The sequence below is a fragment of the Amblyomma maculatum genome, chromosome 11 (assembly GCF_055883805.1).
Source record: "Amblyomma maculatum isolate TAMU_Amacu chromosome 11, ASM5588380v1, whole genome shotgun sequence".
Taxonomy (NCBI): Eukaryota; Metazoa; Arthropoda; class Arachnida; order Ixodida; family Ixodidae; genus Amblyomma; species Amblyomma maculatum.
The window spans coordinates 10,158,570-10,302,032 of record NC_139354.1 but is presented as its reverse complement, the minus strand read 5'-3'; the positions used below and the strand labels follow the sequence as shown (position 1 = coordinate 10,302,032).

Sequence of the window (143,463 nt, the reverse complement as noted above, 5' to 3'; positions counted from 1 at the left end):
AGTAAACTGGAACAATCATGAAATGATAAAACGTTTTCTTCCTTTTCGTTTTACCTCCAGCGCCCATACACCCCACCTTTAGCCCAGTCTAAGCTCAATTTATAGGTGTCTATTTACTCTTCCAGAAAATGGAATACGTACCACATTCAATTAGCTGGGCCGTACCATGCAGCATGTCTTTTTTTTTTACTGTGCAGATAATCAGGTAGCGATTAGGTTAATTGATAACATGAGACTTGTTTACTTTGTGTTCTGTTCTCGTCCATGTTTTCTCGCAGAAATGCTCCAAAGCAACCGGTGTAAATAAGCCTTCATATTGCCTGGTGTAACATAGGTTACTCTGAAGAGATAACTCACTATCGCAAAATGGCACTTTAGGGACGTATTCTGTTTTTTATGTGTTGTACGCCCTCAATGGGTACTGACCAAATCCACCTTCCTCCTGCATTTGACATCTCATAAGCATCAAATGCCGCTTGATTTCCTTTCTTGTCACTCTTTCTACTACACCGGGGACATCACGGTACGTGATCATCAAGCCGACATAGCTAGCAAACGTGTAAACGGCGATCCCTGCGCTTACTGAACATTCTTCTTCATCGACGCTAATGTTACACCGAAACTTCGTGATATGTGGTCATTTTCTGCATGCAATAAAAATTGCTTTTTGTTTCCTTCGCAGTCTTTCCTCAAGAAGGACCCCTATAGTGCTGATTGCATTTTGTCACCGTGCCAATGAATAGCCATCATCTAGAATCTGTCCAAATGTGGTCCAAAATAGCTTAAGATTTACCAGTGTGCTCTGGTTTTGGTCATTTTAATAGCACGATACTCCATCGGCGACATTTGCAGACGTCAGGTATATGACAGCGAGAATGTTCCCAGTAAATGCACCAAACTAGTGTGAGCAGCAGCCGAGCATGCTCGAATGTTCAGGATGGCCAGCTTGCATTCAGGGCTGTGCGCCACATGTCCAGGTTTGCGGATTAGCAAGGCTCTAATTCGTAGAGGCATTATGAAATCCCGAAATACGGATGATGTGGAGAGCCTGGAGAGATTTTAACATTACGAGAAGGTTAGAGCGATGTAGCCCCACAGGGATAGCAGGCACACGAGCAGCGCTACGCAGAAACTGATCATTCGGAAACCGCTACGACCACGGGGATATAACAACCGCGAGAGCAGACCAGAAGTATAGATGGATAGCCTTCCAAAAACTAGAAAACTTCCACAGTTGAGGAAAATTATTACGTTGGACTGGAAGGCAGCAAACGTTGTTACGGGACAGGTGAGCCGAAGAGTCGGATAGGGCAATGCATTCCGCAGGGAAGATGAGAAGTTAACAGGAGTTTGTGTGTGTGTGAGGAAGGGGGAGGATTAAACTCAGGAGCAGATCAGTTCAAATTCCTTTCGAGACGCCTTTGCTGATGTTGACTGACCATGCCGCGAAGAGCGAGTTCCACGGGGAAAGGTAGCATTGTATTAGAGGCCCGCCGAAAGAGAGGTATCCGGATGAATCCGGTCTGCGGCGTCTATATCGTTAAGCATGGGACTTCTTCCATCAAACACTGCAATTCATTAATCGAACCCGAGGTCTCGCGCTTGGCAGCCAAACTGTAAACCCGCAATGTGTCCGAAAAATGTACACAAATGCTGAAAAGCCGTCGCTCGAAGATGCGCAGATAATCGCGGCATCTCAAGAAAACGAACCAAGGTCTCGGACAGGCAGTTTATTTCGTGCAAAACCCGCGTCATTACTAAAAACAACAAGCAAAATAAACTCTTGTCACTTGATGTTTCGATTCACGTTTTGGCCGGACGAACTGGCTCCGCTCGAGCTTTGGGTTCAGTGTCAAAGTCCAAAAGGTCGTCACAGGCATGGGCTGAAAGCGACGTAAAGACGTAACGGTAGGCTCTTCATTGACGTAGTGGTCGGACGGTCCTGGTGGTGGCAGTCTTCTTAGGCCCTGCAACCTTCTTATGAGCAACTTTTTTGCCAGGCCTCCTTTTAGCTTCAGGGTTGCGGACTGTGTTTTTCAGCAGCTTCGCCGGCCGTGTCTTCGATTACAATGACCGACCCTTCGCTATCGGTGCTCTTCGTGGTCTCGCTATGGTTTGCGGTTTCGACGGCCGCAGCATGGCCCTCATCTGCCGGCAGTTAAGAAGAGTCGTCACTTTCTTGCTGCATCAGCTCGACTCGCCTCCCCTTTTGGCGCCAGTTGGGATGGACCTCCTTGGCCCCTTCCCAGCTTCATCAGCGGGGAACAAATGAATCATCGTGGCGACCGACTACATGACCCGCTACGCCGAAGCCAAAGCCCTGCCCAACGGTACCGCAGCAAAGGTCGTTAAGTTTTTCGTCGAACGATTTCTCCTCCGACACGGCGTTTCTGAGGTGCTCATCACGGGCAAAGGAGCTGCGTTTACGGCTGAGCTCACGCAGGTCATCTTGTACTACAGTCAAACGAGCCACCGTAGGACCACTGCCTACCATCCCCAGACCAACGGACTTACGAACCACCTCAACAAAGCGACCGCAGACATGGTCGCCATGTACGTGGATGCTGAACACAAGACCTGGGACGCCATCCTGCCGTACGTGCTCTTTGCGTATAACACGGAAGTCCAGGAGACAATCATGTCGACTCCTTTCAAGCTTGTGTACGGTAGGGAGCCCACGACGATGCTCGACACAATGCTGCTGCGCGTAACCAATGAGGACAACTTTGACGTCGCCGCCCACCTGCAGCGTGCAGAGGAAGCTCGACGATTCGTACGGCTGCGTATTAAAGACCAACAGCGCACAGACACCCGATGATACAACTTACGACGACGCCACGCAGTGTACAAGCCAGGAGATCAAGTGTGGGTTTGGACTCCGATTCGCTGCCGTGGACTAAGTGAAAAGTTACTGCGTCGACACTTTTGGCCATACAAAATCCTTCACCGCGTCGGACAACTCGACTGACGTCATTCCCGATGGTACGACAGCATCACAACGGCGACGCGCGCGCCCAGAAATTGTACGTGTTGTTCCTCTGAAGCCTTGTTACACGCGTTAACAAATCCGTGGTGTTTAAACTTTGTAATGTTTATTCTTAATTTGCTTTGTTTATTCTGAAACATCGAGGCGATGTTTTTTTAAGGGTGGAGTAACTCCGTTAATATTTGTTGTTTTTTTTAGCAGCCGCCGGCATGCGGCCTTATCACTCTGATTCTGGCACGTATATCAATTCTGGATTCTTTGTTAATGCTCGATGTCGCGAGCCGCACCTTTATCAGTTCTTTTGTCGCGCAAGATGCGCCGAGATCTGTCTTGAAGATTCTGGCCATTCGCGTATGTTTCTACAATGTTCCATGTTGTGCTAATAACGGTTTGTGACTTCATCTAGAAGGTTCTGAGCCGCCTTTAAATTGAGCATTGACGTGTGCGACAGACATTCTTAGTTTAACGATCGACAAGCACGTTCGATGCTATCGCAGCCGTCGAGTTGCTTAGTTCTTTTGCGGGCGCAAGTCAGCCCAATAAAGAGTTAATTTCAGTATTATCACGTCTGTGTCCTGTTTTGGTGTCTACCGCCTTGTAACCACCACATGACAATATCGTTAAAATGATGAGCAGTAAAATGCAAATAATCACGTGTAAGCTGTACCTAGATGTAGACAATCACGCTTCATGCGCACGTTCATCTTCGAAGCTGAAATCAGTAAACTATTTTGCTACATAGCAAACATTTGGTCTTATACCAGTTATTTCAGCTGTTAGTTATCCTATGTGCTGTACAGTAACGGATGAAAGAGTGCTGGGCAATGTTGACATCTGTATCTTTTTTTAATTTGTATTATCTGATATGAATTAGCTTTGCAGTCTTACTCTGAGCATTCAATAATGCTGGCAATTGATTCGTATTTCTCGCTAATGCGACAATCTCGTCTCTCACCCTCTCTCGTCGTACACAGAACATGAATAAATCTAACTGCATCTTATTCGTGTCCGCACGACCAGGAAACTTAATCGCAACAAAACGTCTTTGTAACTTCTCCACGCATGCAGCGGGTTCAAACTGATTGATCTGCTGGTGAAATATCTTTCCTTATTGGAAATTAACCTAGCGAAAAAGCTATCACATAACAATGTATAAATCATACAAGCGCTCATAAAACATTTGTTGACACCGCGGCCTGTAGTCACACGAGACTGTCCATCGGAACGCAGCTGATAGCATTGTCGCATAGGCTTTGATTCGAGGAGCTCGCATTTAGCAGAAATGCCCAACGAAAATTTATTTCATTGCTTATAACGCCCTATCACGCTGTACTCATGTAAGCCGAATACCCATGTATATTTGCAAAGCTTTGCAAGACGAACGACCGCGCGCGCGTAGCTGCCGCTGCTCAACATCGGCTATGCGCTGCTTCCGCTGTAGCGCATAGCCGATGTTGACCAGGCGACAACTTTATAGTATGCTTCACGGGCGAAAACCTACTTTACGAAATTTGCTAGCCTTCACGACACTGTAAAAACACTTACCGCTATTAAAACACTTGAAGCAAAATCTAGAGTTGCCCGCGGAGCTAGCCGTCGGCGGTCTGCTAGCGGATCGCAACGGCCGGCCTGCTATTTCTGCCACTCATTTTTCAATGGCATTAAGAATAACCTGTATCCCAATCCAAAGAAGCTGCCGCAGCTTGAGGCAACTTAAAACATCATTTTTCCAGCGATATGAGCGCTATTATTGACGAAATACAGGTTGAAACCGCACGCCCGCCCAGTAACAGCCACACAAAAGAGAACACAGAAACGACTCGGAAGCCGAAATTCACATGACAAAGCTCCATTCCGGACGCAATGTCCACCGTCGTTTGACCACCATCTATTTCTGATCGCAGCTCCCAGCTGCCAATATGCTACTCAGCTACAAGCTTCGTTTCCTGAATCTTTTGCTGCACCTTACACCTGGACACATCTGCTGGTAGTACGCACCCCGTTCGCAGAAGAGCAGGCTGTCGTTCACCACCGCATACTCTAGGCTCATCAAACGAGGCATCGCCACGACCGCAATAAAAAAAGCCCTCAACAGATCTTGCCAACATCAAGACTTCTACAGCTTCAACTCGCAGGTGAGCCGGTTCAGAACCGCTGGTTTCCTGGAGGACCTGCTGCGCAACCTGGCAGAAAATCTTGTTCAGGAAATCGGTAGAAATTTTAAGACGAAATCTACGGACATCGATCGATCGCGCACAGTCGTTGTTCCCTATGTGCATGATATGTCCCACAAACGCAAGAAGATAGGCGATAAATTTGGAGGTCGTATAATAGTTTCTGCCCCGAACAAACTTGGTACTCTGTGAAAACGTGTGAATAGGGAAGAAACTGATTAGATTAAATGTAGAAAAAAACACCGAAATTCATTTTTTTTACAGTGTAAAAAAACCTTATCTACGAAATTCCGCTTTCTTGTGGCAAGTCTTATGTAGGGCAAACTGAAAGATGTATTAATGACACGTTGTGCGAGCACGTTTATTCTTAAAATGCCACTGTGGGGTCTAACTTAGTCGTTCACCGCACAAAATGCAAATGCTCTCCGCTGCTTGAAAGAACCCGCTTCATCAAGAAATATTTCAGCCAGCATAGTCGAGAAATCTGGAAAACTTTCATCATTAATAAGAAAGGTCACAGTTGTGTCAGAGCGCCGTCTACCGCATTGCATTAAAAAGAAATCGCTTTTCTTGAGTATTAATCCTGATACTAGCCAGCTGCCTCCCCTATGTGCGTTTACCCTTGTTGTTGTTGGTCTCGTTTGTTTTCACCAGATCATCCCTTTTTTTGTTGTCGTTTCATCACCCTCCTTCCTGGTTTCGTAATGAGCACGTGCCATTAACCTCGCCACTTACTTTCATTTCATCCTTGACGCGCCTGTAGCAAGTTAAGCATTTTTATCATTGTTATTGTTTTTTCTTGGTTGTTTTCACCCGGTCACCCTGTTGTTACTCTCATTCATCTTTTTGCCGGTTCATCTCTAGTTAAGTTTCTTTAGTCATGAGCTGAGCATGTCCCTTTTTTCTGCGGCGTCTTTTCGCGCAGCAAGTTGAATTTGTTTATTTTGATGGCGGGGTTTATTGGAGGTTTTTCGGAGGACTGGAGACTGCGATCGGTGATACACGACAATCGTAGAGTGAAGCACAATCTCGTCCGAACAAGACAGTGCGAGCTTCCAGTATATATATATATATATATATATATATATATATATATATATATATATATATATATATATATATATATATATATATATATATATATATATATATATATATATATATATATATATATACATACATACCTGTATTTCTGAAATACACGCCAGTTGCTAGTAAGCGGCTGTGTTGTGTTCTTGCTCCATCCTGTAGGATTAGCGCTGTTCCTAACTTGATCCTCAGTTTGTTCACATCTTTATTATGTCTGATTAACATTCCTAGGCTTGAATATTTTGGCTTGCCGTTTCTTTATTCTGTTATTTTGATGATGACAACCAAGCGTTTATCGCTGGTCCTCTGTGACGACAGCTCCAGGCCTGCTTGACGGACATGCTGCTCCAGTGTCTTGAAGGCTTCTGATAAATGGAAGTGTGGGTCTCAAGGTGTCCGTGGAATATATGATCCAATAACATTGACTGCGTAAACGATGAATTGCATATGCGGCATTGAACTTTCCAAGGTAGTAGTGTGAATGCTACATGAAATATACATATTGCGGGAATCTTGTGGCACTCTCCTGTCGAGGAATGCTTAAGAATTTGTTCTCCACTGAGCCGAACAGAGAATGTCTGTCTTTAACCATGAGACATACAAGATTTGTAATCGGCAAAGCAGAGCCGAAATTGGTAATACCCTCAAATGCCTTTACTTGTGCAGTGCGCAGTCACATGCTCTAGCTACATCCAGAACCTTCGCCGAGTGTCACGACATGTGTACGAGGCGACACGCACATGTATAGGCTGTTCAGCCAATGTAGATAATCTTGTTTCTATGCCAAGATTTGACCTGGATATAGTCGGTTGTAGATAGAATTTTCAATCACGTTCAAGCCGAAATGTCGAATTTTGTACGGTGAACAACGAAGAATAGTTGCACATCAATAAACTTTGCGAAACACGAGATTTTGCCAAATGTGCCATCCTTTCTCTGTACAGGCTCATGTCGTCTACTGCATGAGGTCAATGGTTATAGGAATAGACACACAGTTCAGAACTTCGTCATCGTCTACGACGATTAGTGTGGCCACAACATTCCCACCCTGAAAAAGAAACAAAAGCGAAATTAGCTTTTAGAGACAAATATGAAATGGTGACGTGATCAATTACTAATTAGTACATGGTAATCCGCTATTTTAGAACTGACTTTGTCATGAAATTAACGACGTCATAATCTTTTGCTTATGATGTGAATTGGTGTGATAGTAAATTACTAGTTACGACATATTACACACCTCGTTAAGAATAACAGCCTGAGGGGCGGCAACAAGGACAAGCGCGCATGTGGTGTCTCTTTCTTGTTGATGTCCTTGTTGCGCCGCCATTCATTTCCTCATACACCTAATTAATTTCGTCGTTTTTAACAATCAGATCCTCCTTCTCGAGCTTCCTACTCTTGAGATTCCGTGACTGGGACAACTTCACGTGGACACGTTTTCCGGGCAGACTTTCGAGTTAAATGTGCAAGAAATATGTATAATTTAGTTTGACACGAATTTCAAAAACGATACTCAAGTTAAAGCTAGCATCAAGTCAAGCCAAAGGGACACTAGTTCGAATTTATGATGTTAGCAAATATTGTGATGCATGGATGTTGTTGAAAGTGCTCCCGTGAGGACAATCAGAAGTGTGAGGACTGGCACAACGATCACATATATTAATTTGCGACTGATGTCGAAATATCCGGACAGTTATCAGGGCTTAAACTCACTCCAAGGTAATCTCTAACTGCCTGGTTGTTTGGCAGCAGGAAAGCCAAGGTCGACGTGTAAGTGCCCGGCTGGACGGGGCATTTGTTGCCCCAATCGGCATTAAGTATCTTCTCCATCTCGGTGGTACCGTCACAGGTCTTGAATTCGCTGCGACAGAGGAAATGAAAAATAGAGGACGGGATACACTAAGCCATTATTGCAAAGCGCATTTTAGTGTTCACCAGTCTGCTAAAATCAATTCATTGCAGCCTTTTACGCCCTCTGTCTCTAATACGGGAATAATACAATGCTAGCACGATAACTTTGTTTATCGGAGTAAACTTCCACTTTAGTTTTTGCTTGGTGTTTAACATCGTTATCAGTTTTAAGAGCGCCGATCTAATCGACAATTTGTACCCAAATTGCTGGTATTGACTGCTCCAGCCGGTAGACAGACGGAGACTAATCCAAAGTGCCTTTTGGCTGTATAGGTACGCTACAATAGAACACTGAAAAAACAAAACACCTCCTATTCATAAATATAACATTATATTTGAATAGCGAAACTGGAAACTTCGTTTTGAAAATCCCTTTTTTTCTTCCTCCCCTGCCAAAAGTTCGCGACAATATTACATAAATTGATTGCAGTAGAGATTTAGGTCAATAGCAAAAATAAAAATAAAAATAAAAATGGACCCTTCGCTTTTCTTGGCCTCACCGACTGTTGGCTTCTTTAATTCGTGAATCATAACGAGCCCCTCATTTCAGCTTCAAGTTCATTTCCAGTTGGTTGCGAAGGACTCCGTTTTGCCAGTCGGGAGACCATAGGTAGCAAAACAAGGTTCTCGTAGCTTCCACCCTCCCTGTTGATGACGTGCCATGTGACACTCGCGCTAACACATGTTTCACGTTCACCGCTATGGGTGAGGGTGGCGCTGGTGAACAGTCTCGAGGTTTCGTTACGGGCAACATTAATGCCCAAGAGTGTAGAAGGTTGCACAGTAGCTCAGATGGTAAGAGTACCCGACGCGCAATATTCGGAGGTCGTGGGTTCGGTTTCCATCAGGAGCGCGGTATTCTCACCCATACTCTTCTTTTATTATATTTCTTCCTGAAATGATTGCAGTACAAACTTAGGTTAATAGCAAAACAAAATAAAAAAATCCCTACACTCTTTTGTTCGCGCCGAATGTTGAATTCTTTCATTCATTTCCATGAAATTCAAATAACATAAAATGCTCCGAAAATTTATTTGCTGATGGCGCGAAGACAATAATCTAATGAAGGGAATTTCCGGCACTTTATATAAAATTGCTCTTAAACTGAACTATCGCAGGAATAGTATGGCTCGTTCTGGAGCAAGAAATAAGCGAGGAAGTAAAGCATATTAAGAGACATCAGCAAGGCGAAAATCCCAAAAGAACTGTGAGTTGAGCTGGTTGGTGCATCATTTTTTAAAAATACACAGCGCAACAAACATAGGACAAGCGAGCGGACGGGAACAGCGCTGACCCGTCTACTCGCTTGTCCTATGTTTGTTGCGCTGTGTATTAAAAAAAAAAACAACGAAAATCCCACATTTTAAATAATAATTCACTGCTCTGGAGGACAGGCGACGCAACTGGTAAAAAACTAGCGGAGGCGTATGTAATGCCAATGAACGTTGGTGCATTCTGACGACTGCCTTTCGACACATCCTTGCATTTCCTGCTCTGGGCGTAACTGCACTCATCCTCACCAATAATGTAACGCCAATTTACGACATGCTTATACAAATAGACACCCCTCAACATCCATTATGAAAAAAATAAGAAATAGTGAGCAACAATGCGTGTATTGACGTCTCTTACGACTTCTAGGAACTTTTAAGGGGTTAGTTGCGCTGGCAAGCGGCGCCCAGCAGACCTCGCCCGATTTGGTGTTCGATGCTACACAAACAGATGGCGCGACCAAGTCGCTCCGTCGCATTGCATTCTGCACCCGGTGGTCGCTAATATGTCGTACAGGTGAAGCTTAATGGTCCTCCATTTTTGTAATTTTTGAACCATGGTTCACGCGTAGTATCACGGACATAGAGGTTTCACATTACCTCGAGTGTGATTTAGATGCTGTCGTGACGCTGGGGCTAAGTCGACCCGGCCTTCACTTGGTAGCGTGCAGAGACTCGGGGTTGATGAGGGATTGAATCTTTGAAGTTGGTGAAATATGTACAAGCAGGTTTAATGGCACTTTGAGAAAACTTATTTACAAGATTATTTACAAGAAAAAGAAGGGTACATCAGCAAAATGGCAAGCGTTAAGAGTTCATAGCGAGAAGCGACTGGATGAGCCGTTTACCCAGGGCTCAGAGCGACATTTCGTGCTCTGCAGCGTCCTTAAAACCCCCTATGTCCAGCCCCTCTCTGAAGATGCTGACCAACCAAATCCAGGGCACGCCCCTCAGATATCGGCATCCAATCGAACACATCACTGCACTGATGGTCTGAAGCACTGACTGGCCCGGCATTGTTTCGTTGAGCCTGGTCACTTGTTGGCGGGAAAAGCTTGGGAACGGCGAGGAGGTACATTTCTATTCTTCAGCCAAGAATCGATAGGCTGGTTCCGGCAAGTGGATTTACTTCTCAGAAACCCAAGTGCACGTGCGCGCCGCATACGCTTCCAGCATTGTCCCTTTCCGGCAATTGCAAATCTTTCCTGCATTCCCGGGAAATCATCTAATGGCCGTATGCGTCATGCTCCTTTCTTGTCCTGCAAGTCAGCGGACATGTCACTCTGTCGTCTCCTTTAGATAGTAGGCATTCCTCACTGGACGATGGCGCTTCTCGACTGGAAGGGTGAACAAAAGAAAGAAAGCACTTCCGGCTATTTCCCGCAGGGGGACATTTCTTTGTGTTTTTCTAGACGTTCTCTTGACAGGGTCAATTTGGCATTTGCAGGGTGTCCACAAAGCAAAACAGGCTTACAAAACAGGATTCCTGGAAACAGGCTCACTTAGAGCCATTGTACCAACACCACATATCCACAGCACTTATCCATGCCCACAGGCGAACAATAGAGCGCGCAAGTGCGGATGATGCACGGTCGTAACAATGCAGAGGCCGCAAATAAGTCAACGGTCACCTCTTTTCAAAACGCGTTATGGCATGCAAACTTGACAGTCATCAATACAAGTGCCGTGTTGAGCTATCAGTTAAGAGAGCTGCTTTCTTCAGTTGGCACTCATCCGTTTTGGAGATTCGTCCTCGGCTGTGCATAGTGCGCTATAGAGTAATCGATGCATGCGGGTTGTGATCACTAATTCCGCCCATCATGCTTTAATTTAAAGTACATGACGTACTCCAGGTTCCATCCTACAATACGATATAACATTGATATATTATACAATATATAGCAACAATATATAGCAATAATGTAGAGTGTGATCCACTTCTAGCTATAACACGGTCACTGATTTCAAAGCAGCATTGCGTCGGATGCAGGCACTTATCGAAGCAAAGCGATATATGCACAGTTCGACGCGGAGGTGATGCTTCTCATGGCCTGCCGCCTAGCTTTATGGAATGGCTGGGTCTGGCGCAATGATGCTTTGAAAGCAGTGGCCATGTTATAGCTAGAAGTGACTCACCCTCTACAATTACAATATAACAGCTATTTTGTAACAATGCCCTAGATACCAGAAATAGTTTTATATGCGGGTGATACTTAAGTTTTTCAATGCAATGATCGCATCACTATAACGAAAATTTTAGTACATGATTTCAGAATTATCGATGTGGCAAGAACAGTCAATTAAATTTCACATAAACATGACGAATTATAATATAATTCCAGCTAAAAGTAAAGAAAATGATTTTAACCTTGTTTTCGAGAGGTAGGCGGTAAGCAATGCGAATACTCAAAAATTTCTGGCGTTATGTTTTCATGAGACCTCGAACTGGATATGCACACAAATCCATTAAATAGGGACCAGGAGAGAATTTTTGAAATGCTATATATATTTAGGTTCGTGCCCCGAATGTGGCTAAATCACTAGCTTTTAAAACCATAATAACTCAGGATTTACAATATTATTTGAAAATACCCCATGTTAGAAAAAAAAAATCGATTCACAGGAAATGCAGCGTTACGGGAACGCACACCTCTCTAATTACTAAAGATGAGATACATACAGTTAGTAGTATATTAAGTATATTAAGGCAATAGCCTTACTTGGCTCTATGTCGAAATCTCGCGTGGACGAGGTCTGTCCGGAAGATGTCTCCGGGAGATTCCGCGGTATATCGGCGGGGTTCTTGAATCGAATGCCTGCCTCTCTGATCTCCAGTCGAGGGCGTTAACCGACTACGCCACGCCGGGCTTTTTTTCTTTATTGCATATTGACAAATGCACAACACATAAAACGTGTCAGTAACATTTGCAGTGACATGACGTATTAAATTTTTTTTTCAACTCTATCCCTTCACCAATAAATTTTATCCACGTTGGGTGGTCATGCAGAACCCCAATACACTTCGTTCAGGAGCACGACACCTTCAATGAAATGCTTATGCAACATCATCATTGTTGAATTTTGTTTTCCATAAGCGATGGAGGCCAAGTAGAGGAATTCACTTATGACGCCATCATGTCACGCTGGGAACGTTGGAAAAATATCATAGGTCTCCTTGTTTAGCGTTCCTGCCCTGTCGACAGTAACGCAGGGACGCAACAACGACGTCTTCACCCCGGTCTCCAGGAGAGAGTGTGGCGCAGGCCATCTGCCGCCAGCTTTGAACATCAAGCGGCGCAACGAGCGAACACAATCTAGTGCCTCACCTCGAATTCAGTGCAGAAGCCGCTGTTCTGCACTGTCTGATCGACGTGGTTCTTTCAAATAAGCCCAAAAGTACAACCAGCAAAAAAGGCTCTCACCTCATCGCTCTTAAGGGATCATAAGACTTAACGTCTTAAGACTGTTGGTTGCTTTAATTGCATCCTAATGAGCCTCTCTCATTTCTCTTTCAGTTTTCTGCTTAAGGGATCCTAAGTGTTTCAAAATGTTTTTTGACAGCGTCAGGCGCTGAACATAGTAACAAATATGAACATTTCTTTAGTTTTTTTTTCTTGAGATTCAAACTGACCCTATAATTTCAATTTCCAAACAATTTCAAATAAATAAATGAATAAATAAATAAATAAGCATAATAAACAAACAAGCACATAAATAAATAAACAAATGAATAATTTCATGAATTGGTAATGAAAAACATTACAGCGTCGTATGGGCCCCAATATTTAGGATACCAGGATCCCAGGCTTTTGAATTTGCAAAACTTTGTGTTTCAAGGGATGTAGAGTTATTATGAAGATATTTATGTAGCTTGGTTAACAAGTATAATTCTGAATGAACAAAAATTACATGACTTTAATTTTTGTCTTTTTTACGTAGCTGTTGCTTCCGTACTACCACTTTTATTTTAGTGTTATTTTTATATGTGTGTGGTACTGTTGCTTCTCCATGCCTTTTGATGGCATATTAATTTATTTAATCATGTGCTTCAATTGTTCATAAAACATTTCCTCCTAGTGATGTTTAGCTCGTTCGTTGCCAATCTTCGGAGGGGCTGAAGCCTCTCCAAACGTGGCCATTCGGCAGTGAAGAAGCAGAAGACGATGATCTGATGATGGTCAGGAGGAGATATATATTTACAGAAGCAAAATAGTATACATAGGCAAAGTTACAGCAACAGGTCACACAGACAACTGTAACTTAAAAGAAAATGAAGACTCTCACACAGAGAAGTCACTTTACAGGTCCTTACTTTCCTACCGAGCGTTTCAGTTAAAGCCTAGGGGGTGTAAATACGTGCTGTGCACGGAGCCTCAATCTTGACTGTCGAACATGGTCCGAGGACCGCTTTTTGATACCAGACATCAACAAAGACGCCAGGGCGGTCCCTTAGGTGATCCGCTTCGAAAATGAAGCTGCCAATCAAATTATTTAAAAACATGCCACAACCCCCGTGGGTTGGGAATAATCTTGGACCCAGGTCCTTAATTACGCCAAATAAAAATACAACATTAAAGGGCCCATGAAAAGCTTGAAGCCGTGCTTAAGAAAGGCGCACGAGCGGTCGGCGTGCCTTCACTAGTCAGCAAAGCGCAAAAAAATTTTAGGCTAACATCTTTAATAGCGCAGATATTCCATATTAAAAATGACGCTCCTCCTCTCCCGTCACTGTAGCCCTCAACTCATACACGCCGATGCGCCGGCCAAAAAAAAAAGAAAATGTCCGGGCCGACGCCCCGCCCATAATGCGTCACGAAGTGACGCCACCGACTCTCGGTTTGTTTACTTCCGGTAGTGCTCCGATTTCTTCCCCTTCGTGTTTGCGGCGGTTCGCGTGTCGGTCGCCATGGATCGCATGGATCCCGAGCTCGAAGCGAGGCCTGCGTGAAGCCGCTGCCGAGCTGGACTTTGATCCATATGATTATACTCCGTTTCGTGATCCGCTAGACAGCGACGACAGCAGCACGCCATCGACTGGCCCTTCTGAACCACCCGCTGGCAACGGAGACGACGGCCTACCATGGTGCGTTCCGTGGCGCACTCGCCACTGCACATAAGTTATTACAACTTTCTTACTTCACGAAATGCCGTTTCGTGTTTGCTTCGCGGCCTTTTCACATTTTACTTATGCGCAGGTGCCGCTGCGAAAGCATGCCCACACCTGAAGAAGATGTGTGCTGCCGCAGCATGCCGGAGGTGCTGGTGGTGTGCCAGCAGGACGGCGGCTGCATTACGATCCACCCAGCGTTCCAAAGCGTGTGCCTAACGCCCGAAGTCCTTCGGGCTGTGCACATTGCACTAGAGGAGGAGGGAGCGAACATCGATGGAGACGGAGATGTAAACAAGCAGGTAGTGCGGAAGCGTCAGGTGACAGATTCGCATTATTATTTTTTTTTTTTGTGTGTGTATGATCCGTTTACTGTAAAGCGTGGTATTTTCAGGCAGCACCGCTTCATAGCCTACCACTTGTTTACCATGTGGATTTGGGGCAAGCTGGGCGAAGGCAACAGGGTGGTCCTGCCAGCCTGCGTCGTTTGCCGGGTTCGGCGTGAATTGCCGTCGGCGAGCTACGTGGGATTCAGGCACCCTCCCCTTTAATCTCAGGTGATTGTCGCTTCACTGCATGCTGTATTCTAAACTTTATCACGTGTGCCAGGCGCACTGCTTCGAGTGGTGCATGGAAGTGCGTTTATTTTTAAGGTGGAAAAATAGAGAATGCTATTTTATGAACGCCAAGTTATACACTGCGTCAAGTGTCTATTTTGTGGCACTGTTTAAGAACAGACTTCTCATTCCTCTAAAGTGCCAGAACTTGTAGATATCTAAGCAAGAAAGGTGTAGAACTGATAGTAAGTGAAATATAAAGCCTGGGAAGAAAATTCAAATCCTAGTAAAAAAAAGATACACATCCAAAAACAATCCAGAATGGAGGACAATGCTGAGCATCGCCAAGTCTGCTTGAGCACATGCTTCCAAGCATCTACCATAAACATTCATTTATTTGGAATGGAATTTTATAGAAAAAAAAAATTAAACTCGAAACACAGAATGCTTGTGCCGAGGCAGCACAAGCATTCTGTGTTTTGATTGATACCGAGTGTGTGAGTGCTCAATACTGACACAATGAAATGAGTGCTTGAAGGTTTGTTTATTAATACTCCTAGCCGTGAATACATGGCAACAGATCGCAGAATACATCCATTCCAGCAGTGGAGTAATACAGGTGAAGCACAGATCAAACCACAACTCTTGTTCCTGCATTTGCTGATCTGAATTATTAATTTGAATTTATTTACAGTCTAATATGCTTGCAGAGTGTTACATTTCTTATCTCCAAGCTGCAGTAATAGCTGGTCCCTTTCAGGTGTGTTTGCCAAAGTGTAGGGCCAGCACTGCATATTTTCAAAACGTTGTGCAGGTTCAACCGTCCTTGAACCAAATTTCATGAGCGTTAGCCATTGGCAGCAGTCACAGTTGCTGCTGCCACTTCGATCTTGGCTCGCTTGCACTCTTGCTCAGCTTTTTGGCAATGGGCTAGTCTGGCTTCTCTTTGTTCAATGGTCTCGGCAGGCTGTCTGGCATGGTTGCAACCTCCGTCTATAGTGAGGTGGCGTATGTGCATGGTGTATTTCCGTAAGTTTAATGAAGGAGAAGGAGTAGATGAAACATTAAGACGATGATCATTGTAGCGCACGAAAATGTCTTGCAATTAGAAATTGATAGAGGCGATGTTTACTGTACAGTGCGAGAGGGTGTTGTAGTTTTACTATGAGGTGTGATAGGTTGTGGCAATAGCATAGTGCTCTCATGTCTAAGCTATAAAGATGACATTGTTTGCTGCACAGCGTGAGAGTTCAAAGTCAACATTGCATTCACTTTGAGGTTTGTGCACGGGAGAAGTAGAGCGAATGCTCTAAAAGCCTTATATTAGCTGTCTCGGCTATCACCAGCTGTCATGCCTGGACATAATCCCCTATTTCTTGATTATCAGCTGTATCTAACTGTGTATTACATCGCTCTCCTTTCACAGTGAATATATGTACACAAATTCTGCCAGCTAAGGTAGCCACTGCTTCTCATTTTGTGGCCTGTACCGCAGGAATCACTTAGTTGGGCTGGGAGACCTTGTCATTGCCTGTTCTAATATTGATCCCTCTGGCATTTTATAGAGCGAGGAGCTTCTTTCATGATTCATTCATTTGGCACTGTTGATAAGGATGTTTTTAACTTGTTCTCTTGCAATTTCTGGGGCCTGAACTTTGTCGACAGCTTGGCTTGTTATCTTGCTTCCTTGAGATCTGTGAATATGTTTCTAGTTTTTACTGTCGCTTTTCTATCCGCATATCTCCTCTTCTGTGGCTTCTTTTCATGGTCGCTTTTTCCAGTGTTGGTGTTTACATTTTATTCATCTGTGCAGGATAGTCAAAGGAAAACGAAAGGCAGTATAGAACAGAGCACCAGATAGAAGGAACAGAACTGAAGAATTTACAGCTTTGCAGAAAAAGACCACGATGAAATTTGCAAGGAGAGAAGAAGGGAGCACTTATCCAAGGGGAAGAGGTCACCTGCCTTGGGGCAGAGCATTCCGACCAGTTACGTGGGTGTGTGATGGTGGGCTGTCGGCTTTGACGGTTCCAAGCGGCCTCCACTGGCTTCTGCTTTGGTTATGTGGGCTGAGGCATTCCCCGTCTACGGTACGAGCAATGCACTTTGCAACACACTCTCATGCTGTGCAGTAAGCATCATTCTCTTCATCTAGTTCAAACTACAGCGGCAAACATTGTGATCTTCATGAAGTACCATCTGCACCACTCCTTCATTTAACCTGGGTAAATATGGCATACACGTACGCCATCTGGATGAGTGCGGCCGAGGTTTGCTAGCGTAATGTCGGACCAATTTAAGCAGTGTGACATAATTCGCAGTGCTTTCACATTACTGCACCTAAGCAGAATTGAGTGCACTCATGCAATTTCTTTGGGGGGGGGGGGGGGGGAGGGAGCAGTTCTTTTCACTGAACTAGAGTGTGCAGGTTGTGCCACAAATTTTTCTCAAAGTTGGCAAATCCCATGAATCCTTGCAGCTCATTGACCTTTTTGTAATTTTTTAGCATATGTAATACCTTTCCTGCAGTTTTGGTCTGTTCTATATTGTCACAAACCCCGCCTTAACGATTAACAGAGGCGCGGGACCCCTTTACGGTTACCCGTCGTCCCTCTATGAGGTTTGAGAACACAGTTAAAAGATAGGCCGGTCGACCAGTGAAGTGCGTGTGTTGGTGTGTGATCAAGGAATAAATTTATGCGTCACTTTTTTAACACACAATGGGAACATATATAGGTAGTAGTCCAAATTACACTGCATAAAAAAATTAATAAAACACCAGGACATGATAGTAACAAAAAACGACTCAATAAATGACAAGAGAAAAAACCGACAATGAACAAACGCTGCGATAAAGAAGACTATAAAATAACAAAACAAGTATTCCAGAGATAGTAAGTAAGCGCGAGAGTTACACAAAAACACAGCGTAAAATACTAAGCCAGGTCAAGGTTTAAACAAAGGCAAAGCGAATATTCAATTAACAAAATACTAAGCCAGGTCAAAGTTTAAACAAAGGCAAAAAGAATATTAATTAACCGACAGTCTGTAGCAAAACGGATTCTCACAGCCTTCTTATCTAATGAGGTATCGTAATCGCAAAGTTGGTCGGTAGCGGCGGCCGTACAGGGAGTGGGGACGACAAGTTGGTCGTGGGCTCGGTGAAAAAAACAAGACACTTTCCTGGAGCAAGCAGCCACGAGAGTAAACTTTTTTGTATAGCAGGCCATCACATAGGCATAGGCAAAACTGGCTGTTCGAGGTTGGGCCTTGAGCAGCAGCTAAGAACGACTCCAGATGCTGATCGGTGTGTTCCTCGGTTGAAAAGGTATGAGTATTTGGAAATCTCTGAGATAAAGCAGTGACGTAATGATCAAAGTTGTCCGCGTCGCATTCCGTCGTGGCAGGTGGCAACCAGGAAAGGCAGTCTCCATCTGCGTGCCGTCGGCCACTTTTGTATGAAATGCTGTAGTCGTATTCTTGCAAGCGAAGTGCCCAGCGGGCTAGGCGACTAGACGGATCACAGAGATTGAGTAGCCAGCATAGGGAATGGTGATCGGTTACTACTACGAAAGGCTCTCCGTACAGGTAGCAGCGAAACCGCTGCACAGTGAAAACAACCGCGAGACATTCCTGCTCGGTGATAGTGTAGTTGTGCTCAGTCTTGCTTAGAGTCCGACTGGCATAAGCAATCACATGTTCACAGTCGTCATAGCTCTAAACGAGGACAGCACTGAGGCCTATGCCACTTGCGTCCGTGTGCACTGAAGTTGGAGCAGAAGGGTTGAAATGCCGTAAGATAGGATGTGATGTTAGGAGGAACCTCAGTTGTCGGAAAGGACTAGTCGCATTACCTCACCGACTTCAACTTGTGCAGTGTGCAAAATGGCTCCATTCTGCACAGCTAGTACACTGCAAGTCATGTACTTTGCGCTGTAGCCTGGCGAGTCACAGCGATCATCCCCTGCCAGGTCTGTTGTTGTCCCTACAAGCTCACTAGCAAGTTCTGCTTGCCTTTGCTGAAAAAGCTGCAAAGAAGGAGATGTTCAATTTAGAGGCTACAAACTTGCAGTCATGTGGTTGCCTTAATGCATATTAGGATGAGGGGGGCAGGTTTCAAATGCTGCATTGCTTTTCACTTTTCTCACAGCACATTTACTAAAAAAAAAATTGCAAAAATTATGCCTTCAGTACTAGAGCATGCAGCTGGTCTATTAAACATGTAGCCAAAGGCAACAGAGATGTGCAGTAGCAGGTGCATTGCACTGCAATGCCTCCGCTGTTGCATATATGCTGCATTTTATATGTTTTATATGTTGCATTGTAGCTTCAAGTTGTTGTCATGAAAGGATGCGACATCTAGTTATCGAGTTAATGACATATACTTTGACTTGAATGTTGTATGAGAGATATCCTTATTGTCAAACCTCATTTCTGGCAGGTAGCAAGTATGCCCGTTGGTAGTTGTAGTTGGTCCTCTCTGTGATGCCTTGCACCCCAATGGATTGCAGGAACCGAAGAACTGAAGCTATACCGCAGCCAGAGAACAAGATGCCTGCAGCCAGGAGGACATTTCTTGCTGCCTTTCCTTCAACCAGTGGTTGGCTTTTCCAGAGGAAAGAATGCTGCAGTGAGCATGTCCCCTTCACAGTCACAAGGCTTCCCGCTATGCTAAAGTAAAGGGTTCTTGTTTGCCCGCACATTGTTCAGGTCTCAAGAAGCTGCCGCAGGCAACCCTCGAACACAAGGAATTTTCGCTCTTTGTAGAGGGGTTCCTCAATCGCTGACTAGGCCATTTCATCCTGATGGTCGCTGAAAAAGAAGTGCAGTGATGTCAGCGATTGGTGCCATGTGATTGTTAATATTATGAACTAATACGTAGTAGCCGTGGATATTCATCTCGGAATGTCTTGGCTGTAAAATGTGCTAAATAAAGCTGCTGTCAAAGTTTATAGTAGGTATGCATTTTTTTTTCATTCTATCAACAGGGAACAGAAAAATGCCATGGCAAATTAGGTACACTTTAGGGCTACGCAACCTATATTTTTTTCACAACAGAATCAAATATCCTTGTGCATCTTAGTGACTTGTTCAAATATTTGTGCAAAATTAAACTTCAAAGTGCATGTGATGGCTCCGTAGTAGCTCTAAAGACAGCACTAATGTACACTAGGCAGACACAGCATGACCATATTATGTAAGGAAAAATTGCCCTTTTGCTACCTGACGCAACTGTGAATATCCTAACACCACGTCCGAGATTAGTGGTGTGCAAGGTATGTATGAGTCATGGTCTCTATAGACTCATCAAGGCAATATTTGTTGACCCATTGTGAGTATTACCACATCCTTAATCATGTCAAGCCATGCATGAGAGTTATGAACGCTATCATTCGAATGGACTGTGTCACAGGGAGGGTATATTTGCAGGTTTGAATGAGTGAATATGTGACACATAGGTGACGTATTTCGTTAAGTTTTCTTTTTTTTTTTTGCCTAATGAACAGTGCTTAAATGACAAATTTTCTTGCCTGGCATAGCCAGCAAATGCACAAAAGTGGATGAAAGAAGTTCTGTTCTAACGAGCGGCCAGTGATAGCAGTAACTGGCCAGTGATAGCAGCCTGCCACCGACTTCTCTGGTGGCAGGCTTCTCTGTTTGAACCTTGGTGCTGACTAGATATTTAAGTACAATGGACACCTGTGTGCCTGGAAAAATTTCATATATTTAAAATTATTCGCAAGCACCCCATCTACGTTTAATGTAATCAATCATATAGCTCTTTAATACATTTTCACAACACTACAACATCTTTATTAATAATGACTTACCAACAGAATGGCACTCCCACATTGTGTTGCCACTGTATGCGTGCGAGTAGTTGAAGGCCCTGCTGGTGATGCTTCCTGCAGACAGATATTCATAATTATAATGATGGTTGCACATTTGAAATTTTTCATGCTTTCATTTTCAGGTGCTGTATAGAGTGAACTGCCCGTAACAAAATGCAAACATTGTCAACTTGCTACACATACACAAATATTCTGAAAGTGGAGAACTGATATGACTAAAAAATTTGCACAGACAAGCTGTAGTCTGTGGAGTTTCAAGAGCCCTGAAAAATTTGGAGGCATGTTAGCAGCACAAACAAAAGACGCAGTGCAGGACAATCGACTAATACACTGTTCCATGAACCAATCCAGCAGCTCATTATTTTTGAACGTCGGGTCTCCCATGTTAATCCAGTTAATATATGTGCTCCGAGTTTCTTTTTTTGGTGCGCCAGTGCACACCAAAGCCTTGCATCATCCACTAAACAAAATTAACTATTTGAACTCCAAAATACTCTCATCTATACAGGAAGAGCTACATTTTAATTGCTTCCAGAAGGTGCCTCAAGCGATGATCGAGCTTGTGCATGGAAGCAGACATAACATTTGCACTAATTTGCCTAGCTTACTTACTCGGGCAATAGAGCCATCATATGCAATATAATACAAAGCTGTTCAGTACAGTTGAAAATTAAGCATGTATGTATGTCAAAAGACTTGCATCATCCACTGGACAAAATGAGCTATCCAAAATATTCTCACCTCTACAGGAAGAGCTGTGGTATTTGGATCACCTCCGGTAGGTGCCTGAAGCAATGGTTGAACACGTAACTAACTGCATGAAAGCATAATGACATAGCAACAGTTGTGCTAGTTTATATAGCTTCTAGCAATAGAGCCATCATATATGTGTGCAACATTATTCAAAGTTATATATGTGGCCTAAATATACATAAATATAAATATAAAAGTATATATACATTGTTATTAATACCATGATAACAGTACTAACCTGTCCAGAGGAAACCTGTGTAGTGCTGAGGTCTTTCGGGCTTCCTGGCAATGATGGTTTGCCATGCTAGGAAAAGAAAGGAAATTTGTGCATAATCAACATATTGTGTTAATGGCAGTTTTATTATTCTGCACATGAATGAGAATGAAAGGAGACAACAGTCTGCAAGTGCAAGGTCATAGGGGATACCTTCTTTTTTTTTTTTTATCTATATACCACATATTATTTTTCCTTCCACTTGGTATTTGATTATCTTTCTGCCTAAATCGTTACATGACTAATTCTGATCAATATCAACCACAAAAGTGTTTAAAAAAAACCCTACATTTACCTTGGACTCGACTGTTGGCTCATTTCATTAATTGTATCATAACGAGCCAATTTCCCCTTCAATTTTCCACTTCATGAATGAGAAAGACATGCATATACAGGTGTTAAAAGGCAAAGATCAAGAGTAGACTAAACGCACTGTAAAATAAGCATATCTTTAGGTGGATGGGGGGGGGGGGGGATGCAGTTGGTCTGTATTGTTATTAGTGTGCTGGTATTTTTTTTTATTACAAGTCAGGCTTGGTTTATGGGGTTCAACGCCCCAAATTCGACTCAAACGAGGCGCCGCACAGCACTGAGTGACATCGCACAGCACATGTACAGGTGAGGACGTAAGTTAATGGAGCAGCTAGGCTTTTTCAGTCAAATTAAAATAACGCCTTCCTCACTGGAGATCAGGAAATATTTGTCCGTGAAAGGGCACTTGCGTCTACTACCGGTCCACGCATACCACGACTGCCAGTTTCAAATATGCACCGAGTGAAAAATGAAGAAAAAGCGTGCTCCGTTTATTTTTGTCCGCACCGGTACGCGGGCACCTTGCTTGCGCTTCCGTTGAAAAGCGGCCGCTGTGCCTTGGGCACAGCAGTCGACCACCCTAACCCACTGCACCACCCAGGCAAATTATACTGCGATTGTTGTGATCGCGTACACGTTAGTGTATGTTAATTCATGGTTTCATGTGCGCAGGTCGCCTTATCTTTCTTTTCTTTTCCTTATCCGCGCGCCGCAGGGCGAGAGCTCCCTTTCATACATTTTCAGCGCCTTAACTTGTTGTGGTCCTCTCGCAAGAGCGGTTTGCGCGCAAGGAATCTGCGCCTGCAAAACTTGCGCTAGGCTTCATGCACTTCCATGCGAGACTCCGAGCCATGCTACGCGTGTTTCCACAATAACTCGCAACCCAGAAAACTTACCATTCCAGGGAGAAACTGCGTCAGCAAAGCGTCGGACTTGAGGCGTTGACGTCTCGCGTTGAGGCCAGTTTGCTGCGCCAAACTGGGATTATACTGGTATGCGTCACGGGAAAAGTGGCGGCCACAAACTCTGAGCTCCTGGCGCTTGTCCGACGATGACAGCCCGACGCGTTGGAGCCAGCTTTCCCGCGTGACACCTTGCTTTGTAGGGACACGATGTCGCATTATAACATCTTTCCTGTCCTCGGCTTTACAGCCAACTACACAGCAATGGTGGTCTATTGCAGACCAGAAAAAAAGCAGCAGCAGTTGGGATCGCGAGATTTCAAGACTGACAACCGGGCAACACGTGCTTTTGCGAGCAGACGGATCTCTCTCGGCCGGAAGTGTTCCGCTTCTATCAAGATGCGCGCAGAATTCTTACCTTTCTTTAATGTACAATAATAACTAACGAATAAAATACTACTTTCAGGAAGAATAGTGCTAATTTTAAAATCTATAATTGCAAAAATTACACGTGACGTCATATGGCCATGGCCAATGATAACGCTAACCCCAATGACGTCGCATGGGCTGGGCGGCTGAAAACGCACGGTGGTGAGTCGCCCAAATCGGCTGCGAGCGGCAATTTTCCAAAATTATTTGTAAATTACAGCTAACACGCAGAGCTTTTTGAATGTGATCTCGATGCTCACTAAGACCACCTCTAAACACATGTAGCATCAAAATACGGCCGTAAATGGCGTTTCAGGGGCCCTTTAAAACACACACTCTCTCCACTCGCTGGTCCCCAAACCCTCTCACACGGCGCCTGTCTTTGCCTCCCCTCCTCAGCGTGTTTGCGACGCGACCTTGCAGCTGGCGCCTTTGTGAAAGAAACGCCGCGGGGGATCTGGAGACTAGGCCACCCAGCCGTCACGTTCGAGGAAAAGGGGGGGGGGGGGGGAGGCACTGTCCTAGAGCAGTGTACAGTCGCCGTTGCTGGGACCCAATGTCTCGCGACACAGCGGGAGGCCGCTGGGCTGAGTGCCCACTTGGGAGGGCCGAGGGTCGCGCCTATTGTCGCCTTCTGCAGGACATTTAGTGAGCGCTTGTGGCAGTGCAAAAAGCTTCATTAACGGCGTCTTCCTGCACCCATGCTTGGCGCCACGGCGGGACATCGCTGGACGAGCTGGCCGTAAAGTGGTTCGCAGAAGCGTGCTGCTGTTGTTCCCGGCTGATAAGGATGCGTCTGCCGTTCGCTTCTTGGCGACGCCTCGGGTCGAAGGGGCGAAACAAACCAAGCCTCCCGCGCGCCCGCGCACCCGCGCCCAAGAGAAGGGGAGAAAAGGAGAAAAAAACAACAACAGCGCTCGCTCCTTGGCCTCGGCGCGTGGGGGGTTCGACCGCCAGCTCGACTCCACGTGCGAGTCGCTTTTCACTGCGGCCTTACACTCCTGTTCTGTAGTACTTATGATTCTTGTTTATATAATGTCCTGATCACGTATAGTTTTTTTCTGCACGTGCAGAAACGTACCATAAAATTTCCGTTCTGTGTTTTTCCTGTGGCTTCTGTAAAGCATAGATAGAGAGCAATATTTCTCGCAGGCGACGATGCCTAGTCTTTCGTTTTCGAAACGCCTTTTGCCTAGCCTACCGTCTTTCTTTTTCTTTATTTTTTTTTATAACTTATAAATGTGTTCAACGAAAGTATATGCTGCATGTGCTGATTACCAGTGAGATCGACGATGCGATCAGAAATGAAAAATAATAGAAATGGAACAGCAAGATCTACTATTCCCAGTTGCTTGCAATCTAATGCACTTTTCAGCGCTATGTAAACTTACCATGGCAAAATGCTCTGAACGCACGGTAGTTGAGTGCCGTCAGACTTCGTGAAAGAGATGTGCAACACAGGGCTGACGCCAAATGCCTGGTCCACAACAATGGTTGGTTGGTTGGTTGGTTGGTTTGTGGGGTTTAACGTCCCAAAGCAACTCAGGCTATGAGAGACGCCGTAGTGGAGGACTCCGGAAATTTCGACCACCTGGGGTTCTTTAACGTGCACTGACATCGCACAGCACACGGGCGCTTTGCTTTTCGCCTCCACCGAATGGATCCGGCAAGCTTTGCTGTCTTGCCTAGCTTTGCGTCTTTGATCGTGACGTTCGTTACCCTGAAGTCGGGATTGGTTAAGCCTAAAATGACAATATTTGAAATTAGGAAAAAAAGTAATATTCAGGAGAACTAAAACAGGCTTATTGTTGGGAGAAAGATGCGCACAAATATTCATTGCACTGCTGGATTTGTTCTTCATATCCAGTTTAGTAATGTGCTTCGTTGAAGTATATAGACTTGGCGAAGACAGGTTGGTTGACTTGTGGGGTTTAACGTCCGAAAGCGACTCGGGCTATGAGAGACGCCGTAGTGGAGGACTCCGAAAATTTCGACCACCTGGGGTTCTTTAACGTGCACTGATATCATACAGCACACGGGTGCCTTGCTTTTCGCCTCCATCGAAAAGCGGCCGCCGAGGCCGGGATTCGATCCCGCGTCCTTGAGAACAGTAGTCGAGCGCCGTAACCACTGCGCCATCCCGGCGGGGTAGGTTGGTATTTAAACTTTCACCTGGGCAAAGAACAGTGGCTAGCCCAAATTAATAATGTTATGCGCCTGCTATAGAAATGACCTACCAGACATAGCGCATCAAATACTTTCAAAGGAACATGTTACGACGACAGGTGTACAAAATTCCCCTCCCCAGCGATTCTGAATATTTAGTGCAATGACCAAGAATAATCCTTTCGGCCACGGTGTTTTCATATGCGCGTATATTCTGCATTTGAAAAAGGTCATTTTATTATGACATCTAATCGAACTTTATGACATCTGGTTGAATTGTAATTACATTGAACCTTCTGGAGCAAGAAGAACAAATACATTTTAAACCTTGGGTGTAAATACAGCGCAAATGTTTTTAGTCACTATATTCTGTATGGTAGCTCTGGTAAGGCTCCAGCGAGTGCACCAGAAGAAATGAGGGATAGGCCAGAAGACATATAACGCAGTGTGGGATCACCGTTTGAGGACAACAGTACGCGTTAGAGGTTACTGAATTGGTCATTAGCCACACTGAAAGGCTTTTATATTCAGGCTTGGTACGTTCTCTACAAAATGCGAAACTTTTCCTCATTGAGTTCATGAGGTTGTTTTGTGAGGATGGGTTATATGATGAGTGCAAAGACTACATTCTCTAAACCTCATCAATTTCCCGCCAATTCGGATAATGTTCTTGCTTGCAGCTGGTGGCCGCTAAAGTTTTCAAATACGGCCGTGCTTCTGGTAACATCTGCATGGTTTGACCTTATGAAAAGCTAAGCGCATTCTTCGTGCCAGAACTGGGCATTACTATCAGTTAGATGAGTTAGGGAGCCTTACCAGGACACGGTGTCACCGATGGATTTTGTATAGCGCAGACAGCAATCTGGGCAGCAGTGAAGAAGCAGACGCAAATAACAAGCATCTCAGTTGCTGACTCGTACCACACAACGATAGCAGAAGTGCATTTGATTTTTAAATGGGTCGTTCTGCGTGGAAATTTGTAGAAGAAGCCTGTGACCTTTATATTTGTGACAGAAAATGAGACTGTGGGTGGAGTGCAAGCGGGTTCTACATTTACCTTGGTTATTTGTTCATTTAGATGACAGTTATGGGGCACAAGAACACGTGCATCAAGCTTCCAGGGCTGGCGGCTGAATAAGGTGGCAAATTAAGTAGCTGTTCAGACTGTCTACATGTGGAGAAGTATAGTATGTAGCTTTAAACACCCTTATCCGGCGCACGTGGCTTGTGAAGGCGCCCTAGTGGAGGCTTCCGTCCTCATTTAGAACACCTGAAAGTTAATGTCGGCTGACATCGTGCAAGCATATGCCCCTTCTGCGTTTAACCTCCATTTAATTCTGGCCGCCATGACCTGGATCTCTGTGCTCTCGTTTAAGTGCGAGATCACCTATCTATCCATTGCTCTTCTCAGGTTTAAATGGTACCCATTGATGCAAACTATACGTAAATTGACCATTGATAGCATCGGCAGCGTTTTCGAAACTATCGTTAGCGTAAAACAAAATTGCCGAAGATTACGTTACTTCAGGAGTGCAAACTGCTGGGCTAGTTGGTTCATTTTGCTTAGAAAGAGAACCAGCGAATACAGACGCAAGACAAGAACAAAGAAGGCACACACCACAACGCTGGACTAACAACTCAAGTCCAGCGTTGTGGTGTGTGCCTTCTTTGTTCTTGTCTTGCGTCTGTATTCGCTGGTTCCAGTCCAGCGTTGTGGTGTGTGCCTTCTTTGTTCTTGTCTTGCGTCTGTATTCGCTGGTTCCCTTTCTATGCATTACGGTATTTCTTTTGAGCGCAGCTCATCGGCTCATGAGCGCAGCTGAACAGCTGACCAGCTGATGAGCTCAGCTCATCAGCTGTTTCACCTTTTCGATAGATTGGGCAAAGATTTCGAGCATGACACGTATATACATTTACAGACAACGTTTTTTAATTTTTCACACGTATTCCTTCAAGAAGCACTCCACTAACAGTTCTTGGCTGCAATAAAAGAAGCTTTGTGGTCGGAGAAATGAAGAGAGCAATTAAGTTATAGGGAGGTTGCGGGAAACAGCGCGTGGGCCCATAGGAACGTTGCGCAACGAACAGATAGCAGCGAATGACTGATGCCGCTGACGTCCCTAGTGAGTGAAGAGAATGTGACTCTGCGTTTCGGCTTGGCATGAACGCACCGTGATCCGCTGATAGCGAGCCGGCGTTTCGACAAACGGAGAGCCCTCTCGCCGCCACACAAGAAGAAAGAGGAGGGGGGGGGGGGAGGGGAGCGCGCAGCATGCCGATAACCACGGAGGAAGCGGAAGGGGGCTGGAGGTAGGCACCCGCGTTATCCCAGCTGCGGAGCTGGTTACAGGAATAACGCCGCCGACGCCGACGCCAATGCCAACGACAACGCGTAACGCAGGAACACAATATCGCTCCTTACCACTATGTCCAGGATAGTCCCAAATCGCATTTGTGTGCCATCTGTCGTACTGTCAGTATGAATGCATGTACAGATTCTCGTTCTGGTTGACAGCGATTGAAGAACTTGAAACTTTCAGATATTTCAGTTGGTACCGAGTCGTAGTAGCTGTTTAACGTCTGCACAACTTCATTGTAGTTTAGGGTGTTAGGCTCTCGCGGTGCGACTTTCCCGTTCAAAATTTCTTTTGCCCTGGTTCCAAGAGCCGCTACCAGCAGGGCTCTTTTCGTAAACCATCGTTCATCATATCGTTCGCTTCGAAACCGGCTTTAACCTTGACGAGGTACGTCTGCCACTTATCTTTTTCGTCTTCAAATTTCGGCAGCCTGTGTGCCATGCTGGTCACATGCCAAGCCGATTCACATAGCAAAATGACAATGCTTTATTCCCAGCTCGGAAATATACAAAGTAAAAGAAAGGAGAGGAAGAAGGAAATAGGGACCATCGACGCATATGCGGAGAGGTGCATATGACCCAGAGTTTATCTGCAGCATTGTTATCTGCAGCATTAGATCTTCGGCTTCCGCTTGCGGCTCCTCCAGGGATTGAGGCAAGCGGCTTATATAGTTTCAGAAAGTAGCATCTGTCTGTCAGGTTTTCTGATATGCTTGTATTTGTACGCCCTAGCAAAAGCGCCAGCGCTGAATTCGGGCGGCCGCCATGGCAGACGTTCCTGTCTGATAAGACCCAACAAGGGGCGGTGGTCCGTTACAAGCGTGAACTCCCGTCCCATCAGATTATCGCGGAATCTTGTCACGTCAAATACTAGGGCTAAAGCTTCTGGCTCATTTGGAAGTATTTTCTTTTAGCTGACGCGAGCGTGCGGGATCGTCAACCAATTGGCCTGTCTTCGTCATTTATTCGGTGGAAAGGGGCAGCACCGACACCGTAAGGCAAAGCGTCGCATTCTAACATCAATTACCGCAGATTAAAGTACTTACATTATCACGGGGGTGACCACAAATCATCCTTGGCCTTCTGAAACGTCTCGCCTTCGTTTTCGTGCCAAACCCATTTTGCACCTTTTTCAAGAAGACTGTACAAAGGGTGCAAGAATAGTGGAAAGATTTGACAAGAGCTTTTTGCAAAATGTGACCATCGCAAGACGTACAGGATCGCAGCTCGTCAACATTTCGCGGCAAAAGGGCTAGCCTGATTGAATCCTCGTGCTTCTCGAGCGGGTGTAGTCCTTGAGCATCGGACATGGTGCTCACCATGGACGAATGGGAACAGCAAGAGGTCTCCTACCGAGAACTTCAAGCACTCGCAGCAGCTGGTGGCTTTTTGCTAGTGATATGCAGGTACGTGACTGACACATGACCCTCCGTCGTAGAAGGTAAGTGCAGAGAAAAGGTGGGATTCTGTAAAAGGCGACATGGGTTGTCGGTGGAGAAGGGGTTGTTTTACTGTAGACACCGTGTCGGGTTATACCAAGGGCGGCGCTTGAAAAACTGTTGGAGATGCTGCGCGAGTCCACTATGAAGACAAGGGCGAGGGCTAGTTTTTGGTGGCCCGGTCTAGATCAAGACATTTGTGGAATTGCTTTGATTGCCGAAGCTGTGCAGGCTCTGCCCGTATACCATCTGCACGGAACCCCGTCATAATGTAAACCAGCCAAAAGACGATAAACAGAAAAAAGGGTGATTCAATGATTCATTATCTACTATATATGATCTATTATGATCCAATACCAACTCGCCAAGTCGACAGCTTTGGTGAACCCCGTCAGCTGGCTGATTTCGCTGGAGAGGTGGTCACGGCTGCGTGCCGACTACGCAGGGCCAACAACAAGATGTTGTTGGATGCAATCTGCACGGCTGTAGCATTCGCTCGAGATTCTGACAACAACAAGATGTTGTTGGTGTCAGAATCTCGAGCGAATGCTACAGCCGTGCCGATTACATGCCAACCTTGTTGAGCATGTTTGGATTGCCGCGCACCATATAGTTACGGATAACGTTACACTCTTTACCTGGTCAGAGTTTGCTGAAGTTGTGCAGAAAAATGGAATCGAGCATATTGGTACCCCGCTTTATATCACCCTCAAAGCAATGGTCTCGCAGAAGGGGCCGATAGAACAATCTAGGAGGGCTTGAAAAAAGTCTTGGTGTGGAGTTGGGAACAGCTGGGGCGAGGAGCGGGAGCAGGCTTAATGCTTCAGTGTACTTCCCTGCGCACCAGCCCAGCATCTTAACTGCTTGTATTGTTTCAGCTAACTACGGCTGCGGGAACTGGTTCCAAAAATATCAACCCATGCAACCACGAAAAAATTGAAAAGCATTTGCTGCTTTGATTCAGCGCACTGGCTGATAGCAGCCAGGCTTTGTTTTGCACTTGTTTCAGTGCGATTTCAGCCACTAGTCGTGCAGAACCAGCCCCTGCCGCTCTTAATTTATGAGGGGCTGAACATTACATAACATAGAATCTTACGCACTGCACATCATCAAACTGCAGGCAGAGACAATCAGCGACACAACACAAATAACACCACCGAGCCGAGACATTGTAGCAGTGTCAGAGAATTGAGCGATGTCGCGTGCTAGCCGTTCGGTGCGCTAAATCTGAGAAGACCGGAAGCCCCTTGACCCGAAAATGAAAACCGGAACGGCTGTGCGCATTGGCGGCGCAGTAACAGCGGTACTTATGTTAGTCGTGAAAGTAACGGGTCCGCCAAAGTTCACGCCTGCGATGGCTGCAAAAATTGCGCATCGTACGTTCAATGCGACAGCAGTCTGAGGAGACTCATTGCGTTTTTTGCGTTTACGCTTACGATCCTTATCATCGATCCGCACGTAGGTTACGTAGTCTGAATGCAACTTAAGACACACTTTCTTTCCGATTCCCCGCTACCGCACACTCCTTTCCAGTTTCTTCCGTTTGGAAAAGAAAATCAGCTTTGAACCTTCGTTCTGTGCTGCCGCGGTTTTTTGTAGCGAAAGCTGCACAATGCTTGTCGCGTGATTTCGTTCTCTCAGCGGTACGGTCCTCACTAGTAATGTCAACTTGCGAGATTAGCGGAAATATTCTGAAAACATAGAAGCGCATTTAAAGCCCACCATTCCCGTCTCTTCTGTGGCGCAATGAATTAACACTACTAATCTCAGCATAGAACCATCTGTTCGAATCCTCTAAGTGTAATCTTTTTCGGATATTTTGTTTAGTTCAACACACTGAAATATTTCCCGACTAACATCTTTCCTGGGGTGCGTAGCCCTTTAGGCTGCATAATATGCTCGTTTTGATTCTTAACAGTCAAAAACGCCAGCCGAGAACAGAGCCAGAAAGGGAGGGCATGGCAACGGTTACACTATGCGATTACCTTCACCGTGGTCATTTCTTTTCTTCAGTGAGTGCATGTTACCTTTAGGTTGCGCTCAAATACACCTCGAAGCAATAATCGCTGTTTTACTCGATGAGAGACAAGCAATAAGGAGAAGGCGCGATACCCTACCACTGAGAGGACGGAATTACGCTAGTTTGTTAGCGGTCCATTTTGGGTAAGCCTGGTCATGCGCTATAACCTTGGATACTAGTTAGTCCGAGCCACAGAAAAAGATAAGAGATGCCGGAGAAGAAGAAGCCGGTCAAAGGGAGCAAAAAGATTTGGAAGAGGTCAAGAATAAGAAGACAAGACAAGCTTGCCAGCAGCGCATTGCGGGTAAGCTTTGCTAGTGGCTACTGCACATGCACCGTAACTATGACAACTAGTTGCTCTGAGATACATAAGAGCAGAAAAGGGGAAGATAGAAGAGCGAGGTGAAGAAGAAGAAGCCGGTAAAATGGAGCAAGATGAGGCTGATAATGTTGAAAACATTCTTTATTGAAATAAAACTTGGTGGTCGGCCGCCCTATTCCGGGAGCAAGAACATTCGCAAGATGCCAAGTAGAGCAAGACAAGAAGAAGAAGCCGTTCAAATGGTGCAAGATTAGGAACCTCACATGAAGACGCCCCGAGTCGCCGATCACACCATACGGCTTGATGTCATTGCGTCCGCGACAAGAAAGGTTGAGTCATACGTTGTGAGCAACGCGTTTGGTAGCTTTCGCAATGCACATCCAGGCTTGACCGATACTGAGTCTCGTACATTTTTTTTTTCTGGTTCGCACTAGTACCGTGCTCGCTACACTATGTTGGCACAACAAGTGAAGACAGTGCGATGATGCCATCGATTCCGAGGTGTTTGCTATTTTAGTACAAACCGCAAGTTCCCCCTCGTTCTTATCATCTTATGTGAGACCTAGGAGATTACGCCAATTTCGGAGCCCGACTCAAAGGTGGTCCCCTCGATTTCATCGTGGGAGCAGTTTTGCCTCCTGGGCATCCAACAAGCCCGCAGAGCTTCAAGTGCTTTATTGTATTGTGCTTGCTTTTTTCTTCTCGTTTGAAAGTTGGTTCAAGGACAAACCAATGACATCCGCATTGCGCAAAAACAGCATTGTAGAATTCTGATGTAGTATCACACAATGGATTGGTCAAGATTACATGGCAAAGTAAAAGGAAATTGTATCCATGTTGGCTGCTAGGCGAAAATTTGAAATATTTATTTCTGGTGCGCTTCAATTGTGATTTTCTTTCTTAACGTCTCATAGAGATGCATGGTCTGTGAGCGACATGGCAGTGGAAAGGTCAGGATTTTTCTGGACCACTGTACGCCGACATCGGTCTGCACAGGACAGTGTTTTTATTTTTTATGTATAAAAATAGAACCACCGCAGCCGGGAATTAGCTCTTGCTTGATTTGTTTTTAGGAGAAATAATGAACAGTCAGTGCCTGAAAACTACACAAAGGGTATTATTTACTTCTGATCGGATGTGCTTTATTTATTGCGCGGATATAATCATCCCGTGCATCAGTGGCTTATGTAGCAACGAGAGGTTGTCCTTCAGTTTTTCTCCACGTAGACCGGAAATGTCACACAGTCAGCCGTCTTTCCGCCGTTTTCGATGAGCAGCTTCACGACGAGGTTTCCATCCTGCATTGTGAAGAGAAAATAGCTGCTGGACGGCGTAGTTGGCGATAATCACCAATACGACCACTACCTTATATTCTCTTTATGGCACATCAGTTGCCGCTGAGCAATTTTAAGCACCTCAGCCATCAATACACTGGCAAGCTCATCACCGTATCATGACTAGCTGTCTAGTAACGAACATCATTTGTCAATAATAATCTCATTCCTTACAGTCGCAAACGAAAATCGCATTACTGCTTGCAGGCATCCGTGTAGTACCGGATATGTCCTTGCTAAAAGGGTTTCATGGGCGACAGCATGTTGCTAGCGTCTAATTTATGACGGGAGTTTTCTGTAGAGTCTAGCCCATAATAGCTACCTCCACAATCATAGCAATATGAATTTGAATGCCCAATCTCCTATCTTGTTGTCTATTTTCAGGCTGTTTAAATTCCGTTACTCTCCTTAGTTGTACTCAGGGCCGATACGTGAAGTAATGCTTGTCGGGTGACTAAACATTGCGCACTTAACTCTGCCCCTCGCCAGTTAAATGAAAACCAAGGTTAAAATATTCGCAACAAAAATGAAGGTTGACCACAGGGCCACATTTCAGCAAGTTCTGCGCGCATTTCAGTACTGTCGGGCCTGCAAGCACCAGTTGATTATCGTACAATTTGTTGCCGTTTACTTCAGACCATGATGACGTACGTGTACCCAGAAAGAGGATTGGCCTTCTTAACCTGGTGGTAACTACAAGTCGAAACGTACCCCAATGAACTCCTCAGCGTCTTCGTCGTCGTTTATGCGCACAGCCACGTGGGCGGTGTATGTTCCAGGCTCAATAGGACACTTGTTTTTCCAGTCGCGGTTAAGTTGTTTCTCGTCGATCTTCGTGCCATCGCAGAGCATCAGTTTGCTGCAAATTTATAAAAAATAAAGGCTATAACTGTGGGAAAAAATCCCGTATGCAAGCGATGGGACTCAAAACGAATTTTTATGGAGGCATATGCTGACTGGGTTGCGTTGTGCTCGACATTGCAGTGCAAATTGATAAATGCATGAACTCCAAAGAGAAGGGGTCCGATTTAAATGTCCACACGTACGCATAACCAGCGGTTAGATGATGTTTGATATCGCTCCGAATACTGCGTGCCCGCTACAGCCGTTAACGGCTGCTGCTGTTGCGACTGAAGGAAGAAGAAAAGAAAATGCATGGACCTGCTACTGGCTAGAAACCTTCTAGGCACTACATACTGGCTTTGTGGCTGAGCCACCTCCGCTGCCTCTTACGGACAAAAGGGAAAAAAGAGAAGAAAGAAAAAGTTGAGAGGAAGGGAAAGACGCGCGTCGCAACTGCTGTCCACTACCGAAATGGTAGCTTGTGCAATGACGGCCTACAGCAAATAAAAAATACGGGGGCACGCTAGCCCCCGCCGCCAGCGGCGGCGACCTACCAGTCCCAGCCCCGAAGGGCCAGGAGCAGCCACTCTTTCCCGTTAACGGCTCTAGTCCAAAACGTTTTAAAATCCTGATCGTAACATGCCTGTGGCGCCGTCTAAAGGTTGCACTTTTTAGGTGAGCACAATTCAGGCATGGAATTTATGGCTTTTATTCGCAGAGAAAGCAAGCACTGTTATTTATGTCAGTTACTTAAATAGAGCCCTTCATCCACTGAGAGAATGCAGGGAAGATGAGGTTTCGAATTTGCCTTGGCTGATGTTGGCTGAAAACGAGGATTACATATGTATCTCTTGTTATTATTTCGAGACTTGGAATGGAAGGAGTTAAGGATAACGGTAGATGGAGGAAACCTCAGTAATCTGCGATTTGCTGATGACATTGCCTTGCTAAGTAACTCGGGGGGTGAACTGCAAATAATAATTGATGACCTAGACAGGAAAAGTAGAAAGGTAGGCTTGAAAAATCAATATGCAGAAGACTAAGGTAATGTTCAACAGCCTCGGGAAGGAACAGCAGTTTACGTTACGTAGCGAAGCACAGGAAGTAGTAGGCGAATATGCCTACTTAGGACAGGTAGTAACCTCAGATCCGGACAATGAAAAGGAAATAACAAGAAGAATAAGATTGAGATGGAGCGCATTTGGCAAGCACTCGCAGATTATGACTAGCAGCTTACCGGTATCGCTCAAGAGGAAAGAATACAACGGTTGCATCTTACCTGTACTCACTATGGGGCTGAAACGTGGAGGCTAATTAAGAGGGTTCTACTTAAGTTGAGGACAACGCAGAGGGCTATGGAACGTAAAATGGTAGGAGTAACATTAAGAGATAGGAAGCGTGCAGAGTGGTCAGAGAAATAACTCAAATTACTGAAATTCTAGTGGAAATCAAGAAGAAGAAATGGGCATGGGCAGGACATGTAGTGCGACGAGAGGATAACCGATGGTCGCTTAGAGTAACAAACTGGATTCCAAGGGAAGGAAAGCGTAGCAGGGGGCAGCATAAAGTTAGGTGGGCGGATGGGGTTAAGAAGTTCGCAGGGTGTCGCGTGGATGCAGCTGGCACAGAACCGGGTTAATTGGAGGAATATGGGAGAGGCCTTCGCCCTACAGTGGGTATAGTCAGGCTGATGATGATGATGCTGATGCTGATGGTGAACAGAGAAACAAGATAATAAAAAATATTCGAAAAAATACGTGGTTCGCCCTCCCCTCCCTAAACAAGTACTCGAGTTGGTCGCTATCCCAAATCTGACATGCCATACGGTCTCGTGGAGTTACACAACCCGACTGCCAATCACCGCCCAACTATCGCACCTGTCAATCAAAACCTTCCAGAATTATTTCGCTCATGGCTACGACATCGATAAAGCTCACAACGCTGACTCCAGATTTTCTGGAAAATGCAGCAATAATGATGTCGCGTTAAAATTGTCTTGAGGGGCACGCTAAGTTGCACAACAGCTAAAAAATGTAGCTGTTTCATTTAGCACTCTTCTACAACATTATATCCCTTAAAGGGCCACTGTCCACGGAAGGCCCTTTTAAGCAAAGGAGCCCAGTGTTTCGATCAGGTACCGGAGATAGTCTGTGCAAAATGCTACAGTGACACGCGCGCCGCAAAGCATCGAAAATGCAATTCAAAGCTCTCTCCTGCTCTCCTTTGGGAAGCCAGCTTCCCCGTTTCCTGCGCTGGCCCGACGGCCCACGTTAATGACGTACGTACCGCGAACGACGCCCATTGGTCCGTCTCGCTGACTGACGGGAGAAGGATGGGTGTTTACCGCTCGCTGCGCGCATTTCCCTCGCCACGGCCAGACTGAATCCAGCGGCGCGCGCTCCCTCGGCCGATTTTTTTTTTCGCGCTCACGGAGTGCCACGCCCCACCTCCCGCCAAACGCGGAGGAGGAAAGGGAATTTGTCTTGCGGAGGCTAGACGACCTCGGGCAGGAGAGTGAAAAACCTTTGCGAGGGAACGGAAGGAGAGAAGCATGACAGAATCGGGTGATTGCGGTGGCTGTAACTGCGTTATTAGTTACTCTTTTCAAAAACATTTTGCGGCCTTGCGTTCTAGGGGCGAAGTCTCACAGTCACCGGGGAAGAAAATATTTTCGACCGGAGGGGGGACAGTGGGCCTTTAATGCCTTTGTGTAGGCGAGTAGGTGAAGCATCGTGCAGAATAGGAGCGCAAAAAGCAGGACACTAGGAACACATAGAAACAGGTCTAGCGCAGTGCAGCTACACATATAAACAGGACTGCACTAGTCCTGTTGCTATTTGTTCCCTGTGTCCTGGTTTTTTGCGCTCCTGTTCTGCAAGATTATATCCGTGTGGGCCTTTTACAATGCAACATATTACAATAAAAGAATTTTAATAGCGCACTGTGCTTCATGCTGTTTAAGCTTTAAATATGGCCATCGTTCTTGCTATGCCAGCCATGCCTGCGTGCAGCAAAATTATTCGGAAATACATGGAATAAAACGGAGATTCATGATTGGCTCACCAGTTGGAGATATAGTCCGGGCAGTCAAGCTGGGTGCCATCTGGACGAGAGAAATAGATGTACAGAAGTGGATCGGAGTCTAGGGGAGCTTTAAACTGGACATCAGCTTCGATCCTCAATTTTTTGCCGAGTTGAGCGTTCTGGAGGGTGATGCTCTGGATTACTACGCTGGGGTCAGTTTCGCCTGCAATAGAAAACGGAATGTTCAGAATGAAGCAAATGTAGTTTTGCATTTATTTTCTTTCGAAAAATCACTTTAGGATTTTCTTGCCATCGTACATCGCAGGCAGGAGGCATGGTATCCGTTATGCACTCTATTTCGTAACCGATGTTTTACGCAAAGCATTTGCAGCATTTTCGGCCAGAATCTGTCGGCGTCAACGACTTCGAGTCACGGACGATTAGCAGAATCTCGCTAATCTCCGTGAAAATACCTGAGAATTACCCGATAAGGAGAAATAACGTGAAACTGGTCTGTTTGCCTGCTCACTCCTCAAACACGGTGAACGAGACAGCCCACATAATACAGAGCTTTCCAGTGATCCGCTACCGTGGTCCACCACTCCACATTCCAATGCGCATGCCCAAACTCCATTGACTCCGACAGATGGCGCCACATACTGGATGTCGGCACATAGACCTGCAACGTCTGGACCAATCAAATTGTGCGCTCCGCATACGCGCGATAGAGGGTCACTGTTACAGATCGCGGATAACGGTAAGCTAAATCTCTCTAATAGCTTGAAATCGTATCGGCCGCGCTGTCGGCGCTGACTCGGACGCTGGCGCGAGCATAGAAATCCTAGATGCCTACCAAGACATCACCCAACATTAGATTAGAAAGATTAACTTGCACACGATCCTACGGTCACGAAGACCTCACTATAAGGAGCAAGGGCAGTATAGAGATAGCGTCAAACTAAGACCCTTCCCAACAGTTGTACATTACATCATAATCATAAACCCGACTATACCCTTTGCAGGGTGAAGGCTTCTTCCACATTCCTCCAATTCACACGGTCCTGTGCTAGCTGCATCCACTTTACCACTGCGAACTTCTTAACCTCATTAGCCCACCTAACTTCCTGCCACCCCCTGCTAGGCTTTCCTTCCCTTGGAGTCTAGATTGTTGCCCTAAGCGACCATCGATTATCCTCTCTTCGCACTACATGTCCTGCCCATGTCCATTTCTTCTTCTTAATTTACACTAGAATGTCGGTAACTTGAGTTATTTCTCTGACCCACTCTGCACGCTTTCTATCTCTTAATGTTACCTCTACCATTTTTCGTACCATAGCCCTCTGGGTTGTCCTCAACTTAAGTAGAACCCTCTTGTTAGCCTCCATGTTTCATCCCCATAGGTGAGTACAGGTAAGATGCAACTGTTCTATACTTTCCTCTTGAGCGATACCGGTAAACTGCTAGCCATAATCTACGAGTGCTTGCCAAATGCGCTCCATCACAATCTTATCTTTCTTGTTATTTCCTTTTCATGGTCCGGATCTGAGGTTACTACCTGTCCTAAGTAGACATATTCGCCAACTTTCCTTATAGGAATTTCGTTGCTTTCTTTATGCAGAACTATGGTTGTGGTGCAGCTACTATATATATATATATATATATATATATATATATATATATATATATATATATATATATATATATATATATATATATATATATATATATATATATATATATATATATATATATATATATATATATATATATATATATATATATATATAGATCTTCCAGCACTTTTATGTAGGGTTCGTCTGCCCCTTAATTTCGCAATGCCTGCATGACCGCCAAGGTTTCTACTCAGTAAAACTGTACTGTAAGTGCATTAGACAGCCACGAATATCCGTAAATATTTAGCCCAGATGGCAGCAGATACGTTGGCAGGGCCACCACAGATGACATATTTTGAGACTGCCTGGTAGATCCCCTACACGAACATCTCCAGGAGCTCGTAGAACCATGACCTCCTGGGAGATATTGCTTCTCAGCTGCACGCGAAATCGCAATTCGAGGGCATAGCCAGAGGCCAATGTGTCACCACCAGAATTGGTTGACGGCTACATATGGCTGCCTTTTCTCCTCTAGTTGGGCAACAGCTGCGATGACGTCAAAAGTAGTGTGACGGAAACAGCAACATAAGTGTGCGTCCTGTTATGCAGCATTTACGTAAATTGCGTGGTCGGTGGCGGAGTACAAATAGTCCAGTACTTGCGCTTTAAACTGACGGCGTATGTCATGGCGGCCAAGGAGCATGTTTTTGTTTTTGGTAATAATCTTGATAACCAACAAGCTGCGAATTTCAGCATGGAGACGATATGTCGGGTGCTGCTAACTGTCATAGTTGATATTCAGACAAAGGATGAGGCGAGCATGCTCTGTATGAGAGAAGCGGTGTATTTGAACTTTATCCTGCCCCTCGATGAGTTCACCGATTTCATTATAGCGCGTCTACTCTTAAAGAAGCATGAAACGGCGCCATTGTATTGGGTTAGATTTCTAATTATTCTAGTGATGCGTAAGGAATTGCTGTATGTGGAGACCCACGTGATATTTGCCTACGACAACTGATTAATGTGTTACTGAATTTCGTTTCTCACCTATTTCGGTCTCGGTTTCGACAGCCAAGAGAGGACTGTAACGTGAAAGTCAAATCTAAGTCACGTGAGCGATGAAGAATCTAGCAATATATGAATTCCTCTGCCGTTTTCATTCAGCACAGCGCTAAAGCCAGCCTGTCTAAAAGCAGGAATCACAAGAGGTGGGGAATGAACGGTTATATATCTGCATTATAAATCCTCACATGATCCCAGACTTTGACGTTGCAGCCATCGCAAGGCTGCTAACAGAAGTCTAAACACGTGGGAACAGAAAATTATATAATAGATTTTTTTGCGCTCGTACGCAAAATCACATTGTGATCCATTTAGAGGAATGTGGAAGGAACCAGCTACTAGATGGTTCGATTGGTCTTTCGCCCCTATATCCGGATCGGACGATTGATTTGCACTTTAGAATCGCTTCAAAAAAAAAAAAATGAAACCGAAATTTGGTGTCGGTACTCCTTTTGAGTAGAAGCTTGCGCGTCTCCTTGTGTTTTTTCTCACGACGGTGAAAAAATATTTTGACATGAAACAGTTTGCTGGAGGAACAATGAGCAATGAAGAAGATGATGATTGTGTTTAGCGTTTATGATTACCATGAGTTATGCTATTTTCTGGAGACTGATTATGTTGACTGTGAAGTTCAACGGCAACCAACGTCACGCATGTATGCTTAACTGTGACTGCATGGTGACGATGTGCACTATACAGTAAAAGGTACCGGGCATGTGAAACGTGCTTGAGACCCACTACACAGAATACTTATTGAGACGAAAATTAGTGCTGGCAAACTGGCTGCAGTAGAATACTGCAAAATGTATATTTTTTTATGAAACGTTGAATATTATTAGCGACATTTATTTGACATTAAGAAATAACATCCTTGGTGAAAAAGAACAACGGTTACCAAAGGGTGAGAATTTAAAGCTTTGCATTTCTTACACAGAGAAAACGTAAACAGAATAAAATGCCAAAATATTGTTGACGCGTTTTCTGTTGATAAAAATCAATAGTTTTTTTGCAGCGCGTAGTAAGACGCGCCCAAAACAAGGAGGAAGAAGTAAGACATAACATCGCTTGTGTGTCCTACTTATTACTCCGTGCTTGTGCTCATCCTGCCACGCGCTGCAAAAAAAAAAAAAAAAAAAAAAAAAAAAGGAAAAAGGAAATTTCGGAAGTTTGCCCTATTCAAAAATAATGTTTCAAATACTATATTCACGTTACTGTACGTGGTTTAAAATAGTTATCTTTTCCCAGAGAAATTATTTAAAAAAATCACAATTAGGCTCCTAGTTCTAGCGTAACTGCACACGGCCACAGAAAGGAAGAGCGTTACGACCTTAGTGAGCAACTGCGTTGTGTTCTCGCTTTGTCCTGTGTTAGCGCTGTTTCCACCATGATCCTAAACCAACAAGCCCAACTCTCCATTCTTCTGAGACATTATCACTATGAACGGCCAACTATTGTGCTTATCTCCTCAGACCGCTCCTTATCCGTACTTTGTCTATATCCCCAGGCATCATACAATGGCGAGGACGTACTTACAGGGTCGGTCAAATCTTTCCTGCCTAACCTTGGCTGCATAGCTACAGGTAGCTTTACACGCATATAGGTCATGATAGTATTTGATGCAAAGTAGCAGCCAGCTCCTCTCTTGGCGCTTTTCTCACTTTCTTTGAGTGCCTTTGTGTAAGTCAAGCATGTCGGATTCATTGAGTTAATAAAATACTGCAATGCGACAGGGCATATTTTTGTAGTGAGAGCTACACTGGCCAGTCTCCCCCTTTCGCCGCGCTTGTCCGTGCCTGTCTGAAAAGTGAAGAAGAAGAAAAAAAAAGGAGGAGGAGGAGGAGGCGGTAGCTAGCAGCTGACATGGCCGAGCACTAACTGGAAGTGGGGCTTTCTGACATTACATTTGGCAGGAGCTGCCAACTCGGGCCTCTCCTTTCATATGGGAGGGTAACATCACAATCAGCTTGCCGAAACCCTTGCGTTCACGTTCACGTTATCCCTAGGCCACGCAGGCACGTTTGTACTGCTCGGTTAAAGCGGGGCTTTATATGTTGGCTGGTAGCTTACGCTATCGCATCATCGCGAAGGTGAGAGTGAAAACAGAGAACAAGAGGTGCTGAAGTGAAGGGATTCGGACCAACGTGCGACAGAGGCTTCGCCTCATCGCAGTTTAGTGGTCAAAAGTGTATCCTATGGCATGATTAACCCTGAAACGATAGAGTAAACTACTATGTGCAAAAGCCATGTCTAAATCCCAGCTAATGTTTCGTGATGGACATAATGTGCAGTGAATTTTCTTCTTATTCAGAAATGTGGCGCAGCACCAACTAGCCCCTCAAGCCGTTATAGTGAATTTGCTATTTATACTATCATCAAACGCTCACCAGTTCACGTCATATCAGCTGCAAGTACCACCGTTCTGAGTCGACAACGTCAGTATCATGATTTGGGTTTTTGAGCAAATTAAAATAATAAATTTCAAAATAGTCGTGTTGCGCCCGGTGGTAATACCATAACTCCACAATTGTAGCAAACAAGCAAAACAAAAAGTTCGCAAATTATGTTGCAGGGCCTCTTTATTTGGCAAACGATGAATTATTGCGAAAATTGAGCATCAAATAGCACTATAAAAACACCTTAAAACATGATGTGCGGTTCAGCTCTCTAAGCTTATCGCTGAACTTATTCTTAGCATAATAGCACCGAATTAACAAACATTCGAAACTCTTAAAGCAGAGACTTGAGACATTTGCTTACCGGGACATGGAGTCAAAGTCGGTGTTTCTACCTGAGACGAGCCAGCCGCAAGGCTTAGTAGGGAAAGGTAGCCGACTAGGTTGATAGCGTTCATGCTTCCAAAGAAGAGCTGGACGGCATCGCTGAGTAGGAATGAGTGTGTTTTAAATTCCAGCCGACCGGAAACACGTGCAGAAAAAAATCTTCACTACGGCCCAATAGTTGAGCTTTTTGTTACAAAATGTTTTTCTGGAAACTTTCGTTTTATGAGGGGTCTCTCAGAGCGTTAACCGGCTAAAAACGAGAAACCAATTCACGTTTGTCAAGTGTACTTTAATACTGTTGAAATACTGACTATAAATATAGGCCTTTCATGTAGAACACGAACTCTTCCAAATAAAACTCATGCTACTTCTATTATTGTTGTATCCATAAATTTCATGCATTCAAAACGGATGTAGTGTGGTACTTTTGGTTTCCGCTATTTCAGCTCGTATTTCATAGTTATCCTGTGTTCCCAGGTCATCCCATGAGTTCGGAGTCTTTTCACCGGGACACGTGCAAAGCTCTTCTATGGATTCCATTCGCTCTTTGCGTTAAAGCCGGTGTCATCTTTACCGCTGACAAGAGTCTAACCAGACTTAGTGTGATCAAGAAAGCCTACGTTTCAGTCCCGTATTACCTCAATAATATTAGAAAAACGAAGAAAAACAAATAATTGTCGCCATTGTTTATCCAACTGAGCTTATTATCAGTGATTAGTGTAATAAAAAGTTGTTTCATTCACGCAGAACAAGGAAACAATGCTAAAGTGTAAACAAGCTTATTACTCTTATCGCCGAGTTATGTGTTATGCTTGGTTGTTTTCGGAGAGTCCGTGGGAGAGTCTAACGTCAGGGACTCGCCGCGTTGAGCTGCAAAATAACTGAGTCCTGGTTGGTGTTGTGTACATGGCGCAGACTGCGATTCCTTGTTAGGTGAGGTGAATATGGAGAGATGGCGCGACAGGTATAGGCCGTGGTGCTTCTGGAAGGGGAGCGAAGACATTGTATTTGGTGGTTGGAAGGGGTTTGTTATAGGCATGTAGCTGGTAAATGGTGCATCTGGAGGTTAGAGGCTTCAGGCTAGTAAAAAGGCACCTCATTTTCGCGTTTTGGCTTTGCTACTTGTACAGCGAGGGTAAATTATATACAACTCGTTTCACCGCAACGCAACACAAATTTTTAAACCAAGCCTTTTTTAGGTTTAAACGCGGATTCTGCGCAAAGCAGGAAGCGTTTGCGAATGTCAGAAATCTGATGGAATAGAATAAGATGTAAGCTGAGGGTGCCATTCTGATACCTTATTTTAGCTTTTATATTTGTACGCATGGTTGATATTAGAAATATGTAGGCGGGCGATAGTTATCGCCGTAGGAGGTTTTAGCATTTTGAGAGCTCGGCTTCGGCGCTTTCTGTAAGGAATGTTGACCATGTCACGTCAAACGATGCCCGACTCCGAGTAACTTGTGTTCAAGCAAAACCCTTTTTAGGGGTTAGCTGACCTTGTCACGCTCGCTTGGTCAGGAGGAACCAGGAGCGGCGAGCACTGTTACGTTCCACCACCGTCGTGTGCAATCGCAGCGTGGCTGCGGCGGACGCTTATTTTCTAGCAGTTACAAAATAGGCGTCAACGAAACGGTGGCCAGAAGTCCTTGCAGCTGGCCGCATAATCGGCCGGTCGGAGTAAACCTAGTTGAATCTCAGGGTTTAGCTTATTTGTAGTCTGCTGAAATTCCTTTTTTTTTTCATGTCTCTTTATCTCTATCCCGGATTTCTGTATTTCTGGACGAGTCACACCGCATGAATAAAATATGATCTATCTGGTAGAGGTACCACTGGTTAAGGTTAGCTTGATTTAGAAACGTTTTTGTTTGCAAGCACCTGCTGACGCTTTTTTGGCTCCTAATTAGTGTCCCATCTGCCGGCGAGTATTCGACCCTGTGTAGCCGGTAGTTCTTCAACTTCTTTCTCGCTTACTAGTCTGTACTTGTTCAGAGTGTATTGAAGATAAATGAACTAAGAGTTCGTTTTTTGCATATATTTGCCATCAATAAATTAGCTTCCTAGAATAAAAACTTTATTGAGGAGACGCTTTCTTTCCCCATAAGGCATTTATTACCCACGATGACGCCATTTTCCTTACCAATACTCCCTTTCAAAGATGTTTCACATTTACTCCGCTAGGCGCACAGGTATCAGCAGATTGGTCTCCAACATGGTTCGTGCGACATATCAGAACTTTGAATTAATTGATTTAAATTCGCGATGTCTTAAAGTGCAAGTCGGAGCATAAAAGGAATATTGGCGTATTTACGGCCGCATGCGCTGGTCGATAATGAACGACAGAACGTCTACCATCAAATGCAATTTAAGAAAAAATACTGTTAATAGAGATCACAAGAATAAAACAGGTTTCTTACCACCTTCTTCACATTGTAGCACCCTGTTGCGGTCGCTTTCTTTTCGAAATTCCCGAGCTTCATGGAAACAGCTCAACAATTGTACGTTTAGATCAGATGATTCAGCTTGATGAAAGCGTCCCTCCTCCGAAAAAAGCCCATCTCGGGAACCATGAGGAGTTTATATTTATTAGCCAAACTGCGTAAAACCCAGAATGCTGGACAATACTACAAAATATACCAGTTCCATTGACTGGGTAGGTTGTGATGAAAGCCGACATGCGTCCTTCTGCTGCTCTATAGTTACAATCACCTGCTATTCTACTTTGAAGGTAATGGGAAACACTACACAGCTTAGAATTTTGCCGTTGTCGACAAGGCTCAGTGTTGCTAGAATGTTCCCGGTCTGAAAAAAAAAGAAAAATAGGCATTGACACTGGGCAGAGGATTAACTACTTGTTCTTTATTATGGAATAACTCGTAATGTTACTTTTTGGAAATTTCTGCCATTCTATTTAGCTCCGGCATTCTTCAAACATCGCGGTGCTCACTAAAAACGCCAGTAAGGGCTGTCGTTGCTTGTTTGGTGTTAATTGTTTGCTACAGTGGGCTCTCATTAAACGGAACCTCAAGGGAACCGGGAAATGGTTTCATATATCAGGAGTTTCCTTTACGGAGAGAATAGGTTCACCATTGCGCGATCCGCTTCTGCGCCGCGGTCCCGGCGCTACAGGTGAGCACGCACTTCCCAGCCTGCACAGAAGCGGATCCCAATACTAGAAATTTAAGCAATAAGGAGAACGGTACACAATCGGCACAAATTTTAATACGTTATCAGGCAGCTCTAGGGGACGGTGTACTTCGTAACAAGCGCCGTTTTCATGAAGCGACACCACTGTCAAAATCGCTGATGATATCCATATTCTTGTAACTACCACTTGTAAGGCAACGCAAAAGTTCGCGATGAAAGGTTGCACGCACCGAGCGAAGACTACAACACACGGCACCTGAAGCAATTGCTGTGCTGAGAGAGTGCAAGGAAACCGGAAACTGTTGGAAGCGGAAATCAAGGAGGGAGTAGTGATGGCGTGCGATGATGGTGCTGTGGACATACAAGTCGGAAATACAAGTGGAATAAATCAAGGCTACCAGCACATACAGGCCGTAGCAGGTTACCACGCCTCATAAATACAAAAGACGGACGCCACACAAAGTAGTGAACACTGTGAATACGCTAGATATAAAGCCCTGTGAAATGAATAACTTGGACAACAGAATCAAATTTAGTGGCGAGAAACAAATCGCCGGAGGTCTGCTGGCGAAGAATAAAGAGGCCACGGAAGATAGAAGTCTGAGAATAGCACTGAAAGGCTTTGGCATACACTCTTTATTTGCCACTTTGTTTATATGCACTCGAAGGGGCTCTAAGATATTTGAGTTGTCATAAGCCATACTCGAATATTCGGAATGTGTGCACCCCACATACCTAACCAGAGACATCAACTCTTGGGAGGATTAACGTCTGCGCCTGACACTGAAGAAAAAGCATCCGATAAACCAATAACCTGGTTGATGCTTGACGTTGTCAGCGACGAAAAATGTAATGTCATCTCCGTTCACTGATAGTTTCAATTCATGATTCATAATAATAAATCACTCGCTGCTCTGTTGTTTAGAACAGTTATGCAAAGTGGCTCCAACTAAGGAGCGGACTGGAGTACGGACATGGATCAACCTTGTATCACAGAGGACTGGAAGAGGACTAGTTGTGAGAGGCGACCATTCACTGTCCAGCGCGTGTGGAACGCTGTTTGCATTGAAGGTCCGTGCCAGTATTGAGAATTCAGCCATGGCTCACATGAACTGTGACAGGAAAGTATGAATGGTGCGCAAAATAAAATGCATTTTCCAGGCCAGTTTGCGACATGCCAATCGCCTGAGTGTCACATTAGTACTCGAAAACCAAACACGCCACATCTACATCAGATTGTATTGACAGCTCCCTCAAACCAGGTGCTTGACGAGTTCCAACGAAATACCGCACTGGAAGCGGTTGGAGATTTCAGGGAGGAGTTTAACGCGAATCTTGTAATTAAAATTTGAAAGCATGGTATGCCTATAGCAACCTATAAATTGCAGCTATTTCTTATGAACATTTCTGGGAATAACATACTAGGTCGTCGACTGTGGCAATAATGAAACGTCAATTAATTACTGAAAAATTTGGAGTAAGACATGGGATAAATCAGATGTAAATGATTGTCTGGTGAAACATCTCGGTATCGATGCTTTTGTAGCTGGCAAACTGTCAGCCGTATCTCCCAATTCAACTAAGGTTAAAAGAGAACTTATCGCTCTGCGGCCATTCTTAAGAAGTCACTTATCTTAGACACCGAAATGTCTGCATGAACGCCATCCTCAGAGCTTGAAGTTTCAGAAAGAAGTGTAGTTATTTGCAAACTCGGTTACAATCGCACCTGAATTTGTCAGCTAGGCGCCACCGTAGTGGACCACGGAGAATCTTTTGCCAGTCACGTGGCGACGTTTATTTATTTATTAAAATATTAGATGTCAGCAAGGCGCCACCGTAGTGGACCACGGAGAATCTTTTGGTAGTCACATGGTGACGTTTATTTATTCAAATATTAGATACTGTCACTCCCATCAGGGATCATAACAGGGAGAGAATTCAAAGTGCAGAGAAACAAGATACGGCAATAATAATTAATCAATGTACATATAAGAACATGACACCAAATTATACAGCATAAGATACGAATAGCAGTTAAACTAGAATGAGGGGCATGGAAAAAGAATTAGGTGGACAAATAGTTAGTTATACCACAAGCGAAATACAAAAGGATGGAACAAATTCGTAATAACCTAAGAAAACAATAATTATTGATGTAATTATTTGCCCTTCCAAAAGTGCATTTAATGATGGACTACAAACAATGGATGTGTTCCAGGTATTCGATTCGCACATAGCACGAGGAAAGAACGAATATTTAAACGAGTCTGTACTGAATGAAGTAGAAATTAATTAGCACACTGCCGCAAGATACCATCTTATACGCAAGGCCAACCGGCATAAATATAAATCCCTGTTATAGAAACCAGAGAACATGCCCTTGTCAATCAAGCAATGCCTTTCTATTGAGAGCACTCCTTCTAGCTTGGCGTATAATAGCACATGCCGATCAAAGTCAAGCACATGCCGATCAAAGTCAAGAAGGTTTTGTAATATCATTCAAAAGCGGTTGCTACATCAGATAAATATGTTAAGCATAAAGTTTGGTAAGCCTAACTGATTCGCCGTACAGTCGAAAGTCAAAACATATAAAGCGCCTTTGTCATCAACTCGGCGTATGTCAAGAACAAAATCACTTTTAGGGCGTAAGCTCTGCAGTTAGCTGTGTAAGCCCAAGGTCAATTTGCGCAGTTTGAACTACAGCCGTCTTAGCGAACGTTGTCTGTGCTACCTTAATTAGTGTCACCGCCTACAGTTCTTAAGAACCTAGCAACATACATAATCAGCTGTTCCTATGTCATGTCTACCTTAGAAAATACCGCAAACTTGAAATGCGTAGGATGAGGCAAATTGCAGTTTTACACCGCTTTTTAGGACAATGTGTAGAGAAGTTATTCATGTTAAGCTCAGTGAAATCAAGGACCTTCAAAGAATACTTGAGAGCACTGGTATATAGATGGTAAAGGCCACATCAGAAGTATATGGAACACTGGTATGTAGATGGTAAAGCACACTCCAGAGGTATTACTTGCCTGCATGAGGTTGCAAAAGCTCAAATTATGCTTCAGCTTGTGAGCAATTGTGGGCAGGCTTCCCAATATCCACTTTATGTTTACTCTTAGTAATGTTTAATTAAAAAATATATTAGTGGTGAACCGTCAACCACATAATGAAAAAAGGGGGGAGCAACTAAGCCCCATTTTGAACAATATCAGAATATGACTCAATAGTCTTAATGGCTTCATTCACTGGTTTTCCGAATGGATCGTCTATCTACATGCGCTTTGTAACTTGCTTAATCACTAATTCGTTAATTTCTGCCTCCCCTAATTTGTCACAAAAATTGATTAGCGCACTGCCATAAAATATCGCCATATACGCAAGGCCACCCGAAATAAATATAAAACCCTTGTTATCGAAGCGAGAGAACATGCCCTTGTGGGCTATTCAACGTTGTTGCCAACGACGGGCACTTGAACTCTTGTAAACAGGTGCGCAAGTAGAGGCAAACAATCTAGACATGAGCGACAGGCACAACGCTTGAACTCACTCCAAGGTATGCCCTGATGAGCGTGTTTTTGAGAAGATGGAAGGTCAGATGCAAAGTGTGGGACCCCGGATGAAGGGGACATTTGCTGTTCCAATAGACATTCCTCTTCTCCGTCCATGTCGTAACATTACAGGTCTTCACGAGGCTTTCATTGGAAACAAATAAAAAGAAAAGTAGATTACACAGCAAAATTTAAAAATACGTATTGCCTTCTAGAACCTTGCCTGTGAGCAAGTGTATGTCGCCTCGCAAGAAAAAAATTTCCACAATAATTAAACAGAAATTATCGCTCTCTATAATTATGCGATCGATGGCTGTTGGTCCACGACCGCTGGAAGCCGGTGCACCCCCTCGCCAGCCTTCTCTGTCGCAACCACTGCTTTTCCACTCCTGGCAACCTGGCTGCAGTGGCGAAAAGCGCTGTGGAAAATCGCATCGCGCCTGCAACACCACGAGGGAAGCCCTCACTTCCCCTCTCTCGTCTTGACGGGCAGCGGCGGAGGTAAGGCGAGTGGATGGGACTGCCGAGGAAGCGATCGCTTTGAGGAAAATCTCATTCAGGGGCTAGGATTGATGGTGGTTCACTTTTGAGTTATTCTTCGAGGTCACTGACGCGGTCCTAGCAAGCGGTGTGCTTTTGGATCGTACTAAAGTTGAATACAACTGGAGAAACCTGGGGCAGATGTGTCTCAAAAGAGCCTCTTTAGGCAGTGGCGCCGACCGATCCTTATAGAGGTGTGGTTATTCTAATTAAGGCCTAGTTAACTTTCCTTTATCTTCCGCATCATGCGTTGTTCAGCTAGCACTTCCAATGGCATTACTTTCGAAACTCGGGCGACATGATATGCTGAACATATACGAAGGAGGCTTTGAGAGAGGAAAGCGAATTTTTTTTTTGTTTTTGGTTGCAGTCGACTGCACAACCATCACAAATGGCGCACCAACATGAAGCCTCCCTGGAAGTCCAGTTGGGGAGGCTGGCTCACGTAGAGTCGGGCAACATCTTTCCGCGGATGAGGAAATGCGACGCCTGTTAAGTCGGTTGTGAAGAGCAATTAAAAATAATATTTCCTACTTATGCAATGAATTTATTGCTTCTAATCTGATTTCAACGGCCGCGATGACCACCTCTACAGACTGCTGTCTCAGAATTTGGAGTTAATATTTTTATGGCGCCTTGAACTAGTTTTGAAATTCGACGATAGTTTTCCTTGGCAACGAAAGGAAGGTAGCAAGGGCAGGGTGTCTTTAATTGCATAATTCAGAAAAAAATGTTCAGTCTCGAGACGATACGCTATGTACTAAGAAGATTTGTTACCAACTTCACATTGGTCAACCTCTACTGGGGCAGAAATGGCTGCACTTCATGCGGCGGTAAAGTACATTTATCAACAAACAACGCAAACATGGGCTGCGGCAGCCGTATACGATGCGTTCAAACTGCCTTGAGTCATGAGCAACTTGTAGCGGAGGTACGACCTCAGCATCACCAGGCAGTAGAACAGGGTCACGACATCATCTACCAGTGGCTCATAGCGGCATTGATGGCGACGACTTAGCTGATGATGCTGCTCAATCAGCTCACAATACAGCCAACATTGTCCACATTTCACTGAAAAGAGCCGACGCAGCAAGACACCTTCGGCTGCTTGTCCGACGCGTGACTGCACAATAGAGGTCTACGTTTGACGATGCAAATCTCGTTCCCATCACTTCGACCCCATACTTTAGCAGCAAGTACTAATTGGCCTCCTCCACTGTGATGCTACGCTGTTGGGTGGCCTATGGCTGGAAGTGGCGTTTGCTATAACGCCTACTCCCACTTCATCACAAGTGCAGACTCTCCAACTTGTGAACAGGGCGGGCGTTACGAAACCACTGGGCAAACTTTGTGACTGCCCATGGTTTGAGAGAGAGCGAGCATTCCTGGCTGTTACACTCAGCCGCTTGTGCTCTCGATGTGTTACACAAGAAAAGATTCTAGCCAGTTGGACAAAATTGTCATCACAAAGCAAAGCGATGAAGGCTCTCTTGAAGTTTTCAAAGAACTCGGGGTTGAGCTCGCAATCGTGAAGTTTAATTGTGCGCCCTATGTATATTGAGCTTAGATGACTGTGGACACCCATTTATGTCTCTATATTGACATTTTCCTTTCATTGCCGCCTTATTTTTCCCTTTTCTCCCTTTGCTCCCCCCCTCCCCCCGATATGTAGGGTAGCCTACTGGGCATCGCCTACTTATTCTCGCTGTCTTTCTTTTCGGTTTCTTTCTCTCCCCCTCTCTCTCTCCCTCGCCCCCCCCCCCCCCCTCTCTCTCTCTCTTTATCTATCTTCACTGTTGGCTAGGGGTATCCATTGTGTGGCTCGCACTGCAAATTGAAGTTTTTTAAATCAAGGCAAGCGCATGTTTTCAAGCAAACTTTGTGCCCTTACTTTCGAACATTGAAAACAGGTAGCCGCGTAAGATGTATATATAAAAAAAGACTAACGGTAATGATTTTGTTATTATTTATATCATACTACAGATTATATTTGAGATCCAAGCATAACAAATACATAAGTAGATATTACAGATTTAAGCGCAGAATGTAGAACTAAAAGTAAAACGAAAATCGGCTTTCAATCTTTTGTGCACTGACAATCAATGCACTTTGCTCTGATGGCAAACTAATACCTATAACCTGGGACTACATTCCTCTGTTCGGACTTCTGTTCGTTCGAATTCTGTTCGTAGCCATCGTAGCCAACAAACGTGTTGCGGATCATAAAACGACGCCCGCCTGCCAATACCTACTACGTTACAATGGGCAGAATTCTGTACATATATCTAATAGCAGCACAGCTCAAAAGCGATGAATAAAGTAGCTTTTCATACTGCGAGCTTTATATGTATATCAGATGTATAAGCCACGTCAGTGTTATGATCAGCTCTGCTAGCAAAATTTAAATACCATATGGTCGCTCATTCTTGCGAATCGAGTGCTCTTGAAGGACGCTCCGTCTACTTACCATGGGAACACACTCGGAATACACGGCAATTTCTTGCCGTTGGAGTTGGCAAAGGAGATACGAAGGACAGGACTGACACCAGCAACTTCTTTCACCGCAGCGGTTACATTGATTTGGACATTGCTTCCAAGCTTTGCATCCGTGATGGAGACATTCGTTATGTTGATGGCAAGGTTGTGCAAACCTAAGAATTCAAAATATAAAAGAAATTCAGATCCAGAACAATACACTTACCGCAAGAGTTCGAGCAAGGACCCCTCCCCCCCCCCCCCCTTCCTTCTCCCTCTCAAACGCTGAAATTACTAGGAAAGTGGAAGGGGGGGGGGGGGTGCGCTTTCCTGGAGGGGGACACCAGAATTTAACGTGACAAAATTTCGTGCGCAAAAATTGATTTGAGTGTTTTGCACATGGACTAAATGTTTATGACTTGTCGGGGCGATCAGGCTGAGAAGTTCGCGTCGTAATGCGAAAGCATTTTTCTTACTGAAGCTGATTACGTTGCTGCATGTTCGTTCCTTTATGCATTTGCCTTTTCTTACATGCGTTTTCAGCTTTAAATTAAGGGTATATTGATGCTCCACGCTCATGTAATGCTTCCTGCCGCACAAGGTTGCTGCGCGGCGTTTTGTGTCAACCTCTACCGCTTGAAATCAAGAATATATTGAGTCTCGATGCTGATTGAATGCTCCTTGTCACGCAAGACTGCTGTGCTGTGGCGTTTTGTGTCAACCTCTACCGCTTGAAATCAAGAATATATTGAGTCTCGATGCTGATTGAATGCTCCTTGCCACGCAAGACTGCTGTGCTGTGGCGTTTTGTGTCAACCTCGGTAGATGGCTCAACGCGTCTGTCTAGCGGGATATTCATTTTCGTTGTTTTCTTTTGAATTTTGCATGTGCAGATTTCGAAACGATTTCGTTGTTCGCAATAATTTAAATTCTGGTACAGATTAGTTGAACGTTGCCTATATTTTTCTTTTTTTTTTCCTTAGATTCAGTGTTGTTTCGCTCAGCGTCTTCCGGCTTCCTTACGCAAGACAAAGAGAATCACAAAAACACAAAACAACTCTCAAGCAATACATTACGAACTTTGCTAAGGTTCTTTGTACCAGCATGCAGATATTAGCCACTCACTTGATTGGGTCGCATCAGTAAGTCATGTTAAAGGCTGCTTAATTTACCCAAACCCATGCCTATATTGAACGTTTCGTATTGAGTATACTGTATCAGATGAGGCTGGACAAGTAGCTATAATTCATAATGACCGTCGAAAGTGTTTTATAACGTCCATCATCATTTCTTGTTCATGATCTTGAAGCATTAAAATATTGGTCATGGTTTGCTCAAAATCATATTAAGGCCGTTCTATATAAGTAGTCTAAACAAGGCTAATTGTCGATTACGAAGTAACCAAAGCTATTCCACTGAAAACATATGTTCTCCAGGGCTGTCAATTGTGGCCTTCGCTGCTTGTCCGATACATAAAACCCTTTTTTTGTCTGCATCGATCGTTAACAGCGAAGATATTCGTTCTTTCTCCCCGGCTCAGCGCGATATTGAGATTTTGGTCTATGCTTGTGGCGTCGGCCTTTTTGTTCTGGTAAAAGAAGTGTACTCGAAGTTTTGCATTTGAATAGCTTTGCGAATCATAGCGTGCTGCTCTTAATTTGGACAAATTCAGAGGATTTTCGTTTTCTCAGTAGGGTACGATGCAGGGTCTTTTTGGGGGCATAAGCTGAAATTGCGGCCCGCTTTCATACCTAGGTGTTCCTCTCCACCAAGTTCGCAGCATTGGAGTGTATTCGGATTCTCAAGTATTGCCTGTGAGGCGACAAACTCGGGTTCGGATAAGCCGGGAAGTTTCAGTGTGTACTCGCGCGCAAGTCTGCAAAACATTGACGTTTGCAAAGCTTGCCTACGTCGGGCAGGTTCTGCATTGTGTGAGGAAGAAGATGCAGACAGTGCACAGAATATTCCCAACTTTGTGTGGTGTTGTCAATGGAAGCGCATGCGTCGTAACAAAGCCTTCCTATGAAGTATTTCTAAATGGCACTTGATCACTTATTTGTGCATCAACTGGTCTTGCATTTTGTTTCTTTGTCAAATTGGCAAATCACAAACTTTTCGGTTGACGTGCTCACTCGCGGTCTCAATGCTCAATATACTTAACTATTTGCTCCAACTTAACAGGCGCATAAAGGAACTCTATGGGGATACCTAAAGGAAGTTGTGTACACCTTCATTTTCTTTACTGCTCGCTTTTTCTTAGATTACCTCTGCAGCTTCTCAGGACGAAGGTGGCCTCGATTTTTACCGAGTCTCTGTTTTCTGTAATAATGTACCGGCTGCTCTGCCTGAGGTTTTAGGACACTAACTATTTAAGAGCTTTACGTGCTTGCGCATTATACCTGCTGAGAAAACGTTCTTTTTTTCAGTTCCACACCTTAACGCCCTCCGTAAAGGTATGACATCAAGCCGAGGGGATGTTGGGGCAATGGTGGGTGCATTACGTACCGCCTGTGCAATAGGGTAGAGTCTATTGATCTTTGTTTTATCATGTGCTGTGACGCAGTTTTTATGTGACATATTACAGCTAACACTTAACAAGGACATTGAAATCATCCCCCGCAGTATTCGTTTCCAAGCTGCTGAGAAAAGTTGTGCTGTGCATAGGAATTATTCGTGAAGTTGGGGCTTTTTAGTTTCTGGAAGAGCGGAATGATGGACGGCTGTTCCGAGGGCAGTGCGCTTGTGTAGTGGGAGTGTATGTAGAAGAAGGAAGCCATGCCAGCCGATGCTAGCCATTCTTTACTCAGGTACAAATCCCAACATGACGCTCACAGTGCTCCTCGAGCCCCATGCGCTCGCTCTTCTTCTTCCTTTTCGTCTTCTGAAGCCTGAGGCACCAATATTCAATAGCGCATGCTGCTCTGGAAGAGCTGCATAGCTGGCTATCGCATCTGGATTCTTGCCCGTGCCTCCAGGAATCCGGACGCTTTCAATGGCAGGGGAATCGATTGGTCATGGCAGGTTCACTTAATTCAGCTCGGTTATTTCAGGCATGGCGTGATCGTGTTATAATTGTTAGAACTTTTTCCATGCAATAAAGAAAAATGACAGCGTGGCGTAGTCGTTTGCGCTCTTGGCGGAGGAGCGGAAAGATGATGGTTTGATTTTGTTTTAAATGCCAGTTCGCGCGGAATCAGTTTTGGTCGACACTCCCCGTCTACACCACGTATTAGCCAAGAAAAGCTTTCGTTTTAAAAAGCAGACAAAGCCTCTAAAAATTCCCAATTCTCCTCTTGACACAACACAACAACCGATGAAAAATATAGTTTGAATTCGCCAAACCCAAGTGCAATATACTTCCTGAATGCTATAGAAATTATTTATCAAAACCTCTCTGAATATGGTAATCTGCCTTTTGTTTCCTTCTACCACTTTCCCTCCATCTTAACCGCGAGATTGCCAAGAAGATTGCCCTTTTTGACTGGGGTGGTTTGCTGAACAAGATGGGGGAAAGTCACGCAACTCTACGGGAGGAGCATCTATTGGAATTCTTTTGGTAGGCTCATGATAGGCTCCGTTTTCATTCCTCTCCTGTATATGATTATTAACTCGAACTTACTAAAACCACACTTCACCTTATTCTTCTATAGTGTTAACCAAAGGTTTCCAGTAATAACTTCACCAATCAACGCTTCTTGATTAGTGGATAATTGGAAAAGCGGTTCTAGTCTATCAATACGACAGCAAAGCGTCCGCTAGCCATTATTGTATAGTATGCCTTACTAGTACTTCATCAAAAGGCGCAAATATATAATATTCTTCAATCCTTTTAAGTTCCGTAAATCGAGCTGATTTTTTACGTCAGGGCAACATAATTTTACAAAGTCGTACCCTTGTGAAACACATTTAACATCGTTTACATATGCATTGTACAATATTCTAGATCTCTCATATCCAGCCGACTGCATATTAGATTCGTCAAAAGCATTCGACAAGAAATGTCACATACTACTGCTTCACAAACTATCAACACTGAATATGGACTGTAAATTTTCGAATGTTTTCTACTTATTCGATTACAATTTGCTTTCGCTAGTGGTTATAACTGTGATTTTATAAAATTGTACTCAGGAGTTACACAAGATTCTGCTCCCGGCACCCATTGTTTCAGATTGACACTAATTGTCTCCCCTCGCTTGCTAGCTCTCGTATACCCCTTTTTGGTGATGAATATGTCATTTTTAGGGAAATAACCGACGCTAAAGACAATACATTACTTCAGTCAGTACTCACTACTGTATGGAACTGGAGCAAGGAATGACTAATGCAGTTATATATTAACAAACGGAAAATCATGGTGTGTGTATCTAAATAAACTTTGCCTCCCCACCTCTCTGTTAAATCAATAGCAATTCTTTGGAATCAGCCTTGCCATAGAAACCTCTGCGTTCACGCTACTTGAAAAATTAGCTGGTCCCTTCATACCGAGAGCATAATTAAAAACGCTAATCACATGCTAGGCTACTTACCTCCCAACTTCTACAATGTTCCTTTTCGCATGAAACTGTTGCTATAAAAAACATTGCTACAATATAAAGCCGAGTTTCCTTTACCCATGCGGTACCATACTCATGGGTACATAATTAGTTATCTCGAAATGGTCTAGAAGAACCCTACATTTTATCCTTGCTAGCTACAGCTGGTCAGCGAGGATAATTGCCATGAAGACTAATCTCTGCCACTCATCGCTGACATCGCGTAGATAAGTTTTCGCATTGCCCTGTTTCATAATTGTACCCTCCTCCCACTATTCGAGATCACTCCCCAAATGCATGTATCCCACCACATTGATCATCACAAAGTCAGAATTATGTCATGTAACACGAAATACTTCTTGCAGTTGTTCTTATCGCGAACCTCGCTTGACTGGATCCACCTTCCTGAAGAACTTGTTGACATTCATAATTAGAATAGATTCCGTGTAGCTCTAGCTAACACTGTTTATCATTCATATACTGACTGTATTTTTCTCTTCATTTTTTATATTTATCACTCCCACTCGCTTAGGCATCTGGCATTGAGGGGTAATGTAAACAAGTAAAAGTTAATCAATAAAATCACTTCAAACAAGGCACGGCAGTGGACGGAGACAGCCAGATCTATTACAGGGGACACCTCCGCCTTCTGTACTTCTGGGATGGTTTCTATCAATGTTCTATCGTTCGTATGATAATTTTGCATGCATGAGCGCGTCACAAAAGGTGAAATGCGCTGATTTGCTTATGAAACTTCTTAAAACAGGAATGAGCGAAAAGACTCTGTTAGGAACGGTCAATTATACCTTTGACTAAATGAGGTCCCATCTGAACTTGCCAATGTTTCATTTCAAAGTATGAACGTTTTTTAGTTTGTTTAATTTTTATGATCTTTGCAGAAAAAAGAAAAAGAAAAACAATACAGACAACCTTCCTTCTCTCCGCCTCCCGCTTCAACCGCCCAGCCGATAACAGTCTTGGGAAGGTCCACAAAGGCGCACTTGAGCTCACCAGGTTAATGTTTACATTTGTTTTCAGCTGGCCGCCGTTTTCAGGTACGAAAGCCGAATGGAAGGAGCGTGTGTAGTTTAAATTTACCGAAGCTGACTGATGTGTTTTAGGAAAAGAATAGAGCATAAATAGCCAAAAATTGCAGGCAGTCAAAAATGTGCAGAATGTGCATTAGGCCTTACCAGGACACTGAGTCACAGGAGGGCTCTGGGTAGAGCAGGCCGCCGCCTGGACAGCGGCAAGATAACCGGCACAAGCAAGGAGGAACATGTCCGCTTTGACGTTTGACCACGCACAGGCAGTAGCTCAGCATGCATTCATTGGCTCTGCGTAGGGGAACTGCGTCACACCGTCCAATGACCTGTGAATTCTGGATGGTATAAAAAAAAAACGGCAAACAGCTTCGCCAACCTAACCAAAAACGCTCTTGAAATTTATTGCATCGCTTTTCGTTTTTAGAAGAGTAGCGTTGCCTGTCAAACACTGTGCTTGTCATTTGCGACGTTTCACGCAAGTGTTTAGAGACGATGTAGAATGGCGAAACAGCAGGGCTTGACGTTCTGAAACGGGACGCGAAGAGACTGTAGGTAGACGTGTCAGGAATGTTTTCGACAATTTTGGGCTTCAGTGACATTCACTGAAGAAGCAAAGCTTGCGCTATTGCACTTCACCTTTATCGAAGCGCACCAGCCGAAGCCTGCATTTAATCGACCTAGTATGAAGGTCCATTGTAGGTACGTAGGGGGACCTCACATCTCTTATTTTGCAGAAAAGCTTTTTACCACTCTCTTCTTCATTTGAGTCAGCGGCCATGATGTACAACTACAAGCCAAAAATGCTGAGTAAAGCTGTATACAGACGTACCGAATATGGGAATGTAGTCGATTCCGTATATAACAAACCTGCAGATATCGTATTTTTGCTTGTATCGAACGCTCATTATACTCTTTTGAATATCGTGTGCAAAAAACGTACAGGTGGCGTGCAAAACTATGGTCACGCCGCTGGTGGGGGAGCGCACACGTGAAGTCTTTGTCAAAGAGCCCAGGGGGTCTGATTCTGATAGATTTCGTGCGGTTGTAATGCATTTCCAGTATTCCTAATTTCTCGATGGTAAGAGGATTTTTATACCCTCTCCAGCGTGAAGGACCTCCACTAATTCTAAATCGGCGCCACTAAATGGCTCTACACTTTTGGAAAAGGCTGTACATCAGTGAGTGAAGCCGGCAGTATCGTTTGGTCAGTGTGTTCCCATGCAGTCGTAGTGTGATGAATTCGTTTTCGTGCGGTGCTTAGAGCGTTGCATAAACAGTACTTGCTGCCACTTTACTGTGGCAAAAATTGCGAGTCATCTCCAGCGACAGTATTTCAATGCATAAATCTTCAAACGCTGGAGAAAAACGTTGAAGATTCCACTTACTCGTCGCACTTGGCAAGCAATACGAGTGAGAGCGCACTGTTTAAGCTCATTTCGCGTTAACAAGTCGCTTCTTATTCTTGACCCATGTTTAGATATGAAAGTATTTGAAATAATATCGGCATGTCAAAGTGAATTTTCTGACGTTCGCAACCACTCGAGCTTAGTTACTGGTAACTCAGCATATTAGGTACTACATAATGAAGTAACAATGCCCGTGTTTAGTGTAGCGATGCATAGTTTTGCGCGCTTAGTTTTCAAGTAACTTCATAGGCCTCGAGCGTAGTATAAGGATCGATATACTAGGATCGATATGATGAGCATGAGGTTTGCGATTTAATGACTGAAACATGTTGCACCATGTGCGTGCATTTAATGACCTATACTCGATACTTGTTGAGAGTCTTGTATGTAAATATTTTTGAGCTTGTACCGAGGCGCTTATGGTTTACGTAGTGCAGATTTTATCAAAGGATGAAAGCACACGCTTTGTCACGTTTCACCAATTTCTGGCTGTACACAGTATTAAACGTGCCATCATAACAATCTAATCCATCGTCGTGGTTAATGCTATGATGAATGCTTCAAATATTGGCGTGCCTAATTAGAACATATGCGATTGTGTTGTCGGACCCCGTTTGAATCGCGCATGGTCTACCTTTATTCCGCTTGAACCAGCCTCTTTGGCCTGTGAGAACTGCGTACGTCTATTTCGCAATCCGAAATCCGTGGTTCGATTTTCATACCACTCAAATTTAACTTAGTTTTTGTTTCTGCTCAATTACTTTTACTTTCCTTTGGTTAGAGGAACCGTGATACATTTATCGTTATTCATTGCAACGTTCATTGGGATTTTCTAAGCGCGGCCAATGATGGCGAATAGAACGACGGCGCCGGGTTTTCTCCGTTGTGGCACTATTAACGACATCGTGGTTAAGACTTGTGAATTTGACCGATTAGGTCACACATAAAAGGAGCGATGCTGGCACGATGTTGGCAGCCAGCACAGAATGTGTCATTCATTGGAGGCGCGTCAGTATCCTGGAAGAAGGCCAGGTCGAGACGGCAAGGTCGAGACGGCAAGGCAAGGGATGCCGTGTCTGGCGTTTATTCCGATGGACAACCGAGGCACGTGCCACCGGCGACGCCGCGGGATGATGCGATGGTATGTTCACGTGAAAGAAGAGGATCCTTGGATGGCCCACACTATTTTCCGGAGGGGTCAGGAGCAGCCAGTCTGGCCGCTCCTAAGCAACTGCTGCATCGCGGCGTGCAAATGGCTTCAAACGAGACACATGAACTATCTTAGTGCCACGGTGCACGTCGATCGGCTGGGGGATGAATAGGTGTCACTTTGCAGTTCACTGGGGAAGTTTGGGCGATGATCGTGTATGGACAAAGGTAGCGGTGGTAAATTTATGACTAAGGCCAGGGGTGTGGAGTGGTGCGTAAAGTAGTACTTCATCACCAGGACGGACACTAGGACCAGGACTAGGTAATGCACAATTTAAATGTGCTTTAAAGCAAATTTGGGGTGAAGGAAATAGGAAACCAATAGAGAAAATTCCTCTGGTGAAGCAGTTGATCAACCGGTCAAGCGCACCCACAATTTAGCTGGGCTGAAAATAGTCATTTAGCGCTTGTTTGTAGAAGGCACCCCCCGCGTGTATTAGTGAGAGTTCAATTCATAGGTTGGGCGAAGCCAGCCTAGAAGAATGAATATTCGCGGTGATTATCACATGGCCCGCTTCTTTGCATAAGAAGATGGAGAAATTATACTCTATTTTAAATCAGTTATGATAGCGTTTATTATTTCCCAGTAGCAGAATTACACCTCTTGTGATGAGCTGTGACATTTCCCAAAACACTTTCCGCAGCAGTTTTAATGTGAACGCCAACGTGAAATGCTACATGCGGCCCTAAAGGCGGTGTGCGACGTGAGATTTGACGTCCTGACCTGGTTCTTCCATATTTTTAGAGCACGCGTTCATATCCTCGGAGCGGCACGTGGGGGTAGGCTACTCTTTTGAGGCCTGGTGCGGGTGACGTTCGGCACGCGGGTGCGCTCAAGTGCGCCGCGGGGATCGCCGGGTTGCCGTGCCCGAGGCTAGCGGTGCACTGCCAGAACTGTAGCGTGCAGTAAACTGCTGCAGGAAGCGCGCCGCAAACTTGGGTGCACCGTTTGACACTTCTGCATTACAAAGAAAGTAATATTCTGGTATGTTTTAACGCTATCACGTTAGAGACCTGGTTCACCGAAAATCCGAGGTTGGCGTGAAAAATCAGGACGCTGTTAGGCGACTATAGCTGCCAGCTGGACGTTGCGTTGCCTGGAATCACTTTTGGCATGAGCTATTAATTCGGGCCTCTCCTTTCATACATGAGGGTGATATCAGAATCAGCCTGCCGCGACAGTTGTATTCACGTTGCCTCTAAGCCACGCAGGCACGTTCATACGGCTTAGGAACAAACACTTGCGCAGGCCTCCCTCAGCTGGCATGTAATTTCTGTATATATATTCTCACGACCGTTTTTAATAATAGTCCGCATTCGCTTCCCGATTACTTAAAACGCACGCGTTGCGTTCTCTACGGCAGTTTTAGAAACTCGGCTCGAGCACAGAAAATTAAATCAAATCTTTGAAATTCATCACTGGCTTTGGGCATTATAATAAATATGTGCACAAAACAATTCCACAGTACCCTCCCAACTAAAAGGCACACATTGTTGCATATGATATATTTTATTGGGATACAAAGTCATAGGCAGTAAGGAAACCCTTAACTTGCTGCCTTAACCTGCTATTTGTAGCTAGAAAATTAAGCTTCGATCTTCATCCTTAAAGGTATTGAATGATGAGCGTCCAGCAGTGTAGTCATTCATTCATTCATTCATTCATTCATTCATTCATTCATTCATTCATTCATTCATTCATTCATTCATTCATTCATTCATTCATTCATTCATTCATTCATTCATTCATTCCCACGGCTTCCTTAGTCAACGTCAATAGTCACGGGGATAGACGCGCAGCCAAGAACTTTATTCCCGTCCACGATGTTGAATTTGATTATGATACTTCCATCCTGAAATTGAGAAGAGAGTCAAGCATATTAAAGCGAAATCAGGAAAATATGCCAGCCATGATGTTGATATGATACATTACATAGCTGGCATCGTAACGTAGGTCATGACATGAATTGTTGCCTCTAAAGAGGAATTCCTGTCAATAGCAGAGCGGATGCATGCGCAGCCCAACTACGGGAAGAAAATTGAGGAAGTAATCATGCCCTATGAATAATGCATTAAGTTGGTACACTGTATAAGGAGTGATAAATAGTAATATCCTTGGAATAAGCAAGCCAACAATAGGATATACGTCTGGTAAAACGTGTCTTAAGAAAACCGAAGCCGTGCACGAATGAAGCACGTTTTCTTAGAGTGATATACTATGGCTCCTTGCATTGGTAATGTAAACTCGAAATGCAACGCTATTTTATCAGAAGAAAATAGGTGTACGTGAAAACTATACCGAGATGGGATCACAACACTTCATATTTAATAATCCCGCAGTAGAGACAGTATAACTAAGTAACATTCAATCGCACAATCGATTACTTTTGATAGATTCCTGATTTTTGCCTTTTAAAAGAAAGTAGAGGTCCGGTGCAGGTCACGATATAATAACGCATAGCAGCCTATTCTCTAATGCAGAGATATTCACCTTGCGTTTAGTGCATGATGGTGTCGTGGCCTTATGTCACACAAACCTGACCACAATATAATTATTATGCATGATAGCAACTGCTATGGCCTTCTTCCCTTGCATCAGTGGTGCTTAAAGATTCATGGACAGGAAATAGATTTGCGGGAAATGGTGCACACCTTGTTCGAAATAGCGCACATTTTATATTATTACCAGCGGCGACGTGAAAAAAGATTTTGTTTTCTTTGGTTTTTGGGGTTTAACGTGAAGAAGCAACCCAGGCTATGAGAGATGCCGTAGTGGAGGGTCCCGGAACTTTCAACCACCTGGGATTCTTTGACGTGCATTAGGGAAAAAAGTACTCGAGGACCGGAAAACGCTCTACAACAAATGACGGCATTAGCTGGCCTGAGAAGTTCTCCACGATTTACAGAAGCTGTTGCACTTGCTGGTGCCCACGGTGACGTTTCCAGCCGCCTGGTTTTAAGGTAGAACGAGAGAAAGAAGATGGCTACACAGTGTGAAAGAGCATTGAACAAGGATAGAGGGGGGGGGGGGGGGGGAGCCTCAGCTCGCAAGCCGAGCCAAAGTTTTGACATCTTCGTCTGGGCGGGCCATTGTTCAGCACTCTAGCCTGGTTCAAGTGTGCTATTTAGTACGTAAATCTTTATTTTATTGTCCGAAAACGCTTTCTCTACTCCTTTTCGAGAGATCAAGCTTTGTGGTTTTGAACGGACGCCAGCGCATTTTGGTATCGTGTAATTTTTGGTCGTACGCATACAAAAGAAAAATAAATGAAACACAGCCTCCTCAGATAGCGCGGGAAAATTTTATAAACGCATTCCGCTCGCCATAGCCTTCGATTATTTTCACGGCACGCAGGCAATCTCTGTTATGCACAAGGCCATATCATTTTCGCAATGTCCCTATATCAGGGCTTCGATTTCTAGGGCTTAAAAGTTCTGTAGTCGAATGTAAAGACACCAGCCGTGTATGCAAATTTACCTTACATGCCGCACTTACCCCAAAAAGGGCCTCTGCTTCTGGGCCTTTGGGCAGGCGGAAAGATAAATGAGTGGAGTACGTGCCCGGCGGCACGGGGCACGTGTTGCCCCAATCCTTGTTCAGTTCCTTTTCTTGTCTTGTCGTTCCGTCACAAAGATTAAGCGTGCTGAAAGGAGAAAATGAGGGAATAGAAGCAAGACTCATAAAAAGGCACACTGAGGATGAACAGATTATATTGTCACGCAGTGGTGACAAGGCCTTGGGCGAAAAATGAGGAGACGATATTTGCAAGAATCAACTCTTTTTTTTTTGGGGCTGAGTTACGCCCGCAAATCAACTGAACGACTTGGCGGCGGCGATAGCAACAATCATGTTCAGAGGTCGTCGATTTACTAACTCCGTCATGACGACAAACGCTGTATTTATAGGCAGCCGGGAAACATCTAGATAAAGCCGCAAAACAGTTATTAGCACAACCAAGAACAAAGCAGAAACATACTCTAGTGGTCGAAATCATCGCGACACCTGTCGGCGCATGTTTCGCAAGAAATAAACTGATAAAGCTGCATCTCTTGACAACGAGCATGAAGAAATAAAGAATACAGAACTGATCCGCGTACCAAACTCAGAGTGATAGGGCTGTGTGCCGGAGGCTGTCGAAAAAAGAACAAATACAGATTTGAATGGTTTGCGGCATTACCCTTCCCCCCCCCCCCCCCCCCCCTCCTTAAAAGGCATCAACCCGATGCTTACAAAATAAACACAGAAATGTAAACAAAACACTAGATATTAAAATAACTTTAGCGCGCGTAATAATGTTTGAGGCGCACAACACTGACGACTTCTGGGCGCGCCCGAAACCTTTGGGATGTGGTCGGGCCGTCCCGGATGATCTCGTAGTCGAGCTGTGCGATGCGTCGAAGGGCTCGATCTGAAGTACCGCCGCAAGAGCTTTTCTCTCAGTCCGCGGAGGCGTATCGGCATCCAAACCCACACTAGGTCTCCCGGCCTGTACTCTGAGTCGCGTCAGGCGACGGTGTGTTGCTGGTATTTAATGCTCAGCCGGGGAAACCGTTGGGCTTCCTCTGCACGGTGAAGGTAGGCGGCGACGCCCAGGTTCTCCTCGTTGGTTACGTGCGACAGCATAGCGCCGAGAGTCGTCGTGGGCTTCCTGCCGTACACAAGCTTGAACAGGGTCACTCTGATTATCTCCTGGACGGCCGTGTTGTGCAAATTTATTTATTTTATTTATACAATACTGACGACACTCAGATGGACCCAAGTAGAATGGGCAAAAAATACATAAAAAGAAACGCGGCAGATTAATTCGCTGAAAACATATGAGTAAGATGACTTAGTAAAGAACAAGGAAACACAAGTCATCCACTATCAGTTAATTATGCAATTTGCATTGGCACCTATACTGTTTAGAGCCTGAGGGGAGAGTTCATTCCATTTAGTTAACGTGTGAGAAAAATGAGCACTTGGAGGCATTGATCGTAGTGTTGTACGGTGTTAGTTATTTTGTCAGTCGCGCTCTGAATGGCTTAAGCATCAAATCAGGGCTATTGGAGAGTCCGTTATTTTTCAGCAAGAAAAGAAATTTGAATCTTTGAAATTTTCTTCATGTTTGCAATATCTGTACGTTGTGTTGTGGCATAGAGGGGTTAGAGAGTCGGCAGAGCGATATTTATTAAAGGTGAATCGCATAGAATAGTAGATGTGTACACCTGAACAGCTGCGCTCGAATATCTCATTACATAGCATCTTAGTTGTCTGGGAATTGTTTTCTATGTGATGTGAGTTTGCCCTACGGTGAAATTTACGCGTAGTTGAGGATTCGACGGAAACCCGTCCGGCAAGGGAAATTCAGCATGTTGACGAAAACAGCACTCGCCGAAGTCACAGACGAAACAGAAAAAACAGAAAAAAACAAAACATAAACACATTGACGTTTCGGCACCGCTACGGGTGCCTTGTTCACAATGGAAATGAAACGAGATGGGCCGTTGCTTATGAAGTTAAAGTGTTGCGCACAAAGTGCATGTACATCTCGGGTAGATTTCCCCGCGTCCTGTTTATCGCTTCGCTTGTCATTTGGATGTGTAATGATTCCTTGAGTAGGCGGGTAGATAACAGTTTTTCCCTTTCAAGTATCTGCGCGGAATCCCAGTCAATCAGGTGGCCCGTGTCTTGATTGTGCTCTGCTAGAGCGTTAGAAGTCACTTTTTTGTTCTTTACGTCACGTTGGTGTTCCTTCAATCGTCTTCTGAAGTCGCCAGTTTCGCCTATGTAGGAAGCGCTGCAATCTTTGCAAGGAATCTTGTAGACGACGCCAGGGTAGCTTGTCTTCTCCAAAGGGTCTTTGACCCGTACCAGATGATTTCGGAGCTTGCTGGATGGTACATGGGACACTTGGACGTCGTAGGCAGCGAATATCCTGCATAAGGTTTCGCTGACGCCCTGGGCATAAGGAATGGCAGTACGCTTTTTCTTTTCTCTTCTTTCTCCGGTTGGAGGGGCTGCAGCGCGTAGTTCTTGCGAACGCAGGACCTGGGAAGGGTATCCGTTTTCTTTAAGGTCCTTCCGTATGTGGCTTAGTTCACGACGTGTTTTTCTTGGGGTTGAGCAAATCCTGAAGGCCCGATTAAAAAGTGCTGAGGCAACCGATCGCTTATGCCCTAACGGGTGCGCTGAATGAAAATTCAGATATTTACCCGTGTGGGTAGGCTTTCTGTATACACTCGTCTCTAGACCGTTTCTTGTTCTTTCAACAAGGACGTCAAGGAAGGGGAGTCGTCCGTTGACTTCTTTTTCTATAGTGAACTGGACGCTTTCTTGAAACGAGTTAAGGTGCCGCAGGAATCGTTCGGCGTCCTCTCGACGGATGAGGCAGAAACAATCGTCAACGTAACGAAGGAACAGTCTTGGTGGAGGGTCGAATGACGTCAGTGCGCGGTTTTCAATCGTTTCTAGGGCCAGGTTGGCACAAACCACAGAAATGGAAGCACCCATCGCTGTCCCGAAGACCTGCCTGTAGAACGTCTTGTTGAACGTAAAGTACGTGTTGGACAGGCAGAATTTGAGAAGCTGGCATAGATCGTCCGTTTCAATAGGTGTACGTTCTAGCAGAGACAAGTCGTTGTTCATAGCTGTTTTGCAACATTCGACTGCGAAGTCTACCGGCACACACGTAAACATGGATCTCACGTCGAAAGACACCATGACGTGGTCGTCGTCAAACGTTATTGTCTTTAGTTTTTCTACAAACTGTGCCGAGTCTTTCACGTGCGTGCTGGTTCTTCCGGCCAAAGGAGCAAGTACCCGGTGTAGGTAGCCCGACAACTTGTACAATGGAGACCGGGTGAAGTCCACAATCGGGCGAAGTGGCACATCCTTTTTGTGCACCTTGGGTACCCCGTATATGGCTGGCGCGGAGCCATTGTGACAGAGCAGACGGTTATACAGGTAGCCCTTGTCCGGTGGAACGAACTTGAAAACTTCTGTCAGAAGCTTTTGCAACTCAGCTTCAATTTTCTTTGTAGGGTCTCGGGCCAACTTGGCGTATGTCACTGTATCACTCAAAAGTGCCTCCATTTTTTGCACGTAGTGAACGCGGTCTAATACGACAACGGCGTTACCTTTGTCGGCAGGAAGTATCGCAATGTCGCTGTTGTTTTTTAGTCTCGTTAGTGCTCTTTGCTCAGCGGGTGTGATCGAGCCATTCTTGCCTTTTGAAAGCTTGGAAAGCGCTCCGATGGCCCGTGAGCGAGCTTCGCTTTGTAAGCTGGGGGCGACCTTGCGTACAGCCTCTTCAACAGCACATGTCATGTGAACAACATTTGGACGAGCGCCGACATTGAAATTAAGGCCCCGCTGAAGTAGGCTTCGTTCATCTGCGTCAAGCTGGTATGAAGACAGATTGCAGACTCCTGATGTTCCCTCGGTCTCAGGTTTTTTGCATAACAATCTCTTGAATTTGGCATTTTGAGCCACTCTTCTTTCTTCTTGGCTCCTGGCTGCCTCACTGTTGGCATGTAGCAGGACGTCAAAGAAATCAGCGGGAATGAGCCGCTCCAGATGCAGCTGGGCGCAATAAATGTCGTTTTCTAGTCGTTTGATAGTGGATTTTGTTTCGAGGATCCTTGCCTGCAACAGCCGTTTTTCTGCTTGGGCGATGGTCTCTCTTCCAGCTGGCGTCTGGACTAGCATTGGCAGGCGTAGGGAATTGGGGACCAGTCCATGGGATTTGCATCGAAGGTTGAACTGGAGGTGGCTCTGGAACGAAGCAAGCCTCGTCTTCAGGCTGACAAACTGCCGAATCTTGGTAATAGCAGGTGGCCCATGTTTCTCGCGAAGGTCTACATAGTTGAGGATTCGACGGAAACCCGTCCGGCAAGGGAAATTCAGCATGTTGACGAAAACAGCACTCGCCGAAGTCACAGACGAAACAGAAAAAACAGAAAAAAACAAAACATAAACACATTGACGTTTCGGCACCGCTACGGGTGCCTTGTTCACAATGGAAATGAAACGAGATGGGCCGTTGCTTATGAAGTTAAAGTGTTGCGCACAAAGTGCATGTACATCTCGGGTAGATTTCCCCGCGTCCTGTTTATCGCTTCGCTTGTCATTTGGATGTGTAATGATTCCTTGAGTAGGCGGGTAGATAACAGTTTTTCCCTTTCAAGTATCTGCGCGGAATCCCAGTCAATCAGGTGGCCCGTGTCTTGATTGTGCTCTGCTAGAGCGTTAGAAGTCACTTTTTTGTTCTTTACGTCACGTTGGTGTTCCTTCAATCGTCTTCTGAAGTCGCCAGTTTCGCCTATGTAGGAAGCGCTGCAATCTTTGCAAGGAATCTTGTAGACGACGCCAGGGTAGCTTGTCTTCTCCAAAGGGTCTTTGACCCGTACCAGATGATTTCGGAGCTTGCTGGATGGTACATGGGACACTTGGACGTCGTAGGCAGCGAATATCCTGCATAAGGTTTCGCTGACGCCCTGGGCATAAGGAATGGCAGTACGCTTTTTCTTTTCTCTTCTTTCTCCGGTTGGAGGGGCTGCAGCGCGTAGTTCTTGCGAACGCAGGACCTGGGAAGGGTATCCGTTTTCTTTAAGGTCCTTCCGTATGTGGCTTAGTTCACGACGTGTTTTTCTTGGGGTTGAGCAAATCCTGAAGGCCCGATTAAAAAGTGCTGAGGCAACCGATCGCTTATGCCCTAACGGGTGCGCTGAATGAAAATTCAGATATTTACCCGTGTGGGTAGGCTTTCTGTATACACTCGTCTCTAGACCGTTTCTTGTTCTTTCAACAAGGACGTCAAGGAAGGGGAGTCGTCCGTTGACTTCTTTTTCTATAGTGAACTGGACGCTTTCTTGAAACGAGTTAAGGTGCCGCAGGAATCGTTCGGCGTCCTCTCGACGGATGAGGCAGAAACAATCGTCAACGTAACGAAGGCTGTTCCTTCGTTACGTTGACGATTGTTTCTGCCTCATCCGTCGAGAGGACGCCGAACGATTCCTGCGGCACCTTAACTCGTTTCAAGAAAGCGTCCAGTTCACTATAGAAAAAGAAGTCAACGGACGACTCCCCTTCCTTGACGTCCTTGTTGAAAGAACAAGAAACGGTCTAGAGACGAGTGTATACAGAAAGCCTACCCACACGGGTAAATATCTGAATTTTCATTCAGCGCACCCGTTAGGGCATAAGCGATCGGTTGCCTCAGCACTTTTTAATCGGGCCTTCAGGATTTGCTCAACCCCAAGAAAAACACGTCGTGAACTAAGCCACATACGGAAGGACCTTAAAGAAAACGGATACCCTTCCCAGGTCCTGCGTTCGCAAGAACTACGCGCTGCAGCCCCTCCAACCGGAGAAAGAAGAGAAAAGAAAAAGCGTACTGCCATTCCTTATGCCCAGGGCGTCAGCGAAACCTTATGCAGGATATTCGCTGCCTACGACGTCCAAGTGTCCCATGTACCATCCAGCAAGCTCCGAAATCATCTGGTACGGGTCAAAGACCCTTTGGAGAAGACAAGCTACCCTGGCGTCGTCTACAAGATTCCTTGCAAAGATTGCAGCGCTTCCTACATAGGCGAAACTGGCGACTTCAGAAGACGATTGAAGGAACACCAACGTGACGTAAAGAACAAAAAAGTGACTTCTAACGCTCTAGCAGAGCACAATCAAGACACGGGCCACCTGATTGACTGGGATTCCGCGCAGATACTTGAAAGGGAAAAACTGTTATCTACCCGCCTACTCAAGGAATCATTACACATCCAAATGACAAGCGAAGCGATAAACAGGACGCGGGGAAATCTACCCGAGATGTACATGCACTTTGTGCGCAACACTTTAACTTCATAAGCAACGGCCCATCTCGTTTCATTTCCATTGTGAACAAGGCACCCGTAGCGGTGCCGAAACGTCAATGTGTTTATGTTTTGTTTTTTTCTGTTTTTTCTGTTTCGTCTGTGACTTCGGCGAGTGCTGTTTTCGTCAACATGCTGAATTTCCCTTGCCGGACGGGTTTCCGTCGAATCCTCAACTATGTAGACCTTCGCGAGAAACATGGGCCACCTGCTATTACCAAGATTCGGCAGTTTGTCAGCCTGAAGACGAGGCTTGCTTCGTTCCAGAGCCACCTCCAGTTCAACCTTCGATGCAAATCCCATGGACTGGTCCCCAATTCCCTACGCCTGCCAATGCTAGTCCAGACGCCAGCTGGAAGAGAGACCATCGCCCAAGCAGAAAAACGGCTGTTGCAGGCAAGGATCCTCGAAACAAAATCCACTATCAAACGACTAGAAAACGACATTTATTGCGCCCAGCTGCATCTGGAGCGGCTCATTCCCGCTGATTTCTTTGACGTCCTGCTACATGCCAACAGTGAGGCAGCCAGGAGCCAAGAAGAAAGAAGAGTGGCTCAAAATGCCAAATTCAAGAGATTGTTATGCAAAAAACCTGAGACCGAGGGAACATCAGGAGTCTGCAATCTGTCTTCATACCAGCTTGACGCAGATGAACGAAGCCTACTTCAGCGGGGCCTTAATTTCAATGTCGGCGCTCGTCCAAATGTTGTTCACATGACATGTGCTGTTGAAGAGGCTGTACGCAAGGTCGCCCCCAGCTTACAAAGCGAAGCTCGCTCACGGGCCATCGGAGCGCTTTCCAAGCTTTCAAAAGGCAAGAATGGCTCGATCACACCCGCTGAGCAAAGAGCACTAACGAGACTAAAAAACAACAGCGACATTGCGATACTTCCTGCCGACAAAGGTAACGCCGTTGTCGTATTAGACCGCGTTCACTACGTGCAAAAAATGGAGGCACTTTTGAGTGATACAGTGACATACGCCAAGTTGGCCCGAGACCCTACAAAGAAAATTGAAGCTGAGTTGCAAAAGCTTCTGACAGAAGTTTTCAAGTTCGTTCCACCGGACAAGGGCTACCTGTATAACCGTCTGCTCTGTCACAATGGCTCCGCGCCAGCCATATACGGGGTACCCAAGGTGCACAAAAAGGATGTGCCACTTCGCCCGATTGTGGACTTCACCCGGTCTCCATTGTACAAGTTGTCGGGCTACCTACACCGGGTACTTGCTCCTTTGGCCGGAAGAACCAGCACGCACGTGAAAGACTCGGCACAGTTTGTAGAAAAACTAAAGACAATAACGTTTGACGACGACCACGTCATGGTGTCTTTCGACGTGAGATCCATGTTTACGTGTGTGCCGGTAGACTTCGCAGTCGAATGTTGCAAAACAGCTATGAACAACGACTTGTCTCTGCTAGAACGTACACCTATTGAAACGGACGATCTATGCCAGCTTCTCAAATTCTGCCTGTCCAACACGTACTTTACGTTCAACAAGACGTTCTACAGGCAGGTCTTCGGGACAGCGATGGGTGCTTCCATTTCTGTGGTTTGTGCCAACCTGGCCCTAGAAACGATTGAAAACCGCGCACTGACGTCATTCGACCCTCCACCAAGACTGTTCCTTCGTTACGTTGACGATTGTTTCTGCCTCATCCGTCGAGAGGACGCCGAACGATTCCTGCGGCACCTTAACTCGTTTCAAGAAAGCGTCCAGTTCACTATAGAAAAAGAAGTCAACGGACGACTCCCCTTCCTTGACGTCCTTGTTGAAAGAACAAGAAACGGTCTAGAGACGAGTGTATACAGAAAGCCTACCCACACGGGTAAATATCTGAATTTTCATTCAGCGCACCCGTTAGGGCATAAGCGATCGGTTGCCTCAGCACTTTTTAATCGGGCCTTCAGGATTTGCTCAACCCCAAGAAAAACACGTCGTGAACTAAGCCACATACGGAAGGACCTTAAAGAAAACGGATACCCTTCCCAGGTCCTGCGTTCGCAAGAACTACGCGCTGCAGCCCCTCCAACCGGAGAAAGAAGAGAAAAGAAAAAGCGTACTGCCATTCCTTATGCCCAGGGCGTCAGCGAAACCTTATGCAGGATATTCGCTGCCTACGACGTCCAAGTGTCCCATGTACCATCCAGCAAGCTCCGAAATCATCTGGTACGGGTCAAAGACCCTTTGGAGAAGACAAGCTACCCTGGCGTCGTCTACAAGATTCCTTGCAAAGATTGCAGCGCTTCCTACATAGGCGAAACTGGCGACTTCAGAAGACGATTGAAGGAACACCAACGTGACGTAAAGAACAAAAAAGTGACTTCTAACGCTCTAGCAGAGCACAATCAAGACACGGGCCACCTGATTGACTGGGATTCCGCGCAGATACTTGAAAGGGAAAAACTGTTATCTACCCGCCTACTCAAGGAATCATTACACATCCAAATGACAAGCGAAGCGATAAACAGGACGCGGGGAAATCTACCCGAGATGTACATGCACTTTGTGCGCAACACTTTAACTTCATAAGCAACGGCCCATCTCGTTTCATTTCCATTGTGAACAAGGCACCCGTAGCGGTGCCGAAACGTCAATGTGTTTATGTTTTGTTTTTTTCTGTTTTTTCTGTTTCGTCTGAAATTTACGCGTGCTGAAAATACGAGTGCACAGTGTTTTTAGCTATTAGTTTCCCTTGAACCTACAATATTCTAAGCAGGACATGGGAAGTGATGAAACTGTATACTGAAAATAGTGTGTCAGTGTTAACCAGTCGGTTACACATGGCCTGCAACAACTGCGCCAGAGAACACGAAGGTGATAAGGCGAAGAAACGAATGCTTGGAAATGCTTTTTCTAGTCACTACGTGGAGTTGTATTAATACCTATGCAGTAAAACAGATTGGCTTGTGGATGTGAGGCAGAGCATGTTGAATGCGGTCAAGAAACGTTTTTCGAATACATTTCAAGATTTCAGTCAAAGTGCGTAGGCTAAAGGCTATGATGACCAACTTCAGTATGATTCTAAAAACCAGGCTTATACGAGTTTGTCACAAATGCTTTGCGCGAGGCCTCACCCTCACCCACTGACGACGCGTCGCCCGCTTCGACCTTGCATCTCCATATCCGGCGCATCATCGTGTAACTGCAAGCTGCGGCAAGGAGCTGGGTGGCATCCTCAAAAGCGCCTGCTGATCATTTCCTACCTACGACATGGTTACCGTCCATCTAGTGAACGTAAGATTTCTACGGATCTTTTCTGGCTCCATATCCAGCTGTTTGTAGTTCGGGAACATAGTGGCGCCATTGCAGCGCCCGTCCCTTTTCATCTTCAGCGTCTTCTAATCAGAGTACTACTAAAGATAATTGTATTCGAACTATGCTGCTAATGCTGATACGGCTGTTAGATGCTTATTTGCCTTCGAAAGTACTCTTACAGTAATATGCTCGCCACTGCTCTTGTTTTATGAATTTGTCACCGCCACCATGAGAACAGAGCCATCAAAAACGCCAACAATGTTGGTCTTTACCCGATGCGCATTTTCGGAGCCGCTGAAGGCAGCTACTATCACGTCTACAGTAGTTATTGCTCATGTTACTCTTGCTAGTGCAACTACTACTCATTTCACTGCTGCTGCTAGTATAACTACTCTAGCTAATGATAATTCTGTTGCGACACCTGATACTACTGTTACTGCTGGCAATAATCTCATTGCTATGGGGCTTTTGACAGCTATCATCCAAAAATACTGCTAAGAGAATGCTATTAAAACGTTCTACATTGCCGTCAATGATTATATGGTACGCACTTGAGGCAGTTTTTCACAGATCATAAGCTGTAGAAGAAAGGCTGTGTCTTCAGTGGCAGGGTTGCATATTGCAAGTATGGCACAGAACTGACAGCTGTTATGCTTACCACGGTAATACGCTCGGATCGCAGGTCAAATTCTTGCCATTAGGTGTAGAGAAAGACAACTGCAAGACTGGGTGTTTGCCAGCGACTTTCTTCACCAGCACAGTGCCATCGAGCTTTATCTTCTTTCCAAGCTTTGCGCCACTGACGACGACGCGCTGGATCTCGACAACAGAGCGGTTCTGCCCTGAGAAATAAAAGGTCAAAGAAGAAAAAAATTTCAATACGACAGACTAAGATAGGAACCTCTTTGGTATGAAAAATTACGCCTTAGGTGCTGCTCCCCTTCAGCTGTGCATTTCTTTTTTCCGCCTTGTCTTCACTACTTTCAAAGAGGTTACTTACAAATCCTTATTTGGATGAGACGTACAGCCTTGTTTCAAGCTTTTGCGTTAAAGTCTTTTCGTCAGGACCTTATACTAAGGCGGTTGAGGTGCGCCTGAACTTGGAAGCTTTAAACGTTGACGTGAAATATCGTCATCAGCATTCACCTGGAAAGGTTCATGAGTGCCGTAATAGAACCACGCGTATAAATAAATAGCCCTTTGGCGGATAAAAACCAAGGCTTTGTCAGTAGGAAGGGGGGATTGTTGACTTACATGTGAACGTAACATCTAAGAATTATGTTCAATTACTGAATATACTATACCTGATGGCATCAAATATACAAGCATATGTTATGTATGGCACGTATCATTCCATCGGACGGACGTGTTTACTTCTCTTGCAAGTATGAGGCGCGAACCTTAATTGCTGAGGAGTGTTTAACTGCTTTTTGAAGAAATCGCAGATAAATTTTCAGCACGTTTTAGGAGTGTATACTCATTTTTAAAACATAGCTAGCAAAAATTTGGCATGTCAACCATGTCCTCTCTAGATCATTTGCTAAATCGCCACTGATAAGTTGCGGAAGTAGAAACGTTGTGTTTTACGCGTGCTTTTCGATATGACAGAAACTAGAATCGCGTTTTATTCATTGCGTTTACAGTGATTAAATTTAACGAACGCGACTCAATTCATCGCGTACCAATGAAGCTAATCCCTTGCATTGAGAATGATACCTCCTGCCCGTACCCAAAGGAAAGTTGTGGTTCAAACAACTCATGATCGTTGGTTGTGCGCGAATATGAACAAACTCGAATACAGCAAGGTCCTGAAGAGAAAATATCCGGCATGTTTTCCTGAAGGAAAAATATAGGTGAATAATGGTCGCCTCCTGGTCAAAAGGGACTATTTGTAAGTACGTCGGTGCAAGCCACTGCACATACTGAACTAGAGTTTTTTTAAGCGAACTGAGATGCAGCCCCAATGCAAGTCTCAGTACTATGCCAAGGGGCAGACGTAGTAACGCCGAGAGTAGGTACAAACTGTAACCTTGTGCCAACAAGGGCTCATCAGGAACCTGAGTCTTTTAAATGATGATTATAATTTGATAGCGTAAAAATTTTTTAATCCTAGTTACCTGGGCATTGAGTGACTGTGGGAGTCTGATCGATGGCGGCCGTCAGGTGAAGAATAACCACGAGGCTGAAGGATGCCGCGACAATCATTTTGATGTGTTACTGAGGTACTGCCGTGAAACGCATGAAACCCTTCCTTTTATGAGGCAGTGGATCCGGATATTGGTCGGGTCAAGGAATTCATACACATTACACTTTCTAACAGCACAAATAGTTTTTTACGAAGAGTCAGTAGGAAATGGCAGTATTCTGGACGTAAGTATATCGTTCAGCGAACTCATATGGACACATATTCCACTACACGTGCTTGTCACATTGACATTTTATTGCTGTGGGGTTCACGATAGAGTCGCGAACCTGTCAAAGTTAATGGAACTGGCGTGGTGCATAATATAGTACCGTATGAGAAGTTCTGTAACTATGTTGAAACTGCCTGATCATTGCCTTACCACCACAGGGTATTTGTAATGTATTGGTTATGCCATTGGTAGGAGGTGGCTCTACCTGAATGCATGGAGGAAAGTTAAGATATATGTGTAAATACAGACAAGTGTTGTCTCATTTTGTCAGCGATGTTGATCCTGGGATGCTTCTCATCTCACGAGCTCTTGTGAACTCACATGCCCACGGGCCAATGAGTACTACGTCCGTATCACCAGCTAACCATTTCGTTCCAGATACATGCGCGTGATATTTCGCTCAGAACGGGAACGTTAACAAATCTGATGCCGGATTTACTGCTAAAGAGATCTTTTGATGGTGTCCCTTAAAATGCATACTTTGGATTTTTCGGAGACCGGGGCTATCAAAACTGTCGCTAAATAAAGAGCCTTACTGCTATGGCTGTGAACATCTACATCTTCTTGTGGAGGTGATGTTTTGTTATTGCTCAAGTAATTTCTGATTCTAAGTATATTTAAAAAACTACACTGCGAGAGTTTCTGCATTTTTCATTTCAAACTCGTTATGCAATTTTTAGAAATATCAACATTTAAAACATTTTGTGTGTGTAATGTGAGCTCATAATGTGAATTTAGTTTCTAGTTGGCATTGCTGCCGTATAGAGTTGTGGTAAAATCTTTCGCTTGTGCCCTTATCACCTCGCTATATTCGGTCGTGAGTTGTAGCTCGTTTTTTTTTTTAAAAAAAAAGCTTGTCTTAGAAATTAACACTCATTCTCCAATTCGGCCAGTACGCGCGCGTAAATTACACAACGTTTCCGGAGTGACGGTAGGAATGCAGAACGTGAACGTTTCTTTCTTAAAGTTTACTCAACAAAGCACTGGAACTGAAGGAACGAGGAGTGAGGAAAAAGTACACCATTGTATTAAATTCACATATTTTTACGCGCAACAAAAGCAGCCATTGTTCCAACTTTTTTAGCGTTTACTATTGGAATGGTCCCATTGTCTTTCAGCAAAAGAAGCTTGTCAATTTGCACTGGAGGCGTATGAAAAATCTTTGTGCAGCTCAGAAAGCCGAGCTTTGATTCAATCCTTGGGTTTTATTTGGCAGCGTTGCAGACTGATGGTTTATTTACGTTTTGCCAGCCTAGCATTGCAAACTAAAATATACTTCAACAAAACGTTTTACTGCAGCTTGGTGAAGCTTGTTATAAGTACGTGCGAGCTTTTATCTCAGTCAGAGGTTTCGGTTCATAGAAAACACTAATTCGTCCTCCTGCTCGTGGAGTGCACATACCAAGTACGTCTGGCACGCGCGCGGCCTCATAGTGTAGCAGGGTTCCGGTCCTCCATGAAGTAACTGCAAAGGTGTGGAAGGTGGTCTGCTTCCACGTGCAGGGGGAGCGTCGCATTCTCGGTGAGCGGAGGTTCTCGAAGATTTGGTGTCAGCCATCTGTGAATTTTTTTTTGTTACTGATGGAACACGTTCTGTGTCGATATGATTCTATCACAGGGAACGGTCGCCCTTGGTGACACCTGTTGTGTGATCATGAAGGTCCGCCTCCTTGGCAGAATGCCATGATGGCTCTGCAGGCCGTCTTCGCGTCTGATGCAACCCACTCCTGTGGGGACATAGCGGAGCGGCCCCCTTGTCCGGGTAGGGCGCTCATCACGAACACAAAATGCTCCCCCAAACCTCATTTGGCCCTGGGGGAGGGTGCTGCCGGAGGTGTTGAATTGATGATTATGGGCAGATGAGGTATGTGAGAATGGGGCACGATACTTTGGGGTGTCAAGTTTCCTTTCCCATCTGACAACATTAGCCAGATATATTAGTTATTCAGCCTTGCAGTATATATTGTAAAGGTTTTGTATCACCTTCAGTTATTCTCTTCGTTTATCTCATCTAGTGTCGACGTCGCTATCAATATATCATGGTTTTTTGCATCTCCATCATGGAGGGCGCCAATTAAAATGTTCTGGCACAGTCAAATAGGATCCTGCTGCTGGCGGGGGACAGCAAAGCAAGAAGACGGAAAACAGAGGAGAGGCGACATTCTTGCAGGGCAGACGCAGGATGGAAGCGGTAGTCGTGGAGATGAAGCAAGAGAAACAGCAGCAAGGACAGCAGCAGCTGGGATGCTATTGCGGGGGGGAGCAGCAGCATGTCAAAAGGACTGGCTACAGACACCGAGATTTGAAACTGGAGCAGCCGGGGCGCGTCTAAAGGAGCGGCTGCTGAAATAACAATTCCAAAGTCGAGCGCTCAGCGGCGCGTCTAAGGACCGGCTGCCGTCCTCGAGATCCTGATCAACATCCACGAGGAGGCTGGAGAGAACAACAGCAAGGACGAAATTGTGGAGCGACTTAGCGAAACGGTGAGTTTCCTCGGTTGCATTTATCGCGCTTCTCTGCGTGTGTGTTCGAGCCGTAGGAGAGTTACATTCGTGCCCAAGGCGAAACCCAAAGTTGACATTGCCGACCCATGCACGAGTTGGAACTCGAACTCGAAGCAGCTAAGGCCTTTTTTAGCGAACTTGAGGTTAAACTGGTCAAGCCGAAAATCGGGAAGGTGCCTCTCGCCGAGGATAAGCCTCAGAACGTATCCGAAGACCTCTGTATAACCATGCAGCGCCAGAGGTCGTCGGAGTTGTATAGCCAACTAGACCGCTCGCAAACTACTCAGAACGTAGAATGTGAGGATGTCAAGTCAGTCGAGACCAACGGGTCTGTTGACGAACGGGACAGCGGTAAAAGTTCCGCATGTTCTACGGGTGACGAAACGGTTGAGCAGGTAGCGTGGTAAAGCGAGATGTCTTTCTTTAAAATGGATAGGTCAGGAGAAATAAGTACACCCTGACAAATTGCAGAGCTACCGGAATTGAGGAAGAGATGCAGTCTCTGACGATTACGTGATTCAGGGTAGTGATTCCACGGCTGAAAACGGGTACTAAGGCCCTAGTTCAGCGCTTGCGCAAAAGCTACCGGAGAAAGCACATGTAGAGGAGGGTTTCAGCACGCGCGAAACCGATGAGGATGACAGCGGTGAGCTCAGCGAGGCAGCAGAAAGCGAAAATTTGTAGTCTTCGCGAGCAAGTACTCCGTCAAGCAGAGTGCCTGAAGTCCTGTGTATGGCTCGTGACAGATGTAGCTCGTCATTTGAGGTGAGCAACAGGGATGGGCCCATCACGCTGAACAGAGACAGCGCCACGGAGTGTTCTAACGGGAGTTCGATCGCACAGTTCGAAGACAGTACAGTGCCCCCAGACAAATTGAACCAGGTGAACGGAAGGAAGACTGAAAATGATATGACCGGGCCGGAAGGCACATGTCAAGTACGGTGCAGAAAGAGGAAATATTGCCCATTCCAGAATGTGGCAAAGGCTCCAAGCGAGGCAAACTGACAGGATATCGCTCTGTGGCTCGTGCCTCGAAAGCTGGTGTAGGAAACAGTGCAACTAGCGGCCAGTACGCCAAATGAATTGAAAACGCGACCGCGCTATTCGGGCAGGGCAAGACAGGGATTGTGCTCTGTGTACAAAAGACTCCTTGTCGCGGCTCAACAGGATGAACGAGCACTCAGGTGTACTCTATGGCCAGGTGTTGCACACTTTCAATGGTTGGACACCTTTGAGCTTGAAGGACAAAAGATGACCAAGCTTTAGCCCCGTTGTGGCAGCGTCCTAACGACATGAACAACCATTAGGCGGTAATAGTGCCGATTCAGACACTTGTCGTTCGAACGCATGAAGGGGCGGAGAGCGCGACTGAGGAAGCTCACTCGGCCGCTCACGTAAGCGTAAAATACTCCCCACTTTTGTGTGCGTGTTCGCGAGCAGGACAAGTATGTGCAACGTGCAAGTGCGAACTAACCAAAGCGCGTGAACTTGAACTTTCGTCAAGATTCACGTCTCTCTTTTTGGGTTTGATTCATGCAGGGTTTTGGCACCCTTACCTGAATTTTAGGTGGAGCGTGTAAGGGTCGGTGCTGGCACTAGGAAACGTGGTGGGCACAGTCAAGCGTCAGCAGTGGTTTCTTGTGTGTACATAGGGCAAAATGGGCTTCTAGACATCGAGCTATTTGCACTGGCTAGATGAACAGTATCTACGGAAGCTATCTCCTGTTGCCCTAAAAATATACATCTCTCTCTACGGAGGCAGCTGGAATGGCAGGCGTACAGAAGGGAGATGAAGCCGCTTGGAGAGTGTCGTTTATAAGCAACAATAGCAACGGTGAAAGCCTCTGACTTTAGGATACGGCAAGACGACATTGTCAAATTATTTGTCAACCGTGGTGTTGGGGTGTCCAGATGCACAGTGCCAACGCGTAGGCGACACGGGGTTACGAAGGGAAGCTTTACAAGGATCGGGTGCTCGGTTGTTTGTTGTTCCCTCTTTCTGTAAGAGAAGAACCTGTGTCCAAGTTAAGGTTGTGAGGCAGAGATCCGAATTCGACAGGCTAATATGGTCGCTCTGGTCACCGCTATTTGTATGATTTGACGTTTGTTACTCTTTGCTTGCATATGTGCCTTGGAGAGAGTTGTTAGTTCTAGGAAAGTCGGGAGGTGTGTTGAAAGCAGCAAGTACCCAATCGTGGTAACGCTAGCGGTAATCAGCTATTATTTAAATGTGAACTAAACCTCGAGGCATTAAAAGCGAGCCCCAGGGCCCAGTGGAGTGTTTTTCGCTATTCCTTAACTCATCATTTTCGGCTAGACCGAGCTATGCAGATCCATATGTTGCTCATCCTTGCTTCATATATTGTAAAGATTTTTCTTTAAACTTGAGTTAATTACTTTGTTATCTTCAATTGGTCGTTATCCATATTTCGTCACTCATCGTCACTCCACCTCACCTTTCCGGAAGAACACCTGAAATTTACTCCGTCTTAGGCAGTGGCTCCGTTCGGGCTGCATGGGGTTCAGACGTCCACAGAGAAGGGGGTTGCAACCACTGATGTCGTGTATGTTTTTTTTATGCAAAGACGAGTCGCAAAGTGGCAGAAAGAAGTCAAATTGTTGTGGCTCGCCATGTCCGATTCTCGTTTTTTAACAGTGTAGCGAAGCGATGCAACTTCCGACATCGGCGCTGCTGCCAGCAACAAGTTACGCGGTGTGATACGGGGTTGCCCAACTGTCGGAGAGCAAGCTGGCGATAACAATATGCTTCAGAGTAGTTCGTGTTGGCACGATTTAACAGTATCCCCAACACGACGCAAACTTCATGTTTGTGGAGACAGGCGACCAGTTGTTTTCCCAGTGTGTCTCCGCTGTGTGAGCATGGCGGAGTCACACTGCAAACACAGCACATGACACCCCTACTCCTTGACGTCACAAGTTTTTGTGGCACGAGACATTTAAACCTTATGTCTTCTGTGTTTTGTCGTCAAGTAAAAACCTGACAACTAAAACTGAAACCGAAACAACTGTTGCGTAAATAAACATCGCCACAATAAATCAAGTAATGCAATTTCCTGCATCTAACACCTTTCTCTGTGTTTACAGATTTGTTTCGCACTATTTACAACATGGAAGGGCAACGAAAAAAAATTGGTGTCCCTATTACTTTAAGAAGTAAACGCCCAAAGAAGCGCTGAATGCGAAGCAACTCGGCTGGTTCATAATTAAAAATACAATACCGAAATAAGCAAGAAATTATTGCGCAAAACTGACCACGTGTTCCGTTTATTTTCCGCACCAATGCATGGTTCATCCCTTGCTAAAGTTCAAAAATTCCTGTGCGTACCAGCCTCAACTCGCCACTTTTGACGATTGAATATAAACACCAACTCGTCCAGCCGTCCGCATGAAATAAACTTGACGGTTGCCCGGTGGTGTTAGCGGGCGCTCCTGTAGCTCGATTGACGCCGACACTTTGGCCTTTCCGGTGCTCCGGCGTTCTTGGTATCATGCTAGTCGAGCCACCTCAGTTTTAAAACAAATCCCTATCGCAAACTGCGAGGGCCGATGTCGCTGGATTGGAGGCCGTCGTTCGCCGCGAGAGTATCATTGTCGAACTCTCAAACGGGATGTATGGTTGGTGCAAACGAAGCGATGGTTCGGGCCAGTGATAGCTTTTATACCGGCTGCTGCTAGAGAGCATCGCTCGCCGTTCGCTAGCAGTCACAGAGCGCGTATTTACGTCATTGCTTGCGCATGTTTACCCATGTACGTCAACGGTTAAAACAACTTAAACCACAGTGGCTAAGAGGATAAAACCTCTTGAAATACGAATTGAAATATCTCCTCTATAAATGCGCCTTTTTCTTCCCGAAAAGCGACATTAAATTCGCGGAATACCGTACTATTTATTTTTGCTAATAGAGATTGCTAATAGAGATTAATTCTAATAAAGACTTGAATCTTTGTCGATTTAGACAAAATCTACGCATCTGAGAAAAATATTTCTTCCGAACGGCTCGCCATGGTATGTATGCTCATTGTAGAAAAATAAATAATGAACAAATAGGCCTTCTGTTTGAACGCATACCGCGACAGCAATAATTGGTACCTTCGCAGGATGACTCACCTTCGCAGACAACCGTGTGCAATCTTTCATAGAATTGCAATGAATATTGAAAAGACCACATCATGATGCATATAATGCTGGAGCATAGTGCCTTCGGGAAGCTGTGGCTGGGGGCGCATTCGATATCGCGTGACGGCTCTGCTATTAACAAATGGAGACAAGATAACTCATGCTGGGGCGGGTTCTAGGGTAGATGTTGGTCTAGTGGTCAGATAATCTATCTGCTTTGTAGTCGGAAGAAGAGCTCGTTCAACCACTGCGTCATCGGGGCGCCTGCCGGTTTTATAATGAGAGCATAGAGTTCCCTCCTCTCGCACTTTGTAATTTTGGAGTGAAATGCTCAGGAAAAGATTCTTTGCCCACCCTTCCCTTCAGCCTGGAACGAATCATCAATCCTCGAGTCACGGAAATGGCTCTTGTGTAGTAAAGTGCTCTTTGGCCCTCCTAAATATCTGCCTGTTCAAACAATGAGTGTCAGTATCGAAGGCGATGGCCTCTTGGCTGATACATCTTTCAGATCACAACAGTTAGGAATCAGGATTTGGCAGTAGGAAGAAACCGGTAACCTCGTGTTTTCGATGAGACCACTTCGTTTGCTGCAGTGTCGCTTCCGTAGTTCAAATCGCAGAAATACCCGCATACAACAGTGCAGAGATGCTAAACGAGGAGATACTACCGACACGGCAGCATGGCGCATGGATTTCAGGCACATGGGAAACTGCGCTCCGAAATTATACTGGTGATATAGCAACCACCCACGCGTTACTCGTCACCAGAGATGTCAGACTGCCGGGAGGGGAAACAACCTAAAGCAGAACTGGCCCATGTCTATCCAGATAGGGTTGATATTGCGCATGTATGGACTGAAGAATTTTATTGACACGGTAGCATTCAAGACAGTTCTCGAGAGACTCTGACGTCGGCGTTCTGAGCGAAACATCACTTGCATAACTTTAGCACATGGCTCCCTACATGGCTAGGCTCTAATTGGGTGTCGAGGTGTGACGTAACGACACCACATGACATGGCCGAGTTCGCAGGAGCTGCCAACTTAGGCAAAAATCTTCGAGGTGGGAATAGAACCCTGCTGGAATATTGAACATACACCCCATCATACACGCTACACTTATACCAACCAGGCACGTTTGAAAGCTTTGCTAAGGCGGGGATTTACATCTATGTCGTGGGGTCGTTCATATACAGTTGTACCTCGCGATTATAGGTGTGTGCAAGACACCCGTAGTTGCATCTCGTCCCCAGTGTAACGGTACGGAACTGCAGCCCTTTAAACATACCGGCAAAACAAGAAACTTGCTACTGTGATCTTTAATATGTTCGTACTTTTTTCAATATCAACCTTGTATCCCTAGATCAGTGGAACAAATGTAAATAAATGGCGCATTGCTAGAATCACCCGTAGCTCAGTCCTCATCTCATCTTCAACCTTAGTTGATTTAGGGGTCGTAGTTATTCCTTTAAGTAGTCTTGCTCACATCAGCAGAATTAGGCAATTTTGTTTAGCCAACGCATCAACGACAACGCTTAAGTTAGGGCTAATGAAAATAAAACCGTTTACATCAAACGAAGCCTCATACCGTTCACCTGTAAGCATTTTCTTGAAGGTTTTGAACTCAGTTTTTTCTACACTGCGTAGCTTCACGAAAAGAATCAATAGTTTTGCAGATCTCCTTCACTCGACTTCTAATTTTTTTTATAAATGTTATAAGATCGGCTTATTGGTGTTTCATTGTTATCGATAGGAGAAGGACATATTTCAGAAACAAATTTTTGGTACACATTTGAATTTTCCACTATTTGTATCGGTATGTTTATAATAGTATTTTATAATATTTTACGTTTGTCTCACAATGACTTAACAGCGCACCCCTTTTGTTTTCTAGGGCAGTCTTAGAAACTCAGCATGAGTGCAGAAAAACATTAAAGACAAATGTTTGAAATCCATCAGAGCCTTAAATAATTATAATCAACATGGGCTCAAGATATTTGTAAAATTCCACAATACCCTCACAATACAAAGGCAAACATTTTTGGATATAATATATTTTATTAGGATACAGCGTACGAAGGCATTAGGCAAGCCCTTAACTTGCTGCCTTAACCTGCTAACTTTAGCTAAACAATGTTGATTCAATCTTCATTCGTAAAGGCATACGATCAGCGTCCAGCAGTATTCATTCATTCATTCTTATATCTTTCTTAGTCAACGTCAATAGCCACGGGGATAGTCGCGCATCCAAGAACTTTATTCCCGTCCACAATGTTGAATTTGACTATGATGTTTCCATCCTGGAATCGAGAAGAAATTCAAGCATATTGAAGCGAAATCAAGGAAATATGTCAGCCATGTTGTTGATATGATACATTACATAGCGAACATCGTAACGCAGGCCATGACATGAATTGCTGCCTGAAAAAAGGAATTCCCGTCAATAGCAGAGAGGATGCATGAGCGGCACAACTACCGGAAAAAAATTGAGGAAGTAATCATGCCCCACGAATAATGCATAAAGTTAGAGCACTGCGTAGTGGCCGATAAATAGCAATTGCAGGAATTAATCAAGCAAACAATAGGCCTCGTCTGGTAAATATAAAGCCGAAGTCATGTACAAATGAAGAACGCTTGTCGAGTGATATTATATCTCCTTGCGTTCGGAGCACAGTTTGAAAATGGAATGTTATTTTGTCATAAGAAAATAGGTCTACGTGTTAACTGCATGGGGATGTGGCCACTATTATCGACATTTAATTCTTGCGGAAAAAATACAGTAACTAAGCAACATTAAATTGCACACTCGTATATTTCTGAGATAGATTCATTCATTTGGAGTTTGGAAGAAACCAGAGGTCCTGTGCAAGTAGCGAGATATTCAATTATATCAGCCCATTTCGCAATGCACACATATTCAACTTGCGTTTAGCGCATAATGCCGTTGTTGACTTACGTCACAAAAACCTGACTACAACGCATGATAGCAATTAACGTTGTCTCATTTCCTTGCATCACTGGCACTCAAACCTCCCCGCACAGGAGATAAATTTACGGGAAAAGAATCACACTTTGCCCGAAATAACGTATATATTACAGGCGGTGCCACGAAAAAAGGTTTGGTTTGGTTCGCAGGGTCTAACGTCCCAAAGCGACTCAGACTAATAGAAATGCCGTAGAAGAGGGCTCTGGAAATTTCGACCACCTCGGGTTCTTAGACGTGCACTCGTGAAAATTGACTCGACGGCATCAAAATGCTGTGCAACACATAAAAGTGGCGAATTCCTGCAGAAAGGTTCAAAAAAGCTATCATGAAGGCACAATGAAAGGAAGGTGTGATAGTTATGACTATTTTATGTAATAGATACCTTGAGAAACTGTGCAACGATTTACAGAAGCTGTTGCAGCTACTGGTGCACACTTGGACCTGACCAGCCGTCTGGTTTCAAGTGTGATACTTAATACGGAAAGCTTTTTTTTAATTAAAGAAAAACTTTCTGTACTCCTCTTGACACCGGTGCATATTGGTATGGTGTAATTTTGGGCCGTATGCGTAAAAATGAAACAGTGTTCTCATATAGCGCCGTTCACTTTTACAAACGCATTCCGCTTGTCATAGTATACATTTTTTGGCATGCAGACAACGTCTGCTATGCACAGTCTGCTATGCACAATGTCATTATAAGGGCTTCCTCTTTAAAGCGGACGAATACTGCACTCTAATGTGCTAGCACCAACTGTGAGTGCACACTTGGCTCAAATTCTGCACTTACCCCAAAAAGCGCCTCCGCTTCAGGGCCTTTGGGAAGGCGGAAAGATAAATTGGCCGAGTAGGTGCCCGGTTGCACGGGGCAGGTATTGCCCCAATCCTTGTTCATTTTCTTCTCCTGTTTTGTCGTGCCGTCACAAAGATTCAGCTTGCTGGAAGGTAGAAATCAGGAAAAAGAACTAAATATCCCAAAAAACAGAACACTAATACATTGTCTCCCCAATAGACCCACATCACCCCCCCCCCCCCCCCCCCCTCATTGCCTTTTTATTCGGAGATAAATATTAGGCCAGCATTCCCTTAGCAGAGTATTTAGTACAAATGCGATATAGAAACATTAATGTCTAGAAAACATGTTCACCTTGCGATTTTGAGCACAATGTCCTAGTGTGCCCAAAAATCAAATAAATAATTAGAAAGCGAGGAATGACATATTTGTATTTTTTTTATTTATTAGTACCTCAAAGGCACACGAGAGGCATTAGAAGCGGGGTGGGCTAACATCAAGTTATTATATTTTCAATGAATGATTTGAAGCGCGCATTGTCGAGATGGGCCACGGCTTCGGCAGGCAAACAGTTCGAGTGTTTACCACCAACCAATCCGCTCTGTGCCGCAATCAGTTTTATAGCATATATAATTATTACATCATTATATATATATATATATATATATATATATATATATATATATATATATATATATATATATATATATAATGATGTAATAATTATATATGCTATAAAACTGATTGCGGCACAGAGCGGATTGGTTGGTGGTTGCGAGCTTGAGTACGGTGAATGCGGTCAAAAAATATTTTTTCACATACACCTCAAGATTTCAGTCAAATGTGCTTAGGGTATACGGGTGTTGATTACCAACTTCAGTATGCTGCTTAAAACGTGGCTTATACGGGTTTGTAATAAATGCTTTGCTACGAGGTTTTCCTTAAGAGTCACCGTTACCTACTGACGATGCATAGCCCCGCTTCGCTCTGACCTCTCCACATCCTGCGTTGCGTATTCCTTGGAGTTTCCTCGTCATTTCGCATGACTGCAAGCTGCGGCAAAAATCTGGGCGGCATCCTCAAAAGTGCATACTGAACATTTCCTATCTACGGTATGTTTACAGTTCATAATGTGGGCATAACTGTTCCACTAGTCTTTTCTATATCCGTGTCCAGAGTCGGGTAGTTCAGGCACCTAGCAGCGCTATGGCATTGCTCGGCCACTTTCGTCTTTCAGCTTCGTCTCATCAGACTACTAGTAAATATGATTGTCTTTGAACCACCTCTGCTGCTACTGCTGACACGGCTGGTAGATGCTTATCTGTCTGCGAAAGTAATCTTACAGTTATATGTTTGCCACTACTCACGCTTGTTTTATTCCTTTGAACAAATTTGCGTCCACGCCACGAAAAGAGGGTTACTCAAAAACGCCAACAATGTTTTGGTCGCTGCTTAAGGATCATTGTCGGAGCCGCTGACTGCAACTACTACTACGTCTACAGTAGCTACTGCTCATGTTACTCTTTCTACTGCAACCAATACTAATTTCACTACTACTGCTGCTGCTGGTATACTACTCTAGGTAATGGTAACTCTTTTGCTACTCCTGATATTACTGCTACTGCTGGCAATTATCTAATTGCAACGGGTATTTTGACAGCTACCATCGTCATAATTGCTGCTAAGACAATGCTATTAAAGGGTTTTACATTGCCGTCAATGGTTATGTGGTACGCACTTGAGTCAGTCTTTCACAGAGCATAAGCTGTAAAAGAAAGTAGGGCTGCGTATTCTAAGTCTAGTACTACACTGACAGCTGGTATGCTTACCATGGCAATATACTTGGGTCGCAGGGCAACTTTTTGCCATCGGGTTTAGAGAACGACAGCTGCAAGACTGGGTGTTTGCCAGTGACTTCCTTCACAAGAACAGTGCCGTCAAGCTTTATCTTCTTTCCAAGCTTTGCGCCACTGACGACGACACTCTGGATCTCGACAACAGACTGGTTCTGCCCTGCGAAGGAAACGGTTAAGTAACAGGAAATTTTAAAAATGAAAGACTAAGAACGGACCTCTTTGGTCAGAAAAACTACTCCTTAGGTGCACCATTGATTAGGTTCTGTATTTATTTTTTCCGTCTTCGCTAATTTTGAAGAGGTTATCTACAAACCATTATTTGAATGAGATGTACAGCCTTGTCTTCGCGTTAGTCTTTGCATCAGGATACTAGGACGTTTAAGGTGCGCCTGAACTTCTAAACTTTGAACGTTGACGTAAAATCTCGTCTTCAGCCTTCAGAACCTCCAAAATTTTATGGGCGCTATAGTAGAACCACGCGCCTAAAAAGATAGTCTTTTGGCTGATAAAAAAATAATGTTGGGTCAGTAAGGGGATCGTTTACTTGCATGTGAACGTAGCATCTAAGCATTATGTTCAATTACCAACTGTAGTATTACTGACGGCAGCAAATATACAACCGTATGATATGTATAGCACGTATTATTCTATCGGCTTGACTTGTTTACTTCTTTCGCAAGTATGAGACGCGGGACTTAAGTATTCAAGAGTGTTTAACTGCCGCCTCTCGGTGTGTTTATACAACGAGTTATTAAAGCTCCAAACTATTTCGCAAATCCCTTTCTTCTTCAAATACATCCTGATTGTATTACAGATTGTATTACTTGTATGTGTGCAGTACTTGGCGTATAACAACGCCCTAATAGACAAATGAGGCATGCTGAATTTGTCTCAGACAAGGGTGAAGTGCTGGACATAGTATAAAGTACGAAAAAACTCCTAGTTTTGAAAGTCCACAATTGGACGACTTTTCTTTTAGACTAGCACTGTTAACTCCTGCTGTAAAGTCTTTGTTGCGTAAATATGGGGTCGCGAAACAGCTGTCGCATACACAGTGTTGAAACAGTAATTGAACGTGAGCTACGAGTATACTGGGAGAGTTGAGAATTGTTTGCTTCCTATTGTAACGTCACACTGAAATCGATCAAGTCATACTACTAAATCGCCACTAATGAGTCACGCAACTAGATAAGGTGTCCTTTACGCATGCTTTTCTCTATGCCAGAAACAAGACCAGTGCTTTTATTCATTTCGGTTACAGCGATTGCGTTTTACGAACGCGACTCGATCCATTGCTTGCCAGTGAAGTTAATCACTTGCATTCACAATGATACATCTGGCTGGCACCTAGAAGAAAGCGCGGTTCAAAGAACTCGTGTTCTTTAGTTGTGTGCGAAAAAGGGCAAAACTCGAACCTAGCAAGCCAAGCTCTTGAAGAAAAAAACATACGGACTGTTTTCTTTCAGGAAATACATAGCTGAACACTGAACGCCTTCTGGTCAAAAAGGACTTTGTGTAAGGCCGTCGGCGTAAGCCACTGCACATAATAAACCAGGGGGTTCACATAACCGAACCCATATGGGGCACAATGCAAGTCTCACTACTGTTCCATGGGACGGGCGTAGTTGCGCCAATGCTGGGTACAAATTGTAACCTGATGCCAGCAAGGACTAATCAAGAATATGAGCATTGTAAATTGTGAATATAATTTGGTAGCGTTAATATTTTAATAGTTACCTGGGCATTGAGTGACTTTGGGAGTCTGGTCGGTGGCGGCCGCTAGGTGAACAATAGCCCCGAGGCTGAAGACTGCCACGACGATCATTTCTGATGTGGTACTGAGGTACTACCGCGACACGAATGATACCCTTTCCTTTTATGAGGCGTTGGATCCGGATACGGGCCGGGTCAAGGAATTCATACACATTATCTTTTCTGACAGGATGAACTGTTTATTTATGAAGACTCGGTTGGAAACGTCAGCATTCTGGATTGAAGTATGTTCATTCAACGAACTCATAAGGACGTTATCTTCCGTTCCACATGCTTGTCACAGGGATATTTTATGGCCGTTTGGCTGACGGCAAAGACGCCAACCTGTCAAGGTCAATGGAACTGCAATAATGTCGTTCCATATAAGAAGTTTATAACTGATGCTGGAACTGCCTGATCCTAGCCTTCCCACTAGCAAAAGATTATTTAAAATCTGCTGGTTCTCGCATTGGTATATGTTGGTTCTACCTGAATACATAGCGAGAAAATAGGACTATGGTAATTGCTGGCACGTGTTGTCTCATTTTCATGCAAAGTATCTCATCTCACACGCTCTCGTGACCTCACATGCCCCCGGGCGAATGAGTGCTGTCCGTGTCACCAGCCACATACTGCCTGCCAAAAACATGCGCGTGATATTTGGCTCAGAACGACAGTGGTAATAAATGCATCAAGGATAGTAGCTGGGCCAGTTGGTACATAATCACTAAAAAAGAGCGCACTTTCGACAGGACGCAGGGAGTAGGACAACACACATCACTTTATAATCGAGCTTCACAGGTGGCTGCAATGACGTGAGAAGCACAGGCAAAAGAATCCAGAAGAAACCGCATAAAAGAGCCCGATGTAGAAGAAATTAAATGCATCAAGAAGAGTAGCCGAGCCAGTTGGGACATGATCACTAATTTCTTCTACATCTGGCTCTTTTATGCGGTTTCTTCTAGATCATTCTGCCTGTGCTTCTCTGGTCATTGCAGCCACCTATAAAGCTCGATTCTGAAGCGCTGTGTGTTGTCTTACTCCCTGTGTCCTGTCGAAAGTGCGCTCTTTTTTAGTGAACGGTAATAAATCTGACTCCGGATTTTCTTGAGAAGCGAGGCTTTAACTTTGTCCCTTTAAAACGCAGAGTCTGGGTTTTCCAGAAAGTGGGGCTTTCAAAACTAATGTTGAATAAAAAGCGCCGTACTGTTAGGGCTGTCAGCATCTACAACTTCTTGTGGAGTTGATGTATTGTTTTGTTATTGCTCAAGTCAGTGCTAATTGCCAGTATTTTTAAAGCTCGCCACTGCGGCAGTTATCGGCATTTTTATAATTTCAAACTGTAAATGCAATTTCATGAAACGTCAACATCTCAAAGCTTTACGTGTGTGATGGGAGCTCATATTGGGAATTTATTTTCCAGTTGGTATGCTGCTGTATAGTTCTGCGGTATTTTCTTTCGCGTGTGCCCTCACCCACCCGCTATATTCGGTCGTGAGTTGTAGCTGGCTTTTTTTTCTTTCAAAAATTTGTCTTAGAAATTAGCAATCATGTAATCAATTTAGCCAGTATGTGCGCGTAAGTTACACTATACCAAAGTGACGGTAGGGTTGCAGACGGTGACTTTTTTCTTCTTAGAGTTTACTCAGCGAAATACTAGACTGAATGAACGCAAAATAGGAAAAAGTATACCATTTCATTAAATAATATGTTTTACGCGTATAACAAAAAACGAGCCATCGTTTCAATTTTTTTAGTGTTTTCGAAAGAAGGATATCACTTGAGCTGGAGGCGTATGACAAATCTTTGTGGAGCTCAGAAAGCCAACCTTTTATTCAATCCTTGGGTTTTATTTGGCAGCGTTGCAGAGTGTTGCAGACTGAAAGCCGTCTGCTTTTTCGAACAACTCGATGAAGATTCTTATACGTGCGTGCTTTTATTTATTTTTTTTTATTTACACAATACTGCTAGCCTTTGATGAGGCTGTAAACAGGTGTGGGAGATAAGAAAAAAATAATGTTACATGCGTAAAAAAAAATCAAGGCACAAGCTGCTTTCACAACCAACGGGATGCACTCACGAACGGTAATATATGTTGCAAGGATGCGCATAAAAACACCGGATGCAATCGTAAGAACACTTCGTAGTCGACAGTCACAACTGGAGAGCTTTTGTAAATGTTTCGGTGGAAGGGCATTTTACAGTGCTATCTGGAAGCCAATTCCACTCACGGGCTGTTTTTGAAAAGAAGGAGTTGGCAAAGGTTTCAGTGTGACAGGAATAATCTTTAGGTTTTTTTGCTATGATGTGATCGCATGGTTCGTCGGTGTAGAGGCTCTATGCACTCGTGTTTGCGGGTACCTAGTTTATCATGAAACAGCAAGTGCATGTATTTCAATCGGTCATGCTGCCGCCGGTTTTGGAAACTGTCTAAGCCTGCCTTTTTTACTAGATTCCTCGCGGATGTACGCCAACTATATGATCGGTATACAAACCTAGCTGCTTTTTTTGCACAGATTCCAGCTTGTCTATATTGCCACGACAGTGTGGCTCCCAAACAAGTGATCCATATTCGATTACTGGTCGAGCTAAGGTTTTGTACGCTATTAGTTTGACTTCGTTTTGTGCATTGTCGCAGAGTTCTTCTTAAAGAACATAATTTCCGCATGGCACTCTTCACAATTTTCGATATATGTTCCTTCCACCTTAGAGCCGATGTTATGGTTATACCTAAGTATTTATAGTTGTTTAGCATTACGAGAACGCTGCTCCCCACGGAATATGAGAAATTAACGGTTGCCTCTTGCGTCTTACGGTCATCGCAACAGATTTTGTCGGGTCAGAGGTTTCCGTCAGAGGTTTCAGTTCATAAAAAGAATAATTATGTTAACCATACTTAACTATTTATTGCATTTGCTTTGCTTTTCTAAATTTTTCGGGTAACGTTTTGTACGATTGCGCTTTATTACATGCGGTTATATAATACTTATTATCCCCCAGAGCTGTCGCAAATGTCAGCCCGCGTTATGTGATGCATCATGTGTCGGTAGAACTGGCCAAAACCTAAATCATGGTGGTGGGGTGCCGATGGTGTTGGCTTATCAATCATTGGTGATGAACTAATGACAGCCTTGCGCTTCTGGTTTGGCGATCGTTGCATGATTGCATATGCGGAGAAACTGGTAAAAGAACTACATCACGGGTAACTGGCAAGTGAAAAACAAAACGAAAAATTTTAAAACTGTCTGGTGATTTTTGGTGCCAATGCTCCCACCGGCAGGCACAGTACTCCCTGCTTTGTAACTAGACCGAATAATGAAGCCGAAATGGTGAGAGCTGCCATCTAATGATTCACTATTCAGATGAGAGGGTGAGATCAGAATCTAGCCTTACATGACCCTTGGATCCCAAGTTAAGACATGCTCCCCCTAGGTCACGCAGATCCCTTCGTCTTGCCTGTTGGGTGCCTTTCGGCACCCAACAAGCTGGGGATGATTTGCAAGAAGGTTAACAAAGCCGCGTTCGTTGCACAACGTTGCTCAGTTAGACACAAAAAACAATTTGTGCCCTGTCAGGAAAGTGTTGTTTATGCTATTCCGCTTTCTTGCGGTAAACAATATATCGGGCAGACGGGACGTTGACTCAATGAACGCCTCAAAGAACATCATTACAATGTGCACGAAGCAGTGAAAGGGCACCTTGGCATTCACTGCAGGGATTGTGATAATTGCACGCCACAATTTGAACAAACGAGAGTGATAAAGAAACACCGCAATCAGCTAACCCGTGAAATTCTGGAAGCCGTTGAAATCGCGAAGACAGAGGATGATTGTGTTAGTAGTGCTTCTGTGGCTCTAACAGCGAAGGAAATGAGGTTTTTGAAAGCGAGGCAATGACGCCGCTGTTGTCATCCGCAGCTGGAGATATTATGTATCTTTGGTTGTCAGTGTCTTCACGTTTTCTTTTGTTGTTTGTTCCATGTATATATTTTCGCGGGACAAGCAATAAAGCGAGTTGAAAGTCAGCGCTCGTTTGTGTACTTCGTTCGACCTCGTCTTTTTTGCGCTGTCTACCCTCAATGGATTACCAACTTGCCCAAGAGTCTGTTTTAGCAAGGAAAGTACGAATTTGTTGAGTTTCGGATGAAATAAACTATGCTGCATTTGGAAATATTTTGTGTCATTTGTCAGGTATTTCTTCGATTGCAAATGTGACCGAGGCCATTTTGAAGCGAAAGTAGGCCATCGGTGCTTTTTATTGATCGATAAATAATGCATTAGCCAGCGAAAATGCGAGTACAGGATGAGATGCGAGCATAAAGCTTTGGCAAGATCCAGAACCTTACACTCGGTTTGCAAGAGTCTGCTCATGTTAAAATGCAGATCTTTAGTTAACTCAATTAACTGCGATTCGCACTAAAAGTCTTTTCTAAGTTCATGCTGCTTACAGAGAAAAAAGTTAGATTCCAGACGTCTGCAGATGAGTCAAGCGAAAATGCGTTCAAGCATCTTGCAGAGGATACATGTCAGTGAGACTGGGCGATAATTTTCGTTCGCGTATTTGTTGACACTTTCGATCCCCGGTACCACCTTTGTTATTTTTCGCTCAGTGGTGAGCTCGCCTGTGGATATCGACTGCTCAAAGATATGAAGCAAGATGTTGCTAGAGATAGAAACGGCCCTTCTTTTTTGTAATTGAACATTTACTTCATCAAACCTAGAGAAAGAGGACACATAAGGTTCTTTTTTTTTTTTTTTTTAGCTGGTGTACTATACCATCGAGTGTAATGCGAAGAGAGGCGCCGTGTACGGGTAGTCAAAATATGATACATACGGGATGTTATAATTAACTCCTTGTGTGAAAATAGAAGTTGATAAACGAGTTAAATACTTCAGGACAACCAACGTCGGAGTAGGGGGTGTTGTCTACCTCATGTATTATTATGTCACTGCTGACACGTTTCGGACCATTTGTTTTCCAGAACTTGCTTGGATATTTCTTTAATATCACAGGCAGATATTTTCAGAAGAGTTTATCTTTTGCGTCACAAAGGGTAAACAATAAAGTTTTAGGTAACATTTATATTTACTTCATGCACATGGCGTACATTGGTGCTCTCCGCGTTTTGATACAATCGTTCCTTTTTTCTCACGCGTTGATGCTTTTTCGTAAACTAGGGACTTGATTTTTCATTTAATATCGTAATAAGAGAAACTGGCTCAGCTGCTAATTCTATGAGCTTGTCTTTAAAAAGAGTCCAGTTATCTTCTACTGGTCTGTGGTGAAAAAAGAATGCCAGAATGTCACTTTAAAAACTTGAAGATCAGCACATATTCGATTTTATCACCTCTGTTGTAGTCACGAATCTATTTCTTCTTGACACTAGTGAACGGAAGTGGAATGTTAAGCTTCAGTTGAAGTAAACTGTAGTCGCTCAGTCCGTCAAAGTGACTTTTGCTGCACACTGTGTCAGGGACTGATGTAAAAATAAGGTATAATATATTGGAACCACGGGCGGATGTGTAACTAGTTGAAACAGGTTTAAATCTAATGTAACGTTTGTAAAGCTTGTCGAAGGAGTACAAGTGGGGGAGAGCTTTTCCCAGAAAATCTGTATATATATATATATATATATATATATATATATATATATATATATATATATATATATATATTGTGTGAGCCTTCCGTGGATGTTCTTTAATTTGTTCATTCCATGATCTTCCTCTTTCATTTGTACATACCATCATCATCGTCCCGTGGCGCCGGCTACGGCACGCGCTTGGGTTTTTGTCATCGGATTAAAAACGCTAGACAAGGCTAGACACCCTAACAAGGCATTGCTGGCCTTGCCGTCACGACCTTGCCGTCTCAACCTAGCCTTCTTTCACAATATATATGGATGCGAGAACATTTAACGTACTTGGCCGCTTAAAAATTATAGAGCGAAGGGTACGCTTCATTTAAAGAAACATTTTATTGGACTCGACGTTTCGACCAGAAGCTGGCCTTCATCAGGAGTGCGAATGCAAGCGATGCGAGTAGGTTATATATGCAAAGAGTGGAAAAAGAAACAGGTCTTTTTCACAACTGATTTATTCAGTAGGAAATGAAGCTTCGTAAGTGCGAAAAACCTGGGGGAGCAATAAAAGGAAACGAAGATCAAAGTCTACGAATGTAGCTGATTTTTCTCTCTGATAACGAGAGCGAAGGCTTGCTAACGCAATTTTCATATGAGGCGATGTGGAAGGCTTCCGTCAGCTCTCTAGGCTTTTTTTAAGTGGATGAGAGTACTGCATCTGTGGGGCGGCAAAGATGGTTAGGCAACTGTTGCATCCCCGGAAGTGTTCATTCACACCTGGAGATTTGTCATTATTGTGCTCGTGGAGGCAAAATTCAAATATTGCCTGGTTTGTCTTATGTACGCCAGTCAACAAAGAAAAGGCATTCTGTGAACTACGCGATTTTGACAGCATATCAAATTATTTATGTGCTGCTACATCTGATGGATGCAATATTTATCTTTATTCTCTTTAGACAACGCTTCTTTAGCCTAGCCAGGACGAACCGGTTCATGTTGCTGGATCCCAGGCCACCAGTTCAACGTTGCCCTTTGGCCTCTTGCAGCAATCGCAACTTACCTTCGACATGCAGTTTTTTCCATCAGCACTCGCGCGAGGGGCACAAAATGCGTTTTTTTTAAATAAACCGCTACAATAATTGACAACAATGAGCCTGAATTGACGTTTATTTTTGCAAAAAGAAAGAAAAAGAAAACGCCATTCCTCGCACACAAGGTTGTTGTGGCGGCTCCTGCTGTTGAAGACACGCTCGGATCTATTAACGATCTCCCAAATTCATTTCGTTCGTTGCTTTCGTTGACTTCTGAACAGCACTCTGCAACGTTAGCTGTATGCAGGAAACATCCCTTTTTTTTGGAGCTGCCCTTGTTATCTTTGAAGAATAAGCGAAGGGAATATCAAACCTATATCTTATTCTGGGTAATGAGTCGGTTCTCTCACGCGCACATTTGCTCTGGAAAGATCAAAGTATGGATACTCTTCCTTGCAACTGCCGGTTCTTTGGGCGCGCTGTCAGCGGGCTCATATCACTGTGGACATGTTTATACATGCAAATGTGGTTCTTTTACATTTGACACTGTAATCGCTCGCTGTTCGTGGCCTGCAGCAAGCTTTCTACGATTTGTGCTAATTCAAGAACAGATGTGCCAGGTTTCATGCAGTGTGGCTTTGAAATACTTTGTGTATTACATTGTATGAAAACAAATGTTACCATAATGGTGGCGCGAACTTTGAGTGGGCATTGTCTTGTGTGTAAATTCAGCAGCCTTTAATGGGTCAATGCTGACACGTGGCCATGTTCATCACTGTCTTCTGTCCGAATGTAATATGAATACCATGCACGGGTCAGAATTCACAGTTGGTTTCATTGATGATGAGTAGAGCTTCAGTTTTTACTAGTCTTGAATCGATGAGGTTCGTCGATCTGTCGAAACTAGCAATATATGCATTGCGTTATGAACCACGCAATCAGCTCTACTCATAAAGAATTTTTCATATTCCATAAGAAAAGTTTTGCTAACTTTAGCGTCATTAATGCGGAGGTCGCCGGATGTTTCGTTAATAACACATGTAGTGCTACCAGTTTGTAATCATTCCATAGCTTTTCTATCGCAGTGCCAATTATTTGTAAATGCAGGATTGACTTCAGGAAAAAATTGTTGCTGCACATAGGAAGCGTAGATATATTCCGCCAATATGTTCAGCAGTATCACGCAATCCTCCATATTTCCCTCGCAATTGTTCTAAGAAACGCAGATCGTTGGTTTCTGGTGGTAGTTTATCTAGTCGTAGCAAGCCCAGAAAATGATTTAGAAAAACAATTTTTATTAACATTTTTATGAACATTTCCTGCCGATGTGTAAACTACAGTGCTTTATAGTATTAAATAGTTGCTTTGCCATTAAAATATGTATCAAAATCCTGGCTCTATTAGGATAAGGAAAAGCTGTCTTCAAACCCTATCTTTATTACGATAAGAACGCCCTCCAAGCTTGACGTATTAGTTTACAAACGCATGAAATAAGCAATGAACAGTGCTTGCAAAGCCGGGTAGAGGATGTGATGGGTTTATTCAATGTCCAGATGGTCGGATCTGCCTCTTCTGTTTTACCACTGTAGACTCCAGAAGCATACTAGACCTCAATAGTCATAGGGAAGGACACACAGTCCAAGACTTCCCCGTTGTCTACAACGTTCAGTGTGGCTGTGAGATGTCCGTCCTGCAAAGCAGAAAGAGGATAAAGAGAGCTTAGACAGCGTTAAGGGTAAGAGAACGGCGTTTCTTTGTCCGAAATGTTCGCAGGATTCGTTAGCCTTAAGCTCAGACCTCAAATATCTATAAATTATTGGTAGATATACCATTCTGGCAACCTTTGTTTGACCGAAATTGTTTCAGGGAATGAGGGGAAGGTCAGAGTAGTGGAAGGAAAGAACATTGCAGACACCAACGCAAGCCTACATGTGCAAACGCGGTGAATGCTATTCATGTCTGCTTGCGCTGCCATATGCTGCTAAAATTCGATATCAACTTCGACACCTTCGGGAGTTGTGCCCGCTTCTTTGTAAGCACTTCATAATTTCGCCTAGCATTGTTTCCTGGAAAAGATACTATACTTATGGACACTGCGATCTATCAAACATTTTAGGAACAAGTGGGGAGAATTCTTGCGCATATGCGAAAAGATTAAAGAATAAGCCAAGCTACGTTAAAAGGACCGAAGCAGCGATAACTAGGGATAGAACTACGATTGAAACAAGTGGTGTCTGTAAGCTCCATAGCTATTTCACCTGATTTATTCCCGATAGAGCAGACCCTTTATGTATTTTATTACAGCAATAGCGGTAAAGGCCCCAGGAAATCCTGCAAATCCTGCTCCGTCGCTGATTGGTGTCAGATTGGGCGCCAAAGGTCACTGCCGTGCATCTGGCAGGGGATCTTACCCACTTGACATGGTATGAAACTGGGTAGTCGGCGAATTGTTTGATGTCACGAGGCCACACTGCATGGCCGAGTTCTCAAGACCTGCAAGCTGTGGCAGCTTTCTCGGGAACCCTTGAATCCCATTTAGACGCTAATGATATGCCAGCCAGGAACGGTCTCTCGGCTTGGTTGAAGCAGAGCTTTATATACTACATTATGCGAAGGACCAGACAATGTATATATATAAATTGTCTGGTCCTTCACATAATGCTGTTTGCGGTTTTACGCTGATGAATACGTGTCAAGGGGCACAGGCAAAAATTAAAGAATTATCAATAAAGCGAATAGCAAAGGGTATACATGCGTAATATTGTATGACATTATAGTAACGAAAAGCGCCTCTCGCACTCATTGCAGATGGATCTTATCGCTCAGCTTTGGCAGCGGTGGATGGCATTAATGCTTGACTTAATATGTGGGCCACAAGCGACATCGGTGTACTCCTCTAGGGGTTTTATCAGTGACGTCTAGGACACAAACGTCTTTTAGATTCACAGAATTGCGTGAGGCATTTCAAAAGCGAAATATTATTTGCAACCGTGGTAGCAATGTGCTTTATTCACTACTCCAGTTTAGTTGGTGTAATTGTATTTCCAGGTATTTTAACACAGTCAAAGTTTAAACCCTGACATTGTACTGGAGGCATTGACTAGAGGGTTCTTTTTACGGGTGACGGTAATTTCAGAGAATCCAGGTGTGCTTAGAGTCACCTGTCTCGATCTAGCCCTATTGTAAACTGACGCGAAGAAATCTTTCAGGTTGATTAGGTTCTGTAGATTTCTGAGCATTCAAATGCACTATGCACTCATCAAGCATCACAGTGACATAGATATCCCATTTAGCCTCAAAAGATGCAAACATTAACTCACCCCGAGAAATCCTTTGGCTGCCTGATTCTTGGGCAGGCGGAAACTCAAGTGCGAGGTGTAAGTACCTGGCTGAACGGGACATTTGTTGTCCCAATCCGCATTGAGTATCCTCTCCGTACGTGTTGTGCCGTCACAAGTCTTCAACTCACTTTGAGCGGGGTAAAAGAGAGAGAAAAACAAGCCTGTTTCAGAGACCTTTAATGAAAGAATGGGATTTTTCACTCTCGCCAGAATTACCAAGGAACAGCTTTTCAGAATATATGTGTCAAAATCCGTGCAAAGACATCCTTTTACAAAGTCTATAGGCAACTAGCTCAGCGTACAGAGTGCATGCATAAATGCGTGCCCATCACTATCAGGTGTAAGGCTCAGAAAAGTAAGCATTATATTTAACGTTATATGTAACACATAAGAAACCAGCAGTGACTGAAACCAAGATAAGCATAAGCATTGCTATTCAGCGTCGTCTTCCCCATTTCCTCTTCCTAGTAGTAGACGCAGACTGTCCTGTCGCATCGTAGGAGCATGCGTTTAATATAAACAAGTAGGGATTGCGGCATGATTACAAGAACGGTGCAATGCTGCCCACTTTGCCGAAACTGACAAACATGAGGTGATAAATTTCAGTGCTGAATATATAATGTATAAGCGCGCCAGTACGTGCAAATAACGCAAAAGACATACCGCATATATATATTTATTATAACAATGGGAATATTTCAAGCTGCCATTAACATATTGTTCGGTAGATCTATCATGGCGAGAGTATATTGCTTTGAAGATTTAAATGATCAGAATGCAAAAAAAGCGCTTACATATTTAATTTGCCTGGCTTGCGCAGGAGGAGGCTATTAGCTTGTTCATAAATAATAAAAATTAGCCCGTTCCTTCTCTTACCGTTGACGTAACCAGATATTCAAATAAAACTGAATACCGCAAAATCTTCGAATATTTAAAATCTCTGAAAACGAAAGAGGCTTGATTGAAGCTTCCTAAGCTTACCATGGCAACACGCTCGGCACACAGGGCAATTTTGTGCCATCACTCTTCGAAAAGGAGATCTTTAGGACAGGGCTGACACCGACAACTTCGTTCACAACTATGGTTGCAGTTATTTGGACTTTTTGGCCAAGCGCAGCGTCTTTGATTGTCACGCTTTTGATTTCGAATGCAGGGTTATCCACTCCTGAAAACATGGAAGGCAAATATGTCCATTAATATATAACAAACGTTCTGAGCAGAACCAAATTCGTGCTATTAAAGCATGACAAAAAACTTCTGCACATGCTGAGGTTTAGACAAAATCCTAGTTCTTAATATTTATTCCCGAAAAACGTAAATAACTGCGCAATAGACTATCTACAATTTTAACAAAACATATATATGAGTATATATGTACAGTTGCACTTCAGCTGCTTTCCAGGGAAGGTTTTGTTTGTTTGCTTGAAACGGATTACGAACTTGGCTAAAGTAATGCCTGCTTCTTCACTTGACTAATTTTTAGGTCATCATCATCATCATCATCATCATCATCATCATCATCATCATCATCATCATCATCATCATCATCATCATCATCAGCCTGATTATACCCACTGCAGGGCGAAGGCCTCTCCCATATTCCTCCACTTAACCCGGTTCTGTGCTCGCTGCATCCACTTGACCCCTGCGAACTTCTTAATCTCATCCGCCCACCTAACTTTCTGCTGCCCCCTGCTACGCTTTCCTTCCCTTGGAATCCAGTTTGTTACCCTCAGCGACCATCGGTTATCCTCTCTTCGCACTACATGTCCTGCCCATGTCCATTTCTTCTTCTTAATTTCTACTAGAATGTCGTTAACTTAAGTTATTTCTCTGACCCACTCTGCACGCTTTCTATCTCTTAATGTTACCCCTACCATTTTTCGTTCCATAGCCCTCTGGGTTGTCCGCAACTTAAGTAGAACTCTCTTGGTTAGCCTCCACGTTTCAGCCCCATAGGTGAGTACAGGCAAGATGCAACTGTTGTATACTTTCCTCTTGAGCGATACCGGTAAGCTGCTAGTCATAATCTGCGAGTGCTTGCCAAATGCGCTCCATCCCAATCGTATTCTTCTTGTTATTTTCTTTTCGTGGTCCGGGTCTGCGGTTACTACTTGTCCTAAGTAGACATATTCGCCTACTACTTCCAGTATTTCGCTACCTAATGTAAACTGCTGTTCCTTCCCGAGACTGTTGAACATTACCTTAGTCTTCTGCATATTGATTTTCAAGCCTACCTTTCTACTTTTCCTGTCTAGGTCATCAATCATTGTTTGCAGTTCATCCCCAGAGTTGCTTAGCAAGGCAATGTCATCGGAATTTTTAGGTATGAACCTTGTAATAGGCGTAAAAGGTGTGAGTGATTGCCCTAAAGGTTCCATACGACACCAGGGAGTTTAAAAAAGTGTGATTGACAGTAAATAGGGTCTAGATTGTAATATAAGAGATAAAAATTGCAGAGAAATAATCCTTAAACGGCAGGTGGAGACTTTTGGCGACTTCTTTACATATTCGTTGAGGAAATATGCATGAACCTTTGTCAGAAACAGCCGCATGAAATGTCCCTTTTCATTCCCGAATAATGCTTTACTGAAGGCTTCTGCCTGCAAAATGACAAATTCTTGGGGACTTCCACATTGTAACCTGCATGGTAAAAATTGTTCGTCTGCCCTCGGCGTCATATTCAGGGAAAACGCACTATTTAAGCTATTTTCTTGAACCCCAATATAGAGACGCTTAAAGTGAACTCGTCTTGTTGTGCCAGCTGCGGCGACAGTGAGCTTGTCTCTTTATTGATAACTGTTTTGCAGGGTCAAGAATTGCAGAGCGCATGCCATAAACACTTGTGACTTAAAATAAAGCCTACTGCAATTCTATGAAGCACCACACGATGGGGGACGTAAGACTTATAGGCGATACATGCGTTCGAACTAAGGCGTTCGATTATGCCAATGTTGGCATTTCCAGATTTTGGAGCAATACAAAGCGTCATATAAAAGCTATGCATATGTATTTGGTGGTATTTGGTGATGATCATTATGCAAACACTTCCAGGATTCCGATTCACATGAACGGACAAGTTCTCGGAAGCGAAATTGGGACAACGGCACTCAAGGCATTTCCTCACAGCAGAGAGTGAAGTGTAGCATGCTTTCGAGACATAAATAGGTATTTTCTCATTGTGGAAAAATGTTGAGGTGGCTTTCAAAAGAGCGCAGAGGACTTACCAGGGCATACAGTGACAGGAGGATTCTGAGTAGAGGACGCTGCGGCCTGGCACACAGCCAGAAAGCCGACACAACTAGCAACGAACATATTCGGTATGATTTCTGGCCCTGGCGACGCTGTGGAAGATATATACCCATGATAGGCTGTTTAAGCCCGTCGCACGGCATATCCGAACTGAGTCATATTTCTGCAAAAATAAAAAAAAAATGAGAATATAAACCTCTTGAGCAACGCAGCTGGAAAGAAATTTTATTCTTACGCGGAAAAACATTTCGCTCAAAGCAGTTTTATGACTACCACTCTGCCATTTGTAACGTTGAAGGCAACATCCGCTGCAGAAGTAGGAGTTCACACAGGATGAATAATACACGGCCAGGTGATATGAGGTTGAACGTCCTCATGTTGCACGTGTGCTTTCGGGAACATCATAGTGAAAGGCTCCGAGCTAATTCTGACAACCCGTATTTATGCCGATTAACTTTGGTCAGTATTTCACAGTTAATATTGTATGGAAAGCCGTTAGGTCGCGCTTTTCTTGTTATTGTCATGTAAGGTGATTTGGTTGTACGTATCGTCACTTGTCATTTTTGGCATCATTCGGTTAGCTTGTCCAGTGAGTCATTTAGTGAAATATAATGTTCTTACCCGTTAATATAGTATTGTAGACAACGTAGTCATCGGCGAAGAGTTTGATGTTGCAATCGATATTCCTGGTAATGTTTTAATGAAAACTAAAAATAATAGTGGCCCAGCCCGGATTCTTGTGGGACGCATGATGAGACGGGCGCAGTCGCCGATTCCGTCTGATGAAAAAACACAAACTGTGTCCGCGGTTTGTTAAGAAGCCTGTAACTCAGTTTGAAATTTACCCAATCCCGATGAAACCACGTGATTTTGCGATCAGTTTTTTTTTTTTTTTGCTTACGCAATCAAATGCTTTCGAAACGTCTAATGGAATTATATCAGTCTGGCTGCAGTTACTAACTGCTAGATCATGTACGACCTCTTTCAGCTGTGTTGTGGTTGATAGTCCCCGGCGGAATCCGTGCTGATTCGGTGACAACAGGTTGTGAGTATCAAAAAAGTTTGTTATGTGCTTAAGGATGATATGCTCGAAAATTTTGCAACTTGTACTGGTTAGAGATATCGGTCTATGATTCGAGGGTAAAGCGGTTTCTCCCGTCTTATGTATTGGTACAATTTTTGCCTTTTTCCAGTCGTCGGGTAAAGATGATAACAACAAAGATTTACGAAATATTTGTCCTAAGTATTTGCTGCACCACTCAGCATATTGCTTCAGAACATCGTTGAGAATACCAGCTGGTCCGCAAGTCTTTTTATTGTCGAGCGTTAGTAGTAGGTTAAGAATTCCCGCATCAGATATGAATAAAGGCTCGATGCGTGATATTTTATTGTTAAAATTCTAGGAGATTACCGTCGATCATCTTTTGTGAAGTTCAAATGAAAAAAGTTATCGTACGCATTGGCATTATTAGTCCATAGGGAAAAAGGTCGGATGACGTGACGTTAGTGGAGTGAAAATAGTTCCAGAGTCTATGTGGGCTATTCTTAAAGAAGTTAGGCAGTGATACGTGAAAAAAGCGTTCCTTGGCCTGTTTGGATGTGTCCTTGAATATCGCTAATGCTCACGCTAGCTTAGTAGTTTTAGATAGACATGTGTTATAATTTTTTATATGAAACCGAGAGGAGATACGTAGGAGTTGATTGTTATAGCATTTTGCATTGACTGAAGCGAGTTGCCAGCAAAGACAAGTGCAGTATCATCCACGTACATCAAAATTTGGGAACTCTGTATTGCATTCGAGAGGTCATCAATAAAGATGGAAAACAAGAGAGGTCCCAGTACTGAGCCTAGGAGTACACCACATGTTGTGGTTTGGAATGCAGATTTGAAATGCTTGCAGACGACTTTCTGCTGTCATGAGGACTTGTAGCTTTTAAAGAATTCCATTGCCCTGCTGCGTACACCATATGCTTCCAGTTTCACGAAAAGAATGCAGAGTGAAACAGTCTCGAAAGCTTTCTTTATTTCTATAAATATGCAGCAACGTTAACGTTGTGAAGAGCAGATAAAAGAAGTTGTGATAGAGTAAATACAGCCATGGACGTGGACCTTCTAGAGACAAATCCATGCTACTCAGTGGAAATATTATGATTAGTGTCAAAACAAGTTTTCAGTAGGAAGGCAATCAACGTTTCAAAAATCGTATTGATGATACTCAGTACTGATATTGGTCTGTAGTGTCTGTCGCATGATTGAATATTCTGCATAATAGGACACAAAGCAAATCAACGTTGTCCTTGATTATTTTGGCCTGTATGTCATATTGTCCGGCCACTTTATTCCTGATCATGTTTGCAACAATACTTTTAACTTCCTCGCTGGTGATGTTCGAGAGCTTGAATTCATTAACGACTGGAGGTATGCCTGATGTAACTGGTTCGAAGGTAATAGGTTACGCCCTGTTCTGACGAACGTTTTAAAACGTTGCCTCCAAGATGTTCATTTGCCGGCAGGCCTTGAGTCAGAATCAAGGAAGCTGCAAGAAGCTAATCTAAAGCTTTGGTTCTGACCGTAGGTTGAGGTGTGGTGTGGCGTGGTTGTGGTTTCGGTCATAATCGTGAAGAACTGATTAAACTAGTTGGCACTCTCTACTGACCAATCATCAGGAAAGATCCGTTTTCTTTTAACTGTTGTAGTAACTTCCCCGGCAATCTTCTGTACTTGCTTAGCACATTTGCTTGACGATTAACCAAATTAATGTAATACCATTGCTTTGATTTTCTCATCAGTGCCACGGATTTATTTCTTGATGTAGGCTCCAAATGGCAGATGCATATCATAAAGTCGGTCTTACCAGCGATTTGTACCAGAAAAACCTTAGCTTAGGTGGGTCAAGACGAAGGTGACACCTAAGAAAACCTATTATTTATATTGATTTGTTCTTCGCCATGGCGCACCTCATGAATTGCTCAGTGACGGAGGACGAATTTTCATAGCTGACGTTGTAAAAGAACTGCTGAGCAAGTGCAACATAATTCATCGAACTAGCACCGCCAACCATTCGCAGACTAACGGCCCCACAAAACGTTTAATCGGACTCTTGGCAGGATGCTCTATATCTACGTCTTATCCAAACACTCCAATTAGTCTTCAGCCCTTCCGCATGTCGCGTACGCCTACAATACCGCAACCCAATCGACTACAGACTTCTTTCTATTCTCTTTACGGCCGTCATCCTTCCGCTCCATTCGATACCATCTTCCCTTACCAACCTGGCGCATCTGAATATATTTCTGTGTCCCAAGCAGCGCGATATGCAGAAGAGTGTCACCAGATCGCCCGCTCCCTCACAACTCAACCCAGTCCCGCGAGAAATCCAGCCACGACAGCCATCATATGACTCCACGCAATTCTATGGGAGCCTCGTGTGGCTCTGAGTCACGACCAGAACTCCGGGTCTCTCCTGGAAATTTCTTGCCAAAGTTTGTTCTTTACCGAGTCCTCGAATACACCTCACCTGTTAATTACGTGGTGGAAGATCTGACGCCGTCTCCTGATCTCCGCCGGGGCGGACGCGAAACTGTTCACGTGCAGAACTTTAAGCCTCGTTATGAGCCTGACATCTTGCCCCCGCTGTAGGTCGCCAAGATCGCCTCTCTTATCCTTGGGGGCAGTTGTAATTACGAAGAACTTCTGAAAGTTTTTTTCAGCGGCAGTGGAACTTACAGTTGGCGAAGGTCTCCGAAAAAGAAGACAAAAAAACTGACCTTGCACGTACCCAAAAGCCTCGGAACAGATTTTGTCGGCAGCAGCTGACATAGAAGGAAATTTCCAAAAAAGTTGTGTTTATTCAGTCTTCAGCACAATGTAATCGCAAGTAATATGCAAAAAATAAAAATTCGGTAGACGTTTAAGTATTCCGTCTTGCATCCTTCAAGCCGTGTGTAGGCTGGAGCGTCCGCTGATGGCGAGGGCTGGTGGACTGGCTACTTTCAATCGACGTCGATAGTTATGGGTGCAGACCCGCATCCGAGGACGGTGCCTTCGTCGACGACATTGAATTTGACAACAACGTTTCCGTCCTGAAACCGGGGGAAGAGAATCAAACTTTAAACACGGTCTCGAAACAAGTTTCAGTTGATTTGTAGTGATAGTTGTAATTTAGGAAGTAGGCAAAATAGTTAAAGGAAAGCTGAGCAAGTGAGTGCTCTGCGGAAACTTGGTGTGGAGAATATCGGGAGGATTAGAAGAATCCTTTTATGGGCAAGATGCAGCACGACTTTCTTTTTATTTGCGCCAGGTTTCAGCCCGTCGCGTAGTCCCGGGAAGGGCCACGTTTGACCTTGAGCCGCAGCCGAGCTGAATGCGGCTTTACCCAAGCCGCATGAACGTGCCTTAGTGGCCTGTAGGGGTAATGTGATTGCCAGGGTCCCTGCAGGCTGATTCTGACATAACTGTCCCATGTGAAACGAGAGACCCAAGTTTGCAGCTCCTGCCAGGGGACTACGGACACGGACACGGACACGGAAGGCAAAGAAGACTAGTCGTTTGTGTGCCATGTCTTTATTCACAGCTAAACATCTCAAGCTACACAATGAGGTATACTACACGTTGAACCATAAGCGTAGCCATGGAGGTATTGCTAACGCAATTCAACCGGTTTAACCATAGCTAAATTTTTCTTCGTAATGACTAGTTGGTCGTACAAACAGTACTGTCACAGGAAGAAAATGAAGGTGACAGGAAGAGCGCCAACTATAATCTGACTTTATTTAACCCAGTGAGGTCTATATGCAGTGTACATACGTTCATAAATCAGGGGGAGGAGGAGATAGTCTGAAAATCGAGACTGCGAAAGGGTCAACAATAGGCGCGTAGGAAGTTTCTTTCTGCATCGCAGATGATTACCTAGGTGTCACTCATGCATTGATCGCGTTTTTCCTTGATGAAGTACGCTTGTAAAGAGCGAAGGGCTACATTCCCCTTGGTCCTACCTAGAATATTAATGCACTTGAGCCATATAGCTCACAACCATTGCATGAAATTCAATGAGCGGGCAACTTCGCCCCTTCTCTATTATGAAATGACCGATCATGGTCCCCTGCGCTCTCATTCACGCAGCATCCTGCCGGACCAGCATACACATGTCCGCAACTGAGTGTGATTTGAGAAGCGTAAATAATTGTCGCCTATAAAAACTGCCGAAAAATAGAAGGTTCATTGTTAAAAAAGGCCGTTTTTTTAATATTCTGGGGCACCAACGCTCTTTCGGGATGACAAAATAAATCTGAGACCGGATATGTTCGCAAATTGACAATTTCGATGTGCATTCTTTCGTTACAAAATATTATTCTCTCTAAATACAACCAAGGAATGACGGTTTTGAGCCTATTTATATTTGCGTTATGTGATAGTGGATAAGACCACTTCACTTTTGGTGGCAGCACGGACCAGCGTATATTAAATCGTAATGATCTGTAGCAACAGTTATTTTGTAATTTAGAAGAGCGAGTTGGCGGGTAATTAGTCCCGCATTAGGTGTTCGTCATGCAAGATACTAATGTTTCTTTTTTGATGAGTCCAAAAGGACAACCTGCATTAAAGCTTCACATAGTCTGATGAGACTGAGGCCTCAGGCAGCACCTATTGAAGATACACTCACCCCGAAGTAGTCACGTGCAGCTTCGTCGCTCGGCAGGCGGAATTCTAGGCGGGCAGTGTAAGTTCCTGGCTGAACGGGACATTTGTTGTCCCAATCCTTATTCATTTCTTTCTCCATTCTTGTTGTACCATTACAGGTATTCAGTTCACTGCGATAAAACATAAGTGCAGCGATTGAAAAACTAGGCGGCCCTTTCGCAAGAGGGTTTCTCACCTCCTCTATGTATAGGCGATTCCACAATGAGTTACGATTATTTGGCGTATCGTTTTTTGTTGTATGTTTACTTTTATATTGATCGACTTGCAACTGCTCCATTGCGCTGGATGTCAATGTCAATGTGTATTGCTGCTGCGTGCAGTTCTGATGGGTAGAAGTCGGTGATTGTTTACTGGGGGGGGGGGGGGGGGGGGGTATTTGTAAAGGTTTATATTGCTGCAGAACTTCTCTAGGACACCCCCCTCCCCCCACACACACAAACTTTCGTTCAAAGGGCTACAGTACTGACGCTGCAAAACAAATTTACCTAGTTGATCTGAGCTGATGAATATCATCTTTCTTACACGCATTGCTCGCTTTGAGAGGGATACTCAAAAAATGTTATTACATGGTGAATAAAATTCTGAAACCATGGCATGAACCGTTGAAAGATAATCATTTGCTGCCCTCGCCGTGAGCAGCTGGTGCTATTGAGATCTACTTGTGTCAAATTGAATAATTTTCTCAGTAAGTGCGAGCTATTAGAAAGACGTCACAGGTGTTTCTAACTGGACGGGCGCACAATTGTACAACTAACTTTTGATGTGTGTTTTATCTATTTATTTTAATTTATTTATTTGAAGGTACTGTGTTGTGTTGAGTAAAACGAGACTGTGTTGTGGTCTGTGTAGTGCTTCATTGAAATGCGGAAGAATATGCACAAAATAAATTAAGTTGGAATCCAAGAGAGCGATATGCTATTCGGTAAATAATTTTACTGGGAACGTGTCACAAAAATGGCAAATCACGTAAACAAGTATTTCATTCACAGTGAAAAGGCAAGGCTTCAGTTTCTATAGTATTTCAAATAGATAGCTGCTCAGTAATTGTATTTGTGATCTAGAGCAGCTGATTTCACAGCATGATTAACAACTCTCAGGATTTTTTTCTAGGCCACGCAGTCCTTGAGCTGTCCCTTAAATTAGGTGCATGGAAATTACATTTGAAAACCCATTCATGAATAGCGCCGTTCCTGGTTCCGAAATACAACATATACCTTAAGAACGGTGTCAAAGCTTACCATGGGAAAATACTGTCAATACAGGGTAGCTCTCTGCCGTCAGGTGTAGAAAACGAAATCTGAAGCACCGGAGATTTACCAATAACTCTATTGACAGCAATTGTTCCGACGAATTTGATTTTCTTCCCAAGTTTTGCGCCTTTGACGGTGAGGCTAGTGATGTCAAACCCGGGGCTCTCTGAACCTGAAATAAAAAAAGAAAATTCGCAAAACAGGAATATGTATAACTCTGATCATTTCATCAACCACTCGCTGCTTGGGTGCGTAGATAAAATTTCAGATGCTACTTTGATCGCCAGAAACAACAGTGTTTGTATTCTGGAAATACTAAACTTTTCGACTCGGGTAGTACAAATAGTACAAAAAATTACGCAATAATGACCTTTATCGTATATGGACAGTGCTGATGACACCAATAACTTCCCACTATTACTGTAAGCAAGTACTGCTAATTGAAGCGCTCAAAAGAAGCCACCCCATACGCAAAATTAGTTATTTATGAAGATTTGCATAAAGACCAGGAAATAAAGACCGCACCACAAGAGAAATTATTGAAGCCGAAAGAATTTTGGAGCTTGGGGATCGATGCATTAGCACTCCTTGTGTTATCGAACAAAGAGCTTGCGTTCTTGGCAATGCGTAAAAAGAGATAACTGGCTTTGGTTTCGGCATGCGCATTGCATCTGTTTTATCTGTTTTTCTGTCTCGCTTCAAGTAATGTATATATGCTTGCCAACTTCTGGGAATAAAATCAGTTGTCAGCCAGCGCTGTGTTTGTGTCCTTCTGATCTTCGTCCTCGTCCTTCGCGCTGTTATTCCAAAATGTATTACCAACTAGCCAGCACCCCAACGCCGTTTCTTTGTTTCTTTCAGAAGATTGCCTGTAGCTATGCACTCCTATGTTTTCAACCCCAAAGTAGCCCCTGGCTATGAGTCCAAGTACCGTTTTGTAATTTTTTTTGTGTACATAAAAATAATGAAACACTGATTGATTCATTGGTTGATTGACTTAGGGACTAATTCCTCAAGTATATAAGGCCCTGAAAGCAGTGCACGAGCACCTACCAGAACAGTCTGTAACAGGAGGATTCTGGTCAGAGGAGGCTGCGACGTGAAGAACTGCCAAGAATCCGAAGCAAGTGGCGACAAACATGACTCTGACTGGTCAACGGGTGCAGCACAACAACCAAGGTACTGAGCTAGTTTTTAAAGGCCTCGTGCTGCGCGTAAAGACCGCGTCACAAAGTTCAGTGACTCCTGATTTTCCTAGGACGAGCTCCGCATAAACTCAATCGGAAGCGCACGGACGTCTCATCCGGTTCTTTGTTTACCTCTTGCTTAGTAATGACTTTCAGAAGCACGTGAGCGATAATTTGACTGATAAATAATGTTCGCTGCTAAAAGAAGCACTACGATCGAGCCTGTACCGAAAGAAAAAGTATACAAAAGTATACGCGCATTGAATGAGATAAAACGGTAGAAAAGTGTTACCATCGTCATGGATTCTCAATCAAAAATTTAAAATATAGAACTTAGTGTTTCCTTTATGTTCTTAGAGTGAAGATGTCCACCACTTCAATGTCGATGCTTAAAAATACTAACATCATGTGCGCCGAGATCTGCATCCTTCAGTACGGTTTTCTCTATGGGAAAGAATGGGATAATGCGTTATTCCGATATCTAGGTACCTATAGGCGTTAGGGTGAGGGCTGCCCAAACCAGACCAGGTACCGCCGAAAACACTCTCCGCCTCCGTCATCACCGACGCGGCGGACGACTACGAATCTCGCCATACCAATACTTGAACAGTTTGAAGCCATCCCTTCGCCTATAGCTCAAAAAAGTTTGCCTGACTCTTGAAAGCGCTTTGAACCCTTTTCGTTTTCGTCTACACTATGCCACTCAAGTTCGGAGTACCCTAATTTACTGAATGATTCTCAAACCCAATTCTTTTCGGTGAAGGTATTTTGACCACCCACGCATGAAAGAGCAGCTACAGCTGATCAAAACGGACCTCCAGGGTCGCCACGGAAAATGAGACCCTGCAAAGGGGACTTCAGTCAAGGGTAAAATATTTACAGTTCAAGGAATAAAAGGCTTTTTTTTTTCCTTCATTTCATTCCCGAGTACCAGCGTCAGAATTTCACTGTCTATCACTTAATCTCTTGGAAGTGATCATCATCATCATCATCCTCAGCCTGACTGTACGCACTGCAGGGCGAAGGCCTCTCCCATATTTCTCCAATTAACCCGATCCTGTGCTAGCTGTATCCACTTGACCCCTGCGAACTTCTTGAAACACTGCGCAAAATGGTGATTTGGGTGGAACCGCCACCAAAACAATGAGAAAATAACCACAAGACGGCCTTCACGAAATGTAGAAAATAAGTCGTATACGAAATACCGCCATCATGTGGGTCTTCATATGCAGGCCGAAATTGGCATTGTTTGAATGATAGGCTGTAAGAACGTAACAAAGATGTCAAAGATAGCACGAGGAGGAATTGGCCTAATCATATGGTAGCCTGCAAGCGAACTGCAAACTTTAGGGAGAGCAAGGTTCTCAAGAGCTACAAAGATCAGACAGTGCGCGAACTATTTCAGATAAATTAAATTCACCGCAGAGGAGCGGACTGTGTCAGCCCTGCTTCAAAGAAAAGAGGCATCATGCTGCAGAGTAGATTGAGAAAAATTGCGCTGACGTTTTAACTTTTTCGCTTTATATTTTTATCTTTTTAAGGTGTCTACACGTGACCCGTAGTATATACTGCCGCTGCAAAGATAAACTTACATTCAGGTGCTAATCTGTGCTCGTTTCTGTCTATTTCGGGGTCCCGTGTTTTCAGCTGGTTTATATTTTATGTCAAGAGTTCTAAATGGTTCGGCTAATTCATCTCGTGTATATGTTTTGGGAATACACTTTAAGGATACCTCTGGTTTGATAGACTCTGTCGAGCTGTGATGTCTACTTTAGCATTTGCAACTCCAACTCCTACTCCAACATTGATGATGCTGCTCTAGGTGAAGAGGCTGAGTCGAAAGCCGCGCATCATGTGATATGGTATGCGGATATCGCTTACGTATTCATAGAGCCTCACATTACACAACTTTTCTTACTGCTTCCCAGCACACGCAGTCAGAGTTGGTACGTTGTTGTATATTTTTGATTGCAGTGCGTGGTCTTGGAACGACCAGCATTCATTTGGTTTTTCAGAAAGCTGCTAGTTTTTATTTAGTATTTAGGGACGGATTTTCTTCTCACCGAGGCACCAGTCTGCAACTTTAGCGGCGATGACTGCAATTCTTGGACGATGCTTGCTTTCTCGCGCTCTAAGTTTGGCTCTTCGAACTGTGTTGGGAGCATCTCGGCTGTCAGCGTTGTTAATACATACTCCGAATGACAATCTCGAATCACCTTTGCTTCGTCTTCATTGGAGTTGTGGATGGCTGTAATGTGGTTCCCATTCCCCTCAGAACATTCGTTATAAAGATACTTAACCCTGTCGCCACTGCCACGCCGACGGTCTTTTATTTTGGGAACAAATCTCTTCCAAACGTATTGATAAAAGAACCCATATACATCCCCACTTGCTGGCGAGAAGTTTCAGGCAGTGATAAGAAGGACGTAGGGGCTTCCCAGAACGTTATGTCCTTCGAGGGTTCTGCCTTGTTAAAAGGCTGCTTGGAGTATAAAGACTCAAAAGTCAAAGGAAATCATGTCAGATAAACTTCTATTGTCGAACGAGCACACGCCCTGAATATGCCATAGAAACAGTGTCGTTACTACTGATACTGCGCGCGCGAACGGCGCCATTAACTTATAAGACTCTGGAATTTATCGCAAACTCTTCTTCATTACCACATTCACGTACCTAGCAACAGGCTGCCCAAGTAAACAGCATGTGAGATACCTTTCGAGCATTGACCGCTGTTACTGAACTAAACACATAAATGGAGCGAAAAGCGGATGAGGTGGGCGGTAACGGCAGCGCACTAAAATCATTACAACTTTATTCTACCGGTACTGCAACCTGCACGGGTATGCTTCACAAAAAATAAAATTTGGAATCTGTTGCAGATTTACGCATCCCTCGCGGAAGAGACATGTACAGTTAAATTCTGGTCGTTAGGCTTTGTGTATACGTCAGCCAAAATGAAAAGAGCCGGAGGTTTCCGTAGCGCACTGCGAAATTTCGATATTTTATATTTTCCGGTGCAAGTGAATGTATCCACCGCCTCCTATGTTTGTGAGAACTAACATCTAAACATTAAAATGCTTAAATTACTTTTTTTGCCTTTGTGTGAGTTTCTCTGTGTTGAGTGACGCCTGCTTAAAAAGGCAAATAATCAAATATTGTTCTGCGGACGAGCTGCGTACACAAAAACAATTTCTCATTAAAACGGAAGTCTTAAAAGTCCGCCCATGAGTCATTGATGCTGTTTTGTTGTTGTTTGTTCTGTTTCAGACGAGCTAAGAAGGCTTAGAAGGCAAATTAGCATTTCTGGCGGCAATTACGGTACTGTTTATTACAGGGTGCAGCAAAGTATACATTGATTAAATAGATGCGCCTTTTTTAACTGCTACAAATTTCTTACGCGATGTCATTTCGTCGTTGATATAATCTGTCGTTTCTCCTCTGAGAAGTGGATATGTTCGGGTGTCAACGGGGCAATCTCACCGCGGCTGCTTTGGGCCGCGCAGAGCCCAAACAGCTTCTTAAGTGCTCAGTGAAACGCCCAGACCCTCTAGGTCCGAAGCAAAAAAACAAAAAAAAACATAGGAAGTCTTAGCTTCAAGGAGCAGCATGCTTGGGCGGCACAAACGAAAAGTACAGTTTCAGGGAAAAAAATATTACTAATAACCAAATCAGTCGCCTGTGGGCGTATACTTCAGAATCCAAGATGGTGAAAAAGAAAACTAGCTAGTATGATACTCGTTACGCAGAGTACCAGTGTATCTGGGCAGTCATAAGGGAGTGACTATACACAATAACATCGACCAGATAGCAGCCATACGGCTATATAGCTCGTAGGACTCCAGTCCTAGGGTCCGCGGTCCTTGAATGGCTCGTATCGAGGAAGAGACGACTGGACTGCCAGCAAGAGCAGCTTCCGAATCTTTAATCCACCTTCCACAGTTGCACACACTCGTGCAGCAAAGAAAATACCACACTATACGCTTTCATTGGCATCACGTGATCGACACAAAAAGCAGGTCCAGTCAATCAGATTCGGCTGCAAAAGACGCTCGCACGTGACCGGTGCAACTCACGGTTTTTCCCCGCTAGGATGACACGTACACATACCACGTACGCGACATGCTCCCGCGGCTGCCACCGGGGCGTCCAAAAGCCCCCGCCCATCTCAGACGGTCACTTATGCTATCGCCTTTATCTCGGATGAATGGATGGAATATAGGAGCGTCCCCTTTGAAACGGGGTGGTAGCAGTAGCTATCATGCTCATTTTTCTCCCTATATCTTAATTATTGATTTAGAATGGTTAACTAAACCATCATTCTATTTAATAAATTTTTGTTTCTACATTACTAACATTGTCACTTCTCTGCTTTTAAGCCACCAATCTTCCAGTCGTTTTTTGCTAGTTTTCACCGCCGGTTTATTCACCCGGCCACTGGTATCTCTAAACCCCAGAGCTTCAGGAACAGTGATTGCGCCTGCATCAACTTCCGGATGGATACCATTGCATTCGAGTATAATATGGTCAATTGTTTCACTGGAGTTACCACGTACAGCACATGCGTCATCTCCATTGTTAAATTTCTTTTTGTAGCTGCGTGTTCTTAGGCACCCTGATCTAGCTTCAAAAAGTAGGGCACTGCCTCTTCAGTTATCAAAGAAATCTTCCTTCCTGATCTGCATTTTTCACTTTCGGTATAATTTCACACCCTGTTTTTTTTTCATCGAATTTATCTAATTTTTACCTTGTGTGTTTTTCACCTGTTGCTTAATGCTCTTTATTTCTCCGTCCTTGTGACTAGCATACTTACTGGTTAGTTTCCTAGTTCTTTTCCTCCATTGTGAGTCAACACTTTTTATGTACAGGTATTCAAATACTTTAGCTGCCCATCTGTTACTGTCCAATTTCCTCAGGCGTTCCTCATATAATATTTTACTCTGAGCTTCCCGTACTTCGAAAGATGCCCAGCCCATATCTCCCTGTACTGCCTAATTTGTAGTTTTGCCGTGGGCACCTAGTGCTAATCGTCCAACGGATCTCTGATTTATTTCTAATGTCGACTGTATTTGTGATTTTAGGCACAAAACCGCATTTCCGAAAGTAAGTCCGGGCACCATAATTCCTTTCCAAATACCCCAAATACCTCATAGCACCGCCGCAGCGACATCTAGCGAGGTCTTTTGCAAGGTCCTCCATGCTCCAGATAAAGCGTTCTTTCTAACACTGTCGAACGAGTGTCTTTTCGCTCGCCCTGGTCGGTTGCGCAGTTGCAGTGGTCGTACCGACAGTTTCGGCCTGCAATCTACATTTCCTTTGTAGCCGTGTGGCTACGCTTAGTGTATGTCATTGAGTAATTACTCCCCTATTATAAGTCAATTCTATTTCTGGGTATTCCCCTGATCATTCGACTTGATTTCGCAACATACTGAGGGTAGCCCTTCCAAAGAGACTAATACACTTGTTTTTCAGAATCGGAATCAGTCAGTCAGTCTAAATCAAATATATTTTATTGTAACTTGTGCTCTACGCCACCTTCTCCTCGGGCAGCGTATTTCGATGGAGCCACTTCAAGAAGGCGCGCGCCATCACCCTCCACACTCACGAAACGCTCCTCTTTAACAGTAACCACATTTTTAACGCGACGGCGTTAAGGGTACCGTGCCGCAGAAAAGTCGGTGTCGTCGTCAGCGGCCGCTGTCTCGCATCGTCCGACGTTGGCTGTGAGCGAAAAATCCCAGAAGCATTAATAGAAAGGAGTAGGAAAAATCGCCGACCTGAGGAATCGAACGTGGGCCTCCGGGGTGCAAGACGAGTACGCTAACCACTCCACCATGCCAGCTTTTTTTTTTCTTTATTGCCTGACCTTTGCAAGACAACTCGCACTTCACCACGCCAGCTAGATGGTTTGAAATGGACAAAGGCGCGTCTATTGATTGCGGTGTTGTCTCAGAAATATCCCTTAGAGAAGTGTATTGTGGCGTATAATAATAATTATGAGCATGTAAATTACAGAATTACAGAGCACGCAGTTAAGCGAGTGGCAAATCACTTTTCCACTGTACTTCCTCTTCGTTTGGCGTGCACGTAGCGCCATCATGCTTGTGGCACACGGAATAAGATAGACAAGGCATGGCCTCCGAGATCTTTATCGCGCCGGCTCAGATTGGCAACGTTGTTGCCGATGAACTACGACTGCAACTTGAGGCCCGCGAGCTTCAATAAGGTGACTGGCAGCGCTTCTACGTCCCGGGCGGATTAATAAATAAAATGAGTATAGCAAGTTGCTCGATAACGCTATTGCGTTCCATTCTTAAAAGCGAAGCTTAAGCGTCCTCTAAAGGTTTATTGTGATTATAGCCTGGTAACCAGCCTCTTGCGCCCGATATCTCGGTTAACCACACAGCCCTAACGCGCACACAAAATGCGCTTCAGAGCTGCGCTGTAATGTTGTAACCTATCACATTTTGTAAAAATTCCCTTCACTTGTAGGGTGCGAGCGACGTCACTACGTTTGAAACAATAGCCTGGTGTGCGGTGACTGCGTTCTACAAAATGGTAAGTGACGAAACCGAACCACTACCGTGCTTCTTGGCCAACAGATAATTTGTCAGGGTTGCAAAGGGACTTCCGCTTATACGTTCCTTGCGTTTTCCTTTCCTCCTCGCCTTCTCTGTCCTTTTTGTCCTCTGGTGAGAAAAATAGAATATCTGCATCAAACTATCTTAGCTAGGGTGGCGCGACCGTAGATAAACTATGCATTTCCCACAGCGGCCGTTTCGAGATGTGAGGCATACAACGGCCCAGATATATCTCGATAAACGCCCACATTTTCGAAGTGAAGAAGACGTAACGACTTGATACGCATATACGAAGCTGACCCTGCGGGGCATCGAATCCAGGCGTCCAGAATTTGAATTCGTCAATTTCTTAGAAAATACTCTCCGGCGACCTTAGCATCGACTGCTCGACGGTCAATATTTTGAGGTTTTTATCCCTAATAGCTACAAGCATGATTGCCTTAGCGCTGTAGTCACTGCGTGAGCATTAGGGCAATTGTAATACCAAGAAATGTACGGCTTCTGATTTTGAGTTTGTTTTAGAGCTTCCTTGGAAACCCTGCGTACTCTGAGATCAGAAGGTACTGCATCTATCACCTATGAGTGTCCAGCCGCCGCCTACTTACCAACCTTCATTCTTCAGTGGCCACTGTGCGCCCACATCTCAAACATGCAGATGGTTCCTTCCATGAACATTATACACACCTTCTCAATGCTCCCATATGAGAAACCCATGGTGAAAAGCAAGTTCAAGGATGCGAACTATCTAGCAGCCGGACCTGTGTGCAACGGTCGTGAACGGTTGGCGGATACTGGGATTAACTTGTACAGTGTCGCATTAATCACAATGACCATCAATTTTGTAGCGAAAGCTTCACTACGTCCCGCAGTATAAACTGTCGGGTATGCATGGCTTTTACATTAAGGGAGATTAAGAGGGCAAAATTTAGCCTGGTGGTTGCCATGTAACTTTGGGCCATAGTCACGTATAGGCCACCAAGTGGCCCGTGACCACTGTTAATTGGCCAAGGTCACATCACCTGGTGGTGCCATGTGAACTTGGGGCGAGTCACGTAGGCCACCAAGTGGCCTGTGACTCCTGTCAAGGTCAAGGCGACGTGATGTGCCGTCTGGTATGCGGGGTTCGTGCCTTCATTTTGAGGGAGATTTAGAGATCAAACTTCTGTGTTAAGCCTGGTGGTCGCCATGTGACTGGGGCAGTTATGTAGGGCCACGAAGTGACCAGTGACCACTGTCAAGGTCAAGGTCACATGACCTGGTGGTCGCCATGTGACTTTCGGGCATAGTCATGTATTCCACGAAGTGCCCGGTTACCATTGTCAAGGTCAAGGCCAAGGTCACGAGAGGTGCCATCGGGTATACATCGTTTTCACCGTGAGGGAGATTTAGAGGCCAAACTTGCGTCCAGCCTGGTGGTCACGATGGGACTGGGGCATCGTCACGTAGGCCACCAAGTGGGTCGTGACCGCTGTCAAGGTCAAGGTCACTTGACCTGGTGGTCGCCATGTGACTTTGGGGCATAGTCCCGTAGGCCGCCAAGTGGTCCGTGACCACTGTCAAGGTGAAGGTCAATTGAGGTGACGTCTATGTGACGTGGAAGTAGAGGGCGCTAGGGGGGCAATACGTGTACAAATAGGAGCCCCCGGGCTCCTGCCTAGGTTACAACACTGCGAGGCGGAGGAGGACGAACACTCTGCTACAGTAGCGTGTCAGAACACAAGAATACACATCGAAATTATGCCCAGAAAGGTGGCGTGCCGAAGAGACCAATGAAGAAAGGGCATTACGTTTGGAAAAACGCACGCACAATGTGTTTTAATCAAAGCTTGGCAATGGTTGTAGCCATATACATGCAGCTTTCGCTTCCCTCCAGGGTTAACCAAAGTCGAGCCGCCAGATAATTGTTTTATTCCTGGAGAGTTACAATTGCAATAGGTGCAGTAAGTAATTGTATCTCCTGAACATTTTACTTTTTACACGAGTACCGTTTGTATCGACAGATTTACACTGTAAACTTTTACACAACACAACTAAGAAAAACAATAGGTGTACCCCTCCCTGACTGTATTGCAGAATATGACTCCCAAAGGGCAGAAGCTCATATGATACGGAAGGAGCAGATCCCCGTTGCACTCTGGGTTCGTCCATAAGCTTCCGATGCACTAGAGGCGTTTACGGTGAAGAAGACGGTGTTTCCTTAGTTTACTTGTATATCCACGGGGAATGTCAGACACTCAAGAACGTCATCGCCATCTACAACCCGGAGCTTGACGTCGACCTTTTGGCCCTAAAAGCAGAAAAAAAAATTATTCTTAGTGACTGAAAACGAGTTTCACACTTTTGTTGTCCCTTCCCCTCCCTTGTCTGCCACACGAAAGCACTCAAAGCGCCCACCACGTTCAGCGAGATATGGCTCACACGAACGTAAAAGCAGCGGCTTTGTGAAGTCTTCTCTATATAGTCCTCACGTCTTTCAGGCCTACTTGAATATCACATCTTCATATTTCTAGATTGATGGCCGGACAATTCCACATAATGGAAGCTTCTTCTATTCATTCAAGTATCTCACCTTACTTAATGTATTACAAGCTTTGCTTGCATTGCTCTACAGTGGCTTTCTATATCAGTGTGTTATAAAAAAACGCTCATCTAAAGTGAGCTTGATAATCTACAGCAACCTTCTCCGTTAGCAAAAGATTCGCTGGTGTCGGAAACTCTATTGCCAAACTTATCATTGATGTGCTTTGTATCTATTTGGGTCTCTGTCAGGGGTCGCAGCTCACTGTGACATACGCATTTATTCAATAATGTATTTATGTATTTAATAATTTACGCACAATCCCACAGCGCCGTTAATTATTACAGTAGGGGGATATATAGCTAAGCAAACTACAATCGTACATGTAGGAAATACCACATTCCGCTTGACAGTGCTAGATAGTAGCGCACACTTTTCACCTCAAAATCACTGCACACAGGAAAGCTATGCTTTAAAATAAATGACAAGATACTCCAAGGGAAATAAAAACTTAACCCAAGCATTTTTGCACTTTTTGATATGGTGTAGTCAACGTGTTTGTTTCAGGATCTCACCTGAACATTCCTGCAACTGCGGAATATAATTGGAAGAGGCAGCCAGATGGAAAACATCTAAGAAACCGAGAGAAATGCTTGTGGACGAGCTGGAGTTGGCGATTTCTTCAACTCGTGCAACATTGCGACTTTCGTAGTAAGTTGTTTTAAACGCGAAATGCTGCCTGATGTTTGCTACGTCAGTTTTATGGCAAATGACATTTCTGGCTTGCAAAGGTTCGTGTATAGCTTTTACGCGGTTTATCGGCAACAAAAATCCGCTAAAACTTGTTCGCACACACGGATGTCAGTTCAAAGACACATGATATTAAGGGCACGGACAAAAATTCTAAAATCGGTTTTTATTACACTCATTGTCAGCGGACGAACTTCCATAACAGTAACATACGAATAGCAGTTGTTAACGACTGTAAGAACGTTTTCACTGAAGTTTAACTGCACAAGCACACCTCCATACATGGGCAATGCTTCGAAGCACGAGCTTTCACCCGGTGTTCTATATTGTTTGTTTGCTACTATTAGAGCCGAGCTCGCATGTTTGATAATACTTTGTGATTACAGCGGTCAGATGGAAGTGAATGCTTGCTTATAATATGTTGAGGCAGAACACCACATAATGCTACAAAGTGGCGGGGCTCTTCCTTTACAGGTAAAAGTATATAAAAAGTGAGATGCTGTGGACCACAGATGGTTATTCCTGAACAGGCAAGAGAGTTCAAGCGCGAGAGTTAGGCGGTAGTTAGAGCATAATTACCGGGAACCATTTTAGGCACAGGTTGTAGATTACTCTGTCTAACTACACGACTTTCCGTCCAAGGTAACCAGCCCCCTGGGATTTAACGCAAATAGGGGCATCATACATGGGCCACATATTTACCTAATTCTCTAGGGTCAGTGGCTGATGAAAAACTTTTCGCTAAGCTAGATCTTAAAGGGCAAATGCAGCGATGTTTCGACCTTATTGAGTTAATGGTTGATTTATATTGCTGAAGGCTTGGTCAGCACAGATACGCAATTTCATTTTTTACAAAACGCAAGCAATATTTTTAAATAAGCAAATAACTTGAATCAAAACTGAAACTCCCGCGCGGGGCCCAGAGCGCACTGCTATGCTTGACGCTACATGAATTCGACACAGGCATGCAGCCGAGCTGCACGCCCGCGCTGCCGTCATGTCGAAGTGTGCTAATCTCAATCGCTGCACAGCACCATGTGGAACATACCATTTGATGTCAGTGAAGATCGGGCAGTGAAAGCCAGGACGCGTTACTTAGTTACAATTGAAAAAAAAAAAAAAGAGACATGGACAGTACCCGACACGCACGCCCAAGGCGATGAGAACGAGCGAGCGATCTTTATGCGACTAAATTAATAATATGTGAAGCGTTTACTATATTCCTTAAGCCATTTAGGTACTCACCCACCCTGATGAAAGTGGATGGCATATATGAGGGCGGTCGAATAATAAAGTGGTTTAATGCTAGTCTAAATTCCCATTCTTGCCTCAACACCCACCCAAAAGGCCAGCTAGCCGTGAGAGAGAACATTGTTCCACCGCAGCAGTATCCTTACCACACGAAAAATTTAATGACTTTCTCGCCGAATGACATCTGCAACTAACCTGTTGATCATGACTATCCACTGCGAAGTTGAGCGGTTGTGTCAGCGTTTGTTTACGAAAAGTTACGAAAGGTGTGCGTCCATGCCGGCGTGCAAAATGCGGACGATCGCTGACCTTGTTTTCATCCCCTACACTTTGGACACTAAAGCAAGTTTCGAGAGCAAACATGTGAGTGTCCAGTGGGCCGTCTGACGCACTTTTATGGAAAACCTTCGAGTGTCGCCCGATGGTGAAGCATACCACATCCCAGCCTGTTTTCTCGGCTTAATGTTAAGCAATACGTCAAAAAATGTCGGACCTCAGCCACATGAGAAAAGTAGTGAAACACTTCACAACGCTCGCTGCATCGGATGCTGCAAATTTAAGCAACGGTGCTGCCTTAGAGAGCGGCGGACGGCGGTGCTCTGACCGTGCGCTGCGCCCTAATAATCGCATAAGCTGTTCCAGGTTGAAACCGCAGTAGATTGCGCTTTTTGATTGAGAAGCGCTATAGTAAATAGTGTATTCGTGGAATTGCCTCGCTCTGAAGCCAACTGTCTCGCAGTAAAAGAAACGTCCGATTTAGACGACACCTTAGCAGAGTAGCTACAGTACTAGATCGGATGACCTGCGCCACATCGGTAACTATAATACGGCTGCGAGCCGATATTTGCTTGTATTGCATGCAGTTATTACTTCTATCAGAAGCGCGTATTCTTCAAGATTTCAAGAGATTTTAGCATGCTTTTCTGATGGTGGCGCAAAGAATACGCCGTGTAGGCACTGATAGACTGCGGCCGACGGTAGTTGGTTTAGCTTGTGCCTCGAGCGGGAAGATTGTCGGCACAGCATCCAATTTCTGCCGTCGCCTGATACTCGTGGGGAAATCCTCCATCACAAGCATCGTGTGTGGGCAGCTGGACCGTGTGATATGTTCTGAGCACAGATGCATTCTTAGATTCAGGGGCCAGTTGGGGCGCCGGTTCGCAAGATTGAATTTGTTGTGAAGCTCCTTGTCCTTGGGAAATTGGGGGTGAATATCTGTGTTGTTTTTCGTTTAATAATTCGCATGCCCCACAACACAACACGAACTACCACCCATTGTTGCCAAGAATGCATAAACTGTGAGCTACAATTCGGGTATGCAAGCAAGCTGTCGGCTGTGTCTTAGGTATGCCGGGCTGTTTACGGGTCAGGAGATAAGCGACCAACAAAAGACTCTAAAGGCAACCCCATACCGAACAAGCTGCTCCCAGTAGGGCTGCTGTGCATTATAAAGTTTGAGCGCAAAAAAAAAGAAAGGCAACCACACACATACAGACTAACGACACAGACCAAGCGCTTGTGGTGTGTCGTTAGTCTGTCTGTGAGTGGTTGTCTTTCTTTTTTTTTTACGCTCTAACTTTACAATTCTCAATATGTACCAATTTGCCCAGGAAAAAGTTATATTTAGGGCTGCTGTATAGTTGCCGTCGTCTGTTTCACGCTCCCGTACCACTGTGACGAAACCAAACACAGTGTTTTTCGCAAAAATTTTTGTTTGGCAGCGCGAGCCGCTAGTCCCGGAGGGCTAAGTTTAAAACTACTTTGCGACCATACTAAAGCTCCCTTAACTGATCTGTTTGGCATATATAATCGTGATGTTGAGAAGAACTTCTGACACCATTTTTTTTATGTCTGTGAGCATAGAAAAATCGTCTGAGTAGCCCTTTAACAATCTTTTCCAACGGGCTCTGGTGCATATCTAACATGTCATTCGCTGAGACGATGCTATCAAAATTTCACTTTGACATCTATGCTCACTCGTGCTTGGCAAACACGGCATATAAAGGCGAGAAGTATAGGAATGTGTATTATAGGCTTCAGTGTCACCTCATTTTCTCTGTAGAGGGCAATAAGAATTAGGCGGCCTCTTTCCTATCGTATTGCACAAGAAAGGTAGCGACGGAATTGCAGTTCCCATTCTGGGACATTAACACGTTGCTCCGTCGCCTCGAATCTCCAAAAGCTTCGGCAACCGCCCTTCTAGCTATTAAAAAAGCCTTGCTATACACATGAGGTTCCAAATAGTAGTTTATTTATTCCAGTTTTGAGCATACGGTATACGAAGGTTTAACAAACAGCCAGCTTTAAAGGAGAAGTTGGATCAACTGAACATTGGTGCCATCCACAGATACAGCCTTGAGCCTTCCACTCCAGTAACTAGGGAGTGCTTTTTACTTTTATCAATCAGTCTTAATGGTGACTGGGAACGATACGCAGTCTTCTATTCGTCCGTTATCCACAATCTTCAAGGTGACGTTCAGTTTTCCACTCTGGAAGAAGAAAAGAGGCATTTTAGTTACGGACAAATGGCTCTGTGCAGGCGAAGTGTTTGCAGCCTTCGATATCGTCAATATTTCTAAACGGAGAGAAGGAAGCGAGTGTGAGCGCTTAAAGGCCTTTCGAGTAACTATACTAACTCGATTCACCAGCATAGCGCCCGGCGCATTACATAAAATTATCCAAAGGCATTTTTGAAGGGCTTCCAGCAGATCATCCGCAGTGAAAAGACAAAAGAAGCACTGCAGCAATAATTTCGCGGTTATCTAAATTGAACATGTTTCTCCATGTGCACAAGGTACACTGCACACGATAGAAGATTTTAGCAGGCGTCGCTTTGGGAAAACAGGAAGGACAATAAAGGAAGGTGTACCACTCTATTGTCTATAGCGTGGAGAGAGTTTGCGCTATTTTTAACGTAAGTTTTTGAGCAGTTCTAATGCCTTTTAGGACACGACTACGTGATTATTACTTTCGTGTTTCCGCGAAGGTCCCAAACATGAATTCACATTTGTCTTCAGCGAACGGCCCAAATGATGACACATTCCTGCCTGGCTCACAGGCAAACAATTTTATTAAGACATAGGAGCCGGGCACGCGTTCTTTCAGCCTACTATGGGCTTACCCCCTATCCTGGCAAACGTAGGCTTTCGTACCCTATACTTACCCCTATATACTCCTTGGCTGCATCAGTGTTGGGAACGCGCACGGAGATGTGCGCCGTGTAAGTACCCTGAGGAATGGGGCACTGGTTATTCCACTCCCTTGTGAGAGTCTTCTCCAGGCGCGAGGTGCCACCGCAGAGCTTCAGCTCGCTATGATTAAGAGCAAAATAAAATAAAAGGAATTCCGATGTTAATGACGTAGAGAGTGTGCAAGCTGGCGCTTCCCATTGTTATATTGACATCGCAGACATAGCTATTCCTTATAAGTATATCTGATACATGTGTTCAAAATTAAGTGATATTTGAAGCGAGCTGATTTATCTTTGGGATTTACTCAAAAGCCTGCACTCTCAGATATGCGTGATATAAAACCGTTTTTTATACATTGACAACTGTATTTTAGGCTGTCAACTATTTCTCTTTTTTCATGCTAAAGTTCACTAAAATGGTAATTGATCTCTCGGAATCCCATCATACTATGCCTAATTGTTTCGCTTGAGCCTATTAGTTGAAACTTACCAGGGTAAAATGCTCGGCATACAGGTTAAGCCGCCGCCATTGGCGCTTGCATAGCGTATCTGAAGGACCGGGTTGTTGCCCACAGAACCTTGGATGACAACCTTGGTGTCCACTTTAGCTTTTTTTCCCAGTTCAGCGTTCTGTATGTTTACACTCTGAACTTTGATGACAGGGCTTTTTTGTCCTAAAAGAGAAGATAGTTTGAAAGAGTCCAAAGGCAAAGCACATCTAGTAAGCATAATGAGACAACATACCGGGACATTGTTTCAGTGGAGGTGTCTGGACAGAGCAGGCTCCCAGTTGGAGCACGGCCAGAATGGCAAAGCAGGTGAACATCTTTCTTCCAGAGGCAGATAACAGATGCCACAGGTCAACATTGCGAGTCCTTTTAAACGCAGTAGTACCGGAAGCTACAGGAGCTCCAAGAACATCCATAATTCTTCGTTTGTCGGAGGAAATAGCTATTTACAAAACTTTAAGGAGGAAATTCATGCCCAAAGAATGAAATATTTGTCCAGCGAACTCGGCTTTGAGGAAACCAGGGACCTTCTGGAGTTTTAATATCGGTTTAGTTGCATTGTCACTGCACACTGCTAAGCTGAAGTTCAATGTTCAATCAGGAAACCACAAAGTACTGAATGCTCATCAGAGTTCACAGGCGAGTCATTGATTCCATCCGCTACCACGTGCCATCTACTGAGACCTTTCTTCTTTCGTTCTGGCTGATGATTTGTGCTGATAGCTTTCAAAGTTATTATATCTAACCAAATTTTTGTTTGTCACTTTGTTTTCTACATTCGGTAAGGCCACGTGCTTTAAAATTTATAGCGATGTTTACAAGGTACAAAGCAGTCTACCATAGAAAGAACAGGAAAAGGATTGCAGATATCGGTGGATGACTTCTTGTTTCTGCGTTAAGCTCTAAGGTTACGGTCGTAAAATAGATACCAGCAGTATCGACTACCGCTAAAAAAAGGATATCTGTCCTGGTTTGCTGTTGTTAGTGGGATCGGGCATCTAACTCTAAAAGTCAGTTTCCGTAAAGCGTTCATTGTCAGAGTACAGTATAGACTTTGCCAAAAGTTTTCAACTCAGAAGGCTTGCTTCTTCTGAGCCAAACTATGTGGCTCAAAATGCATTTCCAGCCTTCTAAATCTCCTGTAAGAAAAGAAGATTTTTGTTCTACCGGTTCCAACTGTAGGAATTCCATGAATGTTAAAGGAGTGCCACTACACCGTATAGGATCAGACCACCTGGGCTCTAACGTTTGACAAAAAATGCAAGTTCAGTCGTGTTATTACAATAGAACGCTTTGTTTCCATCTCGCGAGATGGGAGCACTTGGTTGGGCATCTCTAACAAAAGAAAATGCTCTCAGAGGGATGAGTGACGTGGGAGCTCCGTAAGGTCTACGATGCCGCACGTGCTTAAGGTAAGTAAGACAAAATAAAAACTGAATTTTTTAACAAGGGCATCAACCGATTTTGTTTAAGACAGCGGATCTTCGGCAAAAGCCGAAAAAAAAAGGAGGTCAACTGTCGTTTAACCAAGTTTCTCGAACGTTAGCCATCGGAAGCAGTCGTACTCGCTGCTGCCACTTCAATCATGGCGAACCTATTAGCAACGGGCTAGTCTGCCTTCTCGTTATTTCGTGGTCTCGGCAGCCTGACTGGCACGGCTGCGGTCGCTGCCTTTAGCGAGATGGTGTATTTAACTAGGTTAAATGAAGGAGTGGCGGAAAAGGAACTTCATGAAAATGACGATGTTCAATGCACATCGCAGTGTTGTAGTTCGAATTGACGAAGACGATGATGTTCTCTGCACAACACGACTGTTTTTAGATAAATGTGCAAGTTGGGCTAGTTTTAATATTCAATTACGCTCGTTAGAGACATAATCATCGTGAATTGCAATAATCATCGATTGAATTGCAATGAATAGAATTGTTTATTGAGCAATAGCGGGAAACTGTTAGTCATGCGCTCAATCCTAATCTTATTCTCCGAGTTATATCCCACTCGTAGTCTGGATCGGCGGTAATTACCTGCCCTAAGCAGACATATTCACCTACCACTTCAAGCGCTTCGCTATCTATTACAAACTGCTGTTTCTTGCCGAGGCTGTTGAACATTACCTTAGTCTTTTGTATATTATTTTAGATCTACCATTCTGATTTTTTTCTTTCACGGTCATTATTCATTATTTACAGTTTGTTTCTTTAGTTACTTAGAAAGGCAATGTCATGATCGAATCCCTTATTGCTTAGGTATTTTCCATCAACCCTTCTCCTGAACGCTCCCATTCCTCTGAATACTTCCCAGTCTCTGAATACTTACTCTAAGCAAACTGTAAATATTACCGGAGAGATTGTGTCTCCTTGCCTAATACCTTTCTTTATAGACCGTTTTATCATGAGCGCTGCCATTTTGTGTGTCTATCGCTATCTAGGGGTCAAGTTGACCACAACCGCTATTCAGGCATGTGCGGTCCCATCAGGGGAACAGGTGAAAAGTAGAGCAAATCGAAATTTTGAAGCTTTCACATGCAAATTTTTGCTTCTGAAATACCTGGCTGAAATAAAAAAAAGCTTTTAGGCAGTAGGCAAGATATTCGGTTGAAAATGACTAAAATGTATGTTCCTCATCGGGCTGGCCGAAGGCTGCAAGCCTGACTGCAATTAGTGCGTAACTTTTATGTAGCACACAAAGACGGTGGCGCACCACTAGCCACTATGGTGACGAAGCAAGCAAGGCAGGGCAGCTCTCAATCGACTTTTTATCCTTAAATTATTTCTAGAGGTGCGTTACCATAACAATTTGAGCACTGAAAGTAAGCAAATGTAGCCGTTTCACGTCATGTTCAGGAGCAATGCTAATCGCGCTAGATTTGTTGGACCAGCCGATCCTTCATATATGCTGTTCATATACTGTTTGCTGCTTGAGCGGCTACAGCAGGAGTTCTCACACCTCCACTGGGGTTCTATTCATGATGATCCATTATCCAGAGACAAAGGCGGGGCTTCCAAGCGCCCACTACCAGGTAATCGGATTTAATTTTTGCCTACATGACTCAACTACCGGTTTGCCGGCATGTGCGTGCAGTGGCGATGACTGTTGTCGGCAGCGGGAGCTGCTATTCTGCAATTTCTTTGACTGGCCGCTAGCTGCATTTGTCTAATTCTGCCGTCATGCTGACATACTGATGAAAGAGAAAATGGAAAATGGATACTTATGGAATATTGACCTGAAATTATGTCCTATGATGACCTCAGGGAAAGTTGCTTTTATCAATAATTACACAGGCCATTTGTCGTCGCAAGATTCGCTTAATTGAAGAAATCGTTGCTTTTCCCATGACCATATTCCCATTTGTTATCAACAGCAAACCCTTACGGGATGCACGTTCTTTAAAAATATATATGGCACTGCATCGCCTAATATTAAGTTGCAAACATATTTATTAGGCACAGTTGCCATCGAGTGGGACACGTTGTTTCATTATTTAATAAACCTCGGGTGAATTCATTGAAATAGTTTTTCTATTTCTATTGTTGCCCGAAGGCTGCCATTGTTGCTCTGGTATTCAGTTTTTCCTGTTCTTTCTCTACAAGCACAATGTTCAGAACTCGCACAAAACGCTGACAAAGCGACATTTTCGGCTGGAGCTTGAAACTCAGAGGCTGCTCGTCTTCGCCCAATTGAAAGCGTTGTAACTGGAACAGCATAGAACGACATACGCGTACCACCGCTGTCAATATTTTATCTTCTGTTAATCGTCTCCATTTGGTTGTTATTTTCCTGTTAATTCGTATAACAGAGTAAGAAAAAGATTTTGCTAGCCGCGGAGCCTCTTAGCAGCTAAACTGCGGCCAGTGGAAATGAAACAATCAGCGAAAGAAAGGACAGAAAGGGACGAAAAGAATGAAGAGCAAGGATGAGATATGTAAAAAAATTAGCTGTAGTTTAGGTTGTGCTTGAACCTGGACTTACGCGAGAGTTATCTGTATGGCTACGCTTTGGGCCGACATGAATGTAAAGACACGGCTTTTGCGCATAGTAGTTTACTTTATGGTTTCAGCTGTATTTATGCCATAAGAGAATCACTTCGAGTATGAGCACCCTTTGCCTCTCTTTGTTGACCTCTAGTGGTATGGCTTTGTAATTACAAAGGTAATGACAAAGCCGTGTCTCGCGACAACGAGTATGAACAAAAAAAAAAATACATATTCGATCCATGCGCCACAGTCAGTGACAAGACCACATGCCGGCGGCTGTTACAAAAAAAAAAAAAAAAAAAAAGAAAAGAAAAAAAAAGATTTGAATGGTTGGCCGCCATAATATCTACAACAATGAACATTTCAGCCATAGACTGAGGTCTGGGCCAGGAATTGGAGGAGGAAAGAAGAAAAAAAAAGAAGCAGACGAGAAAGAAGAATAAGAAAAAGAAGAAGGAGGAAAGGAAGAAGGAAAAAAGTAGGTAAAGAAAAGGAAAAGAAAGAAATAGAGCAAGAACAATTAAGAAGTAAAAGAAAAAGAGGAAGAAAAAGAGGAAGAAAAAGAGAGATAAGAAGAGGAAAAAGAAAGAGAAGACAGATAATTTGGTACTTGGTAGAGGCGAACGACAACAGCGTGTTGCTAGGACAGAAGGTTCGTTCGACAGGTTTCACGGCAGCACATTAAACGCAGGTGTCCGCAGAAAAATTCGTTTCAACACTCAGCTTTCGCTCTATAACTAGGTTGAAGCCATTCTTAAACCACCACATTTGTTTGGAGACGAGGTCGTTTCCCTGCTCCGACGGCGTTCCGTTCGGATGCGACAGCCAAGGACGCCACTGCTGCTCGCTAGCGGGCAGGTGAGCTCATGTGGTGACATTCGCCTCATAGTGCGCTGGGATAAGCCTGTGTGCGCAGAATGCGTTTTGTTCATCTGCCTGGTCTGACAGTACCAATTATCCTATGCCAAACGTTCTTGGCTAAAACTGGACTGATGATAGATATCGCCAATAGGGTTTATCGGGAGAGCCCATGTACCCCGCTCAGGCCATTCATCGATCCGCCGGCTACAACGAGATCATTATTAACGTGCACGGCCGATCCGCTTGTAGATGGGTGTCATACCTCCAATAAGCGCTGCTCGCCCTGCCGACTGAGCCCGATTACGGCTCTGCGACGGCCCGTACAATGCTCCCTCTGAGGTAGGAAGAGGCAATGTATACAAACTCGGCCCCGGCCGGTGGAGAAAGAGACAGTGGATTTCCTGTCAGCTCCCTAGATTAGTAGGGGCGGCCTGTCAGCACGCATCTAATTCGAGATCGGAAAAGAAAAGGCAGAGATTACTGATCGACGCCGGTGCGCTGACAGACACTCAACGTGACCGACCCTTGTCGTTATTAGAGGACTTCGACGAGATGCTCACAGACCAGCCAGGATGCATCAATTTGCAGGAGCATCGCGTTAAAACGGGTGACGCGCTGCCCCGCAAATCTAACCCAATGCTCGTCAGTGCTACTAAAAGGCGAGCTATCGACGAGTCGCTCCTGGAGTTGCTCGGTGCTGGTCTTATATGCCGTTCTGAATGTCTCCGGGATTTGGAGCTGTGCTTGTGCCAATCAGAGATTGCTGTTCACGCTTGTACCAGTCGGAATGCACCAATCTGGTGCAGCATCGAATAGAAATTGGTGACGCGCTACCATGGAAATGTAACCCGACGCCCGTCAGCGCTGCTAAAGGCAAGCGATTGATTAGGCGCTCCAGGAGGTCTTCGATGCTGGTCTTATATGCCGTCCCTAAAGTCTCTAGAGGTTCCCAGTGGCGCCTATGATAAAAAAATATTTCTCTTGGCGTTTGTGCGTGGAAACTTTGTGGCTGAATGAGGTCGGTCACAAAAAAAGATGCATACCTTTTCACGAGAATAGACGGCATTGTCTAAATCTTCGGGGGGCGCTAAATTCGATACTTGTCGCAAGCAAGGGGAACCTGCAGGTCTAAATGCGACCACGTGAGGAGTACAAAACGCAGTTCTTGTGTGAAGGAGGACTCTTCCCATTCAAGAGAATGCCATTTGGTTGGTCTGAAGCTCTGAACACGTTCCACAATCTGATGGAACGTGTACTCGTTGACGCCAGATGACATCGTGCCATCGCCTACCCTACGATGTGATTTTCTATTCCCAAACATTCGAGAAGCACCTCGATCACCTGCAAGACGTCCTGGGAAAGCTCAGGTCTGCTGGCATCACGCGCAATCCCGCAAAGGCGCAGTTATGCCAGGCTCAGGTCAGCCTACTTGCATATCGAGTTGAAAGGGGACACGTGTCTTCTGGTGCATAGAAACTCCAGACGATCCTGTAGTTTCCCAAGCCTAAAGGTATCAACGCTATTCACCGATGTCCCAAGATAGTGGGATACTACCACCAGTTCATTTCTTACTATATGGGACTGCAAACGCCCTTGGCACGATTGCTAAGAGTCTTCCGCTTGGGAACGGGCAGATGAGCAGGAAAAGATCTTTCACCTTCCATCAAACGCCAACGCTGAGACGACAGCTCTGAAGCTGCCGGACCTATATGAATCATTCGTTATCCGGACTGATGCCTGTGATATCGAAGTGGGAGCTGTACTCCACCAGATGGATAGGGATCAGCTACGACCAGTTGCATTTGTGAGCCGTGCGCTCTCGCCGGCAGAAAGTAAATACTCAGTCACTGAAATATAATGCTTGTTCATTATACGCACTGTGAATATAAAGGTAGGTAGAGGGACCAATGCTCACGGTCGCGATCGAACACAGAGCCTTAACCTGGCTGAAACGCCTGCGCGAGCCAAGCGGTCGGCTTGTGCGATGGGCCCTGACACTGCAACGCTTCGAGTTCGAAGTGCGCTACCGAAAAGTGGCTGCCAATGCAGTCACCGACGCTCTGTCATGGGCACAGTTCACTGACATCCAACAGGCCGTCGAAGACGAGGAGAGAGAAGGGCAGCTCTCTCTCCTTCTGTGGAAGGAGCGCATAGCCAGGAGTGCTCCCTCTGTGAAGCCTCTAGAGCACGTGCACTCTGTGGGAGGAAAAGTTTCCTTTCGAAGTTGCGTTAAACAGAGAAGAGCATCTCAAGGCTCAGCAGGAAGACCCGTACTGTTAAGAGTTGATCAGTTGTCTTAGAATAGAGACGAATGCTCCAACAACTCAGGCAAAATTGCATTGTGAAGCAGCTGGTAGTGTGGGTGGCGCTAACTTTAGAGTATAGCTAGTATTGCTTCGGGAGTGGATTGAAGAAGTTCCTGCTGGACTGTGATGAAGCATTCCAAAAATGCGTGCCAAAACTCCAGTGAGTGCTTCAGTCATTATTCCGCGCAAACTGCGTCACGCCGCCATGCGGCACTATCACGACACTGACGGTCACGGGAGCATACCCAAGACGTGGCGGAAACTTTGCGGGTTCGCTACCAAGCCCGGAATAAACACTGACGTACGAACATGCAACATTTGCCAAGAGAGAAACCCTCTAGGCAGAAAGCCACCTGGCTTACTCCAGCCCTCATAAGCACAAAACCCTGGGAGATTCGGGCTTGCGATTGGATGGGGCCGCTACAGCGCAGCAAAGCGGGGTACTAATACGCGCCATTTCAACGCTTTTACTGAACTGTACCCACTGCAAAAATGACTGCCCGGGAAATCATGTGAAAGTTGTCTTAGATATTTTGTCGTTTTCACATTCTCGAGTGATTGATAACCTACGATGCAACGTATTACACGTCCAATGTTTTCTTGATACGTGTGCAGCAATGGGCGTACAGCAGCAGAAAACCACGTGATACCATCCCCAGTCCAATATATGTATGTAGGTATCGGCACTCCTATCCGAGGGCCAGGCGAGCGCGCTAGCTGCAACTGCCGTTGCAAAGCGGATGAAAGGACGTTTGCAGCGTTCTCTCTCTCCGTGCGACATACTTCGCGCTCACCAGCCATCTGGCGCGGTGCGAGTGCCGCACATGCGGGCGTTGTCACAGCGGAGTAAATGGGCCATCCTGACTGACGGGCGTGGGGAATAAAGCCTTCACAAAAAGACCGTAGCCTCTGATGCAGCTTGGGTTTCTTTAGGACGATTTCTTATTCCGTCACCATTGACTTTCCAAGATCACGTCTTAGCGAAGTCAATTTTACGTCGCGCTCACAATTGTGACCGATACATAATTCGGCCCTTGTAATATTAAACCCCATTGTGGCCTAGATGCTCCTGCTCACAGAATCGCAAAAAGGGCAAGGCTGCAATTCGCAAGGAAACTAAGAGACCATTGAAAATTGGAGGGTAGTAGTTTTCACAGACGAATCCACTTTCTCTATAAAATGCATCTGCAGCAATAAGCGACACGCCCTTTTAATTGCAAGTATGCAACATTCCTATTTCTTTTATAAATTTCGCTCACATGTTTGGCAGGGCAATGAGCAAACTTTGTTTCTCCTAGACAATTCTAGCTTCTAGATAGTACACAGCAATCAGGAACGAATATGGTGCCTGGGTTTGTTTAAGTATTTCGTCTTTGTATGCCTCTGGGTAATGTCCCTTGAAAACAGGGACTCCCCCCGGTGCAGCGTAATTCATCTGCAGTGTATTCTTATGTTAGCCAACACCTATCAGCGAGAAACTCTGGCGAAGACGAGGCGCAGCTGTCCCTTGGTCGATATATATTTTCTTGCTCGCCTTTGTCTTTTGTATTTCGGTAGACCCCAGCAAGGGTGCACCAGAAGCGCACTTTCTAGTGGTCGCTGCTCGGTGAACATCTGGGGAGCCATTACAAAAGGCCGCCCGGATCCACGTTTACAAATACTGGACTGCTTCACGGCGCGGTAGTATTGTGATATTCTGGAGCATACCCAGCCGTGGTATCTTCTGGACGGTTAATTCAAATACTGCCTCTACTTTCTCCAGCACGACCAGAGCCCCGTGCACACAAAGCGCCTAGTGTCTAGTCTACCCGACGATCGCCGTGTTCCTATACTGCAGTGGCTACCACACGGCGCTGACTTGAACCCTATTGGAAATATCGGGGGCTTATCAAAAGGCGTCTGGCTGCACGACAGATTGTAATTTCCACCGCAGACACAATGTCGCAAGCTATCAGCGAAGCATGGCATGCGCTCCGGGCGCATCCCGAATGTTGTCCTTGCGTGCGTAATCTCTCGTCGAGTAGCACAAAGTTTGGCTGCTGACGAAACCCTCATGGGATCTGAACATGCTGCATGCGAACAAACTGTCGCTGGTTAGTCATTCGCGATGAATTTCCCCTAGCGCAAATAAACGATCGCCAATTAATGCGATTTCTCTGTCACTCCTAGCGGTCACTTGGTCGCTTTCCTATGCCACGGCACAGAGGTCAAGCGCAACAAAAGACGTGCATAAGAGAGTGGTAACCGTCTGTACACCCTCCCACTTTTTTAACCCGAACGCACGAGCGTCGACCGTCCAGTCGATAAGCGGCGTATGATGGAGAACAGCGGCGAAATGTGCCAGAATATGCGCGGATATGCGGGAATATGAGGTTAAAAAGTGGGAGGGTGTACATAGCAGTAAAGCTCGGCAAGCACGCATACAATGCTCCCCAGAAGTGAGGTATTAGTCTACGTATATTCTTTACTAGGTCACCAACATTTATATTTTCGGAATTGTGTAGGGCATGCAACTGTGAAGGCTGACAATCAATTTAAAAGAAGAAAAATGATGTTTAATATTTCGCCTCCACCGAAAAGCAAGGTGCCCGTGTACTATGCGATGTCAGTGCACGTTAAAGAACCTCAGGTGGTCGAAATTTCCGGAGTCCTTCGCTATGGCGTCTCTCATAGCCTGAGTCACTTTGGGACGTTAAACCCAACAAACAAAAAACCATTCGATTATGCTTGCACGTATAAAGTCGCATCCCACATGAAACCTTCCAGGCTTCGCAGCAAGAAAATCAGTCTTAGGAAAGACTAATAATTTCTTGCCATCAGTGCAATGTGTCCAGCCGGACATATGGTTTGCACACCGTGCAATGCTCCATGCTCCAGGGGAAATATAGCGCAGTGTCGACTATGAGCACAATATTTTCAGAAAGCAGCGGAAAGAAGTATATATCTACCTGCAGCGCAGGACAGCACGCGGCGAGTATCAACAATGGATCGCGCGCTGTCATTCTCGTGGCCCGTCTATTGATGGATGAATGGATGGAATACAGTACCGTTCCCTTTGAAACTGGATGACAGCTGTAGCTATCGTGCTAGGTTTTTCCCTATATTGTAATTATTAGTTTAGATCAGGCAATTATAGCATCAATCTATTTGTTGAATTTTTGTTTCTACATTACTAGCATTATGTTACATTTCTACTTTTAAGCCACGAATCTTCAGATCGTTCCAATGCCTAACCGACAATTGCGAACCTAATGTGTGATCGCCTTCACGTGGTATAAAACTTAGTGTGGCAGGCGGCAGCACAGACGCCGTAGCAGTCAGCTGTCGCAACAACTGGACGCGGCGAAAAATCGTGCGCGGCAAGCCATTCCGACCGCGCATCATCCGCGGCGCGTTCAGCGGCGTCATCTGGTGCCTCTTGCTACTATTATAACGTACCAAGCAGAAGCGAGCAGTTTGGAAAGGCTGCGAGTTAGGGCGCGCATGATCACTTAAAGGCCTCGACACGAGGAAGCGGTTCCCATAGATTGCGCAGACCTGCGTTTTTCAATCGAAGCTGCGATCCATTTTATTCTGCCCGCGACTGTACTTCCAGAAAGAGTTGCCCAACACATATTTCGATAGGTTTGAAAATCTTGCGAAATGCTGTGTCATGCAGTCTGGGAACCTTTGCGATAAGCAGTGGTGTTCATAGCCAGAAGCATTGAAACGTCCCGGCAGCAACCTCTTGCTTATTTCTTCTGTGTAGGAATGGCTTTTTAAGGCTTCTGTGGAGCGCTTTTCTCTCTATTCAATTAGAAAGTAGAAAACTGCTTGGCAGTTTGCACCGGTGCTGTATATTAATCGTTGCGTGCTACAGCGGAATCGATCGAAGAAAGACCGCGACGATGCCTACATTCTTCTGCCTCTGCTCTTCTTTCTCCTCTACCGATCCGTCCGACGGTACGTTATTTTCTTCCGCCGACGTTCTGCGTTGGTACGGCATTTCCCTCCTCGCAGACGAAGCCTATCGGGCGAGTTAAATTGAACCTCTCGAAGAAAATCGCTTAAGGCAGGCTACATGTACCACCTGAAACTGGCGTGACCTTTGACCACTTGCAATTAGGCGTGCTAGAAAGTACTTCAGGTCGCTTATGCGCTCTAACACAACAAGCGGTCTAGTGTAGTGTGAACGTAGTTTCTGACAAAGACCACGTTTAAGTAGAGGTGTCCACCACCACACAGTGTCACAGAGAACGTAAGAAACTTGTCGGTATTACTCTTGCAAAGACAAAATTCCAACGCGGGCAAGCTGGCAAGCTTCTTCAGCTCAGCAGGGTGCGGTAGCAAGAGAAGGCTCTATGAATGAAATATGGTAGTATGGTGTCGAGGCCACAGCGAGGCGAGCTAGCATATAGCAGGTAGTAGGAGCTGTGGCGGTTAATGCGCACGTTGCGCCGTTTTGTATGCATGAGTAAAGAACGGAAGGACGCCATCCTAATCCTTTTGATCAGCAGCGACACGCATAGCCAGCATGGGTGGTTAGCGTCGGATTAGTGCGCTTTACCATTATTTTGGGGGTGATATGGTGTCGAGTGGCAAAAACTGCAAGCACTGAGACGGAGAAACTGTTCGACAGCGTCCGCTATGTATTCGCGTCCACCTCACTAATGAGAACTGCAGGAGGGCCGTGCCAAAAATGACGAATCAGAGAAGGGAATGAGATACTTAAGACGCAGCAGCCCAAGGTATCATGGCCGTCTCATAATATCGGGTTATATAATCCACGCACACAAGAATTTGTCGGTTTCCTTTAAGGACCGTAGGAAAGGTTCAAAAAGGTCAATGCCAACTTGCTCAAACGGCGCCCTTGGAGGTGTGACTTGACGCAGTTTTCCTGGTAGACTTACAATCGGTAGCTTAAAATGCTGGCATTGCACGCAGCTGGCTACATAGCGCTGGAAAGTTGAACAAATCTTAGGCCAGTAAAATCGTGCTGTGGCCGGTTTAGTGTTCGGGCCACACACAAGTGCCCAGACAGGGCGCTGTTGTGCATCATTTCAAGAACTGTATAGGCTTTCTGGCACGACAAGAAGCATGCGTGCTCCCTCAGAGGCAAAATGTATTCTTGTAAAGCGATCAATCACGAATGCCAAGAGTGTTCTTTCTAAGGTCTCTGGCGGAATCGAACAAAAAAAATGTTTTGTCTTTGCGTTGCTTAGTTGGGAAGCCTCAAAGATCGGGGAAGGCTTGTGAAAGAAAGCCAAGTACTCCCCGAAGTTGTCTGCGTCGTCATCAGTCGTTTGAAGCGGCAAACGCAAAAGACAAACAGCATCTGAGTGCTTAAGATGATGCTTTGTACCACAGTAATATTAAGCTGTGTAGACACAAATCCCATTGAGCGAGCCCTCCACAGGGGTCACGAAGACAAACGAGCCAGCAAAGCGACTGGTGGTTGGCCACGACGTTGAAAGCATTCCTGTATGATGGGAGCGGAAGCGCTTTACACTGAAAACCGCGGCTAGACATTCTTGCTCGGTAACCGCGTAATTTCTTTCGCGCTTACTTAAAGAGCGGCTAGCATATGCTATCACGTGTTGATCGCGGTCATGGCGTTAAGCGCCGATACCGATCCCACTTTTGTCGGTGTGTACGTCGATTGGTGGTAATGGGCCGAAGTGGCGTAGGATGGGACCCGAGGTGAAAAAGAAACTTCAGACTACAGAAAGCTGCGTCACATTCGCTGGTCGAATTGAATGGTGCGTCACGTGAGTGTGTAAGTGATGTCAGCAAACCTTGATATAAAACCTTGAACAGCCGAGGAGAAGGAGGAGGAGCTTTTGCGGCGATTATACTTAAAAATTAAATTAACAAACCTTGTCTCCCAACGGGGAATAGAACCTTCATCCCTTCAATCCCCAGCCCAGCGCTTCATCATGATTGTCAAACCAGTCGAAGGTAGTGGCGGCAAGAAAAAACCCCCACATTAGCCAGTTCGGTAGCAGCGTTCCAGCGATTACATTGCTCATTCTCTCGTAGTATTTCAGCCACTGATCAACGTCCTCCGCAGGCTTTCCCAAGAATATATGAAGCTCTCAATAATGCGCCCAGTTGTTCGCCGTGGATGGTCCTGGTTGCTTATTATTGCTGTCTTCGGTATGCCCGATGCCATTTGTGGTAAACCAGCGACTCTATGGCTTCTTCAATGGATGGGATGCTCTATATTCGACAACCCGCACTTCCACCAAAGCTGTTACATGCTCAGTAAGTACAACCCAAGTAGCACAAAAAAGGCTATGACGTGAGGGCCCGCGTTGGGCCCGTGGAGGCAGCCCATACTAGCCCCTTACGGGATATTCAACATGTACCCAGAAGGGCCCCGCGTGGGCTGTTGAATTTAGCCGCGATCGGTCCCAATCTGTATCCGTATGGGCAGCCCAAATAGGGTTGCCCGCATTAAGCCTTTATTATTATATTATATTTCAGCATTGTTAACGTATTTATAGACATTTAAAGCGTCTACTATGGTAAAGAATCTGTCGTTCGGCGATTATTGTCCAACAACAAAGGGCAAAAAATTGTACAAATAAAAAAAATAACAGGAAGGAAGTAAAATAATTAAACTTTTGTTTCTCTTTTCTTTTCGGTATAAATGGGTCCGGGTTCTCCCCCACACCCTCCCCCACCCACGGAATCAGTCTCTGGTACCGCCACTGAACACAGCTGTATTTAATGATAATCGCCTGAAGAATCCCTACAAACAGCTGGAAGACCAGCTTTCTGAAAAGGTTTTACCAGTGCTTTGACTTTATCGTTAGCCCATTGCAGTGATGTACTCTATGTCATCTCACTGTACACAGACGTAAACGGTACACATTTATTAAAAATTTGTACACCACACACTGGAACTTACTGCCAGCCATGTGCGTAGTGTCGGCCATGTGCCACTCTAAGCCATTTTATTTTTCACTTGTAGGGAATATCAGGAGTCCTCGGCTGCAATGTCCACAGTAAAGGCCCTGCATCCTATCACTGCTTTACCTTCGGTCACCTTTAGGGTAACATTCAATGTCGTCGGCACCGTCTGAAATTGGACGATTACAATGAGTGCACACACAATCCTTTCGGAAATTCTACAGAGGCACTTTTACAATGGTTACTTGATAAAAGCGAGAATCAGCATTCAGCCTCCGTTTAAGAGCTGTCCCTGGAAAACCAAGCCAGTTGTCGGTTTAGGTTCGTGTTCCTACTTCGTGCGCTGAGTGAGAAGATATTGACTATGTTAGATGTTAGTTGGACATATAGGATAGGTGCACGTGAGGAGCACGTGAGGATGGGCAGCTTGCGGTGGCATGCAAAGCCTTCGGAGGTGTTGATTCATTACCAACTTTACGGATGATGTTTGCAGGGTACAGCATTCCTTTATAATAAGAAAATCCCTCCTAAAAAGTCACAATATCTCTCACAATAAAGGCATATAATGCACTGACGCTGCCAAAAACGTGCGATTTGTCGGTGAACAAGAGACTAGAAGACAGCGCCCCAAACATTCAGTCATTTGATTTAGTGTTCCTGTGACCGTTTGCTTTCCATATATGCTTATCCAGGAAAAGGGGAGGACGAAACGCCTTAGTTTGCTAGTTATCGCCATAATATTCAGCAGCATTCTACTAATATTTAGACGGTACAACTCTCCGCATCTAAGGTATAGTTAGGTTTAATGTAGAAAATATGATCTTTACCAAGAGAAAAAGCTGAGAAATGAGCCCCGGGGGATGAATAAGCAGCAGGAAAGTTTCGAACCTCAGCTCAATACATTTGTCGAAAATGTGCCTATTAACTTATTTGGTGGTCAAAAGACCGAAAATGTTTGCTCTTTACACTCATTTATTTATCTTATAGAATGTATTGCTAACGAAAATTTGCGACATAAGCTCTAAAGAGGCAAATATTTTTAGCAGCCAGCAGCGCCTAGTAAAAGATCGGCATCGGTGTGATATGGACGCATAAAGTAGATATTACGGTTGTATTCCTTGCTCTGGAGCCCCAAACGTGATTTAACACTTTAAAACTACACCGCCGAGTGTTGTTCTCAACACATAACTTGTTATAATGAAAAGCCTGGAATATCGCAACCAACATTTTTGCTCTTTTGTTATAGGTCGAACGCCGCCAGCTAACAGCATTAATTGCTATAAGGCCTTGTCAAAGGCCTGAAGTGTTTTGGAATGAAGACTTGCGAATCGCATCGCCGATTGTCTGCAGCAGGCAAAAAGAGACACTACTACAACATATTGTGACATATATGCCCTGCATCGCTGGACGCTAAAGAAGACAACAATCAGAAACGGTGACACAGACGACGACAAAGTGGTAGCAACGTTTAGTGCTAGAAGAAGGTTAACGCTGTTGTGATTCTGTGCTTTGTGTGCTGCGTCAACCTGGACTAACCTTCGTGCACTAACCTCGCCACGTATCAATATTTTGAGAAACTAGCTAGCTCTGCTCTCCTCTGTCTTTCAGTCATGTCGAAATATCATGCTCATAAGCGGTGTTTACAAAACAATTGAACAGTTACTCAACACATGAGCATTCACACTTGACATACGCACGCACAAAAATTCACACTGCGCTTGTGAAGCGAGACAATGAAAGAAGTACATGAGCAAAGGGGATTTAAATAACAAAAGTATGATTTAGTATTGAACCAAAAAACGGCCTCAGGGAGACGCATCATCTCCAGTTTGGTTAACATGGTTCTCGATCACAGAAATACGAGGACAAGATCATTGTCTCAGGAGCTTCTCTTCTCCCTCATTAAGGGGGTTATTCTGATAAGTAACTAACAAGTTCGCGATGTAGACGACCGAGCACTGGTGACATGGCGCGGCGTCGAAACCCACCAGACGGAACTGCGCAACGACTTCGTCATAAACTGAACGAGCCTGCCACAATTAACAGGCGTGCGAAACATCCATTGGGAAAGCGATCACGCCAAACAAATAAAGCAATGCCCTGCCTACGGAATCCCGCATAACCGTAGTACCAGAAGAACCACGCCCCCGCGCTGACAAACAGTTGCATGAAGATTAGACGCAGTTAGTGGGCAGTTAGAGCATGGGCTGTAGTGGACGACGACCTATCGCGCCAGGATGTCGCGAACGAGCTACGATTCGGAGCAAATTCAATCGAACTATTCTAAGAAAGCCAGGAAGAACTGACACAACAACAGTAAGCGCATGAAATTGGCCTAGTTGGTTTTTCAAGACTTAAGGCGCTAGTGGTAACTTGAGCGAAGGCGGCAGATAGAAAGTATTGCATACCTATACTTTTAACGAAATGCATAGCCAAGTTGCACCGCCGACCCACTGTAGAATGTGATTTACCGTAAAAATCCCCGAATTAAAAAGTGCTCACTTCAGACTGCGTATAGTTTCTTTCAGTCGAATGGTCTCGCAAAGGTTGTCCAGCTGTTCACGGAGTGGAAATATTTGAAATGATGAGCAACATCCTCATTTTCAATCGGCACCTAAACTCGCCCTGCGGAGCAAGGACACAATGCGACATCTTCCCTTTAACTGGCCTTCTCATATTCGATGAAAGTGATGCTGGGAGAGCAAATTTTTCAGTGTTCTCGGAATCGGAAATTTAGCCACTGTGTGATATCTGAAACCTCCACATCCGTGCAATGTTCATGCAACGCTCATGCAACGCTCATGCAACGGTGTAGCTGTGTTGTTGATTTGTCTGAAGTCAGAGACTACTAATCATGAGCCAGTTTGGCAGAACATGTCAACTTAGGCAGCATTTTAGAGAGGAGACTGAACCCAACGGGTGTCTTGGGTTTCACCGCAGACACGATACTCTGAGGCATGTATACGGGTGCGTTTGCACTTTAACGCCTCATCAAGAGCGATGTCCCGAACATGATGTACAGGTGCAGACATAACTAAACATAACACACTTGTAATTTCAAATTACTGTCATGCCTTCTGTATTGAATATAATAACGATTGTTTGTCCAAGTGAAAGCGCACTAGTGCCTACTATCGGTTTGCACAAACCACTACTGCGAGTTTAAATTACAGCATGTGTCCAAATGTTAAAAAGAAAATAGCGTGCTCCGTTTACTTTTGTCCGCACTGGTACGCATACCAGCGGCTTAAGC

General features: G+C 44.6%; 4 protein-coding genes and 1 long non-coding RNA gene across 9 annotated transcripts in view; 2 read left to right on the top strand and 3 right to left on the bottom strand.

The window, feature by feature from the left end:
• The first annotated feature begins 14,021 nt into the window (after window positions 1-14,021).
• LOC146172838 (uncharacterized) lies at window positions 14,022-19,745 on the top strand. Of its 5 annotated transcripts, none has more exons than XR_014702298.1 (4): window positions 14,022-14,517; window positions 14,681-15,098; window positions 16,912-17,229; window positions 19,610-19,745. XR_014702298.1 is itself a non-coding variant. In XM_084585042.1 (3 exons), the coding sequence occupies exons 1-2, from the start codon at window positions 14,189-14,191 to the stop codon at window positions 15,090-15,092; spliced, it is 792 nt and encodes a 263-aa protein (XP_084441168.1). In that variant the 5' UTR covers window positions 14,022-14,188; the 3' UTR covers window positions 15,093-15,098; window positions 19,610-19,745. The 5 variants fall into 5 exon arrangements, 1 of the variants encoding a protein (XP_084441168.1); XR_014702295.1 differs by having other exon boundaries at window positions 14,630-15,098; XR_014702297.1 differs by having other exon boundaries at window positions 14,630-15,098; window positions 16,912-17,095; window positions 19,610-19,744.
• A 9,331-nt stretch (window positions 19,746-29,076) lies between these two features.
• Window positions 29,077-120,229, top strand: LOC146172835 (uncharacterized). Its single transcript, XR_014702107.1, has 3 exons — window positions 29,077-29,548; window positions 117,869-117,934; window positions 120,031-120,229. It is a non-coding gene; the product is annotated as an uncharacterized LOC146172835 (long non-coding RNA).
• Window positions 33,064-42,650, bottom strand: LOC146172837 (uncharacterized). Its single transcript, XM_084583640.1, has 4 exons — window positions 42,557-42,650; window positions 37,164-37,347; window positions 33,969-34,116; window positions 33,064-33,221 (listed from the first exon to the last, which is right to left on the bottom strand). Exons 1-4 carry the CDS (start codon window positions 42,648-42,650, stop codon window positions 33,132-33,134), a joined length of 516 nt encoding a protein of 171 aa, XP_084439766.1. The 3' UTR covers window positions 33,064-33,131.
• Window positions 49,241-58,109, bottom strand: LOC146172836 (uncharacterized). Its single transcript, XM_084584234.1, has 3 exons — window positions 58,021-58,109; window positions 52,285-52,468; window positions 49,241-49,421 (listed from the first exon to the last, which is right to left on the bottom strand). The coding sequence occupies exons 1-3, from the start codon at window positions 58,106-58,108 to the stop codon at window positions 49,241-49,243; spliced, it is 453 nt and encodes a 150-aa protein (XP_084440360.1). The 5' UTR covers window position 58,109.
• Window positions 120,230-140,095: 19,866 nt separating the features above from the next.
• The window catches only part of LOC146172834 (uncharacterized), a 13,997-nt gene continuing 10,629 nt past the window's right edge, over window positions 140,096-143,463 (bottom strand). The window contains exon 4 of the mRNA XM_084584644.1: window positions 140,096-140,379. Within this exon, the coding sequence (XP_084440770.1) occupies window positions 140,278-140,379 (102 nt within the window). The 3' untranslated portion in view covers window positions 140,096-140,277. The remainder of the gene's footprint in view (window positions 140,380-143,463) is intronic.

What these genes read in the sequence shown, in the direction of transcription:
- LOC146172837 (XM_084583640.1), bottom strand. Translation starts at nt 42,650, where the DNA reads ATGAACGCTATCAACCTAGTCGGCTACCTTTCCCTACTAAGCCTTGCG. An exon ending in GACTTTGACTCCATGTCCCG is followed by an intron (nt 37,348 to 42,556) that starts GTAAGCAAATGT and finishes TTTCTATTGCAG; the next exon opens with GCGAAACTGACCCCAGCGTA. An exon ending in CCGGACTATATCTCCAACTG is followed by an intron (nt 34,117 to 37,163) that starts GTGAGCCAATCA and finishes ATAAATTTGCAG; the next exon opens with CAAACTGATGCTCTGCGATG.
- LOC146172838 (XM_084585042.1), top strand. Translation starts at nt 14,189, where the DNA reads ATGCGCCGGCCAAAAAAAAAAGAAAATGTCCGGGCCGACGCCCCGCCC. An exon ending in GGAGACGACGGCCTACCATG is followed by an intron (nt 14,518 to 14,629) that starts GTGCGTTCCGTG and finishes ACTTATGCGCAG; the next exon opens with GTGCCGCTGCGAAAGCATGC.
- LOC146172836 (XM_084584234.1), bottom strand. Translation starts at nt 58,108, where the DNA reads ATGTTCCTCCTTGCTTGTGCCGGTTATCTTGCCGCTGTCCAGGCGGCG. An exon ending in TCCTGTGACTCAGTGTCCTG is followed by an intron (nt 52,469 to 58,020) that starts GTAAGGCCTAAT and finishes TTGAATTCTTAG; the next exon opens with GTTTGCACAACCTTGCCATC. An exon ending in ATTCCGAGTGTGTTCCCATG is followed by an intron (nt 49,422 to 52,284) that starts GTAAGTAGACGG and finishes TTCCAATGAAAG; the next exon opens with CCTCGTGAAGACCTGTAATG.